At 34.2% G+C, this 144,179-nt stretch overlaps 10 protein-coding genes and 1 long non-coding RNA gene across 18 annotated transcripts; 6 read left to right on the plus strand and 5 right to left on the minus strand.

Moving 5' to 3' along the window:
* Positions 1-3,526: 3,526 nt before the first annotated feature.
* LOC126657314 (uncharacterized) lies at positions 3,527-6,221 on the minus strand. Its single transcript, XM_050351983.2, has 4 exons — positions 5,607-6,221; positions 4,943-5,555; positions 4,200-4,813; positions 3,527-3,955 (listed from the first exon to the last, which is right to left on the minus strand). The coding sequence occupies exons 1-4, from the start codon at positions 6,219-6,221 to the stop codon at positions 3,527-3,529; spliced, it is 2,271 nt and encodes a 756-aa protein (XP_050207940.2).
* Positions 6,222-9,222: 3,001 nt separating this feature from the next.
* Positions 9,223-10,022, minus strand: LOC126655838 (uncharacterized). Its single transcript, XM_050350161.2, has one exon. It carries the CDS (start codon positions 9,815-9,817, stop codon positions 9,320-9,322), a length of 498 nt encoding a protein of 165 aa, XP_050206118.1. The 5' UTR covers positions 9,818-10,022; the 3' UTR covers positions 9,223-9,319.
* Positions 10,023-16,646: 6,624 nt separating this feature from the next.
* On the plus strand, positions 16,647-17,978 carry LOC126657315 (uncharacterized). The gene has a single exon (XM_050351984.1). The coding sequence runs from the start codon at positions 16,647-16,649 to the stop codon at positions 17,976-17,978; it is 1,332 nt and encodes a 443-aa protein (XP_050207941.1).
* A 6,361-nt stretch (positions 17,979-24,339) lies between these two features.
* Positions 24,340-25,839, plus strand: LOC126656461 (glucan endo-1,3-beta-glucosidase-like). The gene is made up of 2 exons (XM_050351036.2): positions 24,340-24,711; positions 24,817-25,839. The coding sequence occupies exons 1-2, from the start codon at positions 24,630-24,632 to the stop codon at positions 25,779-25,781; spliced, it is 1,047 nt and encodes a 348-aa protein (XP_050206993.1). The 5' UTR covers positions 24,340-24,629; the 3' UTR covers positions 25,782-25,839.
* A 6,426-nt stretch (positions 25,840-32,265) lies between these two features.
* On the minus strand, positions 32,266-33,445 carry LOC126657316 (zinc finger BED domain-containing protein RICESLEEPER 2-like). Its single transcript, XM_056103835.1, has 2 exons — positions 32,379-33,445; positions 32,266-32,269 (listed from the first exon to the last, which is right to left on the minus strand). The coding sequence occupies exons 1-2, from the start codon at positions 33,443-33,445 to the stop codon at positions 32,266-32,268; spliced, it is 1,071 nt and encodes a 356-aa protein (XP_055959810.1).
* Positions 33,446-38,584: 5,139 nt separating this feature from the next.
* Positions 38,585-41,198, plus strand: LOC126656208 (probable nucleoredoxin 1). The gene is made up of 5 exons (XM_050350724.2): positions 38,585-38,692; positions 38,808-38,912; positions 39,189-39,668; positions 39,766-40,245; positions 40,353-41,198. Exons 2-5 carry the CDS (start codon positions 38,823-38,825, stop codon positions 41,004-41,006), a joined length of 1,704 nt encoding a protein of 567 aa, XP_050206681.1. The 5' UTR covers positions 38,585-38,692; positions 38,808-38,822; the 3' UTR covers positions 41,007-41,198.
* A 497-nt stretch (positions 41,199-41,695) lies between these two features.
* LOC126657318 (probable nucleoredoxin 1) lies at positions 41,696-56,436 on the plus strand. Its single transcript, XM_050351986.1, has 6 exons — positions 41,696-41,923; positions 43,058-43,537; positions 43,957-44,436; positions 44,752-45,263; positions 56,280-56,330; positions 56,430-56,436. Exons 1-6 carry the CDS (start codon positions 41,828-41,830, stop codon positions 56,434-56,436), a joined length of 1,626 nt encoding a protein of 541 aa, XP_050207943.1. The 5' UTR covers positions 41,696-41,827.
* LOC126657492 (uncharacterized) lies at positions 55,921-60,271 on the plus strand. Of its 2 annotated transcripts, none has more exons than XM_050352192.2 (6): positions 55,921-56,065; positions 56,430-56,549; positions 56,630-56,776; positions 58,666-58,788; positions 58,978-59,121; positions 59,718-60,271. In XM_050352192.2, exons 2-6 carry the CDS (start codon positions 56,436-56,438, stop codon positions 60,177-60,179), a joined length of 990 nt encoding a protein of 329 aa, XP_050208149.1. In that variant the 5' UTR covers positions 55,921-56,065; positions 56,430-56,435; the 3' UTR covers positions 60,180-60,271. The 2 variants fall into 2 exon arrangements, with proteins under 2 accessions (XP_050208149.1, XP_050208147.1); XM_050352190.2 differs by having other exon boundaries at positions 55,928-56,065; positions 56,624-56,776.
* A 294-nt stretch (positions 60,272-60,565) lies between these two features.
* On the minus strand, positions 60,566-65,196 carry LOC126656325 (pantothenate kinase 1). Of its 2 annotated transcripts, none has more exons than XM_050350866.1 (10): positions 64,883-65,196; positions 64,508-64,726; positions 64,106-64,152; positions 63,577-63,693; positions 62,647-62,763; positions 62,446-62,540; positions 62,263-62,356; positions 61,957-62,088; positions 61,658-61,770; positions 60,566-61,026 (listed from the first exon to the last, which is right to left on the minus strand). In XM_050350866.1, the coding sequence occupies exons 1-10, from the start codon at positions 64,950-64,952 to the stop codon at positions 60,810-60,812; spliced, it is 1,221 nt and encodes a 406-aa protein (XP_050206823.1). In that variant the 5' UTR covers positions 64,953-65,196; the 3' UTR covers positions 60,566-60,809. The 2 variants fall into 2 exon arrangements, with proteins under 2 accessions (XP_050206823.1, XP_050206824.1); XM_050350867.1 differs by having other exon boundaries at positions 64,106-64,162.
* Positions 65,197-66,068: 872 nt separating this feature from the next.
* Positions 66,069-76,682, plus strand: LOC126654716 (nudix hydrolase 3-like). Of its 5 annotated transcripts, XM_050348667.2 has the most exons (5): positions 66,151-66,445; positions 66,533-66,579; positions 66,863-66,959; positions 67,634-67,757; positions 76,092-76,682. In XM_050348667.2, the coding sequence occupies exon 5, from the start codon at positions 76,120-76,122 to the stop codon at positions 76,399-76,401; it is 282 nt and encodes a 93-aa protein (XP_050204624.1). In that variant the 5' UTR covers positions 66,151-66,445; positions 66,533-66,579; positions 66,863-66,959; positions 67,634-67,757; positions 76,092-76,119; the 3' UTR covers positions 76,402-76,682. The 5 variants fall into 5 exon arrangements, 4 of the variants coding, with proteins under 4 accessions (XP_050204623.1, XP_050204624.1, XP_050204625.1 ...); XR_007632679.2 differs by lacking the exon at positions 76,092-76,682 and having other exon boundaries at positions 66,069-66,445; positions 67,634-67,761; XM_050348666.2 differs by lacking the exon at positions 76,092-76,682 and having other exon boundaries at positions 66,070-66,371; positions 67,634-67,761.
* A 52,742-nt stretch (positions 76,683-129,424) lies between these two features.
* LOC130014882 (uncharacterized) lies at positions 129,425-131,701 on the minus strand. Of its 2 annotated transcripts, none has more exons than XR_008789568.1 (3): positions 131,382-131,701; positions 130,037-130,086; positions 129,425-129,586 (listed from the first exon to the last, which is right to left on the minus strand). It is a non-coding gene; the product is annotated as an uncharacterized LOC130014882 (long non-coding RNA). The 2 variants fall into 2 exon arrangements; XR_008789567.1 differs by lacking the exon at positions 129,425-129,586 and having other exon boundaries at positions 129,743-130,086; positions 131,382-131,458; positions 131,545-131,701.
* Positions 131,702-144,179: the final 12,478 nt, after the last annotated feature.

Here is a 144,179-nt window from a genome sequence, read left to right on the forward strand (position 1 = left end):
AGCAGTTGGTTCTGAGGTTAATGTTGATAATCCAGAAATCCATGTGAAATCCATGTCTAATGATAAACCAAAAATTGAGGCAGAGGATGTGGCAGAAGATGTTTCTATTGTTGATGATTCAGAGAAGAATTTTGATGTGAATGCGTTTTTTAATAGCAATCCTAGTCAATGTACTGATAAAATTGATGAAGCTAAGGAGGCTGAGTTACCTGACATAACAGAATAAACTGAAGATGTTGAGCTAGTTCAGAAAATGGATGAAGTTGGGGATGGTGAGAATGTTAATGTAGCTGATGATATTAATCAGGCTGAGAATATTAATTCTGTTGAGACGTCTGAGCAGGTTGATAATGTTAATGCCGTTCATCCGTTTGAGCAGGCTGAGAATATTAATTCTGTGGATTCCATTGCTACTGCGGTTGTTCCAGACAATGAACAATTGGGTAGAGAAGAAAATGAATCTGGCTTGGAGGTATAAGCATACAAGTTTGTTAATTTTTTACTCTTTTTCCTTTTTCATGATCATGTAATGATATTTGTTTTATTTTTATTTTTTATGAGTTGTATGGCTACTGTTAAGTTAACTTCATGATACTGTAATTTTAATATAATTTGTTGATACTGTTATGATAATGTAATGTTTTTATGGCTACTGTTATTTATTTTTGTGTAATTGATACTGTATTGATAATGTATTTTTTAAAAAAATTATGTGATACTTTTATGATAAGATTGGATTTATGATTGATATATGTTTTTTATGTACTAATAATGTTATGATAACATGTTCTGATACTGTTATGATAATGCAATGTTTTTTTGTAATTAGTGTGAGATGATAATTATATGATACCCTGTGATACTATTATGATAATGTGTAATGTTTTGTGCAGCAAAATGATTGTACTGCTGCTGTTCAAGTTGATCAGTCAAATAATATGAAGAAACTATTTGAAGCTGAAGTTGATATGCTTGGTGAAGTATGTAGTGATGAGTTTATGACACCTCCTATTGAGCAATCAGATTTAGATGTTCCTTCTGCCAAGATAAATGTAGAGAAGAAAGTAGATGAAAATGCTGATACTGAGATTGATGATCTTGCTGCTTGTGAGGAAAAAGTATCTTCTATAGTGGCATCTCTGTCTACCTGGATTCCAAATGAGGTATTTCTTAAATTTAGTTTTTGTTTTTTTTATAATCAATCATAAATTTATATTGAATTTGATTATTTGTGCAGGATAAGTTATCTGAACTTGCTTTTTTAAGTAATAAGGTTGAATTACCTAAAAAAACTGTTGTAAAAGAAGAAAATGTCACTTCTCAAACATATATACCAGTTAAAGAGGTTACTGCTCCTTCGAGAAGGAGATTGAAGGTAATGTTTTTTTGATTATAATGTTATTTATGTAATCAGCTCCTTTATATTATTATTTTTGTACTGTAACAGCTACCTACAAGGAAAGCCATTGATAATTTGAAAAAGGAGACAACGGTTAAAAGTGTGAAAAGTTCGATAAATCCAGGATATGTTTTGCTAGAAAGAGTTCGTAACTTAGACAAACCTGATAAGGTTAAAGCAGTTGGTGTGATGTTTGTAAATCGTAATCCGTTGCTCCTTGAAAGTGTGGCTGGCATTTGTAATCAATATTGGCTTTCTGAATTTAGTGATTGGATTTGTTTTGGCACATACAAGAAGAAAAATGAGCAGTAAGTTTTCTGTCATTTTCTTAATTTAATATATTTTTAGCTTTATGTGCTTGTTGTAACACAATTTTTTTGACAATTTGTAGCAATGAAATTTATTATCAACCAAAAGATTTTAAAACCAGTTTTAAGGCTTGGTGGAGAGGAAATTCGTGTTAAAGATTTCTTTTTCAAGCTTCATATGCCTGGAGCTTATTTGGATTCAAGTGTAAGTATATCATTTATTTTTATTTTATATAAGTATATGATTTGATTGATAACTACATGATAATATAGATTGATAACATTATGATAATATATGGTTATGAGACAGTGCAGATGATAATGTTATGATAACATGATGATAATATGATGATAATTTTGTGATAACATGTGTTTTTTATATTATTTAAAATCTGTATGATTTTTTTATGATATTTATATTATATTTTCTTACTTTTGGTTTGTTTTATTATTTTGTTTTCAGCATATTGACTGCCTGTTTGCATATTTGAGGAAAAAGTGTTTGTTTCTCAACAATGATTACAGTACATGTGAAAATTTCTTTGACCAGTATGTTCAGAATGGGTATTTAATCTATAAGGAAGTTGGTAGTGTGATTGAAATACCACAGTTTTCTGAAATGTATAATTTCATTGTTGGTGAAGATGGTGTTTATAAGAGGGCTTGGGGAGATGTGAAGAATGTACTGTTCCCAGTTCATCTTAAGGTTGATGGTGAATTCGAGGATCATTGGATTCTTGCTAAGCTCAGTTTCGAATATAGGACTTTTTTTATCTACAATTCTCGCAGGAGTGAGGTCTATGACAAGCATACTGCTATTGTTATGAATGCATATGCAACATTGATTCCATTGGTATTGGAATGTGTTGGATTTTACGATCGAAGGGACATCAATTTCAACTCTGTTTATTATATGGGCAAGAAAAGCACTGATCCGTTCGTAGTAGCTTATGTTAACAATCTTCCTGTTCAAGAGGTTGCGTAAGACTCTTTTTTTTATGTATTTTTATTTTTTGAAATGTTGATTTAATTAGATATTGACATAATTATTATACCACAATGCAGAGACTGTGGCATTTACGTTGCAGCTTTTGCCGAATACTTGATAGAAGGGAAGGTTATTCCGAGAGAAATTAGTTGTAGTGATGTTCGTGAGCGCTATGCAGTAAATCTGTACATGTATGGAAAGTGGAAGATCAAGAGTGGAACTATATCTGAATGAATTGTTTTTTTTTAGTTTTTGGTATTCATGTTTTCATTTTCTTATTCTGTAAACAAAAATGGTTGTGTAGATATTTTTTTTTACTGTTAATGACTTTTTATTATAATGTAATGATAATGATATGATAAGTTTGTGATACTCAAATGATAATATAATGTTTTTTTTAATCAGATGTTTGTTTTGTGATACTCAGATGATTTTTTTAATGATAAATATATGATAATACTTAGATGATAAGTAGATGATAATGTTATGATAATGAGATGATAAGTTTATGATACTCAAATGATAATGTACTGTTATTTTTTTAATCAGATGTTTGTTTTGTGATACTCAGATTTTTTTTAATGATAATCATATGATAATAGCTAGATGATAAGTAGATGATAATGATCTTATGAGTATCATAACAAAAATCATTGTAATAAATAGGATACTGATATTTTTATGATAATTATATCTGTTTGATAACAAGATGATAATACCGTGATAATATTATGATAAGGATATGATAATTAAGATTTTATACAATTGAATGATAATTGTTTTTATTGATTGAAAAATAGTACAATTAAAAATCTAAAATAACAGTTTCTTTCACTTTTTTGGAACATTTTTACAAGTTTTACGATTATGTACATAATATCCACATCTGCTGCATTTGTTTTTATTCTTTTGTTCTTCTGCTCCTTTTATCCTTCTTTTCTTCGGTCTTCCTGGTTTAGTTCTCCCTATAGGAGGTAAGACAATGATATCTTCAACCTCTGCAGTGACTTCCCATGTTTCTTCTCTAGGAACTGGATATACAGTTTGAGCATATGTAGCAAGCATTGCTTCATTTGTGAAGTACTTTGAGCAATATTCAGTTGGGTCTTGATGTTTGTAGTTTAATACAGCAGCAGCATGTTTACATGGAATCATTTCTTCTTGATATCTGTTGCATGCACAAGTTTTTTCCTTGATGTTAACAGTAGAGGAATGACCATTTTCAGTAACAGTGTATATGTCATCATCAGATGGCTGTACCTGATATACATATGATAATTTTAAATATTAAAAGAAAAACATGGAAAGAATGATAAGCTGATAATAGCATGATAATAGGATGATAATAGCATGATAATGCTTAGATGATAAGTAGATGATAATGCAATGATAATGAGATGATAATGCTTAGATGATAATTAGATAATAAGTAGATGATAATAGCATGATAAGCTGAAAATAATTGTAACTGTGAACAAAATATTTTTTAAAATTGTATTCGTACCTCTATTTTGAGGGAATCTAAATAGTTTTGCCTTAGCTGAGTATCATATTTTGTAGACAATTTTGTGAACGTTCCTCTAGCAATATTTCTGTTGTTGTAGCTCCATCTTTGAACCAAGCATCTCAAGTATTCCATAAGCATCGTAACCGGTAATTCCCTTGCTCTATTTACTGCTGCATTAAATGACTCAGCAGTATTTGAAGTCATTATGTTGTATCTTTTGTTCACAGAATGTGAAACCGCCCACCTAGCAAATCCTGCGTCGTTGAGATAAGCTGTAACTCTTGGATTAATGTTGCTTATTTCTGCCATATGAGTATTGAATTCTTCCTTTGTATAAGCTCTTGCTGCTGCTTTGAACAGGTCTTTAATTGTCTTCTGATCCTTTTTGAATCTGCTTTTCACGTTACTTAATAAATGATATAAGCAAATATCATGTTGAACTTCTCCAGCAAACACACTTTCTATTGCATTTTTAATTCTCAGATGCCTATCTGAAATTATACACATTCCTTCCCTTACACCAAAAACAGTTTTGATTTGTCTAAAAAACCAATTCCAAGATGCATCATTTTCTGAATCTGTTATTGAAAAGGCAAGAGGGAATATTTTTCCTGTAAAATCAGAATTAGTAAATAAATATTAATATTGAAAAAACAATTAGAATAAAAACATGCTGATTTATCATACTGATAACTTATTGATAATAGGATGATACTGTCATGATAATGAGTTTAATTTACCTGCTGCATCAAGAGTTGAAGCTGAAAACAGAGTACCTCCATATGGTCCTTTCAAAAATGTACCATCAACAACCATAATAGGCATACAGTGACTCCATCCACTTATTGAGGCATTAAGTGACATGAATGCATAAAGAAAAGTATGATCCACATTTCTATGTAAGCTGACAACTGATCCTGGATTTGTTTGTTTCACCATGTGAAGATATTTTGGTAGTAGACCAAATGAATTTTCTGGTTTTCCTCTTAAAAGTTCCAGTGCAATTTCTCTACATTTCCAAGCTTTCCAGTAATCCAATTTAATGCTATAATCATTTCTCATGTCTCTAATTATGTCATTAGGTGTGTAAACTGTCTTGACATCCAACAAGTTTGACTTTATTATTTTTGCTATGGTTTTTGAGCTGACATACCTCAGATCCCCCATTCTCATCTCCAATGAACATGTATGATAATTGTTGAACTTCCGAACTCGAAACATTTTTGTATGTCCAATTTTTGAGGCATAAAATTTCCAATCACATTGGTCATCTACGCATTTTAAACGATACTGTCTTTTGCATGATTTTTGGACATGTAATTTATTAATAATATGCATGATCAGTTTGTGATACTGTTATGATAATTATATAATACTTATATGATAATAAATATTGATATGTACCTTGAACTGAAAATGTTCGTTTAGTCCATATAAGCTCATCTCTGATATTAGTGTTTCTTTATCTGTGAATATACCTCCTTCTTCTATTTTCTGATTTGCTTGATTTGTTGCAACATGGTCTTCATCAAAATCTGTTTCCGGAAGATTTTCTTGAAGTGTACAAAGAAGGTTTGCATATTCAATCATATCCAAATTTGAATAAGACATTTCTGTTTCTTTCGAGTACTGTTCATCCAGTTGTGTTATATTGTCTTCATGATCAAAAAGTGAATTGTTTGCAGCTTCTGATGATGATTCCATAAATCTGATAGATTTTTTCAATATGATGCAGATTGGATATCTTGTGAAGTTAAATTCACTCTTCTTTAACTGTATATAGAATCTGAGACTCCTTTCATCTTCTATTTTGACTGGAGGATAATCATCACTGATCAGATATTGAATGTCTAATTCAGTTTCAGTATCTTGAACTTGCAAACTTTGATATACTAATTCAATAAAACTATTGAATGTGCAGTTCATTTCCAATAAAATTCCAGTTATTTTGAAGTTAGTATATTTTCCATCTTCGGTCCATTGTCCATCATGTTGCATTAGCACTTGAATAATTTCCATCCTGAAAAATGATAATCAGACTGTCAGATACTGTTATGATAATACTGTTATGATAATCAGTCTGTAAGATACTCATATGATAATCAGACTGTCAGATACTGTTATGATAATCAATTTGTCAGATACTCATATGATAATCAGACTGTCAGATACTTATATGATAATCTGATTATCATATGACAAATATGATACTCATATGACAATCTGATTATCATATGAGTATCAAATTTGTCAGATACTTATATGATAATCAGACTGTCAGATACTCATATGATAATCATATGACAATCTGATTATCATATGAGTATCAGATTTGTCAGATACTGTTAAGATAATCATATGACAATCTGATTATCATAACAGTATCATATGATGCATTATCATATGATTATCAGAATGTCAGATACTCATATGATAATCAGTATGTCAGATACTCATATGATAATCAGAATGTCAGGTACTCATATGATAATCAGACTGTCTGATACTCATATGATAATCAATTTGTGAGATACTGTTATGATAATCAGAATGAGAGATACTCATATGATAATCAATTTGTCAGATATTGTTATGATAATCAATTTGTCAGATACTGTTATGATAATCAGAATGAGAGATACTCATAAGATAATCAGAATGTCAGATACTGTTATGATAATCAGACTGTCAGATACTCACATGATAATCATATGGCAATCTGATTATCATATGATACTCACAGTATCAATATGAATATCAGATTATCATAAGATTATCATATGATGCATTTATCATATGATTATCATTTTTCAGTGTGAGATACTCATATGGTGCAGTATCATATGTTTATCATTTTTCAGGTACTCATATGATAATCATATGATAATCTGATTATCATAACAGTATCATATGATGCATTATCATATGATTATCAGAATGTCAGATACTCATATGATAATCAATTTGTCAGATACTGTTATGATAATCAGAATGTCAGGTACTCTTATGATAATCAGACTGTCATATACTCATATGATAATCAATTTGTCAGATACTGTTATGATAATCAGAATGAGAGATACTCATATGATAATCAGAATGTCAGATACTGTTATGATAATCAGACTGTCAGATACTCATATGATAATCATATGACAATCTGATTATCATATGATACTCACAGTATCAATATGAATATCACATTATCATATGAGTATCATATGATGCATTATCATATGATGCATTATCATATGAATATCACAGTATTACATAAGCATATGAGTATCAGATTATCATATGAGTATCAGATTATCATATGAATATCAGATTATCAAATGAATACCAGATTATCAGATGAGCATCACATTATCATATAAGCATTACATTATCATATAAGTATCAGATTGATATTATCATATGATAAGGTTATAATCAAATCATTACATTATCATAAACTTCACGAAATTGTATACTGTTATGATAAAATTCAAAATTTTATCATCATATTTTCATAATCGTACAGTAAAAAATAGGAGATAATATAAAAAGCAAATTCATAATCGTACAATCAATTACCTTTAAGAATTTCTGTTTTTTTCAAGAACGAGCTGTTTTTCGAGCAGATTATGAGGAACAAACTATTTTTCGAGATCTGGAAGTTGTTAAAGAGATCTGGATTTAAAAATTTGCAGAATCGGAGAAATTTTTTCCAAAACAGAGAGCTTGAAAACGAGCTGTGAGAAAATAGAGAGAGAAAAGAGAGAGAAAAGAAAGGAACTTCGTTGTTAGTGAAATTAATGAGCTTATATAGTGGTAGTAAATTTCTAATTAAAAAAGTGCGGAGAGTAAAAAAATAAAAGGTTTAAATTCGTGATGTATTTTTTGTAAGATTTTCGTGTTGATGTATATTAACATATTATTTTTGTATTTTAGGTAAATATGTATTTTTCTCAATTTATTTGTTAATAACGGATGGATCATGGACTCGTCAAAAGGTGGGTTTGAACCCAATAACTCCGACACTAAAAGTCAGGCCCTTGATAAATTCAGCTAAGCATAAATTGGCAACTTTTATAAATCATATTATACTATGAAATAATCTAATTTTTTAAATAGAATTGATAAATATTTTAGACAATATAGTATACATTGTATCAGTTATATTCATTACTAAGGTCATACTTTTATTTTATTTTTAAATATAATGTATATTTTACCCAAACTATATCTTTTTAAATTTCATGATAGTTTTGGGCATATATATTAATTCATCTCTTGGTTTTGTTCTAGAGTTTGGATTTTGGTTGACAAAGTGAAATCAGGAAATCAGTTGCTGAATGGTTCATATTTTAGATTAATTACAAGAAATGATTTTCTCGTATTTGGATCAAAAAAATTGGACCATAAATACGTATATATGTAAACATCTATTATATCAGCCGAGCTAATTAATTATGATTAATTTCAAATATAAACTTTGACGCTTTGATAGTTAGTTTTTAATAAATTGAGAGAGTTGGAATGCAATTCACTTCAAATAATTTAAAAGAAAAATAAAGAAATTGGTATAAAGATTTGGACCTACTAATACTTGCAACTGAAAACAACTAGCTGATGGCTGAATGGCAGCACTACTTTGTGCTAGTTTTTGAATGGTTAAAAGCTACTTTTATTTTCACAGGGTTTAGAAACTAATTATGATCATATTATATGATGTTCACAGTCAGTTCCTGTCATACCATACGCATGTAACTATTGAGATAAACCAATCTTGCAAAAGAGAAGAATATATATATATATTGAGACTAAATAAGGGTAAAAAATTGTAATTTGTGGCCAACCAACATAAAAATAAGAGTTATTAGCTTGTGGTATCAAATCTTTACACTTAGCACCAATTTATTACAAAAACTTTAATTATCATATGGTACTTTGGATAAATTAGAACATAATGTATGATATTGGAGATGGTAATGTTTGTTCAATTATCATATGCCATGCCATCATGCAATAACCTGAATTTATCCGAAATAAAAATTAATATTTTGATATCAAACTGAAAGTAAGGGTAAAAATTTCATACGAAACAGACTAATAAATTGGTAAGGCACATGATCCTATGGACCATGCTTGAGCTGGGCATCATGATCAACACTAAAAGTTTCACCTTTCATGTGAACCCCATTCATATTCATATGATGATTTTGATGTCCATCTGCAGCTGATGAAGGAGGCATTGCAAATCCTTTCTCAAATCCAAATTCAACATCCCCTAATTCCCTTCCTCTTTCTTTAGTTCTAATAATATTAGGGTTCTTCTGTTGGCTTTCACCTGCACTACCACTGGGTTTCTTTTGCTCTTTTGATCTTTCTTGATGATGACCATGACCATGACCATGACCATGATCTTGACCGCCTTTTCGCTTATTGCAAACCCTGCCGAGGAAGCAAGCAATCCCTGATATCACAACAATCACAGCAAGAATTATAAAAACTGTGCCGAATGATCCGTTTGAGTGATGAGAGTGAGGAAAAGGCCCCGTGGGGGGCGGCTGCTGCCCGGTCATCGTGTTTGGATAAACAACAACCGGCTGTTGTTGTTGCTGCATAGACATTTTTTGTTTTCCTTTTCTTGTTCAAGAAAAAGAAGAAGACAGAGATGGTTGTGGAAAATTATGGCTGAGTTTAGTTTATAGTAATGGTTCTAAGTGTTCCTTGAGTGAGAATTAAGGGAAATTTCAAGGTGGAGTTATGTTACAAGTAAGAAATTGCCTGTTAATGAGGTTATGTATATAATATGGGGTATTCAATTTTCCAAACTCACTAAATTTTTTGTGTTATTTTATTTCAGTCATAGAATTTTAATTTATTTCAATTTAGACACTAATAAGTAATAACTAATAACCGAACTTCCAAACAAGCAAGGGGAAATTGAATTTATGTGGCACCATATCTTTTCACGTCATGTTTTCTCTTGCATTAACAATTAATATTAAATTTTCACGATTATTGAACTTTTATTTTGGTCCAAGAATTTTTTTATTACCTCATGACGTGGCAAAAATCATTTGTTTTATAGACTAATTTGATATGAAATTACTAATAAATTTCTCGTTGCTTATTGTTGAAGTTCAGTGTCTAAAATGGAAATAAAATTCAAGATTTTTTTTTATCAAAATGAAATAACATGAAAGTTTAAGAACCCATATAATTCAAGAGGTTGTTTGAAATTAAATGAATGTGTATGTGTCTTTTGATATTCAACAAAGGGAAGAAGTTTCTTTAATAAAGAGAAAGATTTGAGAAGTAAAGAGATTCTTTGTGTTTCTTTTTCCATTATTACAAGAAGGCATTTTGCAATTGCTTTGTGATTAGAGAAAGTGAGAATTTGGTGTCTTTTGATACTCACAACACAAATCTCAATTCTCAAGGAAAAAAAGCACCATCTCGTATTATTCCCTCTTAATCATTGGTTTATTGAGTTTCTTTAGGATAAATCATGATTGTAAACTATTTGGATAATTTTCGCTCACAGTTCCTCATATTTCACTTATTTACCATTAAACTATTAAAGTAACTATTAAAGTAACTTGTATCTTATTTTACCAATGAACTATAGCTCAAATAGTATAAGCGCTAGACAACAAACTGTCAAGGTCGTGGGTTCAATTTCTCCCACAAGCGCTCCCCCTTTCCTCATTATCAAAAGAAAAAAGTAACCGTATCTTATTTTATAATATGAAAATGACAAAACCACTTAAAACATATCCACTTGTCTTTTTATTTATATCACAATCATTGAAATCATTAATTGTACCGAAATCCGTACACATATATCCAATTTTATGAATTTGACTTTTTTTCATTCAAAAAAGTTCTAAAAACCTTTATAAATGACTTATTTGAATTTCTTTTTATTTGAAAAATTCAAAATGAATGACTTATTTGATTTTTTTTGTCAATGAAAAAGAGATCAATTCAGTACTTGCGGGTCCAATTGAAAGTAAAAGGTGTAAATTTAAATATAATTAAATAATTTTACAACGTCATGGTGAAATTAAAAAGGGACTAAAAGGTAGAAACTTTCTTGAACATTAAGCCAATTTTTTTATTACATCCATTAAAAATGTCAAAAAAACAAATTGAATTGAAAAATAAAATAAAGGACCTTAGTGAGTATATAGGTGAAGTGTAAGGAATTCGGGTAACCTAATCCAAATTTTCAGATCTAATTACAATATCATTACCATTTTTTTTTTTGAGAATAATGAAATTTCATTAATAGAGAAATAAAAATACAACTTGATCAAATATTGAATAAATCAATACATTCAAGAAGTACAATAATAGAACACCAGTAAAATAACAGAAAATTATATCTAATTTCTTCAATCGCATTGACGGAGCTCTTTGGGTATGCAAATCGGCCATTCTTCCACTCCACTCAAAGGTTATTTTAAACCACCAATCGACTCTTTGGTCTTTGAATGATCCGATTGAGAGAATATTAAAAATAAGATTTCTACTGATAGCACTTCAGATCTACGCTCCATAGATAATTCCATCAAGGAAATAGTAAAACCTATAAAGGGTAAGAGCCAGAACTCCACAAAGGAAGATAAAATATCCATAAAGGAAGAAAGAAAAATACCAACAGATCTCAAATCTGTGATTATTGACGGAAAATAAACTAAATACGAGATTTGAACAGAAAACGAGAAGGTAGGGAGGTGATTTTGAACCAAAAAGTGGCCAAAATCACCTCCCTTTTGTTGCGGCTAGGGTTTCTGAAAAAAAGAGAGAGTTTAGAGAGACGAGAGAGAATTGGGCTGTATATCATTACCATTTAGACTATACTTATGGAGATAAAGCAAGAAATAATTAGTTAATAAATATAATACTAATATATTAGATTCCCCATTAGGTACAAGAATTTTTATGTTTAAGCCCCCGGTATTGCTATCTGCCTAACCTCAGCTTTCACTTACACTAAAATTAATTAACAATTCAAAGATTGTGCGGATATTTTTGTTTAATTTAGATTCTTTAACTCCAATTTGAGAATTAAATTAAAACAATGGTTTTCATAGTTAATCAACATCTTTATTTTTATTCCTTTCTTTCAAAGATGAAACTTGTTCTAATTTGAACATAAAACATCGGTTTGTAATTGATTAAATTGGATAGACAAATTTATTATTTTGAGATAATTTAAACTGTGGGATACTGAAAGGGGATTTCATCCAAGGGAATCATATCGATTAAATTTTGGAATCTGTGTTGGAACATACCTCACATCAATTTTCTCAATCAAAATTTAATGCTCCCTCCGTCCTACTCTATTTAACAAAATAATTAAATTAAAATAATCAATACAAATTAATAAATGACATAAACAATTATTTTTATATTTTTCTATTCGATAAAGGTACTAGTTAATAGTATTAATATATCAATTAAATTCTCATTAAATACTCCTATTTTTTCATAAAAGGCCTAATTTTAAAAAGATGGAAAATTATATATTAAAATTATAGTTATGTTAGTTTTGTCTTTTAGAATGAGACACTAAAAACTCTAAATTTTATCAGATAGAGTGGGACGGAAGAAATAGTAGTGTTCATTTCACGTAAAGAGAGTGAGTTCAATTCTAGTTTAGAAGTGATTTAAATAAATAATAAAGTATATTTATAATTTTAGAAGTGATTTTCTCAAAACTAGAATATGACAATAGTTTATGAACCTCTAGTTTATATCAATAGTTGGCGAAGTTTGATTTGATCCTCCGTCATGTTGCTAGTTTTGAAAGTGTTGCAAACCTCCAAAAAGTTTGATGTATGACTATTTGGATCCTCACTTTGCAATCCATAGAATCGGCATCAACTCTCTAGAAGTTGAATCGTGCTTGTCTTGATCTTGCAGTTGTTTGCTTGACCGATGGTGCGAAGTAATCATAGTTTGCATTATCCAAATCCGATAAGAAGTAATCAAACCAAACACGTCTTTGTGGAATTTGCTATTTTTCCTTTGCTGATTGTGTCTCGGTCGATTGTGCCTTAGTGGATTAGGACGGTTTTGATTTTCATCAATCAATTAGAGGAGGAGGTGGTGGTGGAGGAATTAGTTTCCGTCCATCCTTTATTGGCGGATCAAACCCATCATTATTGTAATTTACCCCGTCTCCTTTCGTGATAATGATCTTTTGAGTTGACTTTCCAACGCTTCTTTCGAAACTTGTGAGGTCGGGTTGATACGATTCTAGCGGTAATTTGACGCGACGTGTATTGCGCATAAATTAGTGCTTAATTTCCTGCACAGCTCAACCAATAAAACCACACATAAAATCAAAACACTAAATCAACTAAAGATAAAATATCCTTAATATATTCAATTTTGTCCCCGGTAACGACGCTAAAATATTGGTTAGTAAAATACCACAAGTGAACGGTATCGAACAAGTACTTAAATTTGGAAATCCAAGTATTGACCCCACGAAGACAATATGATATAATCACCGATTTCAGTTATTTTCTAGTAATTTAGCAATAAAACAAGTTTTTTTTTAAATTTAAGTTAACTAAATTAATCACTAAAATAGCAATCGAACAAACAATTAAATTAAATTAGCGACTTAGAATAATATGCAATTAACGAATATCTAATTAAAGGTCTAAAAAATGGATTAAAATATCAAGAGTACTTAATATTATATTAAATGATTATTAGATTCATGGATTATGGATTTTCAAACAATTTAATTGAGAATCGTGCTATTCTAAACCACTAATCCCGCTCTCTCATGTTTAAGATTAGAAAAACTATAATCTAATAAATTATTGAACACCTAACTCACTCTCGTGTTATTAATCATGTAAAATTTAATTAAATTATAATTATAAAGAAAATTCTAGAATTACTTAATTAATCACTCAATCTCGTGTTATGATTTCTTAAACTTCTAATTGCCAGTCTATCAAATTTTATCTTTCTTAAGTCAAAAATTTAACACAAAATAATAATCTACGTGATTAATTTAAATTAAGCATTAAGCACAATAAATTGCTATTAATTAATCCAAAACTTAATCAATTAATAATTTATACTTAAATACCAACCCTTGAAAAAGAGATTTAGCTACTCATTAAATTAAAAGCAACAATTAAAAAAAATGAAAAAGAATTTATAATTTAGAATTAAAAATTCAGAAATTGATGAAATCGGAATCAGCAATCTTTGTTACAAAAAATTCTTAAAAAAACTAATTCAAATTCTAAGAATAAAAATGTCACGACCCGAAATCTCGAGTCGCGACCGGCGCTAGGGAATGAGAATGGTAGTTCCAAAACCCGTAGCAAGCCTTTTAAAAACACATATTCCCTCCGTCCCAATAGAATTGTCCACTTTGAGAAATTTTTTTATCTCAAAATTCTTGTCCACTTTCAAAAAGTAACTAATTTTTACATTTAATTTTTCTATATTATACCTATTTAAAATCCACTAATGAGTAAATTGAAAGTGGACCCTATATTTGATAGGGGTATGACAAGAAAAGTAAGGATAATTTTATAAAACCCATAAACAATAATTGCTTTTCTTAAACTGTGTGATAAAGGCAAAATGGACAACTCTATTGAGATGGAGGGAGTATAATTTTTTCGCAAACAAATCATTTTGTCAAAACAATAAACCTTTTAAAAACTATTACTCTCTCCGTCCCAATAGAGTTGTCCATTTTCCTTTTATCACACAGTTTAAGAAAAGCAATTATTACTTATGAATTTTGTAAAAAATTTCTTACTTTTCTTGTCATACCCCTATTTAATATAGGGGCTACTTGCAATTTACTTTCAATTTACTCATTAGTGGATTTTAAATAGGGGTAATATAGAAAAATTGAGTGAAAAAGTTAGTTACCTTTTCAAAGTGGACAAGAGTTTTGGGACAAAAATATTTCTCAAAGTGGACAACTCTATTGGGACGGAGGGAGTACATTACAATCTTTTGGAAATCAGGGACTTACCGAACGATACATTTTTTCAAGCACTGCCCTGTTTCAGCTTATACAAAACATTTCACAACCAATTCCATTCACCGGCAATTGATAAAACATTTAAACAGTTTGCAGCGGAATTAAAAAACCGTTCGTCTTTATCAGAGTTGCACAAATCTAAAATTGTCTGACAAACAGTCCATGCCATTTAGACTAGGACTTGACTACTTGCAGCACTACTGATCGACTCCTCTTTACTGTACTTACAGACTTACGAAACAAGAATGGAAGTCTGGCACTTCAGATGCTTTCACCTGAAATGAAATACTGTGGTGGGGATTAGTCGTCCCTGCGTGAGTTCATTAGTTTACACCAAAGTAATTATAAAACATTTCAAAAAATCTATACTTTATTCAAATGAATGCACCCATGTATAAACATTTCAGATGAAACCCTAATCTTATTCGTAAGACGTACTTCTTATCGCGTATACCTCATTCAAATCATATCATCCAAATGGTACAGGCAGAGACGGATGTAAGGTAGGACCAGGTTGGGCGTGGGCCCTACCTCACATTAATAAAAAAAATATTAGTTAATCTAATAAACCAAGTTTATGGGTTAATTAGACTTCCTAATTTTACACTAACAGTAAAAGCAATGTGTCATTCAATATATTACTTGGACTAGATAAAATAAATTTATTGGATTTTGTAGAAAAGTATTGTATGATAAAATCTAACATATAATTTAGAGTAGTCTAAAAAAAATGCTGCAGACTCTATTTAAATTAAATTTAGTTTTAAAATTTTCAACATATTTCTATTTAAAAATATATCTTTATTTTTTTAATTATGTTCAAATATAGTAATTTAATGTATTTTTTTATTTTTTATTTTATTTTTCATTAAGACAAATCCGTTGCATGTAAAATAAAATTAAAATTAAAAAAAAAGAATTATATATTTATAATATGTATAACCTAACCACAAAATATTTATTTATTTGGTTTATGTTCTTTGGTATGATATATATTATTATATTTTAAAATTAAATTTGTGCCCCACCTCAATTTTAAGGATGGCTTCGTCACTGGATACAGGTCATCAAGTTACCTTGTACCGTCTTTCCTTCATAATTTATGAATTCCCAGATAATTTTCTGGTTCTCCCACTAGATATCATCAATTGTTATTATCAATCAGAATGAACACCCATCTCACATTTTTATGGACTGTAAGTTTGCATGTTAAATAAGGTTAATCAAGCAATAAATTTAAAATTAGACCTCTCCCGTCTCGCGTGGAGTTTTCTCTCTCTACTCTAGGTTTTCTAGGGTTAGGGTTTTTTCTTCGTTTTCTGAAGATTTTCTATCGGTTTCTCGATTCCTGGACGCCTCTTGTGTGCGTTTGTGTTGGATTTAGACATACTTTACAATTGCTGGGTGTAAGGAAGATGGATGAAGGGTTAGCCGAAGCATGTTCCCAGTTACGCCTAACTGAGGATGAGCAGATTACCATAACTCTTGAGGATGTTGTTGATGATTATGCGGACGAGAAAGCGGAGTTAAGTCTGGTTGGAAAGTTGTTGACAAGAAAACCTTATAATCTGAACCATCTTAAGAACGCGATGCTGAGCGCATGGAAACTTACGAAAGGTGTTATTATCAGAGATGTTGGGGATGAACTTTTTGTTTGTGAATTTTTTTCCAAGAACGATAGGTGCAGGATTATGGCTGATGGTCCATGGAATTTTGATAAGCAATTGATATTGCTTGAACCTATGTCGGGTAATATGCAGCCTAACAACATGACTTTAAAACTCTGTCAGGTCTGGGTTAGAATTTATAATCTTCCCATGAACTGCAGGGGCAAAGCTGCTATTAGTAAGATTGGGACAAAAGTGGGGAGAGTTCTTGAGGTGGATGGAGATAAGGGAGATAGTAATCGCTACGAGAGAGTCAGGGTTCAGTTAGACGTATCAAAACCGATCATTAGAGGTACGAAAGTCATTAATCCGCTCGGAGATATATGTTGGATCCCATTCAAATACGAAAGAATTCAAAACTTTTGTTATTGGTGTGGCTTGCTGGATCACTTGGTAGCTGACTGTGAGGAGAAGCCGGAGGAAACGGAGGTGTCTGAGTGGCCCTATGGACCAACGTTACGAGCTACCCCTCGTAAACGCAACTTAATGGGTAACAAATCAGGTTATAACATGAAGAACAGGGTTGGAGAGGGTATACCTGGATCGGGGTCTCCAGGGAATAGTGGAAGTTTCACAGGGACAAGAAGGGTGCTGAACCTCAACCCAAAAACAGGAGTTGGGATAGCGATCAGAGATGGTGAACTGGTACATCAGAATGACGCAGGTTTGCATGAAGAAGCAGAATTGCATGAGATTACTAGCGCAATTAATCAAGATGTGTTGGCTGAAGAAACAAGGGGTCAGCTAGATGGTCTTGTGGAAGTATGCATTCACCAAATTCAGTCCAATACCACATCTAACACAGGGGTTAATCTACCTGATTTGGTTGGCAATGTGAAGCCGGCTGCAAAAGGGGTGAAAGAGGGGTCTTGGACCCGGATTAAAACTAGTAGAATGGGTGGAAAATCGGAGGTTGGCAGCTCCAGCAAGAAAGGCATGTCAAAAAGAAATCGGAGTTTACTCCAAGGAGAGGATTCTGATAACCTTTTCTCAAAGAAAGTTAGAGATGGGTTGTCAGAACGGTTCGACAATATTGAGATATCGGCGGAGACTGACGTTCAGTCCCGCCGGATGCAATGAAAATTTTTAGTTGGAACCTCCAAGGATTGGGGAATCCTTGGACGGTGCGGGCGCTTAAATTATTTGTTAAGAATAATTCCCCTGACATTTTCTTCTTAATTGAAACGAAGTTAGTTAAAAGTGAATTTAGTAGTCTTATTAGAAATTTTGATGCCATTAATTTTTTTATTGTTGATTCGGTTGGTAGGAAGGGAGGGTTAGCTTTGTTTTGGAGGAAAAACCTGGATGTCACAACCGTAGACTCTTCTACTAATCATGTTGCATTCATGGTAAATGATGGGCCTGCTAATGTCTCTTGGAAAGGCGTGGGAATTTACGGATGGCCTGAAACGCAGAATAAGACTCGGACCTGTGACCTTATTAAACAATTTTGTAGTGCCTCTTCGCAATCCTTACTCTTGTTTGGAGATTTTAATCTCCATCTATCTCAGGAGGAAAAAGATGGTGGTCGAGATAGCGATCAGCGGGAAATGGAAAGATTCAGAGAAGCTATGGATGTTTGTGGGTTAGAGGATTTGGGTCATTCCGGAGGAACATTCACGTGGTCCAACGGGCGAAGCAATGATAATCTCATTCAGATTAGACTAGACAGATTTTTGGCTAGTCTGAAATGGCAGGAAGACTACCCGGGATGGCTTGTGTCACACCTCTCTCGCTACAAATCGGACCATTGCCCTATCCTTCTGAGCACATCGGGTCTGCCTTCTGTTCAAGAGAATAATAGACGAGCCAAAATTTTCCGTTTCGAGCAAATGTGGATGACCCACGATCAGTTTGATGGGGTTGTTGGTTCAGTTTGGAACGGGGTTGCACGGGAGCAGGCTGAGTTTATGGATCGATTGGCAGCTTGTGGGGCTAATTTGAAATCTTGGGCCTACTCCAATTTTGGTTATGTTAATAAACAGAAAAAAGAGAAGCTGGCCGAACTGCTGCTTTTGCAAAACAGTGGCGATTATGCTAATGACAGAGGTCGGATGGCTGATACTTCAGCTGAGCTGGATGATATTTTGGCTAAGGAGGAAATTATGTGGAAACAACGTTCCCGAGCGGATTGGTTACGAGAGGGGGATCGCAACACTAAGTTTTTTCACAACAAAGCGTCAAATCGTAAGAAAAACAATTTTATACAGCGGATTCGTGACGAGAATGGAGAATGGAAGCATGGGATGGCTGTTAATGCAGTCATAGAGTCATATTATAAGGAGCTGTTTACTTCTTCGAATCCCACAGAGCAGGAAAGGGTTATCGAGTGCGTTGATTCGGCCTTAACAGCCGAGCAGATTGTTGATCTCCAACGTCCGTTTCGAGAAGATGAGATTATTTCGGCGTTGAAGCAAATGGGATCGCTTAAGGCGCCAGGTCCTGATGGTATGCCGGTCCTATTTTACAATTCTTATTGGCACATTATTGGGCGTGATGTAATTTCCTGTGTTCTCGAATTTCTCTCTACTGGAATTATGCCTAGCAGGGTCAATCATACTTTTCTAACGTTGATTCCAAAGGTAGCTGCCCCTGAAACTATGAAAGATCTCCGCCCTATTAGCCTTTGCAATGTTATCTATAAGATCATGGCTAAAGTTATTGCAAACAGGCTTAAATGCGTACTCTCAGACCTCATCGACGAATCGCAAAGCGCCTTTGTCCCGGGCAGATTAATAACTGACAATGCTATGATTGCATTTGAAGTTTTTCATTCTATGGCTAAGCGCTCTCAGGGGAAAGCTGGCTCGGTTGCGCTGAAACTGGATATGAGCAAAGCATATGACAGAGTGGAGTGGAGTTTCATTGAGCGGGTTATGGAGAAAATGGGGTTCCCTATTCACTTTATTAAACTCATTATGGCATGTATTTCGTCTGTGTCCTTCACCTTTTTGATTAATGGTTCGCCATTTGGTCTTATATACCCTCAGCGGGGTCTTCGTCAAGGTGACCCCCTCTCGCCGTATCTTTTTATACTTTGTTCAGAGGGTTTTTCATCGCTTATTAGGAGAGGAATCCACGACAAAGCCATTTCGGGAGGTAGAGTTTGTAGAGGCGGACCTCGCATTAGTCATCTTCTTTTCGCGGATGACAGTGTTTTGTTCATTCGAGCCACGACTAGGGAAGGGCAAGCCTTGAGGGATATCATTCGATCCTATGAGTTGGCTTCCGGTCAGATGATTAATTCAGATAAGTCGGAAATGCTTTTCAGTTCAGGCGTCTCTTCGGAGAATAAAAGAGCGCTGCACGGGGTATTGAACTATCGGGTGGTGGGTTGTTTCAAAAAATACCTCGGAATGCCTACGTTGATTGGTCGCTCAAAAAAACCTATATTTGCTTTCTTGCGGGATCGTCTTCATAAAAGAATTATGGGTTGGAAAGAGAGGTTCTTGTCTAAAGCGGGTAGGGAAGTACTCATCAAATCGATTGCTCAATCGATCCCCACCTACATAATGAGCTGCTTTGCCCTTCCGATATCATTTTGTAATGATATGCGGAGTATTATTTCCAAATTTTTCTGGAGCGGTACGGACGATCAGAAAAAGATATCTTGGGTTAGTTGGAACGTAATATGTAAGCCAAAAAAGGAGGGTGGTCTAGGTTTTCGAAACCTTCGTGCATTCAATCTTGCGATGCTTGCAAAGCAAGCCTGGAAATTTATTCAAAACCCGCAGTCTCTTTGTGCTAGAGTCTTCAAGTCGAAGTACCATCCGAACTTCGATTTTTTGCAGGCAAAGGAGAGACGTGGATCGAGCTTCTTGTGGAAGAGTATTATGGAGGGGAAGCGAGTATTAGACTCTGGGCTTGCTTGGAGAGTAGGGAATGGTGAGTCAATTGACGTTGTTGGGGATAATTGGATTTCTTCGTCTAGTTTCATGAAACCGGTTGGCATTGTGAATGTCTCGGAGGGCTGTAAAGTGAGTTCTTTCCTGAACGCCCAAGGTTCCTGGAACGCTGATAAAATCCAAGAATGCTTTCAGCCATGTGACGTCTCAAATATCCTTAAAATCCCTATCAATAGGAATTTACCTCCGGATAAGTTATATTGGTGCTTTAATAAACATGGGTTTTATTCGGTTAAAACAGGATACTACCAAGCCTGTAAAATTCTGGACAGGAATGTAGCTACCTCTTCATCTAGTTCGACAGGTCACAATTTGTGGTCCAAGATCTGGCGATGCTCCGTTCAGCCAAAGGTTCGCCATTTTCTATGGAGAATATTGCACGAAGCTCTTCCATGCAACGTTAAGCTTGCGAGACGAATCCCTGAGTTGTCCAAAATGTGTCCGAGGTGTGGTGAACGGGAGGAATCTCAGTTACATGCGTTGAAGGATTGCGAGGAAGTTCGTGGGCTTTGGTTGCTGTCCCCACTGAATATTCGGGTTGATAGGTTTAGCTCTAATGATATGGGGGAATGGCTGTCACAGATGTTCAGTTCCCTTAAGGAAGATGAGGTTCGTTTCTTCATTATGAGCTTGTGGACGATATGGTTAGACCGAAATAATCTCGTCTTTGGTAACCCTCGAAGGCCAGCTGAGATGTTGTTCAGAAGTATCATCCCCATGCACTGCAACGATTCAGCTTCTGACCGGATCTCTCATTCTCTCCAGCCCGCAACTCAACTGCGGTGGGAACCTCCTCCGGAAAATGTGATTAAGATAAATACAGATGCAGCTATTTCAGCTAGAAACCACTCGTCGGTTGTTAGCGCGGTCTGCAGGAACTCTTCAGGTACTGTTCTTCGCTGGGGAGTGAAGATGTTACATGGAATTACTGAGGTGGAAAATGCTGAGACTCAAGCTGTGCTTTTTGGAGTTCAGGTAGCTGCAACGATTTCTTGTGACCGGCTGATATGCGAATCAGATGCGTCCAATGTTATTCACAGGTTGGAGCACCCTGCTAGTGCAATAGACCCTATTCAATTGATAGTAGATGATTGCTTAGAGGTGGCGAGATCTCGTAACGTGCTGTTCAGACACGTTAAACGACAGTGTAACCAGGTTGCACACGCCTTAGCTAAGTGGGGTATTTTTATCGGAAAAGATTGTATTTCTGACGGGAATGTTCCTTTCCCTGTCAATGAACTTGTTATTTCGTTTGACTAATCAATAAAGTTCAATCTTTCCTCTCAAAAAAAAAAAAAAAGTTTGCATGTTAAATTTGGAACAGTTTGTACATAAAAATGGATTTGGTTTAGAATCTTAACCTTTAGATGATGTCTCTTCTTATTTTCGAATTACAAATAGTTACGGTTATTATTGTGAATCCATATAATATTTTCCGTTCTAGGTTGGACTTTAAAAAAAAAAATGAATTGTATTTTGTTTCCGCAATCGCTTGTTTTTCATTTTTTAGAGTTGTTGTCTTAATTGTGCATAAATTCTTAGTATTTGAATTTGACACCATTCTTTATCATTTATATTAAAATATCAAAAATTTAAGACATTTATCTTCTTAAAGGAAAGACAATACAAATTCGAAACTTGAAATTTAGGGATGTTCTATCTTTTTTTTTTCTGGCTCTATTCATTATGGACTGACTAATCCTAATTAAAGTTATATCGAAACTTGATTAGTATTTTCAGTGATACATCAATGAGCTTTAATTAAAGTTTTAAAGTATTATATGGTTTTAAATTTTATGGAAACTCAATTATTGGAGTTAATAATATTTGTAATGCAAATTGTAAAAATATTAGTATTATCAAACTAAACATCGGTTGATGAAAAAAAAAATCGCAGCTTCTTTGTCTAAAAAGCGAGACATATTCTGCTTGTTTCTGACTTTATTCCCTGTTTTTTTTTTCACCTGCAGCCTGAAGGGCGAGGAAGAAACCGCTCCCAAATTCTTTTTCATAAAAACCTCCTTCAACTTTTAATTTTTTATACAACTAGCACTTTCATTATTTTGGATTTTTACATAGCTAGCCTCTCTAAATTCTAATAATAGTTTCGCCCCTTTGATTATGCTTACATTTTTTTCATTTAAAATTTGGCTTAGTGGCAACAAAAATTCACATATTTTTTTCATTTTCTATAAATGTATCTGAATTTTAAAATTTTGATAATATTAATCCAATGTTAGTGTTATATATAAATTTTAGTATAATTTAAATTTCATTTAATTGAATTGTGATATGATATATTAAAAATAAAATTTTAGAAATTATATGTGTAAAATTAGAAAATAAGCTAAAACTTAATATCTATATTCCATAATTCATTACTTAAAATTTTAAATAATGTCAAATTGAACGATTAGTAAAATTGAGGTAATATTATTGATGATTTTTAAAGGTTTAGTTGCTTTAAAAATCACGAACTTTCAATTTTGAAAAATCGGGCGCCAATTTTTAAATTTTACAATTTGAAACATTAAACAATTTTTCGATCAAAAATTGCTGATGTGGACGTCGAAACAATTATGTGTATTCCTAATGGCCACATCTATATTATTTTAATATAAAATTGTTCGGTATTTCAAATTATAAAAAATATGATAATTTATAATTTAAATTGTCAAAATTGAAAGTTCGTGTGAAAATTGTAAACCACTCCAAAATTTTTAATTTTTATAATAATTAAGCCTTTTTAAAATTGCACTAAATTCAAGAAATCAAAAGATTAGACTTTTTGACCATTAGATCGTAAAAATTAAAACTTCATGAATGATGAAACTAAACTAGACATATTAGGTTATTTGAACAGAACCGTTATGTTACAGAAAGCGCGCACTTCAGTCCTGAATTACTGCTAAAAATAAGGCAGAGGTTTGGCAGACTGACCACTACTCATGCCTTATTTGGTTAGCTCCATCACTTTAATTAATAAAATTGTCTTTGTTTGATTCTGATTAAGAGTTTTAACAATTCGATAAACAAATTTATCGAATATTATTTATTTATTTTTTAACTATTATGTTTTACTAATTTCCTCAAAAAAAATATATTTATATTTTACTAAATCTTTATCTATTTAATCAAATTTAATTCGTCGGTTTGATTTTAAATTTTTAAAATTACAGCTAATCAAATTAATTCAATTTAAGTTAATTTGACCGGTTTCATTAAAAATATAAAATAATTTTGTTAATTGAATTTTATTTAAATTCATTAGTTTTTAGCCAAATTGATTAGTTATCTCACATCTAATCCTAATACTATATTTTGATGTCATTCTTTGTTATAATTAAGAAATGGGCCATTGGTGGCTGCACAACACGTATATCATTTGAACTAGAATACATAAACTAATTAAGGCAAACAGTTTTGTTATTAGTTAGGTTTATGTTTGTTTTTTTTTCTTTGAAAATATAGTTTCTGAATTTGAATCTGTCAAAAACATTAACAATTTTTGTTCCTCGGTCGTCTTTTATGAGTGTATGAACGGTCCAACAACAAAAAAAACAGTAGTAACTTGCGGCAAATTTTAAGGGGAAACCATTATTTTGACAATTAAAAAGAAGAAAGCCTAAGCATACACACACATACAGAACTTCAAACCAATATCAAACCCAAATATCTTAAATAATTTTTATCTACTGTTTAATTACCACATTCATTTCTTTTCTAAACCTTCAACCATTCAATTATAATTTTCCTATAAAATTGCTGCGGACGTTGATCCATATATACTTGGGATAAATTTTCACAGTCAACATAATTAGAAATTATGTCAACGATCAAATTTCAAAATCTCTTTCTTTATCTTTTTTCAATCACTTCCCTTCTATTTGTTCTTCCCAATTCTACGGGTAAATATTTTTTGTTTTTCATATTAGTTACATTTTATATATTTATTAATGCAACGTATATTGTATTGCAATTAATTCTCTTATGTTGTTTTCGTGTCTTTGCAGTAGCGGTACCTATTGGAGTATGTTATGGCCGTGTCGGAAACAATCTCCCACCGCCGCCAACCGTGGTCAAACTTCTTACTTCTAAAGGAATCAAGAACGTACGCATTTTTGATACGGACCCGGAAACCCTAAAAGCATTTTCCGGTAGCGGAATCAGCTTAATGGTCGGTGTCCCTAACGAAGTTCTTCCATTTCTAGCTAACGGAAATGCTAATAACTCTCTTCAATGGCTTGAGTCCAACATTTTTGCTCATATTCATCATGAACAAATTAAATACATAGCCGTTGGAAATGAAGTTTTTCTTAAAGATCCATTTTACACAACTTACGTAGTTCCCGCAATTTTAAATCTTTACGAAGCCCTAACCATGGTGAATCTCGGAAAAACTATTAAACTATCGTCACCTCAAGCGGCTTCGGTTTTATTAAGTTCATACCCACCGTCATCGGCAAAATTCGATCCGTATGTCGAATCAAGTCTAGTTCCTCTTCTTCAATTTCTTTATGATAGTCGGTCACCTTTCATGGTTAATGTTTATCCGTACATTAGCTACGTAAATAATTTGAAAAATGTTAATATAAATTATGCATTGTTCAAAAGCAAAGATCATCCAATGCGTGACGGTGATTTGACATATACGGGTCTATTTGATGCGAGTATCGACTCGTTTGTCTACGCCATGGAGAAAGAAGGTTTCCCCGGAGTGAAGGTTGTCGTGTCCGAGACCGGGTGGCCGACTGCCGGCGGCGAAGGGGCCAGTGTTGAGAATGCACTTATTTATAATGAAGAAATGGTGAGAAAAGTTGTGCGTGATGTTGGTACACCAAAAAGGCCTAAGGAAATGCTGGAGACTTATTTGTTTGATATATTTGATGAGAATCAGAAAAGTGGACAGGAATATGAGAAGCATTTTGGTTTATTTGGGGTTAATGGGAATAATGTTTACAATTTATCTTTCAATTGATTGATGTATAGTTGTTGTTCTATGAGGAATTAATTATGTATCATTAATTTTATTTATTTATGGATCCGGTACTTTTTTCATAAATTAAAAGAAAACTAATAATAAATTTTTAATTTGCCGAGTTAATTGTTTATCATAGAATAAATGCAAATAAAATTATGAAATATAATGTGTTTCACAATTTCAATAAAAAAATTAATTTTATAATTCAAACATAAATTTTCCTTTTAATTTAAACTACGTTTGGAATCAGTGAATGAGTATTGACATGGACGTCATATTTTGGCTGAGTTTTTAATTTTAGTGATTCAAATTATAAAATTAAATTTAAAAATGTGTATTTCAGATCATAACATTTAAAACTTCGTTGAAATTACAAAATACATTATAATTTATAAAACAAGTTAAGTATTTGTTGGTGCAAAAAATTGAATTTAAAAGAAAAGTGCGAAGTGAGAGTATAGAGAGTAATGTGGAAATCCCACATTTCTTAGGAGAGCTCATTTAAGTGAGTTTATATTGATGATCTCTCACACTTGGGTTTGGTCCCAAGGGGTATCTAGTTTTGTGGATGGATTTTATCCGATTTATCACACGCGCGTGCGCCGGTCTGGTTCGGCTTGAGCACTTGTTAATATTTTTTATTTATGAAATCTTTTTGTAACGTTTTTATTTTTTAAATAAAAACACAATTCCTGAAATCTCTCAACACGTTTTTAACTGATTAATTTTTTGGTAACAATTTTGATTTTATTACCATTATTTTCTCATTACCGTTTCAGTTTTCTAATTGCTATAAACGATTGTCTTCCCCGTCAGAAAGTAACAACTTTAACAACAACTATTTTCTTTAAAAAAAAAAGTTCTTGAGCAATAATCAGAAAGAGTATAATTGACCGCTGAATACAGTGCAGTATTCATTGGAGGTTTAGTTGTTTTATCCTGTGGACGACGTGGTACGTACGACTGTTTGCGCCATTAGAAGAATAGCCGCGAAACGTCTTAAAGAAAGCGACCTAATCCGGGATTCAGCCAGAAACGGTATTTGGTAATATCGTTCCATTTCATTAACTGTTCCAACAGTTTTTAATTGAAAATTGGAGTAGTTGATTTCAAAGATCTCCTTTTAACTCACAAACAACCGAATGAATTTACAAAGAAATAAGAGTTGAGAAAAGCACCTAGCTTGCATGACTAACCCAAACGAAACTCATACAGAACTAGCATTTTAAACAATTGACCAATTTTTCAAAATGAGAAAATCTCTTTATATGACTGTACTCTACTGGTATTTAGACATTAATTTCAAACCAAAATATTGGCCTTTGTGACTAAAAATAAGTTTAATCATTCAAAAATATTTTATTTTTTTATTTAATACTTAAACTTTTAAAATCTTAAATTTTAACCAATTTTTTGATTTTTACTTTCAATTGTATTTGTATATTGAAATTGTATCGGAAAAAAATTCAAATATATCTTTTATACAAAATTATGTTTAGATTTTTTTATAATAAAAATAAAAATTATTATTGATAGATCCGAAAACGTTTGAGTGGTTAATGTTGTATTCGGTGGTCTGGTTCCTCCTGAGAGATAAAGAGGAAGATGGATCTTGTGTGCGGGCCTCGGGTCTACTCGATGATGCTTAAATTGATAAGGATAAAATAGCATATAAAATCTGCACTAATTATAAGGAATAGTACATACCCACAAGAGTGGCTTTAGACCCTGTATTTGTAGCGAATGTGTGAGTTTTTTCTTTCCTTGGCGATGTGAAATTTTATGGTATTCCATCATTATCCCTACCCATTTATACCCGTTTTACTTAGATATTTATGTCTAATCTCTATGAGGCGGGTCTCTGGTTGTCGGCTTAGGTCTGGTGGTGGAATTGCTCTCTTTGCGCCCGTACTAGTGACAGTCCGTCTTATCTCATTTAATGCGTTTAACGCCCTTTCGGATACTGGCGCTGTTTCGTTTGGCTTTCTAATTTAAAATTTTGCTTATAACCTTTTGGTCGTCTGATTTTATCATTATTATCTTTATTTTTTCTTACTTACGAGGGTTATACTAAAGCTGTTGCTTCATTAAGGAGGTGTCCTTATTCTTTGCAGCAAGACTCTCTCTTGTTACTATTTGTAAGTTTTACAAAATACCCAATGATAATTACCTCCTGTTTCTTTCGGCAACTGGGGTCTTTGCAAAAGCACCTCCTCCTAAGTAATAAAATAAAAGGAGAATTTGGAAAGACTCGCCAAAAATCCAAAAAGACTCGATGAATAAAGTTAAAGATAAAAAAAGGCATAAATACCCAATATTAGCTTAATTGCGACAGAACTAATGATGGAAATCCAAATTTCATATAGTAGCATTATTAACCGAGTCATATGGAATTCGCACCAAGGCAGACCTCAGGACACGTCGAAAAATAATAAGTCAAATAGAACCAAGTTCGAGCTAAAAAATACCGAGTCCTACGAGGCTCTTCTACTTAGAATAAAATTCATACATATTTGCCTAAAAACAGAAGAAGACCAAATCTCATAGGGTTCGGTGATCAGATTTCTTGCAAATATTTAAAGATCTAAAATCTGATTATAATTCTACTAACAATACTGATAGTAAATGAGATTTTAGAAGACTCAAATCTTCTAGAAGAACGAGAGATATTCTCCTATTCAAAATTATATTCCAAATCAAGAGTATGATCCTATTTAGGAGACTTATTCTTAAACAAGAGTCATTTACTAAATAGAAATTCATTTCCTACTTGAACTCTACAACATATTCCTCCATGCTCATTATAAAAAGACTTGAGGTATTGCCTATATACAAATTGATTAAAATTTACAAATAATATTCTCTTAAACTCAATACTGACTTAAGCATCAGAGTGTTCATTAAACAACCATCGTCCGATCAACGATTTAATTATTGTTTTACATGTTTACATCCTTTGAAAAGACAGACTTCACTAATATGATATAATAATTTTTGTTTTTATTTATCGTTTATGAACGCTATTGTCATCATCTCTACTATAGCTTTTATTGTGGCCATAACCTGTTTTCACCTTGCACTGATCCATCTGCTTGATTATTTTCCCTGTCACCCCTTTCATACCTATTGCTTATAAAGACGCACAACCCCGACCATATCTTTGTTTTCCAACACATCCTACAATATGTGTGATCTTGCATAAGACATAACGGGTGAACGTATTTTCAAACTTATACATCATCCTAAACTTGAAATAGAAAGAGATGAAGTTCAATTCAAACTTGAAGTAGATGTTTCATTTACATTTTTAAAAAAACAATCGACTTGATTTTTAGTCGTGTTAATAGTTTCCTTTTAACAAAATAATTTTTTAATTGAATTCTTAATTCATTAGTGAAATTAGTAATTGTTTCCCTGCTAATTTATAAGAAAACGGTTTATGCCTTTGAACGTGCGAGCGTGCCAGAGGTTAGTATCTCAAATTAAAATTTGAAAGATAATCAAGCGATTGTGTGGATTCTCAAACGACGTAAAAAGTCTAAGCGGTTCATAAAGAGATCTCCTGAAAAACTTTGAAAAAATATGCTTATGTAATTAAAAGTCTAAAATTTAACACTGTAAATGAAATCACTACTGAAAATAATGTCAAAAATACGAGATTGAAAATAAGAAAAATATAAACTGCGTACAAGTGAATTCATAAAATAAAAGTGTTTGGTGGTGATATTCTCCTTATAATTTTCAAATTTTTGTTGAATTTGGCTAGGTCTTGAATCGTTGCATTTCTCTTTTGTTTATAGCGCATTAGAAACTGCCAAGTGATAACTGTTTCTTAACTGTCCACGTTCTCATTCCCACTTCTCCACTTTAAAAAAAATTGATGGCTTTCTTCATCCATCTGAATTGCTACTTTCAAGAAAGTGGAAATTAGATTCAGCACTATCAAAAGCCAAAATATTCTCCTTCATACGGACACGCTTATCTCTTTGCAAATATACATCATTCTCCATCTTCTTTTCTTTATTTATATTTTTATTTGATGTTTTTATTGAAAAATACGATTTTTCTTTTCTCCGATTCTCCATCAACAATCACCACACTTTGCTGCTGGATTTTTAATCTTAACAAAAATAACAGTAATGCTACCGGTAAAAAAATGTTAATCCTATTCTTGCTGTTCAAGAGAAGGTTTCTGAAGATATTAACGGCGAGATTCAGGTTCCGATTGATGGAATTGGTGGTCTAGAGAAATAATGTAAGGTTGGAAGCAATGCCGGTGACGCAGGAGAAATCGCAGAAGCCGCTGCTCTGGTGATTGAATTAAAGAGAAGGAAATCGAGAGTGAGGAGTGTATCTGTGCCACATAAGAAACCCAGTAATGGGTATGGGTCGGTGTTTTTATGCGATGAAAGTTGTTGATAAAGAAGCACTTGTTATAAGGAATAAATTGCAGAGAGCTGAAGTGGAGAAGGAAATTCTGGGTATACTTGATCATCTATTTTTACCTAGTTTTTATGTATGTAATTTATGAGGTCTGTGTACCTATGCTTCATATCGACTCTTATGCTTTTCTATTTTCAATTAGATTCAATTTATTTTATTCTTGCACTCTAGCTGTTTGTGAAAAATGCCTCTAACAATATAAGGATGTGGAGCAACAACAACAACAAAAAGGAAGCAGATAAAGGATACATGGAGGCAGCATGCTCAGTATACCGGATGAATCTCTTGTTCCTGCTCCGGTATGCCAACTCATTCAAATTTGAGGTACAAATTAATAAGATTATTTCTTTCAAAGGTACCATTTTAACAGCCTAATTTGGTTAAATAAGCGTGGACTGCTTGAGCCAGCAAGAAATGTCTAGACCCAATGAATAATTTCCAGTCTCCTGTTGAGATGGTAGAGGAATGGGCTGCTATTGGTTTTGGGGTTTGAAGAGTACTGTGGTGATGTGTTGTTGGTGTAGAACAAGAGCAGGTGAAGTTTTTACTACCATGTTGTGCTCTTAATGATGGGAATGGAAGTTGAGGTTTTGAAATAGTACGAGGAAGCAATGTATTACCAAATAACTAGTGATACGGTAGGGTTTGGAGTAAATATAACAATTTTCATACATATAAATAGGGGTGTGCATCGGTTCGGTTCGGTTTCATAAATGCCAAAACCGACTTTACCGAATTTGATGAAAACATCGACCGAACCGTATAAAAATTTTCATAAAACCGAAAACCGTTTCAACCGAATATTTCGGTCGGTACGGTTCGGTTTCGGTGATTTCATTTCGGTTTGGGCCTTTCAAATAGGCCCATAATTTCAAAAATAAACATACATAAAAGCCTTATATACAAAGATACAAATTAATGCTGAATTACATATAAAATTACAAAACAATTAACAAATTTACAATTTAGTCCAAATATACATATAACATATTACAATTCAACTTACAAATTTCTAATGTGCAAAGCATAAGCTGTGCATTTACAAATTATAATCACAAAAAAATATCATGAACTGTACCCTTACAAAATAACAAAACTATATATGAACTAATATTCAAAAATACAATCAGTTCTAATTCAATTAAATCATCAAAAAAGTGAGGCAGGCTGGTGTGGTGCACATAAACAAGATTTGAATTGTGGCATTGAGCTAGGCACAACAAGTAGCAACCAACAGTTTCATTCTACCAGAATTCCATTCTGCGTAAACTGATATAAACACAAACATTTTACACCAACTCAGTAATTTTCTTAAGTGTTAAATCTACTAAAAAATTAAAAAGGTTTTTAAAAAACAGGGGCTCAGAATAATACATTTATCAGATCATTATAAGGCGATCTTATTCGCACAGTTTCTCTGTGATAAAAATTTACAGAGCCTCATCATGCAAATTAGAAGGCCTTACTTAATCAGGTTTTGAAGTGGTGGAAGTTTCATCATAGCCCAACAAAAACATAAATAAATTGAAAGATAAAAGGTAATGAAAGCAGAATTTAAAATGTTAAATTGAGTGTTTATGTAAATTCAACCAAAAACAGAATTTGTAGTCTTTAATTGATGATAAGAAGAAGAGAAAGATTTCAAAAGTTTAAAAATAGAATGAGTTGAAAAAATTGAAAACAAATAGAAATTTTAACTTAATGAAACTTTAAAAATTAACATAAATAAAGAATGAGTTGAAAACTTTACAGTTCCAAAAAGAAGATATAATCAGCAGCTTCCACCACCATTCAGATTTCAGACTTTTCAATAGCCTCTCTTAGGATTCACATGAGAATCCCATTCAAAACAGATTCAGGGGCAGGGACAGAATAGAAATAGCACAACACAGCATTAACATATGCTTCCACCAAAAATAGATTTCCAAAAAAGAGTCTTGTGGGACTCAATCAATTTGGCAAATCTGCATACACAAGAAAAGAAAACAGTTGATTAGCCAAAACAGAATTTGAAATAAAGAATGAATAAATAAAGTAATCAACTGAGGTAAAGGCAAGAGCACATAACCTTTTTCAAAATTTTCCAGCTCCTCGAGGGACTCCTCAACCAATAGAGGAAGAGTCTCTGCCCTAAGCCAATCCTGCGTGCACACCAATGCTTCCACCAGTTTTGGAGTTAATGAACTCCTGAAGCAATCTAAAACTCTGCCAGAGGTACTAAAGGCAGATTCTGAAGCAACAGTTGAGATTGGAACAACAAGTACATCACGAGCCATCCTTGAAAGGATTGGAAAACGACCTGAGTTCAGCTTCCACCACTTCAAAATATCATAACCATCATCATTTTCAACCGTAGCCTCACTCAGGTACACTTCCAACTCAGACTTCTTACTGCCAGGTTCTCCCATTTCCTTATTGTGCTCCATGAACTTTGCCTTCATGAGGGAGATATGCTTCTTAACAGGAGGTGGCACTGGCAGGACTGGCGTTGGAGCAAAAACAGAAGCTCCATCATAGGATTTGTACTCATCAAACAAAACAGTCAGCTCATACTTCACAGTCTCAAATAAAACACTCCCATGTTTAGATCCAAACAAATTGCAAAGAGCAAACTTCAAATCATTCAGTTTAGAAGTAGGATCAAGAATATGAGAAAAGATAATAAGCTTGTTTATCTTATGGGGGTCACCCCAATATTTATTAAACTTCTCTCTCATTCTCTTCCCCATTTGCATAATTTGTAAATCAGCATTTGCAATCATTTCATCAAGCATTACAGACAAGCCACAAATATCTTGAAAATGCATATTGGAGGTGACATATAAGGATCCAAAAATACGCAAAGTGGTGATATAAAAATAGGAGAGACATGTAGAGAACTTCCTAACATTTTCCCAATCAAGAAAGTTAGGGATACTATCACCCATATCTATCCTAAAGGATTCATCAACTTCCTCATAACTGTCAAAAACAGACTTTAACATACATGCAGTGTCAAGCATTAGATATGTAGAGTTCCATCTAGTAGGCACATCAAGACACAAAGACTTCTTAGTACCAAGTGTAGCATCAGAAGAAGCAAGATCATTAAATTTTTTAAGTCTAGATGGACTATTTCTCACATATCTAATGCAATCCCTAACTTTCTTAACAGAGCAGTTCATTTCTTTCATGCCATCAGAAACAACCAAGTTTAAAATATGTGCAATGCACCTCATATGCAAATATTGACACTTAGAAATATCTGTGCCCTATTGACACTTAGAAATATCTGTGCCCCATGACTGCATTTTGACCTTAAAAGCAGCAATGGTTGTCCCATTGTTGCCTGCATTATCCATCGTGACAGTAAAAACTTTTTTCAGACCCCAAGCAAGCAGACAGTTTTCTAAAGTTTTAGAAATGTAATCACCCTTATGACCACACACAGGAACAAATGAAATAATTCTCTTATGAAGGTTCCAATCATTGTCAATCCAATGGCATGTTACACACATATAGTTGACCCTTTGAATACTGGTCCATGTATCAGTGGTAATACTAACTCTTTGACTTTGGGTTTTTAAGATATTTTTCAGTTTTTACTTCTCATCTAGATATAATTGATGACAGTCTCTAGTTACAGTCCATCTAGATGGCATTTTAAACCTAGGACATGCAACATTCATCAACTTCTTAAAGCCCATACCCTCAACAAACCTAAAAGGAAGTTCATCCACTACAATCATATAAGCAAGAGCATCTCTAATAGCATCTTGTGAAAACTGCCAAGTTCCTAACTGTCCACCCCCACCTTCCCCATCATTTTTAGCAACAGGCTGCAAGGTAAGCAAGGCTTGCCTAGTATCCTTACTATGAGGATTTTTTATACATGCCATATTGTGTGATCTAAGTGTGGAGGTCCCATTCAATTTAGTGTCAGAATGATAAACTCTTGCACAATACATACACTTAGCCATTAACAGTTTTCCAGTTTCATCACAAATGTGTTCAAAGTAATCCCAAACTTTGGATCTAACTACAACCTTTTTTCTTTTCTTTTCTTTTCTAATGGTTTATCTCCCCCAGTAACATCAGGAGCAACATGTTGCTGCTGAGAGGGCTGAGATGAGCCCTCAACAGTAGCCCCATGTTGCTGCTCTGAGACTAGAGATAACTCACCATTATCATCAGAAGAAGCAAGATCAACAGGGTCTTGATCACAGTTAAACATTTGAACAAAAATGAAATGCAACCAATAAACAAACTAACATGGCAACATTTAATGAACTAATTTACACAAATCAAAAGAGTAATTCACACTCTTACCATATAAAGATGCAACTGAACTGATCAACAAATTGAGAAATAAGCAAATTATTGCTTGATTTGCTTCCACCAACAACTCAGTAAGTTAATGAATGAATATTTTGAAACAGGCACTACAATATAGCTTCCACCACCAATCAATTTTGATTTACAGAGCTTGTAAACTATTAGACCTACAACATATGCAACACAGCACAACTAGTAAACCAGTGGATCATATTATCAAATAGACTCAACTCAGACTCAACTCAGGCAAGGCAATAATCAACTTAACCAACTCAGGCAACACTCAAGCAACATATTACCAAATAAACTACAAATGCACCAAAAAGAAGTTCATAAATCAGAATAGAAACTTCGTACCTTTTGAAAGTGTTCATCACCAAATCATATATGAATTAGCACGAGCCAAAAAGATCATCTAGCAACAAGTCCATAGATTTTGAGAAGAGAATCAGCAAATTACACAGCATCCAAACATAAACCAGAGAAAACACAATCGTATTACCTTTTCTCATTTAGGTTATAGATGTTTAAGTTTAAAAAGATAACCGTTTTAATAATGAAAGTAGATCATATGATTCATACCTTTTGGTTCCATTGGATTCACCAAATCAGACATTAGATAGCAACAGCAACGGTTCAGTTCATGAGGTGTTCAGACACAGCGAGAAAAAAAAAGAGAAATCAAAATCAGAGAAGAACCCAGTAAAGATTAAAGAAACAAAAACTTATCAAATAGGTTTCTCATACCTTTTTTTTCAGTAGATCAAATCGATTAACGACATCAGAATTCAAACAGCAAGCACCCACCAGAGATTCAACGTCAGAAAAGCAAATAAAAAAATAAAACCATATTAGGTAGAGCCATAGAGGAAAGATTGAAGTTTAAACGGAATCAGAGAGCTCAGTCACTCATCGACTTACCAACTAAAAACGCATTTCGATTTGAGAAAACTGCACATGATTAAGTGTATATAAGGTATAATTAAAGTTTTAGAGAATGAAACTCTCAGAAGATGAGAAGATAGACGATTATTGATGAGAATTAATTAGGGTTTCAGTGTGTTCTTCGATGGAAACGAAGAAGAAAGAGAGAAAATGAAACGGACCGTGTGTGAGTGAAGAGAAGAGAATGAGAATTAGGGTTAGGAAAATGATAAGGAGGCTTTTATATGAAAGGGAAACGATGCCGTTTTTGTGGTAGAGAATAGGGTTTTAAAAAGTTCCAGATGCTTCTTACACGCGTGGTACGTGGGAATAAAACAACATCGTTTTATGTTCATCAGTTCCCTCGGTTTTTCGGTCGGTTCGGTTTCTAAACGCTCACAACCGAACCGTTCACCGAAAACCGCCATTTCTTATATCAGAAACCGAACCAGACTATTTTAACCAAACAACCGAACCAAAGAGCAAATATCGGTTCGGTTCGGTTCGATTTATCGGTCTGGTTCGGTTTCTGCACACCCCTACATATAAGGGAGCATTTAGCAGGCTCTGTAATCTATTTTTTCTGTTAAATTTTATAAATTTTAAATTTGTGGTCGCTTTTGTTTATTGACAATATTGACAAGAGTGTGACGATTATACTAGTAAGTGGATAATAACATTTTTTTTAAAGGCATGTTGAATGATAAAATTGTGTAATACTTCAATTGATAAATCTATTTAATTTTTTAATTTGGCAAACATTTACAGTTTACTACTGGTTAACTCTTATTTTAATAATAAATTTATTTTTTTAGTAAATTTTAAATGCTATGATTTATGCTTATTTCTATAAATCTAAAATTGTTATCTTCTTAGTAAAACGATAGTCAATTGTTAGTAAACGGTTAGTAAATTAACTTATTTTTTAGTAAACGGTTAGCAATTTTTTTAGTAATTGAAAATGAATTGTTGTCGGGTAACCAATGGTTAACATTGGGTAACGTTGGTTAACTTATAATAAATTTTATTTTGAATATATCATTAATAAAATCTTTAGTAATCTGTTACTGAATTTTTTTTATTGTTGCTAGTTAACCAATGGTGTATTAATGGTACACTAATAACCTTATTTTTCGTACACTGTCAGTAGACGTTGGGTTAACTGTTGGTAAATGTGTAATAATTTTTATTTTGAATATATGGTTATAAGTTGTAGTTTTTCGTGTAAAATAGTCTATTGACCTTTTTATATTTTTTATAATTTTAATTTTAGAATACCGTTAGTGAACCATGAGTAAGCCGTTTATCTTTCTTTAGTAAACCGTTAATAAACCGGTAGTCAACCGTTGGTAAACTTATATTTAGTAAATCGATATAAACCATAGGTTTAATATTTTATAATTTTAAAAAATAAACAATAGTAAATTGTTCTTTAAGTAAACTGATAGTAAACCGTTGGCAAATTTATATTTATTAGACCGATATAAAATATAAGTTTAATATTATATAATTTTAAAAATAAACAATAGTAAAATGTTTTTTAAGTAAACTGATAGTAAACCGTTGATAAATTTATATTTAGTAAACCGATATAAACCATAAGTTTAATATTTTATAATTTAAAAATAAATTAACAATAGTAAATTGTTTTTTTAAGTAAACTGATAGTAAACCATTGGTAAATTTATATTTAGTAAACCGTTACTAAACCGATAGTCAACCGTTGGTAAACTTATATTTAGTAAAACGATATAAACCATAAGTTTAATATTTTATAATTTATAAAAAATAAACAATAGTAATTTGTTTTTTTAAGTAAACTGGTAGTAAACCGTTGGTAAATTTATATTTAGTAAACTATTACTAAACCGATAGTCAACCGTGGTAAACTTATATTTTGTAAACCGATATAAATCCTAAGTTTAATATTTTATAATTTTTTAAAAAATAAACAATAGTAAATTGTTTTTTAAGTAAACTGTTGGTAAATTTATATTTAGTAAATCGATGGTTTTAATTATTATGTAAAGTTTTAAAAAGGTGCCTAATAATCTTCAACATTTTTAAAATGTTATCCTAAAAGGGTTAAGTTAAAAATTAATTAGAATTAAAATTAAAATAATAGATTAATATTTAAGTATCAATGTTTTTTATTAAAAAGAATTTAAATATTATAATATGTTTATTAATTAAGATATGATTAAAAAATAAATAAAATTTAAGTCAAAGCTTAATTATTTTTAATAAAAAACATTGATACTTAAATATTAATCTATTATTTTAATTTTAATTCTATAAGTTTCGATAGATTCATTAAATACAATTTAAGATATATATTGAGAGAATGATATTTACATTCTTAATTTAAATATTTAAATATAAAAAATTTTGAGTCTATAGGTTTGTCTTTTTTGGCATTTGATGTAAGTTGAGGGAGTAAAATGATCATTTATCCTAACTATTTTTGTATTTTTTTCGGATATTGAGGGTATGATTGATCTTCGGGGAAACGTTAGGGGCACAATTTTTTTTCCCTTCAAATAGAGCACAGTAAGTACAAAACCGCCACGTGGGAAGAAATAAACAGTATTTTTATTTAGGTAAAAGGTACAATTTTTTTTACGTAGTTTTTATAAAATACAAATCAACCCTTTATTGTTTTTTGGGTACAAATAAACTCTATTTGTTTTTAAATAGAACCAATAACTCTTTCGTCCAACACCATTTGAAACTCTCGGTAATGTCTGTCATAATTATATAGGAAAAAAGTTCAAAAATAATTTTAATATTTAAAATATTTACAGAAAATTTGAGGGGGTAAGTGTCCAAAAAATAAGTTAAAAGAATTTATTTGTTTGATTTTAAAATAACGAGGATTTAATTGTTCAACTTTAAAAATACGAGAGTTTAATTGTGCCAAAAAAAAGAGAGTTAGATCTGTACTTTACAAAAAAGTTGAACTTTTTTTATATTTTATATTTTTATTTATATATTTGTTATTTTTGGAAGAAAAGAATTCGACTTCTTAGTCTTTTTTTTAATTAAATTGACTTCTAAGTCTTTTTTAAATTAAATTTAACTGACTAGTCTGCATCGTATTGCCTATTGATTTATAATTTAAAAATTGTAATAACGTGGGAATTGAAAAGAACAGACGCGGAGGTTACCGGCGGAAGGAGAAGAGATTACTCCGGTCAACTTTTCTTAATCCCCAAGTCAATAAAAAGGTATAAACAAAACCCCCTCGAGCTTAATATAAATTCAATAACACCCATATAACTTTACTGCAGCCTCAACAAATCCTCTCTCCAAACTTACATTACATATTTGGTTAATTGATAGCTTTTTGAAGCTGCGATGGCTAACGGTGACGGCGACTCTCACGATTTTGTCTCTCTACTCCCTTCTTCTGACAGGGATTACCTCATTCGGAACACCGGTGATCAGGTTCTTTTATTCATAATCTCATTTATCAACTATTATATCATGCAATTTAATAGTTTTATCATGGTTCCTTTTTGAAAAATTTAACTGGTTTTTAAACATGATTGAAAGTGTTATTTTAGTAGAATTATCTGTATATAGAGGTTTTTGTAATTTCCTAAATCTAGAAATTCAGAGTTATGTATGAGGAGATTCTTGCTTTTAAGTAAAAAGTGGAATTTAATAACCATGAAATTTGTTTAATAGACATTTTTCGAAAATTGGTTCGGTATTTTACAGGTAAAAATTGACAGCTTGAAGGGGAAGAAGCTCGGTTTGTACTTTTCAGCATCGTGGTGTGGCCCTTGTCAACATTTCACCCCAACTTTAGTGGAGGTTTACAGTGCTCTTGCTCCGAAAGGTGACTTTGAGATTGTCTTTTTATCATCTGATGAAGATGATGAATCCTTCCAAGAGTATTTTTCCAAGATGCCATGGCTTGCAGTCCCATTTTCTGATTCCGACACACGTGATCGCTTAAATGACCTTTTTAAGGTTCAGGGGATACCTCACCTTGTGATCCTTGACGAAAGTGGCAAAGTCGTAAGTGAAAGTGGCACTGAGATTGTTCGCGAGTATGGAGTTCAATGTTATCCTTTTACTGCTGAAAGGATTAAAGAACTAAAAGAGCTCGAGGAAGAAGCTAGAAGGAACCAAACTTTGAAATCCATCTTGGCCTTTGAATCTCGTGATTATGTTATTTCATCTGATGGAAAGAAGGTTAGCTGATTCTTTGTAGTTAGTTTTCTACTGTGTTTGTCCTTGTTTTAATATCAAACTTGTCACCTGAAATTGTTTTTCCTTTTCTATGTACAAGATACCAATCTCTGAACTTGAAGGGAAAACCATTGGTATATACTTCTCATTGTCTTCATACAAATCATGTGTTGATTTTACTTCCACACTTGCTGAAGTTTATGAGAAATTGAAATCCAATGGGGAGGACTTTGAGGTTGTCTTTGTATCACTTGATGATGATGAGGAAAGTTTCCAGCAATCCTTAGGAAACATGCCTTGGTTAGCGTTGCCTTTCAGTGACAAGTTTTCTCAGAAATTGGTTCGGTACTTTGAGCTCTCAAATGTGCCCACTCTGGTTATTATTGGGCCAGATGGAAAAAATCTCAATTCCAATGTTGTTGAAGCCATCGAAGAACATGGAATTCAGGCATACCCTTTCACCCCTGAAAAGTTTGCAGAGCTTGCTGAGATTGAGAAAGTAAGAGAAGCTGCTCAAACCCTTGAATCCGTTCTGGTTTTGGGGGAGCATAATTTTGTCATTGGGAAAGATGGAGCAAAGGTGAACTTACGTATTAGTATTTTTTGCCTGTTTGGATCTCAAATTTATACATTTTTTTCGTGTATTTTTTCTTGCCTGCAAATGATGACTGTGAATTATGTTTTCAGATTCCCGTGTCTGATCTAGTTGGTAAGAACATCCTGCTATATTTTTCAGCACATTGGTGTCCTCCATGTCGTGCCTTTCTGCCGAAACTCATCGATGCTTACCATAAGACCAAGGCTAAGGATTTTGCATTTGAAGTAATTTTCATCTCTAGTGATAGGGACCAGGCTTCTTTTGACGATTTCTTTTCGGAAATGCCATGGCTGGCAATTCCCTTCGGAGACGTGCGGAAGGCATCTCTGAGTCGCAAATTCAAGGTCCAAGGTATTCCTATGCTTATAGCTCTGGGACCAACAGGCCAAACGATCAATAAAGATGCCAGAAGCCTCATCACACTTTTTGGTGCTGATGCTTTTCCCTTCACCGAGGAGCATTTGAAGAAGATCGAAGCAAAATATGAAGAGATGGCAAAGGAGTGGCCTGAGAAGATAAAACATGAACTTCATGAGGAGCATGAGCTAGTTCTTTCACGCCGACAGGTTTTTACATGTGACGGATGTAACGAAGACGGAAATATATGGTCATTCTACTGTGAGGAGTGTGACTTTGATCTTCATCCAAAATGTGCCTTAAAAGAAAACAAGGAAACCGAAGATGGCGAACCGGTTACGAAAGAGGGATGGGTATGCGACGGGAAGGTCTGTCACAAAGTCTGATATAGCGGTGGGTCAACCGAGTTATAACTATCATATACAGATATATCCATATGGATCTTTCCTTTTGCTTGATTATCTTATTTGTGTTTTGTAACCTGACAGAGATTGCTTTGTTTATGTATTCAGAGACATCTCTTAGGGTGAATTATATCTATTACCTTACTATCAATAAATTTTCATGTCCTGCAGAAATTGTGTGAGTTGACAATTCAAATTCCCGTCATCTTTGTGTGTGCATTGGCATTCTATGTGTTGTTTAGGTGCTGTAAGAAATGAATCAAACTATAGTACATGGCATGATTGAAAGTTAAACCTAATGAAACTAAATCGTGTTCTTTTCATTGAAAAAATTCCATCTTTTATCTATTTTAGCGTGGTAAGCTCCGTATATGGAAGTTAGAAAAAAAGTGATCCAACATTTCATCTTTTTGGTTAATTTTTAATCCGGAGCAATTTTCCATCACGAAACTATGATGTTTATGGCAATTTTATAATGAACGAAAACGATGTCAGACTATGGAGTTGTGGCAGAAATTGTCAAAAAATAAAAAGTACTGCCATTATATATCAAGTTTCATATGTGGAGTTAAATAAATATAGGTGGGACTTATTTAGTTCAAATAACCCAACTAAATATCAATAATTATAATTTTATATAGGTTTCTTGGTTTCTTAGCCAGCAAGTCAAGATTGCTGTACTAAAATAATCCTGCCGATTTAATCAAAGACTTGGCAGTATTCTGTTTTATGCAATCGAAGTTACAAAAGTCAAAACCTGTTGTTTCATTAATTAACAGAAAGAGGAAGCGAGTTTTAGAGAAATGGCCGATGAGTCTGCCCATGGTGTTTCTCATGATCTATCATCTCTTCTCTCGTCTCAAGACCGAGAATTTCTGATCCGCAGTAATGGTGATCAGGTTCCGTTTTTGTATTTACTTAAATTTTGTCATTATAGTAGTCAAACTAGTAGTAATGTGAGTTTTGGCCTTGGCTTGTTGGCCTTTTGTAGAGCTGGTTTCTCTTGCTTGTGTTTTGCTTTGCTGTTGTGGGTTTAGCTGTGAGTGCTTGAGGCTTTTGTAGCAGGCATTATCCAGCTTTATCTCTAGTCTTGGCTAGTTGTTTTGGTCCAGTAGGTGCTGCTTCATGCCTGAGGCTTTTGTAACAGGTTTGAAGCAGCATCCTCTGAGCCCTTTGTTTTGTTGTTTCTCTTTTGTTTCAGCTTTAGTTAGGCTTTTGTAACAGGGCTTTCCCTGCTTTTGATCGCTGTTTCTAGCTCTTTTGGTCCTTTAGCCTGTTTTAGGGAGACTTAAGTGTACTCTCGTTTGTTATTTATAAATGAGCCTTTTGGTTGTTTTCTACCAAAAAAAAAACTATTTGTAATGTGTTCTTTTATTTTTGTATGATTATAGTAATGTGTTAATGATATATCTGCATATTTGATGTAGCGAAAACAAAGATAAATCTGTAGTTTGTTGATTAATGAGTTAATATCAGATCTATGGCTTCCAAAATCTATTATTCCAATGAATTTTAAAAGTTAAACAATATTTTTTTTATAGCAAACAATCTATAAACAATTGTAAATTCTAAAAATAAAAAATAAATGAAAGTTGTTCTTTGTCGTTCAAAAACTGCTTATCGAAGTTTTAAACTTGCATATAAACCTTAATCCAAAATTAAAAGAAAATTCTAGGCGAAAATAATTAAAAATAAATACTATAATTTACTAAAAATATAGATTACAGTATTGGAGGTTTAAATAATTTAATTTGACCTGAAAACGTCAGATTTCATGATAGAAACTTGACCTATTTCTAATGAAATTAGGCTCAAAAATTGCCTAAATCACACATCACGAACCAAAAATATGAAACTGGCACTATCCATTTTCTCCGAAAATTCAATTCCGCATATATTCCCTCAAATTAAAATGAAAGGTTTTATTAGCAAGTAAAAAATTTGCTTTTAGTGTAGTCTTGTAATGGAAAATGGTTAAAATATTGATTTGATATAAATTTTTTTCTAAAAATCAACATTTGATATATTTACAGGCTAAATTGAGCAGCTTGGCAGGAAAAATTGTGGGACTATACTTCTCAGGATCATGGTGCGGTCCATGCCGGCATTTCACTCCAACTCTGATAGAAGTTTACGAAGAGCTCTCATCAAAATTCGAATTCGAAGTAGTTTTCATATCATCGGACAGAGATGAAGAATCATTCCATGCTTACTTCTCCAAAATGCCATGGCTTGCCATTCCATATTCTGATGACCAAAACCGCAAACGCCTTAAGGAGTTGTTCAAAGTGAGAGGGATCCCTAATTTTGTGATTATTGATGCTGAAGGCAAGATTTGTTGCGATCAGGGTGTCAAATTCATTAGGGATTATGGAGCAGATGGGTATCCATTTACTGCAGAAAGAGTTGATTATTTTAGGCAGCAAGAAGAACATGCTAAGATTAATCAGACTCTGAACTCTATTTTGGTTTCCAAATCGCGCGATTTTCTGGTTTCTAGAGATGGAACTGTGGTAAAAGATTCAATTCTTTATTGGTTAAATAGATCAGTTGCATATGGCTTTCGAGTCTTCAAATATCAACTTTGATTTTGTTATTTTTAACAAACTCTTGCACGTTGATATTTGAACTTGAAACGTGAAGAAATACTGAATAAATTTATTTTGTATTCTACCTGGTTATGTCTATTGGACTTGAAATGTGAACAAATACTGAATAAATTTACCTTGTGTATTGGATTTGAGATTCAACCTCACAAGACTCTGTCTATTGGATTTGAAACTTAAACACATACAAACACAGTTTAGTTTGTACTAAACTTATAATCATGGATATCTTGATATTATTATCAAATAACCAGAAGCTGTCAGGTGAAATTTCAACTATGAATTTACTATCCCTAACATGAATAACATAGTATTTGCATTGACAGGTACCAGTTTCTGAGCTTGAAGGGAAACTGGTAGGTCTATATTTCGCAGTGAATTCTCATCCGTCGAGCTTAGATTTTACTCCAAAACTTTTGGAGGTATATCAAAAACTCAAGAAAAAAGGAGAGAACTTTGAGATAGTGTTGATATCTCTAGACTACGACGAGAATAACTTCAAACAATGTCTTGAAACAATGCCTTGGCCCGCATTGCCATTCCATGACAAGATTCGTGAAAGATTAGCTCGCTATTTTGAACTCAGTGTCCTGCCTACTTTGGTCATAATTGGAGAAGATGGAAAGACTTTAAATCAAAATGTAGCTGAACTTATTGCAGATCATGGTATTGTAGCCTACCCTTTTACACAAGAGAAGCTTGTTGAGCTTGCTGAAATTGACAAGGCAAAACTTGAAGCTCAGACTCTAGAGTCTGTTTTGGTTCATGGGGATAAAGATTTTGTCATTGACAAGAGTGGTTTCCAGGTAAAATCCTTTGCTTCCTATTGCGTGAATTTTCATAATTTCATATCATGAAGGCAACGCGAGTATAAGGATGTTGTACGGAACTTGTCGAGGCATACATTTATGCATTTAGTTTTTATTCTGAAATTTATAAAATTTATAATCTATTCTTGTAACTCCAGTTTGATTTCCATTTCCTGATAAACTACTTTATTTATAATGTAAAAATTGTGGTTTTGGTCTGAACGTTTCTATTTCCATGCAATATAACAGTATCATAAAACCTTAGATGCAATGAATTGAAGTTTTCTGGTATATGTATATATGCTTGTTTAGGTTCCAGTGGTTGAACTAGTGGGAAAGAACATTGTCCTGTATTTCTCAGCAAAATGGTGCCCTCCATGTCGTGCATTTTTACCAAAGCTGATCGAAGCATACCATGAAATCAAGTCAAAAGATATAGCATTCGAGATAATCTTCATCTCAAGTGATCGCGATCAATCCTCATTCGACGAATTCTACACAGAAATGCCATGGCTAGCACTTCCATTTGGTGACGAGAGGAAACCAATTGTAGCTCGGAAGTTCAAAATAAAAGGCATTCCTGCAGCAATAGCAATCAGCCCAACTGGAAAAACAGTAACAAAAGAAGCTGCGGAACACATAACCACTCACGGAGCAGATGCATATCCGTTCACAGATGATCATCTGAAAGAATTAAATGAAAAGCTGGAAAAGGTAGCTAATGAGTGGCCTGAGAAAGTGAAACACGAATTGCATCCAGAACATGAGCTTGTGCGTATCAAAAGAAATGCATATGGGTGCAATGGGTGCAGAGAGATGGGACTGTTAGTAGTATGTGCCCTAGGGCCATTTTTTATTTATACTTGTATAAACAAATCTCATTGGCAATGATATATATGTTTTATTTGAACTAAGTGCCTCATCAACTAAGTGTTTATTTATTGCATATTGTCCTTATCACATTGTGATAGAATCTATTCTTAAGGTGTTGAGAATATGAGTGACAGATTCTATTATACAAGTGATCTAAATAACCGTTCATGATCAATGGGGTCCTGCGAATAAGGGCATCGCATTATCCCGGAAAGATTGTCACCTCTATTTATTCTCCTGATTAGTAAAGAGTTGCTAATTATAGGAAGTAGTGAGTCTCATACTACTTGATGGGGATCAGAATAAACATGTGGACACTCAAGGTGTTGAGTGAGTCAAACAAGTGACGCTAGATGACTTATACATGGTAATTCATTAAAGTCAATTTAATGTCATCTAGTTCATAATTGTACATATGTCCTTTGACTTGCGGTGACACTATCTTGTATATAGGTGATTAGAGTTTGATACTCCTTAACCCTAGATCTTTCATGAGCTAGGGCCGCGGGATGTGTTGGCTCTAGTTAGTAGTATATGGAGATAGGGGTTTAACCTAGAAAGGATTCATCACTCTGGATGAACGGAGACAAGATTCTATGCTATCTCAAATTGTTCTTGATGGATGATAAAACCTGCGCAGGTGTATATGACTTACATAGAAAGTTGTTTCTAGTGGAAGTCATATTTATCAAGAATTAGAACTGAGAGATGAGGTCATATAATCAAGACATACAGTGTTTGACTTAACCGTGACACTAGTCGAGATTGGAATCTTAGATGAAGGGAATTTTGAGTGTACGGTAATTATGAACATTGGTTCATAAAGAATGCATCGAAACATTCATATCTATTTGGGGGTCGTGATATGTTGCTAGACGTCACTCACGATCTACGAGAATTAATAATTAATGGGATTTAATTATTTAATATAAGAAAGGCGTTTCTTATAACTCTCGTTGCCATATAGATGTGAACCTAGTTAGTCACACACAATAGGGTGTGCAACCGATTGAGTTTACGAGAGATCAATTTCATATAGATACTAGCATATCTCGGAAATTAATCTAAGATGAAAAACAAGTATAAATTAGGGACTAATTTGTAAGAGTTATAAATTAGTAGGCACCTAATTGTATTTTATCCAAGTTAATGTGATGATGTCATGTGATGATGTCACGATGATGTCACGATGATGTCATGTGATTATGTCATGATGATGTCATGTGATGATGTCACGATGATGTCATACGATGATGTCACGTGATGATGTCATGTGATGATGTCATGTATGTCTCTGTGTGTGACACCTAGCATCCGACGTGTCAGAAGGTGGCAACACCTATGCTTGATGTGTGACACCTAGCATATGATGTGTCAGATGGTGGCAACACCTATGCTTGGTGTGTGACACCTAGCATGTGAGGTGTCGAATGGTGGCAACACCTTTGCTTGGCGTGTGACACCTAGCATGTGAGGTGTTGCATTCTTAAGCAAAGCTCTACCCTATAAATAGAGGTTGCCTTTGCTCATTCTAAACGCACCACACTTAAGAGACCATATTTGAAGGAGTTCAAGTAGTCATCAATCACAGAAAAGCTTGGAGAAAGTTTTTTATACATCCCAGCAAAGACGTAATCGAGGCAAGAGTTTGAGCTTAGGGTTGCTCGGCAAGAGGAACTCTTGCAGATTACTTCAAGGCGAGGATTCAATCGGACGCATACTCGTGTGGACGAGCTTGAGGTCGCCGTACTATCGGGACTACAAGAATCGTTGGAGAATCAACATAGGTATTCTTCTTACGGTTTCTAGATGCGTGCTTTAATTACTAGATGATACGACGATCCATTTGTTATTAATATGATCAATTTCTGGATCCGAATTGTTGGAATTCCAATTTTGAATTGAAATATACGATTCGGACCCTCACGTCCCGCTGCACCAACAGTGGTATCGGAGCCACCGTATCAGCAAGTATTAAAGCTTTACGATTGAATGCATGTATTAATAATCATGGACTTAGGAATTATTAATTGGCATGTAATTTATAATTCCGAGGGCTTAGGTCTTGTTTGCAAAAACGAGCAAACGGTATTGTGACATTAATTACATTTGATTAAATTCTGTCTAGGAGATTGGTACTTAAGTGGTCCGCTCGTGACCCTCCAATCTATCCTGGGAATTTTTCTAGTGTGATTATTTAACACAATACGTGACTCGCTTGTGCATTATATTGTCATCAACAAAACATGCGGAACAAGTAATAATTTGCTCATTCTTTTGTGGCTAAAGAATGAGACCTAGGAAGTCCATGATGATACATGTGTGATTGCATGATTCATTTTAGTTTTAATATGTATGAGATGCATGCTAAAATGTGTTGTGGGCTTAGTGAGACCGGAATAACTTAAAACCCTAAGAAATCTTCCTAAAAGTAAAAAGATTAAGTTTATATTGATTAATCATTAAATTGATTTATCAATGGCTCTCCATTGGAGCAATAAACTAACACGCTTTGAGTTATCATCTTGTCGGCTATGGATACATAGGGGTGAGATGATATCGTCAAGAGATGTTGACGAGTTTATTGTTAAGCATGCGATGTTGCGGGTGTAGTCGATATAATATACGGCGAGAAAGGCAATTAGGCGTACCTGAGTCGTATATTATTCAAATCGATACATCTTAGTTGATTCAATGGGTTAAACTTAACTAATGTGGAAACCCAAGAATAGCATTAAGTACTTGAGGGTGAAAGCATTAGGAGCCGGAAATGATTGAACCTCATATGAGATATGATGAACAAGTAGTTGTTCACTTATATATCATTTTGATCCCAAGAATAGCATTAAGTACTTGAGGGAAAGATAAATGAGTATAAGAATTCAATCACCCGCTTGAATCTTTTTCCAACAAAGATTCACGTTTCCTATTTTGGAAGTGTAGGATTCGAAAAAGATAGTGGGAGGCCATTTTGATAAAGACCAAATCATTATGGTTTAAATATACAAGACAATAATACTAATTAGAAATCTTTGCTTTCTATAGGTTGATAAGATAAAATGAAATCGAATCCGTTAAGTAGCATTCTCGACAATAATCGCTTAGTGGGTCCTAACTTTGTTGATTGGTTAAGAAATCTCAAAATAGTTCTTGCAAGTGAACACATAGCATATGTTCTTGAGACAAATGTTCCGGGACCATTGCCGATTGAGGCACCTCCCGAGGAACATGAGGCATTGCGCAAGTGGAAGTTAGATGACGAACAAGCCAAGTGCTATATGTTGGCATCTATGAATAACGAGTTGCAAAAGCAACACGAGAAATATCCGGGAGCTCGCGAAATATTGTTTCACTTACAAGAGTTGTATGGTGAATCAAGTCGTTTTGCTAGATATGAGATATCTAAGCAATTATTTCGGGCAAAGCACTCCGAAGGAAAGGGTATTGGAGAACATGTGAACATGATGATTCGATGTATCGAACGGCTAGAGGGTCTAGACTTCATCATGGACTTCAATCTCCAAACGGATATGATCCTTCAATCCCTTCCGGAATCATATGGTAATTTCATCACGAATTACTATATGAATCGGATAGAATGTACACTTGCCGAGTTATCAAACATGTTGATAACTGCTGAAAAGAATAATGTTAAGGGAAAGGAAGTTTCTCTTGTGGTTGCTTCTTCTAGTAAGACTAAGAAGAAGAAAACTAAGAAGAATGTTTTGAAGGCCCAAAAAGCCATTGCGAAAAAGAAGGGCACCTCAGAGAACAAAGGAAAATGTTTCTTTTGTGAAGGCGAGGGACATTGGAAACGAAATTGCCCCAAGTATTTGGAATCCAAGGGCAAGAACAAGAAGAATGAGAATCCCGGTGAGGGTATGTCAATTTCTTGTTATTTCAATTCCAATAACGATAGCTCGTCCAAAGCTTGGGTATTAGATACCGGAGCTAGTTCTCACATTTGTTCATCCTTACAGGATCTAGCAAATGAGAGGAAGTTGGACAAGGACGAAGTGATCTTGAGGCTTGGAAATAACGCAAGCGTTGCGGCTAAAGCTATAGGATCATCTTCTATTTTGTTGTATAAACATGTTTTGTATTTGAATAATGTTTTGTACTTACCAAACGCTTATACAAATATCATGTCCATATCTTGTATGACAAGATTAGGGTATGATTTCCTATTTACAAAGGATGTTTGTAAAATTATCTATGATAATAAAATCGTTGGTTATGGTTATGTACAAAACGGTCTTTATTGTATAAATGAAGATGTTAGCAATACAAATAATGTTTTAGAAATAAATACCATAAGTGATCAAACCTCGAAACAATTATGGCACTTACGATTAGGACATATTGCGGAAGATAGACTTAACAAGTTGGATAAGATGGGAATCTTGGGCAATCTTGATTCAGCATCAATTTCAACTTGTGAGTCATGTCTTAAAGGCAAAATGACCCGATCACCCTTTGTGGGACAAAGTGGTAGAGCCAAAGATATTTTGGAAATCATACATAGTGATGTATGTGGTCCATTTAAAGAAATGGCACGAGGTGGTTATTTATACTTCATTACCTTCACCGATGATTTATCACGGTATGGGTATGTTGTTCTTATGAAGAACAAGAGTGAAGCTTTTGAAAAATTCAAAGATTTCAAAAATGAAGTAGAAAACCAAATTGGAAAAGGTATTAAAATCCTACGATCTGATCGAGGAGGTGAATACTTGAGTACGGAGTTTGGTACATTCTTAAGAGAATGCGGTATTATTTCCCAACTGACTCCTCCGGGAACACCACAGTTGAATGGTGTATCGGAACGGAGGAATCGTACATTGTTAGACATGGTACGATCAATGATGAGCTATACTGATTTACCCATTTCATTATGGGGTCATGCACTTCTTAGCGCAAATTATATTCTAAATCGAGTACCAACTAAATCCGCTCCGAGAATACCTTATACGATATGGTATGGTAAGGAACCAAGTCTTAAGCATATTAAGATTTGGGGATGTTCGGCATATATCAAAAAGTTGATAACCGACAAGTTGGAATCAAGATCAATCATGGGAAGGTTCGTTGGTTATCCTAAAAACAGTTTAGGATATTATTTCTATATTCCGTCAGAGCAAACAATCGTTGTTAGTCGGGATGCCCATTTTCTTGAAAAAGAGTTTATTCAAGATGGTGGAAAAGGAAGGGATATTGAATTAGATGAGGAGTCATCTAAAAACCAAGAAAATGATACAATGGAGATTGATCAAACCCATAGTGAACCAAAATTAGTAAAATCTACAGAAACACCTCGAAGATCAAGTAGAGTATCTTATCCACCGGAGAGATATGGTTTTCTTCATGATATTCAGGAGTTGTTTATTCATGGAGAAAATGATCAAATTGTTGATCCTTCTACTTATGAAGAAGCTATATGTGATATAGATTCTTCAAGATGGCTTGAAGCTATGAAATCCGAAATGGATTCCATGTACAGTAACCAAGTTTGGGAGCTAGTCGATCCACCCAATGGTATTATACCAATAGGGAACAAATGGATCTTCAAGCGTAAAATTGGTGCTGATGGAAAAGTGGAGACTTTTAAAGCTAGGCTTGTTGCGAAAGGGTTTCGCCAAAGGCAAGGAGTCGATTATGAAGAGACTTTCTCGCCTGTTGCCATGCTTAAGTCCATCCGGATTCTTCTTGCCATAGCTGCACATTTAGATTATGAGGTTTGGCAAATGGATGTCAAAACCGCATTCCTTAATGGATATATTGAGGAAGAAATCTATATGGAACAACCTAAGGGTTTTGAATCCGAAGAAGGTTCCAAGATGTGTAAGCTTAAACGATCCATATATGGATTGAAGCAAGCTTCGAGAAGTTGGAATCGTCGTTTTGATGAAGCTATAAAGAGTTACGAGTTTATCAAAAACGAAGATGAACCATGTGTTTACAAGAAGGTTAGTGGGAGCGCAATCACGTTCCTAGTCTTGTACGTAGATGACATTTTACTAATAGGAAATGATGTCGGTATGTTAACCTCTGTAAAGCTTTGGTTATCCAAAACTTTCTCCATGAAAGACCTCGGAGAAGCAACTTATATTCTCGGTATTAGACTCTATAGAGATAGATCTAAGAGAATAATAGGTCTCTCCCAAAGGCTTTACTTAGAAAAGATATTGAAGAAGTTCAATATGGAAAATTCTAAGAGAGGACTGATTCCCGTTAGGCATGGAATTCACCTTTCAAAGGATATGTCTCCAAAGACATCTGAGGAAAGAGATGAAATGGCAAAGATACCATATGCTTCGGCAATTGGTAGTCTTATGTACGCTATGTTGTGTACCAGGCCGGATATTGCCTATGCGGTTAGTTTAACTAGCCGATATCAATCCAATCCAGGTTCGGAACACTGGATGACTGTTAAGAATATCTTTAAGTACTTGAGAAGGACTAAAGATATGATCTTAACATATGGAGGAGGTGATCTACAAATAGACGGCTTTACAGATTCTGATTTTCAATCAGATATAGACGATCGTAAGTCTATATCCGGATTCGTATTCACATGTAATGGAGGAGCAGTGAGTTGGAAGAGTTCCAAACAAGAAACCACTGCAGATTCCACCACAGAGGCTGAGTATATTGCGGCATCAGATGCTGCAAAGGAAGCTGTTTGGATTAGGAAGTTCGTTTCTGAACTTGGTGTGGTTCCTACCATTGAGTCGGCGGTTCCTCTTTTCTGCGACAACAATGGTGCTATAGCCCAGGCAAAGGAACCCCGGTCTCACCAGAAATCCAAACACATAGAAAGGCGCTATCATATCATCCGAGAGATTGTTGGAAAGGGAGATGTGTCTCTCCAAAAGATAGCATCAGCCGATAACACGGCTGACCCACTGACAAAGCCCATGACCCAGAGTCAATTAGATTTACATCTTGAGAAGATGGGGCTTAGATATAGTAGCCAATGGCACTAGTGCAAGTGGGAGATTGTTAGTAGTATGTGCCCTAGGGCCATTTTTTATTTATACTTGTATAAACAAATCTCATTGGCAATGATATATATGTTTTATTTGAACTAAGTGCCTCATCAACTAAGTGTTTATTTATTGCATATTGTCCTTATCACATTGTGATAGAATCTATTCTTAAGGTGTTGAGAATATGAGTGACAGATTCTATTATACAAGTGATCTAAATAACCGTTCATGATCAATGGGGTCCTGCGAATAAGGGCATCGCATTATCCCGGAAAGATTGTCACCTCTATTTATTCTCCTGATTAGTAAAGAGTTGCTAATTATAGGAAGTAGTGAGTCTCATACTACTTGATGGGGATCAGAATAAACATGTGGACACTCAAGGTGTTGAGTGAGTCAAACAAGTGACGCTAGATGACTTATACATGGTAATTCATTAAAGTCAATTTAATGTCATCTAGTTCATAATTGTACATATGTCCTTTGACTTGCGGTGACACTATCTTGTATATAGGTGATTAGAGTTTGATACTCCTTAACCCTAGATCTTTCATGAGCTAGGGCCGCGGGATGTGTTGGCTCTAGTTAGTAGTATATGGAGATAGGGGTTTAACCTAGAAAGGATTCATCACTCTGGATGAACGGAGACAAGATTCTATGCTATCTCAAATTGTTCTTGATGGATGATAAAACCTGCGCAGGTGTATATGACTTACATAGAAAGTTGTTTCTAGTGGAAGTCATATTTATCAAGAATTAGAACTGAGAGATGAGGTCATATAATCAAGACATACAGTGTTTGACTTAACCGTGACACTAGTCGAGATTGGAATCTTAGATGAAGGGAATTTTGAGTGTACGGTAATTATGAACATTGGTTCATAAAGAATGCATCGAAACATTCATATCTATTTGGGGGTCGTGATATGTTGCTAGACGTCACTCACGATCTACGAGAATTAATAATTAATGGGATTTAATTATTTAATATAAGAAAGGCGTTTCTTATAACTCTCGTTGCCATATAGATGTGAACCTAGTTAGTCACACACAATAGGGTGTGCAACCGATTGAGTTTACGAGAGATCAATTTCATATAGATACTAGCATATCTCGGAAATTAATCTAAGATGAAAAACAAGTATAAATTAGGGACTAATTTGTAAGAGTTATAAATTAGTAGGCACCTAATTGTATTTTATCCAAGTTAATGTGATGATGTCATGTGATGATGTCACGATGATGTCACGATGATGTCATGTGATTATGTCATGATGATGTCATGTGATGATGTCACGATGATGTCATACGATGATGTCACGTGATGATGTCATGTGATGATGTCATGTATGTCTCTGTGTGTGACACCTAGCATCCGACGTGTCAGAAGGTGGCAACACCTATGCTTGATGTGTGACACCTAGCATATGATGTGTCAGATGGTGGCAACACCTATGCTTGGTGTGTGACACCTAGCATGTGAGGTGTCGAATGGTGGCAACACCTTTGCTTGGCGTGTGACACCTAGCATGTGAGGTGTTGCATTCTTAAGCAAAGCTCTACCCTATAAATAGAGGTTGCCTTTGCTCATTCTAAACGCACCACACTTAAGAGACCATATTTGAAGGAGTTCAAGTAGTCATCAATCACAGAAAAGCTTGGAGAAAGTTTTTTATACATCCCAGCAAAGACGTAATCGAGGCAAGAGTTTGAGCTTAGGGTTGCTCGGCAAGAGGAACTCTTGCAGATTACTTCAAGGCGAGGATTCAATCGGACGCATACTCGTGTGGACGAGCTTGAGGTCGCCGTACTATCGGGACTACAAGAATCGTTGGAGAATCAACATAGGTATTCTTCTTACGGTTTCTAGATGCGTGCTTTAATTACTAGATGATACGACGATCCATTTGTTATTAATATGATCAATTTCTGGATCCGAATTGTTGGAATTCCAATTTTGAATTGAAATATACGATTCGGACCCTCACGTCCCGCTGCACCAACAGGGACGTGGTTGGTCTTTTTATTGCAAGAAATGTGACTTTGATCTTCATCCTAAATGTGCTCTAAAGAATGGTGAAACTGGTCAAAAGGGATGGATTTGTGAGGGAGATGTGTGTCGAAAAGCTTAAGAAATTAAGCCTACATTATTATCCTTGAACTTTCTAATTATGTATCATGTCATGTTCCTTAAAGAATTTCTTCCCGAATTCTTTTGGACGCGTCTTATAAGAACTTTATACATGTAGAATTCACTAATGTGAGAATGTTCCATTATAAATCCGAAATAGAGAAATTTTTAAGTGAACCAAGTGCACCACGTAGGATTATAAACCATCCATTTAATATAGCGTAATTTTGACAACAACTAATTAATAAATTAATTCATGATTATTTAATGTGTTTTATTTAGAATCAATGTGCTTTTCATTAATTGGTTGTTGTTAACAATTATGTCACGTGTCGCATATTAAATGGATGGTTCATATTCCTACTTAGTGGACTTGGTTCACCTGAAAATTTCTCGATATAGATAAAAATTCATGTATATTCTGCTTGTGTTTGTATCTATTTGAAGTGACTAGTTTCGCATTACGTGCTATGCACGTGGCTCGTAACGTAACTCGTCAATGAATATATTAGTAAATTTATTATAATTATATCAATTTTTATTTATAATTAATATTAAATAATAAGTTAAAAAAATTTGTAAAAGTAAATATAATATATTCGGTTTTTAAATTTTGTTTTCATACTGAATACATTCTTATTTTGGTTTTACAATAACCATAATTAAATAATTAACTTAATTTTATTAATAACATTTTTAAAAATAATAAGATAAAAATTTAAATAATGATATATTGATCATATACATTATTTTAATTTTATAGTTCAATCAAACTAAAAGATATGTATTCCTACTAATTTGGAGACAATTTAGTTATTTTTTACATATTAAAAACTAAATTGGAGATAATTTAGCTACCTATTCTAATTAGGACTTTAATTACAATAGTGATTAATTAAATAACTAATTAGTTAATGACTATAAAACCTTTATTTAGTAGTAAACTGAAAAGGGTTATTCAGTAAATTTGCCTGTCCCCCCCTCCCCCCCCATCCGTGCTTTTATATATAGTATAGATAGATATTGTATGTAGAGCTACCGGCATAAAATAAAACAAGATAATAACCAAAAAATCACTCACATTTTAGCCCCTTTTCAATTTCATCATGACATTGTAGTTTTGTCGATTGCATCCAAATTTATAATTTTAGACTTCAATTCCTCCTCAAAATCAAATTAGACTATTTTTCCCTCGAAAAGAAATTCATAAAACTCCTTATAAAGAATTATTTAAATTTTTTTCAACTCAAAAAAATTTAAATGATTTATTTGAAATTTTATTTTGAAGAAAAAAGAGCTCAATTGAATACTTTTTCCAATTGTAAAATGGTTGGGAAAATGGTTTTTTTGGTCAGGATGAAATTGTAACTTGGATGTTTTTGATATTGGGTGCCAAGTTGAAGGGGTGAATTGATCCTTTGTTTTATTATGAAAAAGAGTTGGGTATGAGTTCCACGTGGGCGGACACAAGACATCCATGAATAATAGGGGCCTGTGATTACCGTCCGATTAGGTCCCGCCAAGGCAGTGGTGTTGTGAAGTAAAACGGTCAAACTGTTTGTGGGGAAATGTGCATATAGTTGTCAAGATTTTGGTATTGGATCTCATCTTAAATCCCGTTTCTATTTCTGCTGTAAGTGAATTTTGATTCTTTGTGAATGTTTTTTACGATTTGTTTGTTTTGCTGTTGAAAATGACTGAATTGGGTGTTGTAATTTAAGCTCTGATTGCTCATTAGGTTTTGCTAATTGCTATTTGTTTCATTGCTTGCTTAATTTTAATGTCGCTTTTATAAAATGAGTTGGCTACATGTTTTACTGGTTCTTGTGTAATGTTCTGCAATTCAGTGAGGTCCAGAAATCAACTTTGGAGATTCTTTTATATGTTTTATTGGATTTGTATTTTCGGCTCTAACAGAAAAAAAAAACCTATATTTATATGTTCCCTGTTTTGAAGTGTGAATGCATAAACTAAACTCCCGTTCACGTTTCTTTCAGGTTTTAATGGGTGAGACTGGTGTCAAAAGAACTGCAATTGGAAGTCCAAACAGAAGCCGCAAGGCATTTGATCCATCTGTTATTACACAGATTCCAAAGAAGCTCCAAAATTGTTTGAAGGTTAGTCATCTTATTCCAAGACTAACAATGATAAAGTACGCGAAAAAAAAAATGAAATTTGATTCTTGTTGCAGTTACAGCTTATGAAATTAGGACAGGATAAGGAAGGATTAGGCTCATTGAGTAACGAAGAACAGCCAGCTAGTTCCTCAAGGATTGATCTTGATAAGCAATTACGAACTTGGAAAGAAAATCCTTCGTGGGTTGATCAGCCTCCAGAAATAAAGGTGAGAAAATGTTATTAGAAATAGACTTACAGAATTTGTTATTGCTTGAAATTTATTTGGATGGGAAGAATTTGTTATTGCTTGAAATTCTTTGGTCTCTTAAGTTAGATTGGCCAAAATCTTCTTGACAGACCTTCTTTCAGGCAGTTCCCGGATTTTCATGGCTATGAAAAATCTGCCACATTTTCATTTTCATTACTTCAGCTAGGACTAGGAGGGTTTTATGTCACATGAAACATGACCTATATATAGAGACTGATAAACGTTAGGCAAAATACATCTCAAGGTCCTTGTACTTTTCATTTGGTCTTTAGGTAACGTTCATAATTTACACATTGGACGCAAAAGAATAATTTATACATCATCAAAGTTTAAGTCAAAGCATAATCTCCAAATTGAATTTTGCTTTCACTTGGTCGTTAATGATAGTGAATTTTTTTTTTGTTGTTGATTAGTAAATTGTGGAACACTAACAATGTGTGGTTGTAATTTTTCCATTTCGCTTTATTTTTCTTAACATAAGGTCCTGTTAATTTTAAAAAAAATAAAAGTATAGGGACTTGATAAATATCAATTGATTTCAAAGGACCACATAAACAAACACATATAGCACGTGGACCATACAATGGGTTTTGCCTAAACTTTACTAATATTCCATGTAGGGGTGTAAATGAACGGAGCTGCTTGTGAGCAACTCGATGTTCGGCTCAACAAGAGCTCGGCTAGTGTTCGTTCATATTCCAAACAAACCGAGCTCTAGCTCGATTATATGTTCGTTTATTTAAATGGGCCGAACATGAACTTAGTGGTGTTCGGCTCGTTTACGTTCACAAACAGTTCAATTAGTTGTTCATGAACATGCTCGTGAACGAACTCGAATAAAAGTTCATGAACAAGTTCATGAACAAACTCGAATAAGAGTTCATGATAAGCTCGTTTAGAAACTCAATTAGGAGTTCGCGAACTAACTTATTTTATTTGTCTTTAAAATGTTATGTTATATTTTTGTTATTTATATTGAGATATTCTTTTATTAGATTTATCGGTTGTACTTTAATATGTGTTTGGTAAAAAAAATTTATTAGGTATTGTTTTATTTTATTGGCCAAATGACTAAAAAAAGCCAAACCTTTCATGAAAGTTTTACAAAAGTCCAAACCTTTCAATTTATCCAATTTGTCCTGAAACGCATGAAATTATTTCAATTGAGTCTAACTACACAATTTTGCTTATGTGGCGCTAATGTGTGGCATTGCCACATCAGCGCCACGTAGGCGTCACATGAGCAAAATTACATAGTTGGACATTATTGAGACAAAATCATGCATTTTAGGACAAATTGGATAAAATTGAAAGGTTTGGACTTTTGTGAAACTTTCATGAAAGGTTTGGCTTTTTTTGGTCATTTGGCCTATTATATTTAGCTCATATTTGTGTTTGTTTAACGGCTAAACGAGTCGAGCTCGTGTTCGTTCGTTTAGCCGCTAAATGAACAGGCTCGCGAACGAGCTTGTTTAGTACTTATCGAGCTCGTTCACGAACTTGTTCATGAGCGAACTCGTTTAGTACTTATCAAGCTCGTTCGCGAGCTCGTTCATTTAGTAGCTAGACGAACGAACACAAGCTGAACACGAACTGAACATGAACACTATAAAATCTAAACGAATCGAACACGAACACCTCATTCAAAGCTCGAACGAACATAAACCGAATATGAACACCTTGTTCTAAACGAGCCGAACATGAATACTCCAAAGCTTGGCTCGGCTCGGTTCATTTACACCCTTAATTCCATGTTACATATAAGGAGAAGAAAATCAGACATAGATTGCTTGGTTTGTGCAGTTGGTTAAATCACAATGTATAGGAGTTGATATTAATCTTGACAGGTCAGTGTACCAAAAGGTTCTCTGTGCAACCTTAAAGTGAACTTCAATGTTGGGTTGCCTCCAGATGCCGTGTACAACATTGTGACTGACCCTGATAATAGGAGAGTCTTCAAAAACATCAAGGTAAGATAGTTTTAACGGCTCTTTGCTATATCCTTTTATTAGTTTCCTTTATCTTGGATACTAGCTTACGTGGTTGTAATTTGATTTTGAAGGACGTATTCTTGCTATTATTTTGTCATACTTTTGAGGTTTCTGTATTTTATCGAAATTCTATATTTGATTTGAGAGAGAATACTATCGCCTATTCAGGAAGTGATATCCAGGGAAGTTCTGCTCGATGAAGGTCATCGGCAGGTGGTTGAATTGGAACAAGCAGCCATATGGAAATTTTTATGGTGGTCTGGGACCATTTCTGTTCATGTTTTAGTTGATCAGGACAGACGAGATTTGACAGTAAGCTTTCACAATTTCTCACTAATATTATGGTTGTTTTTAGCTTCATTACTAAAATTATATAGACATTATACTCCTGATCCCTTCTCTATGCTATCGTAATTCGTGGCGTTACTTCTAGGTTTACTATGATAAGTGTGTTCCATTATCGTACAGGCTTGTACATATGGGTGTGTTATACCACCTCGAGCTCAAGCTCAAGCAAGAGCTCGAACGACATCCGAGCTACTATAACTCAACTCAAGTTCAATAAAAACTAAAAAAGTTATAATTTTTTTTTCCATATTTAATGCAATAATTTGCGTTTCAATATAAAATATGGAATTCAACCGATTAAGGTGATATAGACCTACATTTAGAGGTAACATAAGCCAGTATAGTGAAAAAAAATTATTATATTATGTGTAAGAGGACCATTCACGCTCGCAAGCCTCTTTATTTGATACTCGAGCTCGGATTTTTCGAGTTTTTGAGTCGATCTCGATAGTGACTCGAGTAGCCCAAATCATACTTAAATTAATGTACGAAAATAAAAAATGGAACGAAAATTGTATTCGTTTTTTCTTCCGCTCTCATTTCTGGTGGTTTCTTGACAGATGAAATTCAAGCAAGTGAAAACAGGGTTCATGAAACAATTTGAAGGATGCTGGAGAGTAGAACCTATATTCATTGATGAAAGCATGTGCTATCCGTTCAAGCCGAAAACATGGGCAGACTATTGTTCATGTACAGAAGGCAAAGGGAGGATCGGTTCGAAAGTGAGCTTGGAGCAGTTAATCCAGCCAGCATTAGTTCCACCACCACCCATTTCCTGGTATCTAAGAGGAATCACTTCTAGAACCACTGAAATGATAGCAAATGATTTGCTTGCTGAAACTGCCAGAATAAGGGGAGATTTTAATAATACAAGGTTCACAGATTCTGAAACATTTAATAACTCGTTTAGCGATGAATGCAATTTGGCATTCATTGACAAATCATCCAACATAAAAGAGCGATGGGCCTTTCGGAGGAGAAATGCAAATAGACATTCTAGAAGACTGTTTACTGCTAAATGACATAATTTAAGTGCTGTATTCTTATTGTATCTTCTTTGTAGTTTGGATATAATGCTTGAAGAATGAATTTTCATCTACACATTGAGACTCAATACCGTTCCTCTTTAAATGTTTTGTTATATAAATAAACAGGTTAAACAAAGTACATTGTTATCTACTGAGAAATGGTCATTTCACTGCATTTTATCGCTGAATTAAATAGATCCAATTCAATCACCAAGCATTGCTAATATGGTTACCAGAAAAACATAATTGAACCTAATTGATTCTATTACACGAATTTATTGAGCAAACTGATAATTTTCTCATTTTGTTTAGGTATATAGCATCAAGAGTGGGAGATAAATCAATTTAATGAAGTAATACATCTTGATTGAAAACTTAAATTAACAAGATGAGATGCCAATTTTATTAGACTATTAAAGTTCCAGTATTTATTAGATATGAATGTAAACAAACTATGAGCAGCTGTCTTCTCTATTGTGCTTCACGGATACTCCCATGCTATGATCCTTCAGCTACAAGTTATTCGACATGGTGCTTAACCTTGACTAAGCACTTGATTTTAACTATGTTACACATTCTACAAATATATCTGACCAGTAATTTCTGATATATTTCATTCTAATTCTAAGATGCATATATTCTGCACTGTACGCTTCCATTCTCGTTCAAATCCCCATTTAGCGGGTTTGAATTTGTATCTGCAGCGTAAAAAGCATTGACCTTCATGGATTTATCAGCTGCTGAATCTTCAATACTGTGTTTACGGTAGCTCCTGAATGCACCTAGAGCTCCAAGAAACCCTTCATGCCGCAAGAACATAGCTTTTGCCTCGCCTTTAGACCTTCAAAGACAAAAAAGAAGCAGTAATTAAACATATTGTAGCAGAAATCCAAGAATGTTGCTGGAAAAAGAAGCAGGAACTACAGGAAACGCGACAAACTTCAAGGTGATCTGAAAGAAAAAAATAAGATAAATAGAGCTTCAGGAGGTTTTCATGTCATTTCACTTCTCACATTCTATGCTGCACTAAAACATCTCAAGTCCTACATCTCAGCGTTTATTTCCGTTTCCATTTCCGTGAACACTTCTAAAGTATACTTGTAAAAATGTAGTTTTGTGTTAATCATTTCAGCGTTTTCGTACTACAGAACTCATTTTCAATTATTGGTAATTCCATTCTCACCTCTCATTTGCCATGATTCATGTCTCTATTTACTAATGAGTAAACTTATGTTCCATATTTTAACTTCTACAAGCAACTCCATCAACAAACACAAAAAATGAATATTATGCCCAGGATCTGATACTATAGAGTCGAAAACATTCTAAATCAGGATAAAACTTCCACCTGATCATGATGACTCTCTGAAGTCTTACAGTCTCCACAAAAACATTGAAAGCTTATCCTTATAAAACAGAACGATATTATATAAATTAAGATGTGAATACAATAAAAATGCCCATATGATTACCAGAAATGAACTGCAACTGAAATTGTGTCCATGGTATAAGAATGACCACGTATGAAGAATCCTCCAAAAAATATCCGCTTGAGCCCAAATCGAAGTGCATTCAAATAAGATATCTGGAAGTAAATGGGGAAAAAGCCTGTGAGATACAGTACACAAAGCAAATGTCTCATGGCAGCCCGAGTTAGTTTTATACTGAAGACAAGGGCAATATGAGACGAGGATGCACTATATAAAGCAAAACAAGTACAAGGGCAATATCATTCGGTTCTATACAACAGATCAGTACAAGTGAAACTTACCTGCCCAATGTTATTGGAAATCATTCTGAGAAGAGACCTGGCAACATCTTCGGGTTTATAATCTTCAAGCTCTTTATTGCCAGAAATAACCTTCCCAAAGCTAGAAGCTATAGTTGTCGATGAAAGACCAAACTGTCATCATTATAAATGAATGTGCAATTAAACATCAAAAGAAAAAAATAACAAAAATAAGGGTCCTGTTATAAATCATAATCCTAAGCGAACACTTCAAAATAATGATACAAAAAATAAGCAACATTCACTGCACGCTAAGTTTATGTTCGTAAATAGGAGATGCATCCATACCTTTGAATAATCTGTTCCGCCATAGATGTCCCCTACAAGCATGTCTATCATTCTATTATTTCCACGGTGACTTAACTCCAGCAATTCGTCAAAACTAAAAAAAGTACATTTATATCCTCTATATTTAATAACATAGGTAGGAGATATCAGATTAAACTAAATTGAGGGAAGGAAGCAAATTACCTCTTGCATTTTGTTAATAATTGTCCCAAACCCCAAAAAGTACCACCTCCTACACTTGTTCCACTAACTCGTTCAAATTTGTCATCTCCCTCTACCTACAGAACCACAAATCTGAAATTATCAATGCATATCAATAGTTTAGACTCATCGCAGAACATATGATTATGAATGAAATTAAACTAATCTGATGAAAAAAAGTGCCTTGATCATGCTAACACCAGATCCTATATTCACAAGCAGATAGGGGTAGAGATCATTATCAATCTGCACAAATTCCTTCTGACCATCCATGTATGTATAAGCTTCACGATGAACTGCCTGTTCAAAGCAATCAAAACAAAAATAAACATGGGTAAGATAAGAAAAGAGCAGAACTGCAAGTTCAAGCACGCAGATGTGAAAATCTGAATGAGATAGAAGTACAATATGCATGCAGTACAGCCTGTACACACACCAAACCTCGAAAATCCAATCCCCAAAACTGCAAGACATATGGAAAAATAACTGAAACTCGCAATCTTCAACAGCATGAAAAGTATAACAAAAAAAAGAGAAAAAAAAAAACAAAATGTGGCTGAGATATACCATTATCATCTTCATTAACAATTTGTTCAGAAATATGCATAATATGTAAGCCAAACAGAAAAGAGAAGCAGAACTTTGACCTTCTCAAGAGAGGAAAAATTAATAATGCCAAATAGAATACCACATGCTTCACCCTCTGAAGAACATAGACTAAGAACAAGATCTGTTATTGATAGCCTCACACCTAAAACATGAATCTCATAAGCGATTTTGCGTATGTAATATACATCAGTTCTCATTGTTCAAACATGAAATATATCATGGAAAACTGGTTCCACGCATTTAGCAACAAGAATCAACAAAGAATGAGTTACATATTAAAGAGAACATAATATTATAAGTTATAACTTTCTTGCTTAGTTACTTATGAAACAATTGATTAAGAACAAATGAAAATAATAATATACTAACACAGACATCTGAAGCTAATACGTAATTCATGTCAATATAAATAAATAGATGGCAGACAACACAAGAGGTCAAATATAACATTATAAGAGAGCATGCCAACTTCTTATACCAAATGTATGTGGCTTTTAATCTCACCTTAAGCAAAAAATTTGCTCCTGCCACAAGACAATCCATTTCATCTTCCTTGTCAAGGCTAAACCCGAGTTTTTCTTTAAAAAGATCGGTAAACTTGTATGCCCCGCCACCTGTGGCCTTCACACAAGTGATAGCCAGTAAATAACTTTTCATACTTTTCAAAAGTACACATCATAACACTATAAACTCTTGAAAACTGACAGTGTTTTTACCCTAGAGAATCAAATACCTAAAGAACCCATAGACAAGAATCTAACAATGTGAAATTCTGAAATTAATTAAACATGATATCCAATTAGATATAGGATGAAGTTGTCAACAAATTGAAAAACATTATCTGATTATAATGAAGGAAACAAATGCTTAAGACTCTGACATTTTTAAATAAACAGTCAAAACTTGCATACCTTCATCAATTAATTTATGTTCATAATCTGAAGAGTTAAAATATAACTTCTAAATGAGAAAGTCTATTTAGTCATTCAGCTCTTTCAAATCACAGTTTAGAAACAGAGAATATTCATCATACCTTAATGAACTTCTCGTCCTTGGTGGGATTTTCATGATGCTGAAAACCTGAGTTCATCTTCAGTCATAAGCAAATTAACAGAAGCAGCAGGGAATTGCATACAAATATGAGCATATACATCCTACTAAGAAAATCACACTGCATAAAGTGAGTCACCCCGGGCCTTTACAATGCCATATTTTTCCTAAAACACTAATGAGCCCATATAGGAGAAGCTTGAAAGATTGTTATAACCCAGTTTTTCGAGGTAAGCATAAACTTTACTAAGCTAACCTAGGATCATTTGCACCTAAAAATAGAGAAATACCTAAAATAACCATCTCTGATTAAGTAAACAGTGGGTCAGTTGGAATTGTTAGCAAACAAAGACCGATAGAAAAAGGTAGCAGATGAAGTACATACCACCAAGGTGAAGTTTGTTGGAAGTAATGAACTCCAAGCAATCATTAATTTTGGTTGTCTCAAACTTTGCAAAATGAAGCCTTCCATCAAGAATGGGAAGTTTCCCATTAACGTTGGAAACAGGTAGAGTATCATTACCATCACCATGTGAAGAGTTTGAGCTCTCCCCATCATGATTACTACTATTTCTCGAGAAATAAACAAGCTTGATCAAAGAGCCTGAGTGCAGAGTCATAAAACAGAATCTCTATCAGATCATATGTTACATTAATATTGGCAAGCATTGACTAAAAAACATGGGATCATCTAAAATTCAAGATAAGGTAAGACAATTGAAGAGCAGAGAAAAACGAATCAAAAGAAAGATCAGATCACCTCCAATATCAAGAGCCAAATGAGATATTTGACCAATAGATTGCGGAGACTCCGAATTGGAATCGGCCATTTTTGTTTACAATTCTGATAGAAAGAACTGATATTTAATATACCCACAAAGTGATACCCTCTTCTTCTCCACCTCGCACCTAACCCATTACTTTACCCACTAACATAAGAGAATTGATTCCAATTGCATGAATTCAATGTTGAAGCACAAGTCAAAGTATATGCCAACTCTTTTAGTTTTTTCGCTCATTTGTTTTGTTCTTTGACTTTAGTTATTTGTGCAACTTTTTTACCGTAATAATTGTGTTGCATTGGAGGACGATTAATGCTATTTAATCCGATAAATTTAATCCGCCTTATTGTATCACCTAACGTGTCAACCAATGAGTGGATCAACTTAAAATGACAAATTGAAGCGTACACTTTTAAATAAGAATTGAACAAATAGAAGCATGTCATGTAAAGCGGTACAATAAAATGGATTAAATTTGTTTGGTTAAATAGTATTTTTCTTGGCGGGCTATCAGATATCGGGGTTTTTTTACATAAAATCCGGAAAAATTATATTTACAAAAATATTACCTACAAGATTTCTTTACAAAAATATATGCATACAATTCATTAATTTTGTATGTAAGCCTTATGTAATTCGTATATAATACAAATTATATACGTTTAAAAATCAGATCTGAAAAATTTTAAATCTGAAGAACAAAGGAGATGAGGATGAAGACGAGCAGAAAATCTAAAAACGAACTGAAAAAAATGAACGGACAAGACAATTGATAATCAAGTATTACAATTTGAAAATTTAAATTACAAATCATATAAATTAAATTCTAAATTTATACATGCAACAACAAAAAAATAATAGATTTGTACATACAAATTATAGATCTATTCATACAAATATGATTTCATAATATTTTAGATGTGAATTTAAAAAATAAAATTGAACGGTGGCATGAGGAAGACGAGCAGCAGCAGCGGAGACGGCGTGAGCAGTGACATGAACACTAACGGCAGCATCGGTGGCAGAGGGGATGAATGGTGGTGGTGTAGTTTGAAACAGTGTTTTAAAAATCGGACCGGACGGCCGGTTCGACCGGTTAAACCGCGGATCGGTCACATGTCTGGTTTTTTAGGTCTATAGAATTGGAAATCCGGTCCAACCGGATATGACCGGATTGAACCGGCAAACCGGCTAGAACCAGTGAACCAGAACCGAAACAAAGGAAGGAAATGGCAGACTCTAAAACGATGATGATAGAGGAAGAATGGCTTGATGTTGTCACTAAAACTGGAGAGAAAAGCGGCTTTTCGAAAGCCCAGGCAAGCTCCGCAACTATTCAATGATAATTTATTTTTGTTTCAGTACAATCATGGGGCTGATTGTGAGTGGTTCGGGGCAGAGGTACACAGAAATGGAGACTATCACCGGGTGTGGATTTATGCGGAGAGCACACAGGAAGTGCTGATGGTAAGGATTCATGGGCTGGACTGTGCCAGTGCTGGTCATATTTCTGCTGCCGATTCTTCTCTTATAACTGCTAGGTTAGTTAATAGTGAATCAAACTTATGCACTAATATTTCTATTTCTATTTCTATTTTAATTTTTGTATGTTAATGATTTACATTCAGGAGGGAGCTCCAGGAAGAGCTAGGCTTTTTGTATTTCTTCAAGAGTGGTTAGTGTATCAATTCTTTTTAGGTTTTCATTTTGAATTGCATCAACCTTTTCTTTTAGACTTTGTCTTGCAAGGATTGCGTAATTGCACTACCATGTTTCTTTTCCTATATTTGTTGGCGCTTTTTGTTTATTTTAGTGATCAATAACCAAACCCATTGGCTTACATTTTTCGATATGTTGTTTTAATACAAACTCTCTGCCAATATATTTCTGCAGTCTAGTGTGTAAAGTAATTTTCTTTGGCCCAGCACTAATTAGCTGCTAACTCTACATCTTCGCAGCATCATAAATGTCGGAAATTATATCAATAACGAGTACAATGATGTGTATCTCGTAACAACTGTACATCCAATTCCTTTGAAGGCTTTCACTCTTCAAGTGAGTTTGTTAATATGTATATGATTATATCCGGTGGAAACATAAATATGATTGGTAATATAGGTACAATATAGTCCATAAATTTGAGAGATTCCACATTGATTGTGATAATTTTGTTACTTTCTACAGTTTAAGGGTCTGTGCACTTGATGCTTTTATGCTTTTATTTGTTGTAAATTCTTGTTGTTGCACAATGCGCTGAGCAATTTACCATCACTATTGTAAAGCCACTAGAGTTGCTACGAATTATTTAGGCCTGAACTTAACCATGTAGAGCCACATCTTAAATCTGCAAGAATTTTCCTCTTATTTTAAATCTAATTCTACATATGATCTCAAACATGCTTTTTCCTAAGCTAAGGTAGTATCAACTCTTGTTTATAACAAATTGCCACAGGGCATCAGATTCAATACTTTGTTCCTTTTTATTATTCATTTGTATTGGAGGTCCCCCTATTTAAACTGGTAATCTTTAATATATATGGTGATGGTATAATTCTGTGCCACTTGCTAATTTTAAGTGCTTGTGATTAAATGGAAGAGCTGGGTTTTGATGTGCAATACTTGTTTAAATGATGTTTACCACATTTCATACTTGTTCTTCTCTATCAGTTGAATTCTTTCCTGTTGGTAAAGTATAAGAGCCTGAATGCATTTTTATGCTTCATTTTTAGGAAACAGAAGTATCTGCTGTAAAATATGTCTCCTTTGAAGCTTACGTACTAAAGAACATCCAGACTATGTCCCATATGATGTAACTGGACAATATGGTCAACTCTTTGACATAATTCAGCAAAGGTATGTTAAGCTGTAATTACCACGGTCAAGTCTGCTTTACACCTTTTAATAACCTTACAGCCTTTTGTCATGTCCGTGTGAAATTTGTTAGATTCCATTCACACACAATTAATGTGGGATTTCCCACTTCAATACTCCCCTCACCTATAGTATGTCCGGGCCGAACAACCAATCCCCCTCACGCGCAACTCACGTGAGCCGGATTAAATTCAAATTGTGTGAACAGGACTCTGATACCATGTTAGATTAACTTAAAATTGGTATCAAATGGAGGTGTCCAACTAATATTTAAACACATGTCCATTCACACACACAATCAATGTGGGATTTCCCACTTTAACAAAATTAACTTTCCTTCCCTAAAGAATTCTTAGGGGTGGATTGTGGAACAATTACACTTAGTTATTTACTTGTCCTCAAATAAATGAGCACCTTAATTAAATCAAACTTTACAATCCTAGCATAATAAACTCTCCCAAACAAGATTGACATTAAGCGATCAATAACAAGTTGAAATATATTATGAAATCGAATGACCTTAACTTTGATTAATAGTATTAACTCAAGCTAAACATCTATTCACAAAAGTCAATATTTCCTATAACTTAATATCAAACACAAAAACTCAACTCCATCATTGCTAAGATGTACCTAAGAATTAAAGAACATCATGATAACTTTAAATTTCCAGCCACACTCAAACTTTTAAACAAACCTTCTTCTTCACAATATTTCTCTTAATACGCTCATGTATTTGGGGTATGAATCCACTCCTCGCTATCATGATATAAATTGAACCATAGGCTTAAAATTCAAATAAACTCGTACCACTTTGAAAATAAATGACAACATGAATCAATAGGTCTTTAATTTTGGTTGTAATGAGGCTAAGGTTTAAGGTAGGATTTAAGGCTTAAATGAGATTAAATAAGTTAAAATTCAAACAATTTTTTTCTTTATCGATCTCAAGACAATAACAATCACTAATTTTTCTCATGAAACTCTAAACAAAAATTCAATTGTCATATTTTTTTTTTCAAATCAAATTTTTTCTTTTTCTTTACTCTATATATATATATATATATTTTAGGAGCTTTTTTTTTTCTCTCTTTGGTTATCTTCTCTTTTTGCTCATCTTTAAATTTCTTGTCAACTATGCTTAATGAAACATGTCTTCTTCTTTCAATTTTCTTGCTCAAAAGTTTAACTCATTGAGTTATCAAAAGAGGGAAATAAAAGAAAGATAAAAGGTGTAAATATGTGTATAATAACAAAAAAATGATAGGCTCAAATTTGGTTAATCCTAATGGAAAAAGGGTAGTCTCTTTAAGTGGGAAAATGAAAGGTTATCTAAATGCCCAAATCACACTCATGTCATCACCTATTTCATATGGTCTCAAATCGATTTAGAATTGCAAGTTCTAGCAAATAAATACCAAGTAGCACAATCAAGAAAAAATATTGATACTTTAGGCTAGAAAATCTCACATTTTTAAGTGTAGTTTGTAAAAAACATCATGTGGTTAGTCCTTCAAAAATTTCTCACAAAACTCAAATAAAACCTAAGCAAAATTAATTGTGATAAGACTTGAAATTTTGGCTATCTTTAAATCACAAGTAATTTGAGAATTTTGTACTTAAATGTTATGCTCAAAAGTTAATAAAAATATTAAAACAAAAACCAAGCTCATGATTTCAATCAAATACTTTCAACAAACTTAAAGATAATTTCAACTTGACATGGGGAAAAATCTAATATACTCCTCAAGTTCTATTTGAACAATCAATGAACTATCCTATTTTTTGGATAGCAAAAATTAAGTTCAAAAATTTGAAGTTTTCTCAAGATTAAATATTCTACTAAAATAGAAAATAAAATTAAAAAAAATCCCAATGTACAATAAATAATGCCCATACACTTAAATATCACATTGTCCTCAATGTATAAATATAAGAAATCAAATAAGAGAAAACAAGATTACTTACCTAGTGTGCACCCTAGTTGATGTAACTTCTAAATTTGATGACTTTGATCTTCTTTGTTACATTAGTCGTCATTGCTTTCCAACTTTAATGACCTACGAAATAAACATAAAAAATTCCATGATAATAATGTGAAGGGAAAATCTAAAAAGAAAAAAAACTAAATAAAAGATATGTCTTGGGGTGCCTCCCAAGTAGCGGTTTAGTTAGAGTCCATAGCTAGATTCTTCGCATATATTCTTTAAGAATACATTGGAACGTGAGGGAGTGTTCTTGGCAACATCTTTTCCCCCTTTTCTCTTGTCGGTCCTTTTTTAACTTGATAGTAGAGAGCATATTCCACTTGAATCACCTTTGGATCAATAATAAATTTAAGAATATAAGGTTCTTCTTGCGGGTTCTCAGAAAATATGCTCTCTTTTACATTCTCTTTATAAGACGAATTATCTTCATATGCAACATTTATAGTTGGTTGTTCATCCTTTATATCTTTCCTACTCTCACTTGAAGATATATGATGAACTTCCGAATAACACGATACTTCCATGTATTCTTTAAACTGTTCAATATTTTCACTATGGAGTGGTTGTATTTTCCCTTCAATTTCAATTTCACCTACAAAACATGAGTTAGAATCATAAGAAAGAGATGATGGGTTAGACTCGATCTCATCCTCGATCGATAAACAATCATCGGCTCTTGTAAGTTGTGCTAACAAATGATGACCAATTAAGTGTATGTGATCCCAATTCTTTTATGGCTAAACCCATCTAGAGGCCCTTATACTATATCATTTTTGTTCAAAAAGCCCCCGTACTATATTTTTTTTCTTCAGGCCCCTCTACTTACATAATATTTGATTTTTAGGTCCTTTTTTAATTTTTTCCAATCACTCTACTTACAATTTTTTTGTTCCTCCAGTCCCTCAAAAGGACCTAAAAATCAAAATTTTGCCAAGTATAGGGACTTGAAGAACAAAAAAAATAGTACAAGGGCTTTTTGAACAAAAATGATATAGTATAAGGGCTTCTAGATGGGTTTAGCCTTCTTTTATTACAAGTAGAATGATCGTCTTCTTGTAAGCACGGATAACTAAGATGTTCAAGATTGTTGTTGCGAGCCCACTCTAAAGCTTGCCCTATTCTTTTGATCATTAACCACAACCTGAATATTAGTCTCACCACAACTAGAAAACGAGTTAAAAGAATCGTTATCATAATACTCATAATAAGGTAAAGGCGGTGATGATGAATAATAATATGGACAATATGCCCAATCATGATTTTCTTGACACCATTCACAAACTTTTTAAGTAAAATTTGGAGTTGAGAAATCAGGAAACGCACCCGAGTATCTCAACTAGGTTGACACACTCTTAGCGTATGCATCATTTTCCTCACTACGAACAATAATATTAAATGAAAAAAAGAAATCCAAATACAAAAGCAACAAAAATAAATAAAAACCCAAAATTGCATCGGTAGTAGCGAAAAAACTACAACACGCAGCGACATCAAAACAGTAGTACGCAATAATATCAAAACTGCAGCACGCATCAACATCAAACTTCAACAGCAGCAACATCAAAATTGAAGCAGAACCAACAACAAAACAGCAGCAGCAATAACAACAGCAAAAACGCAGCAACATAAACATCAAAACTGCAGCAACTGCAGCAACAGGAGCACCAAAACTGCAGCAACACCAACAGCAAACTGCAGCAACATAAACACCAAAACAGCAGCAACAACAGCATCAAAACTGCAGCAACAGCAGCCTCAAAACTGCAGCAACAACAGAAGCAATAACAGCATCAAAATTGCAGCAATAGCAGCAACAAAACTGAAGCAGCAGCAAAACTGAAGCAGCAGCACCATCAAAACAAGAATAAATAATGGCAGAAACAACTCCAGCAAACGGCAACAACAGCTTCAATAGAAGAAGACTTCCACAATATAGAACAAAATCACTTGGAAAATCTATAATTCTCATATCTATTTAAATCATCATACACGAAAGAGTTAATGAACGTCGGATAAAAATGCCACCAACAATTCCAATTTTCAGTTCCGAATCTTGCCAAAGCATCCGCAGCTCTATTTCCTTCTCTATAAATATGTGTCACCATTACAGACATACCCTGTAGAATATGCAAACATTTGAGCCAACGAGCTCGTAACCTCCAAGAAACCTCCAAGGAACGAGAACAAAACATGCTGACAACATAAGATGAACCTGACTCTATCCAAAGATTATGCCAACCATTATGATAAGATTTAGTCACTGCATGTATCGCAGCAAGTAATTCAGCTTCAAAAGCAAAAACACAATTTTGGACTAACTTAAACTAAAAATAAGTTGAGCGACTAAATTTTATTTTATTTATATCAATGAAGTTGATTTTAATATAATATGTATCATTTTTTTTTTTACAGAAATTGGATCTTTTTTGCTAAAAAATTATTTCACAGGACTCTTTGTGGTGTCAAAATTTTAGAGGATCCTTTGTGTCAAAAGTTGAAACTACATGGTGGTTAAATAAACTTATCCCTTTTTTAAGCTGTCAGTGAACATGTTACAAACCAGTCATGCTTGATCTTTACCTTGTGATTATACTTCAAATTAAGGCTTGGTTTTCTGCTAGTATCCCCACAAATATTTTATATATTTAATTGAGGAATTTGCACAAAAAACTCTTTTTTCAAATTCATTTGTTCTCAATATTTCAATTTCAAAAATTTACTTTTTTACTCTATTTTTTTTATTATTTTTGGTTGTACTCTCAATTACCAAAATAACTTATTTATATTTTTACTCTCTTTCTTTTAAACACATGCATATTTTATTTTTTCTTTTTTTCTCTCCTCTTTCTTTCTCTTTCCTCCTCTTTTTTCTTCTTTTTTGTTTTTTTCTCTGCAATTTTATTCTCTCTCCTCTTTTTCTCTTTCCTCCTCCTTCTTCTTCATCTTTTCTTTTGCTTTTCTCTGCAATTTTTTTTCTTTTTCTTCTATCTTTTCTCTTTCCCACATTATATAAATGAACTCCAATACAAAGAAGAAAGTTCGTAATTGTGAAAGAATTGAAGATATAATATGATGGGTAGTAGATGAGAAACGTCTTCTTCTTTCTATGTTGTTTTAAATTATTGTAGTATCGTTTTCTGAATTTTTTTTTAATTTTTTTGAAACAGTCGTCATTTTTCTTCATTTATGATGTTTTGACCTAGTTTTCAAACGTTTTTTAATTAGTTTTAGAAATCGTTTGAAATTGTTTTTTCGAAACTGTTTTATACTGTTTGAAACCTTTGTAAATAGTTTAAAACTATTTTATACTGTTTGAAACTTTTATCTTTTAGACTATTTAAAATGTTTTCTAAAAACTGTTTTAGATTGTTTGAGACCTTTGTAAATGGTTTGAAACTGTTTTATACAGTTCAAAACTTTTTATATAAATGAAGCTCGGCGCATATATGTAAAAAAATATTAAAATACCAATAACACACAATAATTGTCCCCAAAATTAAATATATATCATAAGTCCAATAAAGCTACTAGCCTACCGCTAGTTGCAACCTAAAATCTTCTATTAGTATGTTTTATATTAAAGGCTTGCTTGGATGATCAGAGAAGAGAAGAATTGATCCTTTGTGGAAGTTTGAAAGGTAGAAAACAGAGAATTGGAGAAGAGGAGCAGTCGTTTAAATTTTCTATGCATTCTTTTAATATTTTTAAAAGCCCAAAACCGAACTAACTCTTTTGTTAATGTTTTGTTTTTAAAGGCCCAAAACCCAAGCCCAAAATTATTAGGGTTTCTCAGATGCGCTAAGCGCGCCTGGGTTTTTGATATTTGGGTGCCTCATAGGCACCCAAATTTCCATTGTTGTGCCTCTTTTGGAATTAATTCCAAAAGAGTGCCTGGACCCACATGTTCCGCATTCTAGAAATGCGGAACATGTGGTGTTCCGCATTCCTAGAATGCGGAACACCACTAATTTTGACCCAAATTAGTGGTGTTCCGCATTCTAGGAATGCGGAACCCCACATGTTCCGCATTTCTAGAATGCGGAACATGTGGGTCCAGGCACTCTTTCGGAATTATTTCCGAAAGAGGCACTTATCCGGAAATTTGGGTGCCTTTGAGGCACCCAAATATCAAAAACCCAGCGCGCCTCAGAGGCTCGCTTGAGCGCTTTAGCGCGCCTGAGGCGCGCCTTGATGAAGGTGGTCGCCTCAGGTGTTTCTGAGGCGCACCACCTGCGCTATGCGCTATTCTAGCGCCTTATCGCGCCTCAGGCGCGCTTTTAACAACTATGTTTGAGAACTTTGTAAACGGTTTGAAACTGTTGTATACTGTTCGAAACCTTTATAAACAGTTTGAAACTGTTATTTTTTATACTATTTGAAAGTGTTTTTCAGAAATTGTTGTAAACTGTTTGAGACCTTTGTAAACTGTTTGAAACTGTTATTTTTGAAACCGTTTGAAACTGTTTTTAATATATTTTTAATGAGAACAAATAAATTAAAAATTTACAGTTTTCTTTGTTTGTGAAGAAAGTTATGATCGTTGGATTTGAATTTCAAGTGAAATTTGAAGCGATTCGATTAGGAATTAAAAATTCGAGCGGATTTAAAACTATCAATAAAATTATAAAAAATAATAATAAAATCGCAAGAATTAATTTTTTGAAATGTTATGGGCTGAAATTAGAATTAGTTTGTTGATTTGTTAATTTTTTTTTAAAAATAAATTGAAAAAGATGAAGAAAAGAAGAAGAAGAAAACGAAAAGAAGATGAAAAAAAAAGAATAAACTAGATGTAGAGTAGATATGGAGTATAGAAATAAAATAAAAGAGTAAAAAAGTAAATATAAAACACTCTAAGGTAGACAAATAAAGGTAGAAAATCTGAATTAACAACTGCTAATATTTTCTTTTTTAGGAATTTTGCTAATTCTCTCTATTTAATTTGATAAATGTATAAGATTGATCTTGGGCTGGCTAAAGGAGGCCCATTAAGACATCCTCTATTCTCTTTCCCTAACCTATTCCAGTTTTCCTAACGCTAAACACAGCAGGGAGGACGTTCTTCTTCTTCTTCCTCTTCATCTGATTTTTGGTCTCCGATTGCTAAAAAAAGGTAAAAAGAGGCACGCTTTTTCCAAATTTTCAGGCGCCTCGACTGGACGGGCTAGGCGCACCAGGCGAGCGCCTTTGACTACACTGCTCTTGTCTAATATAATTGTCCTATTGTTGGTATGCCACTGTCTGGATTTATATTCATCCCTTGTTTAGTTTAATTCTATCTATAATTTATCTCATTTACTAATTAATTCATTTTATGATTGATTTCCCATAAGCCGGACTAATTCTACATAAATGAATTCCTTTGTACAATCATATTCATTTAGAAATGAATTCCACCAAATTTTATGGAATTTATTTGTTGGGTGGCTGATTCACGATTATGGTGATTCTTTTGATGCCCCACGGGATGTGTCATCTAGCCTTTGCTCTAAATGCTATTTTCCCATAGCTATCCTTGTGGAAGTCACTTTTATGAGAGCTAATTGTTTTCGTATGTGGACTTTCATTTTTGTCTTTGAGGTCAAACTTATTCTCTCAGTGAATATGAGAAGATCATGTTATCTTTCCTCCTATATCATTTCCCACATTCCATTTGTTTGATTGCGCATTAGCATATCGATGACAATCATTTTGTCCCAAGTGCAGTATGAAGTAAAGTTGCTCATGGGCATGGCTAATAGGTTTTAATTATATACTCCCTCCGTCCTAATATAATTGTCCACTTTGCCTTTATCATACAGTTTAAGATAATCAATTATTTTTTATGGGTTTTGTAAAAATTTTCTTATTTTTCTTGTCATATCCCTATCTAATATAGGGTCCACTTGCAATTTACTTTCAATTTATTCATTAGTGGATTTTAAATAGGGGTAATATAGAAAAATTGAATGTAAAAGTTGGTTATTTTTTGAAAGTGGCTAAAAATTTTAGGACAATTTTTTTTTCAAAGTGCACAACTCTATTGGGACGGAGGGAGTAATTTCTTTTACTTTTCAGTCATCTGGATAATGCTTTTACGAGGCGTCTTTGATTCTATGTTTTTATGCCTCTTGTTTTCAGAGTAGTGAATTTATTTCTGTAGCTTTATGTAACTGAATGATTTCTTGGATTTATAATTACCTTGCATTGATCTCATTGTTGTCTAACAAATAAATAATTTCCCTAAATTTGATTCTTCCTTGAATTCATTTGTTTCTTTTTGATGAAATCTTTGGATTTGCATATTTCTACTTGTTACTTTTTAACATAAATTGGCATGACATTTCAGGTTGGCTAAGGAGGTTCGTTTAAAGGCTATGGTTCTTGACAATATTTTATCTTCACCTCATCGGAGGTCACCATCTTTCCGGAAACAATTTCCACGGGATGAGTTGGGTAGCTGTTCTACTCTTGTTCAGAGGCACCGTTTCCTACTAACAGCTCTAGTTCTTTTGACTTTCCTGTGCACTGTCTACCTTTATTTTGCTATTACTTTAGGGGAGACGGGATCTTGTTTTGGGTTGTCGGGGAAACAGAAAGCATTGTGCAACTTACAGCTGGCGACGTCATCGGTGAAGGGCAAAATGAAATTTCTTTAGCACATATCAATTGAATTGATAGTTTTTGTTGATCCTTTCTCATATGGAGGGGATGGCTGCACTTGCTGATGGTCTGTGTATACATGATTTGGTCTCAAAATTTATCATTAAAAAGTTATAATCACATCAAGTTATTGCCCTTACTTTGGACATGATTTTGTAGGTTTTTTTTGTTTGTTTGTCTTGTGGTTAAATTATCTTACATCAAACAGATATATTAACATTCATGTTCATATGTCCCCTTTAGATAAATGAAAATTGCCTATATTGTTTTGCTTCCAGACTTCTACTGGAGAGTTTATATGTTTAAATTATAAATTTTTATACATGAAAATATAAATTTAATTAATTATACAAAAATACTCATAGCATTTTATAAATATTGACGTTCTAAATAAATAACAATGTTTTAAAAGATAACTATATGCATTAAATTAAACATGTCTTTAGTAATAGAATACAAATTTCCATTTGGTATCATTATAACTAGATAACTATCTTATTCTAATATATATACAAAATGAAATGTTGTTTTTCACATTTTAAATAATTAGAAAAATGACTAATTAATATTTTATGAAGAATTTTTTATATTTAAGTGAGGTGTTAATGTCAAATAAAACTATATGCATAATTATATTTTTTAATCTTTAAAACACAACATGAGTCTTCATATGCAGATGTCATTTGTCAACTCCATGGGAAATATGTCCTACTTCATAAATAGATTATAGAATCGATTATAGATATAATAGTCGATGCTAGCGTGGTACGCGGCTGAGATTAATTATCTAAATAATACATATTTTAAGTTATAGCTAATTGCCCAAATTGAAATCAAAGACAGTTATTTAAAATCAAATATAGTTTGAATTATTACTAATATTAAAACTATTAGTGATCAAATTATTAACCATTAGAAAGTATTATTTAAACTTAAAGTTTAGACAAGTGAATCGATAGCTAATTAAATAACATTCGGAAAATATTATTTAACGCACAAAAAATGTTATCGTATCTTCATTTCATTTGAAGATAGAAAATTAAAACCTTGCACGCTTGGCTGTTTTTGTGACTGTTATGCAGTCCCCAAAACAGCTTAGGGAAGGAAATTTGGGTGCGTTTTTTAACTTCCTACGCGTATCAGATGAAGTTCAAAACTGAACGGAAGTTTTTGACGGTGTTGCAGAAAATAAGAATGTTCAATTTGTTTAGTAACCAGACTGTTTTGAGTTAGCGTTTTGATAGCCCGAAGTTGGTTGGAAAAGCGGTTTTTGAAAAGTTGAGTTTAACTAGGAATTCTGTTAACTCGATAATTTATCGGTTATTCGGACAACGTTTTGAGCTGAGCTTAATTATAATCATAAAAAAAGTTATTTAATAAATTAATTATCATTTAATCATGATAATTAATTTATTTTAACTAATTTGGATAGTCAATTAAAAAACATTCGGAAAATATGATTTAACGTATGAAAAATATTATCGTATCTTCATTTCATTTGAAGACAGAAAATTAAACCCTTGCTCGTTTGGCTATTTTTGGGGCTGTTCTGTAGTCCCCAAAATAGCCGAGGGAAGGGAGTTTGGGTGCGTTTTTTTAACCCCTACACGAAGTTTTAGACGGTGTTGCAGATAATAAGAATGTTCAATTTGTTTGGTCATCAGACTGTTTTAAGTAAGTGTTTTGATAGTTCGAAGTTTGCTAGAAAAGTGGTTTTTGAAAAGTTGAGTTTAACTAGAAATTTTGTTAACTCGATAATTTATCGGTTATTAGGACAACGTTTTGAGTTGAGGTTAATTATAATCATATGAAAGTGATTTAATAAATTAATTAATTATCATGTTATCCTGATAATTAATTTATTTTAGCTAATTAAATAACATTCGGAAAATATTATTTAACATAAGGAAAATGTTATCATATCTTCATTTCATTTGAAGACAGAAAATTAAAACCCTGCTGGCTTGGCTGTTTTTGGGGCTGTTCTGCAGTCTTCAAAACAGCTCAGGGAAGGGAGTTTGGGTGCATTTTTTGACCCCCACGCGTACCAAATAAAGTTCGAACCTAAACGGAAGTTTTAGAAGGCGATGCACACATTAAGAATGTTCATTTTTTTTGGTAATCATACTATTTTAAGTAAGCGTTTTTATAGCCCGAAGTTGGCTTGAAAAGCAGTTTTTGAAAAGTTGAGTTTAACTAGTAATTTTGTTAGCTCGATAATTTATCGGTTATTCAGAAAACGTTTTGAGTGGAGATTAATTATGATCATAGGAAAAGTGATTTAATAAATAAATTAATTATCAAATTTTATCCGATAATTAATTTATTTTAGCTAATTTGGATAGCTAATAAACTAACATTCGGAAAATGTTATTTAACGTACAAATAAATTAAGGAGCTTCAATCTCGGATAGTAATCTATGGTCATAGCATGTTGTGTTGGAGTAGCTTCAATTTCGGCTAGTAATCCCTTTTGGTTGTCCGGCGCCTTCTTGAGTCGACTCGGAAAAGGAACTTTTGGTACATAAGGAGGTGGTGGTCTAATATAAGGAGCTTCAATCTCAATTACCACATCCTCACTAGCACTTAATGTAATACCCCAAAATATTTAAGTATCTAATTGGACCACGTGTCCAGTGTTGAATCGCCGCAGTAGTGATATCGGAAGGATTTCCGAGAAATTAAGATAATAAGTGTTAGTAGGTTGGTTTTGGAAAAGATTATGGCGAAGAATTTAATAATGTATTTCAATTCTAAAGTCAGAATTGGAATTGTAAGGAAAAATGTCAAGAAAAACCCAAAATGAAGTATAGGGACCAAAGTGGTAATTTAGCCACTTTGAGACAAATAAGGAAATTATCTCGCCAAGGTCCGCGAAATGTATTATAGGATATATGGTAAAAGTTTCGGGTCAATCGGAGACCTTTTAAAATTTGGACGCGGATGCGTTTTGAGCTAAATTGCAAATCTTAAAAAGTTTAGAGGCTAAAGTGCAAATTAGCCAATTTAGCTGCGAAAATAGTAATTAAGAGATTTTAATGGAAAATAATAATATTGGGATTCGTATTATTTATCGGATATAAATAATACGTATAAGTTATGATTAAAGAGTTAATCGATTTAGTTATGGACTAAATTGAACAAAAGAAAGGTTTAAAGGATAGTTAATAACAAAGGAATAAAACAAGGATCAAGTGGCTAATTAGCCAATATATATCCATAAGCTTCCTTAAGAATAAGGAAAGCGGTGATCCAGAAACCAAAAGAGAAAAAAAGAGAAAAATGGCGATTGATTTCGATCCACTGCGGTTTCGCCGTTTCTCGTCCGAATTGAGCGAATCTCGCGGCCACGGAACGAGGAGAGGATCCTCTATCATTTTTCAGCCTCAAATCAAGGTAATAGTTTCGTTTTGATGGTGAAATTTTATGATTTAGTTCCTGTTTGTACTCAAAAAGTTACGTTTGAATCGTAACGCTTAAAGCACGTCGTTTTTCATCGTTTTCGTGTGGATTCTTGATGAATTATATGTTAAGATGGCTTGTGTATGTGTTAGGATGAAGTTTGAGTGTTTTAGGGCGTCAAAAATGGTCTGGAACGTCAAAAACGTCGCACCCGAAGGGGGTGCACGACGTGCTGAAAATCAGCACGTCGTGCTGGTGCGCGACGTGCACCACAAGGGTGCACGACGTGCACCAAGGGGTGCACGACGTGTCCTTCAAAAAAATTGAAGGGTACGACGTGCCAAGCTAGCACGACGTACCCTACCTCGACCAGGACCTCCGTGGGACTTCCGGGAGCGAAAATTGGCTTCCGATGACATGATACGGGTGTAGAACTCTGACTAATGTCTTAAAATGGATATTAATAAGACATTATAACAATGAACATTAGTATGATGAGTAATCAAGATATGAATAGAGATTTACAGATAAAGATACATTTAGAGCACGACGGCTATGTTTTGTGCTTTTGTCGTGTTAAGTATCTAACATAGTTTTTAGAATAGGATTCTTTAGTACATGTTTTAACTATAGAATCCTATGATAGATATAACGGACTATCCAGCTACTAGTATGACGAACCAAGAAGCTTGACAAGGATTGACAGACCAGTCTCCTGGAGCTTACGCTCAGATATAAGGAATAGCGGGTTCTGTGAGTTGTATTTACTTTCGTGTATTATATATTAAAAATCATTTTATACTTTATATGCATCGCATGTTTTATGATTTGATTGAAATGTTATATGTTTCTATTAAGTTTTTATACGAGAACTAGTATACTATCCGAAGAAACTAGCTACCTATTGGGTGTCAATAGGCCGAGTGATCACCAGTATCGAGTCGGTCTAGCGTGTTTGCATTTGAGTAATGAATTGATACGATATTTGAGATTTGAGGTATAGTTGATCCGAGTGAGTACTCGGCTACGGTGTAGTCCGGAGTCCCCGTATCTAGTGGCTGGGCCACAGTGGGTTGGACCCATAGTGAGTTGGACTCACAATATACGATTGGGTGGTTCGATTGATTTTAGTATATTTGAGAATTATTCGAGAGTTGTGTTGCATACTAGGATATTAGTTTCGCATGGATCAAATACATGTTTATATGTTTTATAATATTGTTTTCTTAAGATGCGATGTTATATTTTTATAATACTGTTAGTAAATGCCAACTCACTCAGTATTTCCCAAATACTGACCCCTCACCATTGTTGTTTTCAGGTTATCGGAGTCGGATCAGACAGACCATCTCCTTTGTGTTGGAAGTCGTTTGACTTGCACAAAGCACGTTGTCCTTTAGAGCTGCAGTAGTCCATAGGTGTCTATATTAGATTTACCACTACTAGAAATCAGGCATTTAGCGACGGATTTTTCCGTCGCTAAATGCCTAAAATCCGTCGCTAATTGATATTAGCGACGGACTCAGTCCGTCGGTGGATTTCTGGTCGCAAAATTTTTTACCGACAGAAAAAAAATTAGCGACGAATTTAAAAAAAATTAGCGACGGAATTTAGCGACGGAGTTTAATCCGTCGCTAATTTTTTAAAATTAAAAAAAATATTTTTTTTAATTAAAATCGTAAAATGAAATTTTATTTAATCAATAGCCCACCGTAACCCACTCACCCGCGATAGACCACACATTGTCACACCCACCAACAATCCTCGCAATCGACCTAACTTCCCAGTAGGTCACCCATCATTGAATTGCTCCCATCCAAAGCTCTTTAACTTTAGAGTTCCCCCGCGCGCAGCTCCATCTTAACCAACTCAAATTCTTATTACATGTGTATGTATATTATATTTAAATATAACTAAAATGAGGAAATATTTACTCTCGTAATTTATATACTCCCGCATTATAAAATAATTATTTTTCATACAAATTATTTTTTAAATAAATAATTAATAAATAATTATTTTAAATAAAAACAATTAATTAATTAATTTTTAATAGTTAGTTATTTTTAATAATTACTTATTTTTAATAAATAAATATTGTTAATTAATAAATATTTTTTGAGAAAATAATAAGAAAAATCATAAATCACAATCCCTTTTCACCAATTGTCATCTTAGTTAGAGTTATTTCTTTGTTACCATTATTATTTCAATTAATAGCACAAAATCTATTTAGTTTTCATTTACTGCCATCTTCCTCAACCTTACACATGTCCAAGAATAAACACATGTTTTTTTATGTTAATTTATTATCATCCCTATCAATAGCCTACACGTAGCTTTTCTCTCTCATGTATCCCTTTTTTTTTCTCATGTGGTCCCCCTCCTCTCTTTCTCTCTCTTGACATTTGTTCTCTCTCTTTTTCTCTCTCCCACGTGGTGTCCTTTATGAAGAGAATGAGAAGGAGAAAATGACAAATGCTCACTCACTATTTAACAAATTATATTTTAAGATTTAGTCTTTTTTCTTTAACTTTTAAGTAGTCAGGTTAATTACTATTAAAGAATAGATTTACATTTCCCTCTAATCAACCATTCTACAATTAATTAATCATTTTTTATTTTTAATTACCAGTTAACAACTTAATAAAAATAAATATTTGTGGTATTTTTAATAGTTCGGTAATTGAAAAAATTGCTAAAAGCAGTTGTATGAAATGAAACGTATATAATTTAGAGCGTACACATGTATGGTACATTTCAGATATATTTTTAGTATAGCCACATGGGATTGAGTATAAAAATTGATAAAGAAGCAGATCAAATATTTTTATATTTTGAAGTTTTATTTATTTAATTTATATTTAAGAATCTGAAATATTTTACTTCACTACTATACTAGAAAAAATATTTACAAAAATGCTGGAGATAGATTTGATACAACTCTCATACATATTTGATACATTTTTCGATATATATTTGATACATTTCTGATACATATTTGATACATATTTGATACATTCCCGGTACGATGCATCTTCGATACATATTTGATATATATCCGATCGTTCAAAATATTTTTTCTTGTTTTTATATATTTTTTTGTTTTATTATGTATTTTTTATATATATATATTTGAACATTTCCGATACATATTTGATTCATTTTTGATACACATTTGATTCATTTTTTATAAATATATTTGATTCATTTTTGATACATATTTGATTCATTTTCGATACATCGCAGGTTTATCAGATAATTATTAATTTATTATTTAAAAAATAAATAGTTAAAAGACGCGTATGTGAATTAATTTATCTTTTCCAAAATCTTTTGATCGAGAAAGTGAATTATATATAGTAAATTGGAGTTTAATTAATCGAATTAATTAAACTTTTTAATTTTTATCTTTAATTTTTATCGATTTAATTGAATCAACCGACTAATTCGATAAGTTCATTTATATATTTTTCGATACATATTTTATACATGATAGATACATTTTTAAAATGTACTTTATAGATACATCATGATATATATTTATACATGATAGATACATCACAATATATAATTATACATGCCATAAAAATTAAATAATTTATAAAAATTGTATTATTTATGTATTTATATATTTTTTAAAATTTAATAAATTTAATAAATTTAATAAATTTAAGTTTTTAGAATTAAAAGTAATATTGTTTTTAAAATTTATGTTATATAAATGAATTATTCAGGTATATTGCGTGTGTGTGCATGAGAAAGGGGGAACACGTGGCAAGAGGGAGAGAGAAAGAGAAACACATGAGAGAGAAAAAGATAAAAAGGAGAGAAAAAGGGGGGACCACGTGGAGAGAGAAAGAGAGGAAGGGGACACATGAAAGAGAAAAGGGGACCACGTGGGAAAGAGAAAGAGAGACCACATGTCTTCTTCTTATTGGGATGGCATGAATGTAAAGTTTTGGTGTTTTGTGGTATGAATGTAAAATAAATGAGTTAAATGGCAATTAGTGTAATTGGAGGCCAATTTTTGGCATTTTTGTTGTTTTCTCATATTTTTTTGTTAATTAATATTTTTTTAATAAAATAGGATTTTTAGCGACGGATAATTTAATCCGTCGCTAAAATTTAGACATTAGCGACGGATTAAACTATCCGTCGCTAATTGATATACTTTTAGCGACGGATTCTAAAATCCGTCGCTAAAAGTGCATTTTTTTTGGCGGGATTCATCCCGCCATTTTAGCGACGGAATTTCCGTCGCTAAATTTGGCGGGATGAATCCCGCCAATTTTTAGTAGGATTTAGCGACGGATATAAAATCCGTCGCTAAATCCGTCGGTAATCTTCATTTTAGCGACGAATTTAAAATCCGTCGCTAAAATCCGTCGTGATTAAGCAGTTTTCTAGTAGTGTACATTTATTTTCAAACGGTATTTGAAGTGTGAATTCTGATATAAGAAATTGTTTATAATAGTAATGCTTTTAACCGTTTGATTCGTCAACCAATTGCCATATGTGGAATTGGTAGTGACTATATCTAGAAGCAGGGCAATGCTAGAAATGAGATATCACACTGTAAGACCCTAGCTACGACAAGAGATGTTGTAACAGTTTTCAGAAAAATAATATGTGATTTTGATAATTATAAATAAAACGTTTTATATATAATAATATGTTTTTAATTGCGAAAAATTTATAATGGTTTTAGGCTTGCTACGGGTTTCGGAGCTACCACTCCCATTCCCTAGCGCCGGTCTCGGCTCAATAATTTGGATCGTGACACTTAACTCACTATAACTTGGCTCATCCTCAACCACCATAGGTCTCTTGCCATGAGGGTCGTCAAGAGCTTTTCCGCTTCTAAGATCAATGTCCTTGAATTGCTCTCTGTGATTAGACTCGCTTGTAGTTGATACGCTACATTGTGCTCCACTTTGCATAAAAAGCGCTATTTGAGCAATTTGAGCCTCCATGCGAAGACTAGTGGCGACATAAAATTCCTCACTTTGTCTCGCCTCGAGCTCTCTTTGCTTGCTATTAAGTTCCATTCAATCCAACTTCTCCAAGATCTTATCAAGCATACTATCCTCATAAAAAAATTCATTTTGTTGAAAGTCATGGGATTGTTGTGATTTATTTTCAAAATTAGAGTTGAAATCCCATTGGTTTTGATGTGGGTGATCACTTGAATTGAAATTCAAGTTTTTATTGAAGTTCTCCCAATTGTTGTTCCAACCAAAGTTTGATTGGTTGTTCCACCCTAGATCATACATGTCGGAATAAAGGTCACTATCTTGCCATTGATCACCCACATAATTGGCATGATCATTCCAATCTGTATAGAAATCAGGACACATACGTCCAATATGAGCTAAATCCCCACAAATTTCATAATTCGAATCCCATGTCATTGCTCATGTCTAAACAGATTTACCATAAAATCAATATCTGTAGATAAACCAACAAATGCACAAATTTCCTGCACAACCAAAAAAAATAATACCACATGTAAAATCCAATCAAAATAAAAGAAATAAATAAACTCAATAAAAATAAATGCTAACACACCCAAGAATTCTTGACTCTTAATCTATTAAATACGCAATTGTCCCCGACAACGTCGCCAAAAACTTGTTGATGCTAAACCGCAAGTGACGGTATCGCGCAAGTAATATAATCCGGAAGTACGGATATCGATCCCACAAAGACAATGGACTTAATGACTAATTTTAAGAATTCTTTTGACCAGTTAGCTACGAAAATGATTTGAGAATTTGTGACCAAAATAATTAAAAGAAACCAAGTAACAAATAAATTAAAATAATTAAAATTAATAAAGTTAAAATGATTTAAAGACTAATATTTGGAAATAATAAGAGTAAAAGGTTCAAGGGTTGATAATTCCGAATAAGAATATAAAATCATGAACAATGAATATATTGGTGATTATCTAGAATCGAGCTATTCTAAAATATCAAATCCCGCTCTCTCGAGTCTCAAAGACCGAAATGATCACAACTCAGTTGTATTGCCAAATTATAGTTCAGGCTAGTCTAAAGCACCTATAGCTCTCTCTCGAGTTACTATAAATAAAAATAAGTAAATAACCAATTAATAAGCAAATTACTCACTCTCGTGTTATAATGAAGCTAGTCAAATAATTAAATGATATTTATTAAGAAAACCCTTAAGAACACGAATTCATTAACTCACTCTCGTGTTATTAATTCATACGTTGTTGATCAACTGATCTATTTTAACTAAACTCTCTCGAGTCAGAATTAAAATATAGGGCATTGAATGAATTGATCAAATACATTCAAGCATGAAGAATATTAATCAGCACCAAATTTAACACCTATTAATTAATCGATAATTAACTCGCTCTCGCGTTATTAAAAACCTATTAACCAACTAAATTGTGATTATGAAGCAAACTCAAGATTACTTAAATTCCAATCCACTTTCGTGGCGTTGTCCTTTAAGTTTCCAATTACTTATGTATATTTAACTAACAATTTCTCAATTAGTTAATTAAACATGCAACATGAATCAATTTCTCAATTTAATCCAAGCATTAGGTTCAATAATCAAAATGCGATAAATCACCAATATATTCAAAGTCAATCAATTATATAATTAAACGCTCATATCAACCCTCGAACAAAAAGTTTAGTTACCCATTGTCATATGTATTATAACAATGGATAAGTTACACCTTGAGTACATAAGAGATAGAAGATAGAAATAATTTATACTAAAAGTCTAACTACTATATGTCTAAGTCTAAGTGACTCTAACTATTTTTGTACATGTTTTTCTTTACACAAATGAGGTCTATTTATAGAGCCACTAGGAGTGGAGTTCAAGCCAAAGATATCATCCTTCCATATAGAGCTTGAGTGATGATCAAGTTGAACATATCTTCTTTCCTTTAAGGGTGGAGTAATGATCAAATCCTTCCATAATCGTCTTGAGTGGATCAATCTTGACTTATCTTGTTTCCAAAAAAGCATATCTTCTTCCCTTAATGAGCTTCTAACTTATTGTCAAAGCTAGTTTTATGGGTGTAAGTCAAGGAAGATCACTTTTTGAGTGTGAATCAAGCTTGTGTCGCTTATGGAAGGTCTATGAGTGCTCACCAAGGCCCCGCACTTTCCAAAACTGTCAAAAATGAAATTTCCAGGTCCTCAGCCGGCCTTTGGCCGGCTTGGAGGTTGTGGGCTGGCTTTGGGCCGGCCGAAGGGCTGTTCCACCCAAATCCTCTGACTTTTGCTGATTCGCTTTTTGGTTCGCAAGTGATCTATTTTGGAGGCCGATTTCGAGCCGGTTCAAGTCCTAATTTTGACTTTGTTTCTTCATGAAAGTTGTAGATATATCTCTTATCTTTCCATGACATGTTTAATCACATGATTTGGATATTTATAGCTCCAGATATGATCCAAATACAGAGATTTGTCCGGATTTTTAGCTTTTCGATCTAAACTTTCAGCGACTGATTTAGCAGCTATTTTGCTTGCACTTAAACTTGATTTTTCATTCTTCTTCTTCTTCATGGAACTGATAAAATCACTCCTCCTTGGCTTTCACTTTATTTAAGCTCTATTTATTCAATTAGACTCCAAAAATGCTATGCATTTACATTTTATATTAAAAATACAAAACAAGTAAAAATAACTATATAAGCTTCTATTTTACTCAATAAAACACTAAAATATAGTGAATAATGATATGTAAATTACGTAAAATATAAGCTTATCAACAAACAGCAAGAAATTACCATTCCAAATAGGAGAAAGACAAAGGGAAACATCCGGATCAAGCTCAAACCAAAACGAAATACCACAACTAGCAGAAACAACTGAAAACCATAGCGAATCATCACGAGGCGCATTCATCATCTTCCAAATCCATTTGAATAACAAATAACAATTTTTCAAATGAAGAGGAACAATATTAAGGCAACCGTCATTAAAAGGATAGAAAACGTCCCGCCCAGGTCATATTACCGAAGTAATTTCCAACAACAGCACCATTCCAAAGAAATTTACGCATAAATTTCTCTAGGTAGCTAATCACTGAAGCAGGAGCACAAAACGAGCACATGTAATATACCGGTAAGCTACTCAATACGGACTTAATAAGAACCAATCGACCTGCAGGCGACAACAGACTTCCCCTCCAAGAAGAAAGCTGGGTTGAAAATGAATGAATTATCGGATCCCATTGCTTCACATTCAATTTTTTAATAGACAAAGGCAATCCTAAATAAGTAATAGGAAAATGCTCTATTTTACAAGATAGAATATCAGCTGCCAAACTCATAGAATAATCGTCCATATTGATACCTGTAATAGATGACTTATGGAAATTAATTTCCAAACCAGAAATCAATTCGAAACAGTGCAAAATACGCCTCAAATTCCTTACTTTTTCCAAATCATTAAGAATGAAAACCAAAGTATAGTCTGCAAACTGGGAAAGCAAAACCGGGTTAGTGTACCCCTCAATTTGAATCCCATCAATAAAATCTCTAGAGATAGCTTTCGAAAAAATAGCACGCAGACCCTCAATTGCTATAACAAAGAGAAGAGGCGATACTGGATCACCTTGGCGCACACCTTTCTCCATAAAAAATTTTCAGAAGGAGAACCATTAACCAACACAGCCAACTGAGAAGAACTGAAAAGAGAGGAAATCCAATTAATCCAAGAACCGTCAAAATTCATTCGCTTAAGCATAGAAATAATAAAGGACCAAGAAACTTAATCAAAAGCTTTTTTGAAATCCAGTTTAATCATATAAACCTTCTCCCCACGAGAATGAACCAGATGACTTATTTCTGAAGCGATTATATGGCAATCATGAATGTTTCTCCCTTTAACAAACCCAAACTAACATTCTAAAATAATCGAGGGGAGAACAGGAGCAAGTCTGTCTGCTAGCACCTTCGAAACCTACTTTCTTATACCATTACCCAAACTAATTGGTCGAAAATCAACAATAGCAGAAGCTCCTTTAATTTAGGCAACAGAACCAAAAAAGCAGTATTTAATCCGACTGGAAAGTAGCCTGAATTGTAGAAAACGGAAAAAAGATCCAAAATGTCTCCTTTCAAAATCTTCCAAGCTCGCTTGTAGAAAAAGAAATTAAAACCGCGAGGGCCCGGGGATTTATTATCGTCGAAGCTCGAAAGAGCTAAGAAAATTTCTGATTCCAAAAAGGGAGAAGTAAGATAATTAGCCTGCTCATCCGATAGATTTCCAATTGGCAGATTTAAGAGAGAAAAAGGTGGGCTGTGCTTCTTTTGCTTGATACATTCTTATAGAAAGAATGAACATGCTTCTTAATATCATCCGGATCCGAGTAAAGACATTATTAACCCAAATTTCTGAGATAAGATTAGATCTAGACTGAATAGAGGCTATCGAATGATAATACTTTGTATTCCTTTCCCCAAACTGATTCCAGTTTAATCTAGATTTCTGAAGCCACAATGAATCAAGTTGCCGCAATACCTTATCGAATTCAACATGAAGAGAAGATAATAATGTCAGCTCTGAATCATCCAAAGTCCGAGCATCAGCATTATAATCCAAATCAGTAATTGATTTCTGGACAACCCCCAACTTCGAGTTCAAGTCCCCAAAATGATTCTTATTCCAAATTCTGATTACCGATCTTAATTCTTTCAACTTAGCAACAAGATTTCTTTTAGCAATAGATTCATAGATAACAGCCCATGAACTATCAATAAGCGAGAAAAAATGAGGGTGAAACCACGAAGCGTTGATAGACTTAAATTGTTTAGGACCCCAATCCGATATAACTTCTGAACAAAATAAGAGGGGAACATGATCCGAAAACAATCTCGCTAAAGCCTTAAGAGAAAGCTTCGGCCAAATGTCAATGGAACTATGTGAACAAAACACCTATCAATTTTCGACCGCGACAATTTGTTATACCAAGTGAAGAAACGCCCTTGTAAAGGAACTTCGAACAAAGAAGAAGAATTAATAAAATTTGAGAAATCCTTCATAGAATTTGAAAAACCTGAGCAGTTCAGCCTCTCACACGGATCCATAATTTCATTGAAATCCCCCAACAGAATACAAAGTTTGTCAGACTCAATTTATGTACTAATATCTTGCCAAAAAATTAAACGATCCCTCAGGCAATTACTTGCATAAACCAAAAGCTACCTAATGTTACAAGAGTTCCAGCAAAAATCCATACTAAAAAACCTTGAAGAAGTAATCAATCTAGAAGGATAAATCAATAGTTTACTCCAAATCAAAACCAAGATACCAGAAGCACCTTGAGATGGAGCAAAACTAAAGTTAAAATTAGAATTATGCCAAAGTCTCCTTATTTCAAACTCGTCAAAACTCTTTTTTTTTGTTTCAATCAATCCAAGAATCGATAAGTTATTATTAAGAACCAATGATCGAATAACCCGTTGTTTTCTAGAAAAAGAAAGCCCCCCTCTGCAATTCCAAGAGATAATATTTAAAGAGCACGACATGAAAAAATCAATAACCTGGAAAGAGATCCACATATCAAGCAGACTTCAAAAATTCCTGCTGATTACTACGAGTTAATAAACCCAAGATAGCTTCTTCATCTTCAGCTGCAAACAGAACCAGTTCCAGACCAATATTCCACGTCCTCCTTGCTTCTACTACCTTATTAGCTGCTGCAAAATTAAGTTTGGTCCTATGTCTAATAATTGCATTCGAGAAGGATGAATCCGAACATCCTGTAAGAGTTAGATTGGAACATAAATTTCCCTTTTTATCAATTCGTTTAAATTTCCTCCTCGTTTCAATAAAGCCCATAAAACATGCTGGAGTATGACTTGCTGGGGAGCCATAACTTTATGGAATACTCCTTTCCATATTAAGACTTCTCTTTGAATTAGAATCAACCTGTTTCTCCATAACAGCAGAAGCATTGGCACAGATCGCATCATAGGCTTAGTTATGCAACAGAAACGCTGGTGATGATACAGCTGACAACCCTTTCTTTTCTAAAGAATTCAGAAAATTCTCCTCCGCTGGTTTATCCGAGATTGAAAAAGATCCCTGACTGCACGAAGAATCATCATTAGAGTCTGATTCCAGACCATCCCATTCCTCCAAAACTATTGGTAAGTCTGATTCGGAAATATGTATAGGAAATTCCTTATCAGCAAAAACTAACTGGATAGTTTGATGGATATTGTCTCTAGTAGTGCTAATCAAAATGGATCCTGTGTCCAATCTCTCCTTTGAAATAACCATAGGATGAAAAGCAATAGAAACACCAAATCGATTCCCAACTTGCATGAATAAGTCCTCTTCCCATGCACCCGGGATACCAATAATATTAATTCAAATAAACTTGCTACTGCTCACATATAATCTGTCACAAGGCTTAAAAGAAGTGAAGAAGTCCAACAATGAGGGAAACATGATGGATTCCAAAACTACTCTTTCATGCTTAAAACGAAACCTAAGAATAATATTATCAGACCCACCCACAAAAGACAACAAAACATAATCAACATTCTTAGCTTGCAAGTAAGAGGAGACTTGTAATAAAGAACTGATATGTTTAACCGTGATGATAAGAGATTCTGAGAAGTCTGATAACATATTCAATGGTGGAGTGTAGACTATAGGGTCATCTTTCAGCACCTGAACAAATGACCTGCTATCTCGGATTGAAGGTTTGAAAATATGTTGTTGTTTTCGCCTATTCTACTGAGCTGATCGAGCTAGATATTTTTCCTTCAAACCATTATTCTCTAAAACCCTAGCTGGATATCTAGTGTCAAACACCTTGATACGGTAATACCCAATACATAACAAATTCAATCTAGCTTTAACTGTGCTGATATCTTCCTCCGGATTAGGTCGAAAAAACCCAAATCGTTTGTTCCTAACGTTCCGTTTCCTTGCTAAAGTAACCCTACCAGCAACACCAAACTTCAAAAAAGCCTGTTGAAGGTTAACATAATTCCAATTGTCTGTGTAATTCTCAAAGTAAAAGACTGGTGATTGAGCTGCTGAATGATGGTTAGGTGATGGAAAGGTTGCCCGAGTACGATGGTTGAGGGGTGGTTTAGGGTTGGAGTTAGGGTTTGGATGCATTTTTTAACCCCCTGTGTGTACCGGATGAAGTTCGAACCTAAACGTGTATTTTAGATGGTGTTTCAGACAATAAGAATGTTTAATTAGTTTGGTAATCGGACTGCTTAAGTAAGCGTTTTGATAGCCCGAAGTAGGCTGGAAAAGAGATTTTTGAAAAATTGAGTTTAACTAGGAATTATTTAGCTTGATAATTATAATCACAAAAAAGTGATTTAATAAATTAATTATCATTTTACCCTGATATTTAATTTATTTGAGCAAGTTTGGATGACTAATTAAATAACATTTGCAAAAAGTTATTTAACGTATTAAAAATGTTATCATATCGTTATTTCATTTGAAGACAGAAAATTAAAACCCTACTTGCTTGACCGTTTGTGGGGCTATTTTGCAGTCCCCAAAATAGCTCAGGGAGGGGAGTTTGGGTGCGTTTTTTGACCCCCTACGCGTACCGGATGAAGTTCGAACCTAAATGGGTATTTTTTACGGTGTTTCAGACAATAAGAATGTTCAATTAGTTTGATAATCGGACTGTTTTAAGTAAGCGTTTTGATATCCCAAAGTAGGCTGGAAAAGGGATTTTTGAAAAGTTGAGTTTAACTAGAAATTTTTTAGCTTGATAATTTATCGGTTATTCAGACAACGTACATAATTTTTAAGCTTGACAAGAATGTTAAATTTATCGGTTATTTGACGTATGGAAAATGTTATCATATCCTCATTTCATTTAAAGATAGAAAATTAAAACCCTGCTCGCTTGGCCGTTTTTACGGCTGTTCTGCAGTCCCCAAAAAGGTTCAGGGAGGGGAGTTTGGGTGCGGTTCTTTTGACCCCATACGTGTACCAGATGAAGTTTGAACCTAAACGGAAGTTTTAGACGGTGTTGCAGACAATAAGAATGTTCAATTAGTTTGGTAATCAGACTGTTTTATGCAAGCGTTTTGATAGCCCGAAATACGCAGGAAAATGGATTTTTAAAAAGTTGAGTTTAACTAGGAATATTTTTAGCTCGATAATTTATCGATTATTCGGACAACATTTTGAGTTGAGGTTAATTATAATCACATCAAAAGTGATTTAATAAATTAATTATCATTTTATCCTGATAATTTATTTATTTGAGCTAATTTGGATGGCTAATTAAATAACATTCGCAAAATGTTATTTAACGTACGGAAAATGTTATCATATCCTCATTTCATTTGTAGATAGAAAATTAAAACCCTGCTCGCAAAGCCGTTTTTGGGGCTGTTCTGCAGTCCCAAACACAGTTCAGGGCAGGGAGTTTGAGTGCGTTTTTTTGACCCCCTACGCGTACCAGATGAAGTTTGAACCTAAACAAAGTTTTAGACTGTGTTTCAGAAAATAATAATGTTCAATTAGTTTGGTAATCATACTATTTTATGTAAGGTTTTTGATAGCCCGAACTAGGCTGGAAAAAGGATTTTTGAAATGTTGAGTTTAACTAGGAATTTTGTGAGCTCGATAATTTATCGGTAATTCGGACAACGTTTTGAGTTGAGATAGATTATAATCCTAAGTAAAGTCATTTAATAAATTAATTAACGTTTTATCCCAATTATTAATTTATTTGAGCTAATTTGAATAGCTAATTAAGTAACATTCACAAAATGTTATTTAACGTATGGAAAATGTTATCATATCCTTATTTCATTTGAAAATAGAAAATTAAACCCTGTTCGTTTAGCCGTTTTTGGGGCTTTTCTGCAGTCCCTAAAACAGCTCAGGGAGGGGAGTTTGGGTGTGCCTTTTGACCCCCTACGCATACCGGATGAAGTTTGAACCTCAACGGAAGTTTTAAATAGCGTTTCAAACAATAAGAATGTTCAATTAGTTTGGTAATCAGACTGTTTTAAGTAAGCGGTTTGATAGCCCGAAGTAGGCTGAAAAAGGGATTTTTGAAAAGTTGAGTTTAACTAGGAATTTTATTAGCTCGATAAAATATCGGTTATTCGGACAAGTTTTGAGTTGAGATAAATTATAATCACAAGTAAAGTCATTTAATAAATTAATTAATGTTTTATTTCGATTATTAATTTATTTAAGCTAATTTGATTGGCTAATTAAATAACATTCGCAAAATGTTATTTAACGTACGAAAAATGTTATCATATCCTCATATCATTTGAAGAAAGGAAATTAAAACCCTGCTCGCTTGGCCGTTTTGGGGCTGTTCTGCAGTCCTAAAAACTGCTCGGGGAGGAGAGTTTGGGTGCGTTTTTGACCCCCTAACGCGTACCAGATGAAGTTCGAACCTAAACGGAATTTTTAGACGGTGTTTCAGACAATAATATGTTCAATTAGTTTGGTAATCTGACTATTTTAAGTAAGCGTTTTGATAGCCCGAAGTAGGCTGGAAAAGGGATTTTTAAAAAGTTGAGTTTAACTAGGAATTTTGTTAGCTCGATAAAATATCGGTTATTCGGAAACGTTTTGAGTTGAGATTAATTATAATCACATGAAAAGTGATTTAACAAATTAATTATCGTTTTATCCCAATTATTAATTTATTTGAGCTAATTTGGATGGCTAATTAAATAACATTCGCAAAATGTTATTTAATGTACGGAAAATGTTATCATATCCTCATTTCATTTGAAGAAAGAAAATTAAAATCCTGCTCGCTTGGCTATTTTTGGGGCTGTTGTGCAGTCCCAAAAACCACTCGGGGAGGGGAGTTTGGGTTTATTTTTTGACCTCCTACGCATACCCGATGAAGTTCGAACCTAAACGGAAGTTTTAGACGGTGTTTCAGACAATAATATGTTCAATTAGTTTGGTAATCAGACTGTTTTAAGTAAGCGTTCTAATAGCCCGAAGTAGGCTGGAAAATGGATTTTTGAAAAGTTGAGTTTAACTAGGAATTTTGTTAGCTCGATAAATTATCGGTTATTCGAACAACATTTTGAGTTGAGATTAATTATAATCATATGAAAAGTGATTTAATAAATTAATTATCGTTTTATTCCGATAATTAATTCATTTGAGCTAATTTAGATGGCTAATTAAATAACGTTCGCAAAATATTATTTAACGTACGGAAAATGTTATCATATCCTCATTTTACTTGAAGAAATAAAATTAAAACCCTGCTCGCTTGGCTGTTTTTGGGTACAGTCCCAAAAACAGCTCTGGGAGCGGAGTTTGCATGTAATTTTTGACCCCCCTACGCGTTCCAGATGAAGTTCGAACCTAAACGAAAGTTTCAGACGGTGTTTCAGACAATAATATGTTCAATTAGTTTGGTAATCAGATTGTTTTCAGTAAGCGTTTGGATAGCTCGAAGTAGACTGGAAAATGGATTTTTGAAAAGTTGAGTTTGACTAGGAATTTTGTTAGCTCGATAAAATATCGGTTATTCGGACAACGTTTTGAGTTGAAATTAATTATAATAACATGAAAAGTAATTTAATAAATTAATTATCGTTTTATCCCGATAATTAATTTATTTGAGCTAATATGGACGGCTGATTAAATAACATTCGCAAAGTGTTATTTAACGTACATAAAATGTTATCATATCCTTATTTCAATTGAAGACAAAAATTTAAAACTCAGCTCGCTAGGCCATTTTTGGGGCTGTTCTGCAGTCCCCAAAACAACTAAGGGAAGGGAGTTTGGGTGCGTTTTTTTTACACTCTACGCGTACCGGATAATGGTCGAACCTAAACGGAAGTTTTAGACGGTGTTGAAGACAATTAGAATGTTTTATTTGTTTGGTAATCAGACTGTTTAAAGTAAGCGTTTTGATAGCCCGAACTTGACTTGAAAAGTAGTTTTTGATAAGTTTAGTTGAAATATGAATTTTGTTAGCTCGATAATTAATCGAGTATTCGGACAATATTTTGAGTTGAGATTAACAATTATCATAGGAAAAGTGATTTAATAAATTAATTATCGTTTTATCTTGATAATTAATTTATTTTAGCTTAGTTGCATAGCTAATTAAATAATATTCGGAAAATATTATTTAACGTACGAAAAATATTATCACATCTTCATTTCATTTGAAGACAAAAAAATTAAAACCCTGCTCTCTTGACTGTTTTTGGGGCTGTTATGTAGTCCCCAAAACAGCTCAGAGAAGGATGTTTGGGTACGTTTTTTGACCCCCTACGCGTACCGGATGAAATTCAAACCTAAACGCAAGTATGAGACGGTGTTACAGACAATAATAATGTTCAATTAGTTTGGTAATCAGATTGTTTTAAGTAAGCGTTTGGATAGCTCGAAGTAGGCTGGAAAATGGATTTTTGAAAAGTTGAGTTTGACTAGGAATTTTGTTAACTCGATAAAATATCGGTTATTCGGACAACGTTTTGAGTTGAAATTAATTATAGTAACATGAAAAGTGATTTAATAAATTAATTATCGTTTTATCCCGATAATTAATTTATTTGAGCTAATATGGACGGCTGATTAAATAACATTCGCAAAGTGTTATTTAACGTACATAAAATGTTATCATATCCTTATTTCAATTGAAGACAAAAATTTAAAACTCTGCGCGCTAGGCTGTTTTTGGGGCTGTTCTGCAGTCCCCAAAACAACTAAGGGAAGGGAGTTTGGGTGCGTTTTTTTTACACCCTACGCGTACCGGATAATGGTCGAACCTAAACGGAAGTTTTAGACGGTGTTGAAGACAATTAGAATGTTTTATTTGTTTGGTAATCAGACTGTTTTAAGTAAGCGTTTTGATAGCCCAAACTTGACTTGAAAAGCAGTTTTTGATAAGTTTAGTTGAAATATGAAATTTGTTAGCTCGATAATTAATCGGGTATTCGGATAATATTTTGAGTTGAGATTAACAATTATCATAGGAAAAGTGATTTAATAAATTAATTATCGTTTTATCTTGATAATTAATTTATTTTAGCTTAGTTGCATAGCTAATTAAATAATATTCGGAAAATATTATTTAACGTACGAAAAATATTGTCATATCTTCATTTCATTTGAAGACAAAAAAATTAAAATTCTGCTCTCTTGACTGTTTTTGGGGCTGTTATGTAGTCCCCAAAACAGCTCAGAGAAGGAAGTTTGGGTACGTTTAAAATTCAAACCTAAACGCAAGTATTAGACGGTGTTACAGACAATAATAATGTTCAATTAGTTTGTTTATCAGATTGTTTTAAGTAAGCGTTTTGATATCCCGAAGTTTGCTAGAAAAGCGGTTTTTAAAAAGTTGAGTTTGACTAGGAATTTTGTTAGCTCGATAAAATATCGGTTATTCGGACAACGTTTTGAGTTGAAATTAATTATAATAACATGAAAAGTGATTTAATAAATTAATTATCGTTTTATCCCGATAATTAATTTATTTGAGCTAATATGGACGGCTGATTAAATAACATCCGCAAAGTGTTATTTAACGTACATAAAATGTTATCATATCCTTATTTCAATTGAAGACAAAAATTTAAAACTCTGCTCGCTAGGCCGTTTTTGGGCCTGTTCTGCAGTCCCCAAAACAACTAAGGGAAGGGAGTTTGGGTGCGTTTTTTTACACCCTACGCGTACCGGATAATGGTCGAACCTAAACGGAAGTTTTAGACGGTGTTGAAGACAATTAGAATGTTTTATTTGTTTGATAATCAGACTGTTTTAAGTAAGCGTTTTGATAGCCCGAACTTGACTTGAAAAGCAGTTTTTGATAAGTTTAGTTGAAATATGAATTTTGTTAGCTCGATAATTAATCGGGTATTCAGACAATATTTTGAGTTGAGATTAACAATTATCATAGGAAAAGTGATTTAATAAATTAATTATCCTTTTATCTTGATAATTAATTTATTTTAGCTTAGTTGCATAGCTAATTAAATAATATTCGGAAAATATTATTTAACGTACGAAAAATATTATCATATCTTCATTTCATTTGAAGACAAAAAAATTAAAACCCTGCTCTCTTGACTGTTTTAGGGGCTGTTATGTAGTCCCCAAAACAACTCAGAGAAGGGTGTTTGGGTACGTTTTTTGACCCCCTACGCGTACTGGATGAAATTCAAACCTAAACGCAAGTATTAGACGGTGTTACAGACAATAATAATGTTCAATTAGTTTGTTTATCAGATTGTTTTAAGTAAGCGTTTTGATATCCCGAAGTTTGCTAGAAAAGCGGTTTTTAAAAAGTTGAGTTTGACTAGGAATTTTGTTAGCTCGATAAAATATCGGTTATTCGGACAACGTTTTGAGTTGAAATTAATTATAATAACATGAAAAGTGATTTAATAAATTAATTATCGTTTTATCCCGATAATTAATTTATTTGAGCTAATATGGACGGCTGATTAAATAACATTCGCAAAGTGTTATTTAACGTACATAAAATGTTATCTTATCCTTATTTCAATTGAAGACAAAAATTTAAAACTCTGCTCGCTAGGCCGTTTTTGGGGCTGTTCTGCAGTCCCCAAAACAACTAAGGGAAGGGAGTTTGGGTGCATTTTTTTTACACCCTACGCGTACCGGATAATGGTCGAACCTAAACGGAAGTTTTAGACGGTGTTGAAGACAATTAGAATGTTTTATTTGTTTGATAATCAGACTGTTTTAAGTAAGCGTTTTGATAGCCCGAACTTGACTTGAAAAGCAGTTTTTGATAAGTTTAGTTCAAATATGAATTTTGTTAGCTCGATAATTAATCGGGTATTCGGACAATATTTTGAGTTGAGATTAACAATTATCATAGGAAAAGTGATTTAATAAATTAATTATCGTTTTATCTTGATAATTAATTTATTTTAGCTTAGTTGCATAGCTAATTAAATAATATTCGGAAAATATTATTTAACGTACGAAAAATATTATCATATCTTCAATTCATTTGAAGACAAAAAAATTAAAACCCTGCTCTCTTGACTGTTTTTGGGGCTGTTATGTAGTCCCCAAAACAGCCCAGAGAAGGATGTTTGGGTACGTTTTTTGACCCCCTACGCGTACCGGATGAAATTCAAACCTAAACGCAAGTATTATACGGTGTTACAGACAATAATAATGTTCAATTAGTTTGTTTATCAGATTGTTTTAAGTAAGCGTTTTGATATCCCGAAGTTTGCTAGAAAAGCGGTTTTTAAAAAGGTGAGTTTGACTAGGAATTTTGTTAGCTCGATAAAATATCGGTTATTCGGACAACGTTTTGAGTTGAAATTAATTATAATAACATGAAAAGTGATTTAATAAATTAATTATCGTTTTATCCCGATAATTAATTTATTTGAGCTAATATGGACGGCTGATTAAATAACATTCGCAAAGTGTTATTTAACGTACATAAAATGTTATCATATCCTTATTTCAATTGAAGACAAAAATTTAAAACTCTGCTCGCTAGGCCGTTTTTGGGGCTGTTCTGCAGTCCCCAAAACAACTAAGGGAAGGCAGTTTGGGTGCGTTTTTTTACACCCTACGCGTACCGGATAATGGTCGAACCTAAACGGAAGTTTTAGACGGTGTTGAAGACAATTAGAATGTTTTATTTGTTTGATAATCATACTGTTTTAAGTAAGCGTTTTGATAGCCCGAACTTGACTTGAAAAGCAGTTTTTGATAAGTTTAGTTGAAATATGAATTTTGTTAGCTCGATAATTAATCGGGTATTCAGACAATATTTTGAGTTGAGATCAACAATTATCATAGGAAAAGTGATTTAATAAATTAATTATCGTTTTATCTTGATAATTAATTTATTTTAGCTTAGTTGCATAGCTAAATAAATAATATTCGGAAAATATTATTTAACGTACGAAAAATATTATCATATCTTCATTTCATTTGAAGACAAAAAAATTAAAACTCTGCTCTCTTGACTGTTTTTGGGGCTGTTATGTAGTCCCCAAAACAGCTCAGAGAAGGATGTTTGGGTACGTTTTTTGACCCCCTACGCGTACCGGATGAAATTCAAACCTAAACGCAAGTATTAGACGGTGTTACAGACAATAATAATGTTCAATTAGTTTGTTTATCAGATTGTTTTAAGTAAGCGTTTTGATATCCCGGAGTTTGCTAGAAAAGCGGTTTTTAAAAAGTTGAGTTTGACTAGGAATTTTGTTAGCTCGATAAAATATCGGTTATTCGGACAACGTTTTGAGTTGAAATTAAATATAATAACATGAAAAGTGATTTAATAAATTAATTATCGTTTTATCCCGATAATTAATTTATTTGAGCTAATATGGACGGCTGATTAAATAACATTCGCAAAGTGTTATTTAACGTACATAAAATGTTATCATATCCTTATTTCAATTGAAGACAAAAATTTAAAACTCTGCTCGCTAGGCCGTTTTTGGGGCTGTTCTGCAGTCCCCAAAACAACTAAGGGAAGGGAGTTTGGGTGCGTTTTTTTTACACACTACGCGTACCGGATAATGGTCGAACCTAAACGGAAGTTTTAGACGGTGTTGAAGACAATTAGAATGTTTTATTTGTTTGGTAATCAGACTGTTTTAAGTAAGCGTTTTGATAGCCCGAACTTGACTTGAAAAACAGTTTTTGATAAGTTTAGTTGAAATATGAATTTTGTTAGCTCGATAATTAATCGGGTATTCGGACAATATTTTGAGTTGAGATTAACAATTATCATAGGAAAAGTGATTTAATAAATTAATTATCGTTTTATCTTGATAATTAATTTATTTTAGCTTAGTTGCATAGCTAATTAAATAATATTCGGAAAATATTATTTAACGTACGAAAAATATTATCATATCTTCATTTCATTTGAAGACAAAAAAATTAAAACCCTGCTCTCTTGACTGTTTTTGGGGCTGTTATGTAGTCCCCAAAACAGCCCAGAGAAGGATGTTTGGGTACGTTTTTTGACCCCCTACGCGTACCGGATGAAATTCAAACCTAAACGCAAGTATTAGACGGTGTTACAGACAATAATAATGTTCAATTAGTTTGTTTATCAGATTGTTTTAAGTAAGCGTTTTGATATCCCGAAGTTTGCTAGAAAAGCGGTTTTTAAAAAGTTGAGTTTGACTAGGAATTTTGTTAGCTCGATAAAATATCGGTTATTCGGACAACGTTTTGAGTTGAAATTAATTATAATAACATGAAAAGTGATTTAATAAATTAATTATCGTTTTATCCCGATAATTAATTTATTTGAGCTAATATGGACGGCTGATTAAATAACATTCGCAAAGTGTTATTTAACGTACATAAAATGTTATCATATCCTTATTTCAATTGAAGACAAAAATTTAAAACTCTGCTCGCTAGGCCGTTTTTGGGGCTGTTCTGCAGTCCCCAAAACAACTAAGGGAAGGCAGTTTGGTTGCGTTTTTTTACACCCTACGCGTACCGGATAATGGTCGAACCTAAACGGAAGTTTTAGACGGTGTTGAAGACAATTAGAATGTTTTATTTGTTTGATAATCAGACTGTTTTAAGTAAGCGTTTTGATAGCCCGAACTTGACTTGAAAAGCAGTTTTTGATAAGTTTAGTTCAAATATGAATTTTGTTAGCTCGATAATTAATCGGGTATTCGGACAATATTTTGAGTTGAGATTAACAATTATCATAGGAAAAGTGATTTAATAAATTAATTATCGTTTTATCTTGATAATTAATTTATTTTAGCTTAGGCATAGCTAATTAAATAATATTCGGAAAATATTATTTAACGTATGAAAAATATTATCATATCTTCATTTCATTTGAAGACAAAAAAATTAAAACCCTGCTCTCTTGACTGTTTTTGGGGCTGTTATGTAGTCCCCAAAACAGCTCAGAAAGGTACGTTTTTTGACCCCCTATGCGTACCGGATGAAATTCAAACCTAAACGCAAGTATTAGACGGTGTTACAGACAATAATAATGTTCAATTTGTTTGGTAATCAAACTTTTTTAAGTACGCGTTTTGATATCCCGAAGTTTGCTAGAAAAGCGGTTTTTAAAAAGTTGAGTTTAACTAGAAATTTTGTTAGCTCGATAATTTATCGGTTATTCGAAAAATATCTTGAGTTGAGGTTAATTATAATCATTGGATAAGTGATATAATAAATTAATTATCGTTTTATCCCGATAATTAATTTATTTTAGCTAATTTTGATAGCTAATTAAATAACATTCGGAAAATGTTATTTAACGTACAAAAAATGATATTATATCTTCATTTCATTTGAAGATAGAAAATTAAAACCCTGTTCGCTTGGCTGTTTTTAGGGTTGTTCTGCATTCCTTAAAACAGCTCGGGAAATGATGTTTGGGGGCGTTTTTTCACCCCCTCCACGTATCGCATGAAGTTCGAACCTAAACGGAAGTTTTAGAAGGTGTTACAAACAATAACAATGTTCAAATTTGTTTGGTAATCGGTCCGTTTTGAATAAGTGTTTTTATATCCCGTGGTTGGCTAGAAAAGCGGTTTTTGAAAAATTGAGTTTAACTAGAAATTTTGTTAGCTCGATAATTTATAGGTTATTCGGAAAACGTTATGAGTTGGGATTAATTATAATCATAGAAAAAGAGATTTAATAAATTCATTATCGTTTTATCCCGATAATTAATTTATTTTAGCTAATTTGGATAGCTAATTAAATTTTATTTGAAAAATACTATTTAACGTACGTAAAATGTTATCATATCTTCATTTCCTTTGAAGACAGAAAATTAAAACCCTGCTCGCTTGGCTGTTTTTGGGGCTGTTCTGCAGTCCCTAAAACAGCTCAGGGAAGGATGTTTGGGTGCGTTTTTTGACCCCCTATGCGTACCAGATGAAATTAAAACCTCAACGGAAGTTTTAGACGGTGATGTAGACAATAAAAATGTTCAATTTATTTGGGAATCAGACTTTTTTGAGTACGCGTTTTGATAGCCAAAAGTTGGCTGGAAAAGGGGTTTATAAAAATTTGAGTTTAACTTTAGCTCGATAATTTATTGGTTATTCGGAAAACGTTTTGAGTTGAGATTAATTATAATCATAGGAAAATTGATTTAATAAATTAATTATTGTTTTATCCCGATAATTAATGTAATACCCCGTAAATTTCCGACAAATATTCTGATCATTTTGAAGTAAAATCGAAGTTAACGGTCTGGTTCATGTTGGTTCGTGATGGGTTGATTTTGTGGTTCAACCATTTAATTTTTTTAAATCAATAAGAAAAAAAAATATAATGGTTCAATTCCCGTTCGAGAATCTTAAGATTCTCGAACGAGAATCATGCTTGGGGCCTGGTCTCGTTCGAGACCTGGCCAGTTTCGAACGAGAATCATGCCTAAATGGCTGTTCTCGTTCGAAACTATCCCCACCCTTGCGTGGGGGCAGTTTTGTACTTTATTCTAACCTATTCCGACCTAGTTAAATACAAAACTTTCTACCCTAATTCATTCTCCACACTTCAGACAATCCGTAGCCGTCATTCTCTTCCATTTCTGCTGAGAAATCGTGGATCAAAATCGCTCTCAAAGTTTCAGCAAAAGCATCGGTAAGTGGTTCTAACAATTTCAGTTTTGGCATTAAACGACAATTCTGTATTTTTGATCGTTCTACCTCGTTTCTAGATCGAAATCAAAACCGTTTGACATCAGGCATTCTAGATTCACATACCTACGATTCCCAATCTCGTTTTCGCAAAACGTTACGCTATCAATCTCGTTTCAATCGCCCTACGCTTTATCGTTTTGATATGTTTAATACTGTTCTTGGTGCAATTCATGTTCTGCCGATTCCTTTCATTGTTTAAGGCCATGACTTTGGTTTCTATTACGATTATAGCATCCACATTTGTTAGAATTGATTAGTTAGATCGTTCGAGCCGTGTTGATTCCGTTGTGTGAATCGCCGTACGGTTATCGTGCGTGGCTTCTGCCATTGTTCTCGTGCGTGGCTTCTGCCATTGTTTTTCCTTTTGATTTCTTAATCTTAATCTCTAATGTACTGGGTTAAGCTTTTATTAGAGATGTTGTTAGTCGTTATGATTAGAGTTGTTAAGTTGTTTTAAGATATGCATGGCTTAAGGTGGTAATTCGATGATTACTGTATTCAAGTTAGGGATGTTAAGGTTAGAGGGAATCCTTTCTTTTGAATTGAAAGAGATGGTAAAATAGTCCCTTTGGTCATTTATTGTTTTGTTATAAATCAAATAAGTCCTTAAAATTAAACCTTACTTAATAATTTGAATTTTATTTTGATTTATAAATTAAATATTAAAAACGATAGTTAATTATACAATTAGTTAATATAATTACTCGGGTAATTATATTTAAGTAAGAATATCAATTTGACATGAAATTGGTTAAATTACAATTTAGCCCTCGAACTTATTTTATAACTTAATTAAGGGGACTTTTGACTAGTAACTTTATATTTTATTTTAATTATAAACAAAGGTAATTACTTTGATTTTAAATATCAAATTGGCTAAAGTACAGTTTAGTCCCTAATTGGCTAAAGTACAGTTTAGTCCTTAATTGGATAAAGTACAGTTTAGTCCCTAAACTTTTATAAACTTAAAATGATTAGATTTTTGGGTTGTAACTTGGGTTACTTGCAATTGGAGTTATTCAGTTCTGCTTTTAAATGGATTATTATTTTATCGAATTATTTTATAAATATAAACTCGGGTTTATATTTGATAAACGTTTTGAGTCGGGTTAGACTTGGGTCACCCGATAAGTGAGCTTAGCTTGGTAGTTATTGGTAACTCGGCTAACCCACTATTTGAAAATTAATTATTATTTAAAGATTATTAAATAATATTTGTTAATCGGATTTTAAGCGAGAACTCAATAGACTTGTTTTAATTGGGCTTTATTACCTATTGGGTATTTTTGGTGTTGTTTTGGATTGTTTAATTCCGACGTGTTATTTGTGCTAGTCCTATGTGGTGTCTAGTACTCTCTAGAGTTAGGGTCTGTTTTTAATAATTATTTTATTTGTCTAGACCCGTCTATTGTTCGTGCTCCAGAGGCGAACCAGGATTAGTTGCTTGCCGGTTATCACGTGGATTAGTAAGCAGTGAGTTTGTACTTACTATTTACCGCTTTATTAAGTAAATTGTTATTTTAATAATAAATATATATACTGTACGTATATTTCGAACTGTTTTTATATTATGGCTTCTAGTTGGAACATGCTACCTAATGGGCATCATTAGGACTGCGTGCGCACCGGTAATGATCTGGGCAATGTGGTAACTCGGTGTGAGCATAGCTCTCGGGACCAAATAGAGTAACTCGGTGTAGCATAGCTCTCGGGACTCTGGATACGGTAAAGTGTGGTCGGTGGTAACTCGGTGTAGCTCAGCTCTCGGGACCAGGCCTATTGGATTATGTTTATTATTTAGAATTGTGGATTAGGGTTCCAACTATTATTCGTAATATCGTTATTAAATGTTTTAAACGGTTTTAAAGGTTTTCCACTTAATAAATGTAGATAGTGGTATAAACTCATCTCAGTATATCTGACCCCGTTGTTTTTCCAATTTTTCCCAGGGTTATGATCTGAGAGATTCTGGTGATCTCCGCATTTACTTTTCCTCGGAGGTTCCATTTATTTTAGTAGAACTATCAAACTATTTTATTCTTAGACCGCAAAAGTTGACTAGACGTCTTTATTATTATTACAGTTATTTGTCGGATTCGTCCGATTAGTTATATTGTTTTGGCATGTTATATGATTATTCAGGATTATTTATGTTATGCCTATTTACAACCCACTATTGGAAAGCACGTTATGTTTTAATTGCTGAATATTATAACTGCTAGATTTAGGCTGAAGTCTCGGTTGCTCCCGAGCATTGGTTTTCTGCAGGTTCATGTGTTTGTATGTTAATTGAAAGACTAGCTACGGGTTTTGGTACTACATTACCCACACCCTAGCGCCGGTCGCGATTTATGAAAATGGGTCGTGACAATTAATTTATTTTAGCTAATCGAATAAAATTCAAAAAATGTAATGTACGAAAAATGTTAGCATTTATTCATTTGATTTGAAGACAGAAAATTAAAACCCTGCTCGCTTGCCTGTTATTAGGAATGTTCTGCAGTCCCCTAAACAGCTTAGGGAAGGATGTTTGGGTGTGTTTTTTGACCCCCCTACGCCTACCAGATGAAATTCAAACCTAAACCGAAATTTTAGACGGTGTTGCAGAAAATAAGAATGTTTAATTAGTTTGGTAATCAAACTATTTTGATAGCCCGAACTTGGCTAGAAAAGCGGTTTTTAAAAAATTGAGTTTAACTAGGAATTTTGATAGCTCGATAATTTATCGGTTATTCGGTCAACATTTCTAGTTGAGATTAATTATATTCATAGGATAAGTGATTTAATAAATTAATTACCGTTTTATCCCGATAATTAATATATTTTAGCTAATCAAATAAAATTCGGAAAATGTTATTTAATGTACGAAAAATATTATCATATCTTCTTTTAATTTGAAGACAGAAAATTAAAACCCTTCTCGTTTGGCTGTTTTTGGGGTTGTTCTGCAGTGCTCAAAACAACTCATGGAAAGGAGTTTGGGTGCGTTTTTTTTACCCCCTATGCGTATCGGATGAAGTTCGAACCTAAACAGAAGTTTTAGATGGTGATGCAGACAATAAGAATATTCAATTTATTTGGTAATCAGACTGTTTTAAGTAAATGTTTAATAGCCCGAAGTTTGCTAGAAAAGCGGTTTTTGAAAAGTTGAGTTTCACTAGGAATTTTGTTAGCTCGATAATTTATCGGTTATTGATAGGAGTAAAATACTCCTATCTTTAGGATGTCTTTTCGTATGCTTTTATGTGCTTTCACCCCACTTTTATATGGAATTGATTAGCTTATAGAGGGTGTTTATGTTTCAGGGAATCAAGAGCGTTACGAAGAGTTTTAAGGCCGGAATAGTGGAAAATGAGCGGAAGCGGAAGTCGAGTGCGAAAGAAGCTAAAGCCGGAAGCGAAAGAAGTCAACTCCCCCTTCTGAAGAGGTGTCTCGATTCGAGACATCCCACTTAAGATGTGTCTCGAATCGAGACACAAAGAATTGAGAAGCAGATTGTTTTGCTAAGATGTGTCTCGAATCGAGACACACCTTTAAGTTGTGTGTCTCGATTCGAGAAAATGGTTATAAGGAGCTCAGATTTTCTTGGTTTCTTTCCTTATTGGGCCAAACATTCTAGATGGGTTGTATTTTTATTCCCTATTTTGGGTAGTACTATATAAGGATACATTATTTCCCTTTTTAGGGTTATGCACTAGATTTAGATTTGTAGCCCCCATTTTCCTTTTACCATTCTGAGCTTTTTGAATTACACTAGTTCTTAGTGCTATTTTGAGTTTCATGTTATGAATTGAAGATTATTATTATTAATAGAAGATTGTTGATTTCTCATTATTGTTCTTCATTATCTCTTTTATGCTTGGATCTTCAATTATTGCAAGGTAATTAATCTCTAAACTATGATTACTCCTAATGCTTACTTATTAGTTATTGCTATGATGTTTGTGATGAGTAGCTAAATCCTTAGTTTAGGGGTTGTTGATGAAGTTTGGTTGTGATTAGTTGACTAGGGTTTGATTTGGGTATTAGGGTTTGTAGTGATTTGTATGCTTAATGCCTAGGATAGATTGATCTCCTAATCCTAGGTTAAGAGGGTAATTAATTAGGCGAGAGTCACTTAATAACCCGGAATTAGCAAATCATTTAATTAGGGCTTAATCACGCGAGAGCGGTTTAGGGCTTAATCGGTTTTAGGTTAAACTTCGTAATTGGATTAAATTGGTATAATTGAAATCTAATTACGCGAGAGCGATTTAGATTTCGGGGTATTAATTTAATTACAATTAGTTCTAATTGCGGACTCGAGAGAGCGGATTAGGCACTTTTGAAAACTTGACCCGAACTAATTACCAAATCAACCCCGGTTAGCTAGAACGTTTCAAATCGATTTAACAACCTCTAAACGCCTTTTACCTACTGTTTTATCCCGTTTATTAATTAATTGCTTTAGTTTTTAATTGCTTCAAGTGTTAATTTCACTAGTTTTAAATTCCGTAATCATTACTATAATTCCAATTGATCGTTGCTTTCCGAATTGAATTTCCAAATACATGTTCGCTCACTTTAAACCTCTTGTCTTCGTGGGACCGATTCCGTATTTCCGGATTACTACAAGTTAGTATTTTTGCTAACAAGTTTTTGGCGCCGTTGCCGGGGACAAGGTTGCGTTTAATTGATTGAAAGTATTGTGAAATTCGGTCGAGTTAGCGTTATTTTCTGTTTTTGGTTTATTGTTATTAATTATCTTTCGTGGTTTACACTCGGTTTTCTTGTTTTTGTTTGTGTAGGGAATTTGATTTTCGTGTATGCACAATACGCGACGAGCAAATCTACCACTAGAACCGTTCCAAGATAACCTCGGTAACTACGAAAGAGGTGTAAGAAGAAGAGCCCGTATACCCGAAGTTATGAATAACGAGGGAAACAATTATGATGAAGAGGGGAGGTTCAATCCTCTAATGGATGGAGGGGAACAACAATATCCACCCGCTCCTCCATTAGGGAATGTGAACCGACCAAGGCAACAAGACCACCCAAGGGATGATCGACCCCAAGCGCACGCACAAGTGCCAAACCAACAAAGACAAACTTTGGGTGAGTTTTTCTTGCCGGATGTGGACAATGCAACTTTTGGATGCTTCGCAATGCCGGTTCAAGCGGCAACTTTTGAGATCAAGCCGAGTACCATTCAACTTTTGGAAAATCGTTGTGCCTTCTTTGGGTTGAGTCATGAGGATCCTAATGAGCATATCGCCAAGTTTTTGGGTGTTCTAAACACATTCAAGCTTCATGGGATAACGGCGGACCAAATTAAACTTCGGATGTTTCCTTTTTCCTTGAGGGACAAGGCTAGCATTTGGTTGCATTCTCTACCTAATGAGTCCATTCACAATTGGAGGGAGTTGGCTCAAGCCTTCCTTAACAAATATTTCCCTCATGGCAAGACTACAAAGTTGACTAAAGACATACTTGAGTTTGTCCAATTTGAAGGAGAATCACTTCATGAAGCATGGGAGCGGTTCAAGGATTTACAACGAAGTGTACCCCATCATCGGCTCAATAGAGAGCATGTTATACAAATCTTCTATGATGGGACGAATGTCACTACCCGAGCTACTATCGATGCGGCTTCGGGGGGTTCACTTATGCAAAAGACCTATGAGGAAGCCCTTGAATTGGTGGAGAAATTGGCCGTGGTTAGTAGTACTTGGGGTCCTATGGAAAGAAGAGCGCCACCTACTCAAAAGTCACTCATGACTCTTGATCAAGTGAGGGAGATGGAGTCCATAAAAGCCGCAAATGCTTCGCTTCAAGCTCAAGTGGATGCTCTCAAGAAACAAGTCGCTCCGATGCAAAGAAACGCTCCGGTGGCTTATGTGCAAGTAGGTTGTGAATTTTGTGGTGATTTTGGCCATTCGGGAGGAGAATGCCTAGTTACGGGTCAAGCCTTGAGTGAGCAAGTCAACTACATCGGGGGACAAAGGCAAGATAATGACCCCTACTCTAACACCTACAACCCCGGATGGAGGAATCATCCAAACTTCGGGTGGAGAAATCAAGAAGGGCAAGGCAATGCTCAAGGGTCTAATCAAGCGGGTCCAAGCTTCCAAGGTGGAAATAGACCTCCCCAACAACAAGGAAATTACCATCACAATCAAGGTCATGGCAACAATGCGGGTGCTAGACCTCAACATCCTCCCGGGTTTCAACCTCAAAGAAACATGGATGAAGGGAATATGCTTGCTAAGTTGATGGATGAGCTTAGAGAGATGAAGCAACTTCAAAAGAATCAAGCCGCCACTAATCAAATGCTTGAGACTCAAATCTCTCAACTTGCTATCAATCTTCAAGGTAGACCACAAGGGGGATTGCCATCTACTACGGAGAACAACCCTAGAGAACATGTTAAGGCGGTAGAGCTCCGAAGCGGGAGAACTCTTGAGAAAGCCAACGGAAAGAGGCAAGTTGTCGAGGAGGATGAGCCTCAAGTGGTAATTGACATAGCAAGTTCAAGTCAAGAGTTGCCAAAGGAATGTGAGGAAGTGGTTGTCGAGGTTGAAGAGCCCTATGTGAGGCCGCCACCACCTCCACCGTTTGTACCACCGGTTCCATTCCCAAGCCGGTTGAGGAAAGCTCAAGGGAACGAAAAATTTCACAAGTTCCTTGAGATTTTCAAGAAATTGCAAATCAATCTAAGCTTGGCGGATGCACTTCGGGAGATGCCCCAATATGCAAAATTCTTGAAAGACATAATTATGAACAAGCGTAGTTGGGAGCAAGGTGGGACAATACCGCTCACGGAGCATTGTAGTTCAATAATCCAAAGCAATTTACCGACAAAGCTTAAAGATCCAGGGAGTTTTTCTATACCTTACACCATAGGAAATATGAATGCTATAAATTGTTTGTGTGATCTTGGGGCAAGTATTAACTTGATGCCATTGTTTCTTTTTAGGTCTTTATTTGGTGATCAACCGGTAAAGCGCACCTCGATGGTATTGCAACTTGCCGATCACTCTCTCAAAAAGCCGTATGGGATAGTGGAAGACGTACTCGTTAAAGTGGATAAATTCATCTTTCCGGTGGATTTTGTGATCTTAGACTATGCGGTGGATAAAGAATGTCCTATGATTCTCGGTCGCCCTTTTATGAACACCGGGCGTGCTCTCATCGATGTTCACGCCGGCAAGCTCACCTTGAGAATTGATGAGGAAAGTGTGGAGTTTGATATGAAGAGAGTGATGCGGAATGCCATCGAGGAGGAAGATTGCATGAGAATCGATTTGGTTGATGAACTTGTGAGGGATACTCTTGAAGCAAGTATGGAAGAGTTTAATCAAGACGGAGTGACGAAAAATCAACTTCTGGGTTCCCTACATGAGTGTCTCGATTCGAGACACCCAACTAAAGAGAGTGTCTCGAATCGAGACACTAAGAAAAAGGGAGCAGAAGCTCCCTATAGTTTTGTCTCGATTCGAGACAGTCCCATAAGTAGACTGTCTCGAATCGAGACAAGAGCAAAAGAAGGGGACCCAAATTTTTCTGAAATTTCGAAAGTCACCTTCCATTCCGATAATCCGAGTGATGAGTATTCCGAGGAGGATGAACCTAAGCCGGAGAATTTGAACAAGAGTAGTGGTGTGACTCCACCATCTTCCGAGGTGCCACCACAAGTTGAGTTGAAGCCACTTCCATCTCATCTCCGGTATACCTTTGTCGGGGAGAATGAGACTTTGCCAATAATCATCTCGAACAAGCTTTCTAAGGAACAAGAGAGGAGGGTGGTACAAGTGGTGAAGGAGCATGTATTAGCAATAGGGTGGCAAATCTCCGACATTCGTGGAATAAGTCCTCAAATTGTAATGCATAAGATCAATCTCGAAGATGAGTCAAAGAAGTCGGCTCAAAGGCAACGAAGATTGAATCCGAATATGAAGGAGGTAGTGCACAAAGAAATTGTTAAGCTCCTCGACGCCGGAATAATCTACCCTATTTCGGATAGTGAGTGGGTAAGCCCAATTCAATGTGTCCCTAAGAAGGGCGGTATGACAATGGTGGAGAATGAAAAAGGAGAACAAATATCCACAAGGACGGTAACCGGTTGGCGAGTATGCATCGATTATCGGAAGCTCAACGAGGTAACCCGAAAGGATCACTTTCCGCTACCATTTATCGATCAAATGTTAGAAAGGGTAGCGGGACACAAATTTTACTGCTTCCTTGATGGGTACTCCGGTTACAATCAAATATTAATTCTCCCGGAAGATCAAGAGAAGACGACCTTCACATGCCCCTACGGTACCTTTGCATATCGGCGAATGCCCTTCGGACTATGCAACGCACCCGCCACATTTCAAAGATGTACGACCTCAATCTTTAACGACATGATTGAGGATATTATGGAGGTGTTCATGGACGATTTCTCCGTGTTTGGCGATTCATTCGATGGTTGTCTAGCGAACTTAAGGCGGGTTTTAGCAAGATGTGTTGAGACAAACTTGGTGCTAAATTGGGAAAAGTGCCACTTTATGGTGGATGAAGGCATTGTACTCGGGCATAGGATATCGGAAGCAGGAATTGAAGTGGATAGGGCAAAGACAGAGGTTATTGAAAAATTAGTCGCTCCGGCTACGGTCAAAGGAGTTCGGGCATTTTTAGGCCATGCGGGCTTCTACCGGCGATTCATTAAGGACTTTTCATCTATTGCACGGCCCTTGACGAGATTGCTAGTTAAAGATGCGCCGTTTGAATTCACAGAGGAATGTCAAGGTGCTTTTGAGAGGCTTAAGGAGGCACTTGTGACCGCGCCAATTATATCGTCTCCGGATTGGAGCTTGCCCTTTGAGCTCATGTGTGATGCGAGTGACCAAGCTTTAGGGTGTGTTTTGGGTCAAAGGAAGGATAAGAAGGTCCACGTGATTTACTACGCGAGCCGGACCATGGCGGGAGCTCAACTCAATTATACCGCCACCGAAAAAGAGATGTTGGCGGTGGTATTTGCTTTAGACAAGTTTCGACAATATTTGCTCGGATCAAAGGCCATCATTTATACCGATCATGCCGCCTTGAGATATCTTTTTGCTAAGCAAGACGCAAAACCAAGGCTTATCCGATGGATTCTTTTAATGCAAGAGTTTGATGTAGAAATCCGAGACAAAAAAGGAACGGAGAACGTTGTGGCGGATCACCTATCTCGGTTAGAAGTTCCGGAACCTATTCCAATTGGTGTTGATATTAATGAACGGTTCCCGGATGAAATGTTGATGGTAATCTCGGAAGTGGAGACACCTTGGTATGCGGATATAGCTAATTACTTGTCTTCCAATGTCATGCCACCGGATCTATCGCACCATCAAAAGAAGAAATTTCTGAGTGATGTGAAACGTTTTTTGTGGGATGAGCCGTATCTTTTCAAGATATGTGGTGATGGGATGATTCGGAGGTGTGTTTCTTTGAAGGAAGTGATGCCAATTTTGAGCCATTGTCATGAGGCGGATTACGCCGGGCATTATGGGGCGTCAAGGACCGCGGCTAGAGTGCTAGAAAGTGGGTTCTTTTGGCCTACCCTATTTCGCGATGCCAAGGAGTTTGTGGGGCATTGTGATCGTTGTCAACGAGTAGGGAACATTTCCAAACGAGATGAGATGCCATTGACCTCAATCCAAGAGGTGGAGATCTTTGATGTGTGGGGCATAGATTTCATGGGGCCATTTCCGATGTCTCATGGAAATCTTTTTATCTTGGTTTGTGTGGATTACGTATCGAAATGGGTAGAAGCGGAGGCTTTACCTACAAACGATGCCAAGGTAGTGGTGAAGTTTCTCAAGCGTCTAATTAACCGATTTGGGACTCCAAGGGTTATCATTAGTGATGGGGGGTCGCATTTTTGCAACCGGCAATTTGAGGTTTTGATGAAAAAGTACAATGTGTACCACCGAGTTGCTATCCCCTATCACCCCCAAACGAGTGGCCAAGTGGAAGTTTCGAATCGTGAATTGAAGAGAATTTTAGAGAAGACAGTAAATGGGACAAGAAAGGATTGGTCCCTCAAGTTGGATGATGCCTTATGGGCCTACCACACGGCATTTAAGACACCTCTCGGTATGTCGCCTTATCGAATTGTGTATGGTAAAGGGTGTCACTTGCCGGTTGAATTAGAACACAAAGCCTATTGGGCAATTAAAAAGTTGAACTATGACTTCAAGGCGGCCGGTGAGAAGCGTTTGTTGCAACTTAATGAGTTAGATGAATTCCGACTTGATGCTTATGAGAATGCCAAACTTTATAAAGAAAGAACGAAGAAATGGCATGATGCTCACATCTCACCCAAGTCATTTGAAGTTGGAGCTTTTGTGTTGCTCTATAATTCAAGGTTGCGGTTATTTCCGGGAAAATTAAAATCTCGGTGGAGTGGTCCGTATAAGATCCGACACGTGGCGGTTCATGGAGCAATAGAATTAGAAAATCAAAAGGGAGAGACGTTCAAGGTCAACGGAAACCGTTGCAAGCCCTACTTGGGACCTTTGACGGGTCAAATAGATGACAAGATCTATCTTGCTCTCCCTTCAACTTAAATGCCACGGATTGACGGTCGAGCTTTCGACCTTAAACAAGCGCACTTGGGAGGCAATCCCAAGAGGTTTGAATTTTAATGCTTTTAGTTGTTGTTTTTGTTTTACAATTACCTTAAGTTTAGTTTTCTTTTGTAATTGTTTATGATTTGGCGTATTTCATATGTTTGTTATGTTCGAGTTAATGCGTGGTATGTTCGGTTTTTGGATGTGTAGGAGTTCGGAGAAGCATTTCTTCGGAAAAATAAAGGTTCCCCAAGGAAGGAAAAACAGAATAATCTGTTTTCCCTTGTCTCGAATCGAGACAAGCCTCTTAGGAAGCTGTCTCGATTCGAGACAAAAGAAGCAGATTATTCTGCTTCTCAGCTCTTGGTGTCTCGAATCGAGACATCTGATTAACAAGGGTGTCTCGATTCGAGACACTCGACTAAAAGGGGGGGATTTTGAAATTTTCTCATTGGCTCTTATTTGTTTCACATGGATTGATGATGTGGCACGATCCTAACCCTTCAAGATTCAAATTTTTGACATGGATCACCAACTTACAACACATCTTGGCCCTTCAATCTTTAACTATGTATTTGGACATAAAAAGGACTCCATCACTTCATCTTCTCCATCATTCCATACCTAAATTAGAAAACCTCCATATCCAAAAAGCTTCTTTCTCTTTCATCAAGCCAAATCTTCAAGAAGCTCTAGCCACCACTCTATCCACCCAAATTCAATTCTAAACACATTTCCAAACACCCTTTTCCTCCCTTATCATGTCAAGAACAACAAGATCAAAAGCACAAGCATCCAACCCACCCATTGAAGAAGACCAACCCATTAGAGCATTCCGCTCAACCCGGAAAACCACCGCCTCCGGCGCTCGAGTTACCGGAGTGAATACCCCGGGTTCTCTAACAAGGTTGTACGAGGCACCTTTTGTAATTCGGACAAGGGATGAAGGCGAGTTATACAAGAAGCTTAAAAAGCGAGGAATAGCCGATCATTACGCCATTCATTGGGAAACCTTGGAAAAGCTAAAAATCCGGGAGGGGATTGAAGACGCCCTTGGATGCTTCCAATTGGGCAAGATGGCCAAATCACCACACGAGTTTTGCGAAGAACTCATTTACGAATTCTTCACAACATTGAAGGAGGTACCCGGAGAAGATGCGAGCCTTGCCTATCGGTTAGGGGGAAAGGAATTGGTATACACGTTGAAGAATTTGTGCGATGATTTTAATCTTGATAATGACGGAATCAAGTGGATGCCTTCAAGTGAAAACTTTGATGATAATATAGTATGGAACATGGTTTCGGGGAAAGCGGTTTATGATCCACACAAGTCCAAGTTGAATGAAGTGAGGGATATGATATTGGTGATTTTTCTCAAGTGGTACGGCCATTGCTATTGTGGGCGTCATGAGTATAACAAAGTGGCAAGAAACGACTTGCTTGTTCTTCGGGTTTTGAAAAATCCAGCAGACGTAACTTGCGATGTTAATGTGGCATACCGGTTTTTGAAGATGGTGCAAGAGGTACCTCGGAAAACAAAGCGGTTAGGATTCGGATGGTTCATTTTGTACTTAGCACGGAAAGACCCGGATTTTGACGAGACAAGGTATCGGATTGTGGCCCCCAAATTGTTTGATGTGCTTCACCTATCCACGGGTGGCTTTGTGAAGAAAGGCCGGATTGCGGGCAAGTATATGCAAGAAGCTTGGGAAAGGCTTCATCCCGGTGAACAACATCCATTTGATGAAGAGAATGAACCGAGGGAGGAACCGGCTCCAAGGCGAGAGAAAGAACAACCAAGACGGAAGGATAAGCATGTGGCCGGTACTAGCACCGAGCAAGAAGAAGTTCCGGAAGGGGCCCAATGGGAGCAACCGCCCCCATACGATTTCCAAGCGGATCAACGTGCTTTTATGGCGGAACAAAGAAGGATGTGGAAGAAGATGGAGTATAGGCAAGAAAGGATGCAACATCGCATGAGGAGGCATGAACAAAAGATGCAAGAGTTTTACAATGCCCAAGGCGGTCCGCGTTTCCCGTCTCCTACACCTTCGCCGGAGCCACCCGAGTTCGATTGAACTCGAAGATTTGCTTTCTTCAACTCTAACTCATGCAATTTTCCGTTTTATTTCATTGCCATGGGGACATAGCATAGAAATAGTGTGAGGAGGAGTTGTTGAAAATATGAATGCGTTAGAGTCTCGGTTTTATTGTTTTGTTTTTAATGTTTGCGCGTAGGAGTCTAGTTTGTTTGTTTTATGTTGTTTATTTTGAGTCACCTCGCACTAAATCGTTGGCTTGTGTATGTTGAAGCATGATTAGTGACCTTGGTGTATTTGTGAAATGAAAGTTTTATTCCCGATCAATGAAGTAGCAAGTGCATTTTTCTAGTTTAAATCAATCAAATGTGGATGTGTTTAATAAGATGCAAGTTGTATGACATGGTTCAATGAAATTCGAGTTAATTCCATGTTAATTGGTGTTGTGTTTTGACAAATTGTAGTGCTTAATACGGATGCATGATGTGTGCTTTTAAATTGACAATTTGTGCCATTTTTGAAAATTTGAGTATGATTGGCATGTTTTCATAGGAATTAAGTTTTTGGCATGACACCCTTTTATTGAGTGTTTATTGAGCCTATTTGTTGTTGTGAGTATTGATTGCATGCTAAATTCCTAGAACTTGCTTGGTGTCCGCTCAAAACTATAGAGGTTGAGTGTCAATGACTAGATGAGTATGGCATTAGGAATACCCCAAATTTTTGAACAAAATCACTTAAAAGCCTACCCTCTACCTTTAGAATCACCATTTTGAGCCTAAGCCTTTCCTTGTCAAACACAAATCACACAACTCCCTTCAACAACTTACCTCTTAAAACACCCAATTTGATTTGAATGACTTAATGATGAGAAAAATGCGACACTAGCTTGATGACTAGAAAGAAATGTGAAAGTGTTAAAAGAATAAAAACAATATCAAGAAGGAAAAAAGAAAACAAAAGAAAAAGAAGGAAAAAAGAAAACAAAAGAAAAAGAGGAAAATGAAGAAAAGAAAAGAAAGAAAGAATAAACAAAGGCAATAAATAAAAATAATTCAAAAGTTCACAAGTGTGAAAATCCGAGCTAGGTCGAAAGTATATTAGAAAAGAGTCGTTCAAATCAAGTTTTAGCCAAGTATCCAAATCTACCTACCCCTAACCCATAGCCAAGTTACAACCCTCACAAGTCCATATGATAGTTGTTGATTACCGAGCCAAATAGTGGAGTTCGGGACTAAAGGCAAGCTTATGGTGAATAAGCACGATGTGAGTTTAATTGTTTACCCTAAACACTTGTGTGTTGGAGTGATATCTTGTGAGTTTCATTGTGCTTTGCTTGGTTTCTATGAGACTAATGCCATGATTTACCGTTTCATTTTGGCCAATGTGTGCATGTCCCGTAGATGATTGTAACTCCGAATTTGCTTAGCACAAATGCCTTACCAATAGTATTCTCAATGTCATTGGACTATGTCATTATAATTGCATTCATCGTTGGTTGCATCGCTTACAATTGATAACACTAGAAGTTTGTCTTGCGCCTTCATTGGTTGGGAGTTCGTGTGTTGTCATGTGTTTACAATCGCCAAGGTTGTTAATTGTTGTGGTTTATAGTGAGATTCATTTCTTGCTTGGGGACAAGCAAGGTTTTAGTGTGAGGAGGTTTGATAGGAGTAAAATACTCCTATCTTTAGGATGTCTTTTCGTATGCTTTTATGTGCTTTCACCCCACTTTTATATGGAATTGATTAGCTTATAGAGGGTGTTTATGTTTCAGGGAATCAAGAGCGTTACGAAGAGTTTTAAGGCCGGAATAGTGGAAAATGAGCGGAAGCGGAAGTCGAGTGCGAAAGAAGCTAAAGCCGGAAGCGAAAGAAGTCAACTCCCCCTTCTGAAGAGGTGTCTCGATTCGAGACATCCCACTTAAGATGTGTCTCGAATCGAGACACAAAGAATTGAGAAGCAGATTGTTTTGCTAAGATGTGTCTCGAATCGAGACACACCTTTAAGTTGTGTGTCTCGATTCGAGAAAATGGTTATAAGGAGCTCAGATTTTCTTGGTTTCTTTCCTTATTGGGCCAAACATTCTAGATGGGTTGTATTTTTATTCCCTATTTTGGGTAGTACTATATAAGGATACATTATTTCCCTTTTTAGGGTTATGCACTAGATTTAGATTTGTAGCCCCCATTTTCCTTTTACCATTCTGAGCTTTTTGAATTACACTAGTTCTTAGTGCTATTTTGAGTTTCATGTTATGAATTGAAGATTATTATTATTAATAGAAGATTGTTGATTTCTCATTATTGTTCTTCATTATCTCTTTTATGCTTGGATCTTCAATTATTGCAAGGTAATTAATCTCTAAACTATGATTACTCCTAATGCTTACTTATTAGTTATTGCTATAATGTTTGTGATGAGTAGCTAAATCCTTAGTTTAGGGGTTGTTGATGAAGTTTGGTTGTGATTAGTTGACTAGGGTTTGATTTGGGTATTAGGGTTTGTAGTGATTTGTATGCTTAATGCCTAGGATAGATTGATCTCCTAATCCTAGGTTAAGAGGGTAATTAATTAGGCGAGAGTCACTTAATAACCCGGAATTAGCAAATCATTTAATTAGGGCTTAATCACGCGAGAGCGGTTTAGGGCTTAATCGGTTTTAGGTTAAACTTCGTAATTGGATTAAATTGGTATAATCGAAATCTAATTACGCGAGAGCGATTTAGATTTCGGGGTATTAATTTAATTACAATTAGTTCTAATTGCGGACTCGAGAGAGCGGATTAGGCACTTTTGAAAACTTGACCCGAACTAATTACCAAATCAACCCCGGTTAGCTAGAACGTTTCAAATCGATTTAACAACCTCTAAACGCCTTTTACCTATTGTTTTATCCCGTTTATTAATTAATTGCTTTAGTTTTTAATTGCTTCAAGTGTTAATTTCACTAGTTTTAAATTCCGTAATCATTACTATAATTCCAATTGATCGTTGCTTTCCGAATTGAATTTCCAAATACGTGTTCGCTCACTTTAAACCTCTTGTCTTCGTGGGATCGATTCCGTATTTCCGGATTACTACAAGTTAGTATTTTTGCTAACAGTTATTCAGACAACATTTTGAGTTGAGATTAATTATAATCATAGGAAAAGTTATTTAATAAATTAATTACAATTTTATCCCGATAATTAATTTATTTTAGCTAATTAAATAACATTCAGAAAATGTTATTTAATGTACGCAAAATATTATCATATGTTCATTTCATTTGAAGATAGAAAATTAAAACCCTATTCGCTTGGATGTTTTTGGGGCTGTTCTGCATTCTCCAAAACAACTTAGAAAAGGATGTTTGGGTGCGTTTTTGGACCCCCTGTGCGAACCAGATGAAGTTCGAACGTAAATGGAAGTTTTAAACAGTGTTGTAGACAATAAGAATGTTCAATTAACTTGGTAATCAAACTGTTTTAAGTAAGCATTTTGATAGCCCGAAGTTGGCTAGAAAAATAATTTTTGAAAAGTTGATTTTAACTAGGAATTTTGTTATCTCGATATTTTATCAATTATTCGGACAACGTTTGTAGTTCAGATTAATTTTAATTATAGAAAAAGTGATTTAATAAATTAATTATCGCTTAATCCTATAATTAATTTATTTTAGCTAATTTGGATAGCTAGTTAAATAACATTCGAAAATGTTATTCAATGTATGGAAAATGTTATCATATCTTCATTTCATTAAAAAACAGAAAATTAAAACCCTGCTCGCTTGGCCGTTTTTGGGGCTATTTAGCAGTCCCCAAATCAGCTCAGGGAGGGCCGTTTTTGGGTGCGTTTTCGACCCCCTGCGCGTACCGGATGAAGTTCGAAGCTAAACAGATGTTTTAGAAGATATTGTAGACAATAAGAATATTCAATTTATTTGGTAATCAGACTGTGTTAAGTAAACGTTTTGATACCCTGAAGTTTGCTAGACAAAGCGGTTTTTTAAAAGTTGAGTTTCACTAGGAATTTTGTTAGCTCGATAATTTATCGGTTATTCAGAAAACATTTTGGGTTAAGATTAATTATAATCATAGGAAAAGTGATTTAATAAATTAATTATCCTTTTATCCCGATAAGTAATTTATTCTAGCTAATTTGGATAGCTAGTTAAAGAACTTTCAGAAAATGTTATTCAATGTACGGAAAATGTTACCATATTTTCCTTTCATTTGAAGACATTAAATTAAAACCTTGCTCGCTTGGCCGTTTTAGGCTGTTTTGCAGTCCCCAAATCAGCTCAGGGAGGGGAGTTCGAGTGCGTTTTTGACCCCCTGCGCGTACCAAATGAAATTCGAACCTCAACAGAAGATTTAGACGGTGTTAGAGACAATAAGAATGTTCAATTAGTTTGGTAATCATACTGTTTTAAGTAAGCGTTTTGATAGCCCAAAGTTGGCTAGAAAAGGGATTTTTGAAAAGTTGAGTTAAACTAAGAATTTTTGCTCCATAATTTATCGGTTATTAGGACAATGTTTTGAGTTGAGATTAATTATAATCATAGGAAAAGTGATTTAATAAATTAATTATCGTTTTATCTTGATAATTAATTTATTTGAGCTAATTTGGATAGCTAGTTAAATAATATTGGAAAAATGTTAATGAACGTATGAAAAATGTTATCACATTTTCTTTCATTTGAAGGCATAAAATTAAAACCCTGCTCGCTTGGCCGTTTTGGGCTGTTCTGCTGTTCCCACATCAACTCAGGGAGGAGAGTTTGGGTGCGTTTTTTGAACCCTTCGCGTACCAGATGTAGTTCGAACCTAAACGAAGGTATTGCAGACAATAAGAATGATCAATTAGTTTGGTAATTAGGCTGTTTTAAGTAAGCGTTTTGATAGCCCGAAGTTGGCTAGAAAAGAGATTTTTGAAAAGTTGAGTTAAATTAGAAATTTTGTTAGATCAATAATTTAACGGTTTTTCGTACAACGTTTTGAGTTGAGATTAATTATAATCATAAGAAAAATGGTTTAATAAATAAATTATCGTTTTATCCCGATAATTAATTTATTTTAGCTAATTTGGATAGCCCGCTTGACCGTTTTTAGGGCTGTTCCGCAGTTCCTAAAACAACTCAAGGAAGGGAGTTTGGGTGCGTTTTTTAACCCCTTGCACGAACTGGATGAAGTTAGAACCTAAACGAAAGTTTTAGACGGTGTTGCAGACAATAAGAATGTTTAATTATTTTTGTAATCAGACTGTTTTAAGTAAGTGTTTTGATTGCCCGAAGTTGGCTAAAAAAGCAATTTTTTAAAAAATGAGTTTAACTAGGAATTTTGTTAGCTCGATAATTTTTTGGTTATTCAGACAACGTTTCTTATTGAGATTAACTATAATCATAGAAAAAGTGATTTAATAAATTAATTATCGTTTTATCCCGATAATTAATTTATTTTAGCTAATTTGGATAGCTAGTTAAATAACATTCTGAAAATATTATTTAACGTACGAAGAATGTTATCATATCTTCATTTCATTTGAACACATAAAATTAAAACCCTGCTTACTTGGCCGTTTTTTGGGCTGTTTTGCTGTAATACTCCAAAATATTTAATTATTTAATTAGGCCACGTGTCCAGTTTTTACTCGCCAGAGTGGCGATATCAGAAGGATTTTTGAAAAGATTAAGTAAATACCAACCCAAGTAGGTCGGTTTCGAAAGGTCTACAATGAAGTATTTAATATTATTGTATAGCTAGAAAGTTGGAATTTGAATTAAGAGGAGAAATGTTAAGAAAAGCTTCAAAATAAAGTTCAGGGACTAAAGTGATAATTTAGCCACTATGTTTCGAAAATGGAATTTTTGGATTTTTGACGGGAAAATATTATTATCGGAATTGGTAATATGTATCGGGTATAAATAATACGTATAAGTTATAATAAAAGAATTTATTGATTTAGCTATGGACTAAATTGAACAAAAGGAAAGTTCAAAAGATAATTTGTAATAAAGAAAGAAAAGAGGGATCAAAGGAATATTTTAGCCAAATCATATATATGATTTTGATTTGAAAAAATGATGATCATATGAGAATCCAGAAGCTTCACACTACCATCGTTCCTCACCGTCGTTTCGCCGCCGTTTCTCCGTTCGACGTCCGATTCGAGCGATTTTCGCGGCGATTTCTTCAGAATCAAGAGCTCTATCCGTTCTAAGCTTCGTTTCAAGGTAATACCTCAAAAATTGATGCTAAAAATCGAGTTGTATGGCTGTTTTAGTTAAGGATATTGAATTTGACGTTTTTAGCTCGATTTTAGCGTTTTAGTAAAAACTAAATGACGGGTTTGGTGAGAAGTGAAGTTGTTGATGTGTGGAAAAGTCGGGGTGCGGAGAAACAGCCCGGAAACGACGTTTTCGGGGCTGTGCATAGCAAGCAGCTATGCGCCCGCATAGCAGAAGCTATGCACCCGCATAGCATAGCTCAAGCTATGCGAGTGCATAGCCAAGAAGCTATGCGCCCGCATAGCTCAGGCTATGCGCGCGCATAGCCAAGCTGTGCACCACACAGCTTATACGAGCTACGCGCTCGCACAACGGGTTCGAAGGGACCAAAATGGACTTTTGTCCCGATTGACCTAAGTTTTTGACATTTTCGAGTATTGAACTTTAAAAACAAATTAAGGACTCGGATGACTTAAAAAGTAAGGTTTTAGCTCGACGTTTACGATGATTTACGAAAACGAAAAACACTAAAGAATGTTATACGATTCTCGAATACGAGGAGCAGTACTCATTAAGTCGTAAGTACGACTAAGAGTTATCGAACACGTGAGTAACATTAAGATTTAAACTAAACCCTAGAATTTAAAAGTATTATACATATAAAGCATGAAATTCACGTTTAAATATTAAACGCTTTATCAGACGTGTCAGCGAGCAGAGAGGTCAGTAGACATGGGATAGCGAGAGCATATCATTACATTGACCACGTGTGTCACGACCCAAAATACTGAGCCGAGACCGGCGCTAGGGAATGAGAGTGGTAGCTCCGAAACCCGTAGCAAGCCTAAAACTACTAATAATTTTTCGCAAATAAAAACATAATATCGTATATGAAATATTTTAAAAAAACTCTTTTAGATAATACAACTATAGATATTAAAATATTATATCATAGTTTACATTTTAAATAAACTATTTAAAAACAATTCACAAATCATATACTGACACCTACAGACTACTGCAACTCTAATGAATTCATACATTGTGCAAGCCCATCGACTTCTGGCACAAAGAGAATGGTCTGTCTGATCCGACTCCAGTCACCTGAAAGACATCAAAAGCGAGGGGTCAGTATTTGGGAAAATACTGAGTGAGTATACAAATTACTAATGGTATTATCAAAATATAGCATCACAGGCTTAATATGTATGTAAATTTCATACATGATATAAGCACACATCAAACATTCTTAAGTAACAGACCTTATCGAAACTCTAATCCTTGACTTGCTAAACGTATATACTTAATTTAGCTTGATCCAAATGGTCCGACCCCGGAGTCTTCACACTCAACCACGTCAGTCGCGACCTGTCTCTTAATTCCAAAGTGTGAGTCCAACTCACTGGTGGGTCCAACCCACTAGATACGGGGCTCAGGTTATCTAACCGAGTTCACTCTCGTGGGGCTCAGGTTAGTCTAACCGAGTTCACTCTCGTATCGCGTGCTTTTTCTAATTCTTATAATCCTGTGTATTCTTATATCATCACAAACAGTCTAATTACACTAGACTGACTCATTGGTAATCTCATAGCCTATTGACACTCAATAGGTAATTTATTCCTATATATCTCATACTAGCTACTCATATTCAAAACAATGAATATAATGACAATCATATAATCCATTCCATCAAACATAACATCTCATGCAAGCAAATCGTATTCATGCGATGTATTGATAATAATGTTAATAGGGTATGAAAATAACTTTTATAACAATAATAATAATACGCGAAAGTAAATTTGCCACTCACACTGACCGCTTTCCGAATAATAATAATAATAAGATCCCATGAACTTCCATTCGTCATTTGATCCCTTAGCTATTCCAGCTCGTCGACCTGGTAGCTTGTCGATACGTCCATTTCCTATTCAAATCATATATACGTTTAATTCATAAACGTAGGCTTAGTATTAAAACCCTAAGTTATAAACTTAGGTTTAATATAATCGTATTTCGAATATGACTCTTAACTTCGATCGTATTCTAATACTTAGTTGAGATATTGGGTATATCTATTATTCATCGATTCTTAAACTTAGGTTCTTTATATCCCGAAACCCTAATCGAACTCGTTATGTTCAATATCCAAATTTCTCGTTTTCGGGGTCCGTGATTCACTTTTAATGTCCGACGTACTTAAAGTCGGAAATTTAGGTCGAAACGGGGTTAAATGTCCAAACAAGCACGATTGCTGGCTGTGCGAACGCCCGAAGGGTCCCGTGCATATGCACGGCCCAATGTGCGTTCGCACACCAAGTGTGCGTTCGCACACTGCGGTGTTCCGTGCGCTTTGCCACTCGCCGACTTTTCCGACATGCTTCCCTTCTCTATAATACATATTCCAACTTAATTCTCACCAAAAACGATTATAGAAACGCGATTACGATTCGTTTAATTCGTTAAAACAAAATAACCCTTATTTACAAATTTCCAAAATAAAACATCGAGCTTACCTCGATCTGAAGTTCAAAGATGATAGTGAATTGAATTCTGAACAAATCGATATAAAGAACGCTCGATTTGGACGAGAAACGGCGAAACGGCGGCGGATCGAATCGATCGCCAAAACCTTCTCTTTCTTTCTTCTGGATCATCCGAGCCTTTCTGTTTCCTTAATCCTAAGGAAAGGATGTATATATATATTTGGCTAATTGACAACTTTGATCCTTCGTTTCTTTAGCTTAAACCAATTCTCTTTTAAACTTTCTAATTTAACCAAATGGTTAAATTATCCTTTTAACTCTATTACTTACGTATTATTTATATTCAAATCAATAATACTAACTCAAAATTATTATTTTTCGTCCATAATCTTTTAATTGCTATTTCCGAGACTTAATTGGCTAATTTACATTTTGGCCCTTAACCTTTTCAAAAATTGCAATTTAGCCCAAAACGCATCCGCGTCCAAATTTGAAAAGGTCTCTGATTGACCCGAAACTTTCACCACATATATTATAAAACATTTCGCGGACCTTGGTGAAATAATTTCCCTTTTCGTGGACTTAACTGGTTAAAGTACCACTTTAGTCCCTAAACTCTAGTTTGGATTTTTCTTGACATTCTTCCTTTTAATTCAAATTCCAACTTTAGAATTGGAATATGATATTAAATTCCGCATAATTACTTTCTCAAAACCGACCTACTAAAGGCTTATTTACTTTAATTTCTTGAAAATTATTTCCAATATCGCCATCCTGGCGAATAAGGACTGGACACATTGTCCAATTAAATAATTAAATATTTTGGGGTACTACAACGTGATTGATTGGATTGCGGTTTCAATGAGTTGCACTTTACTTTCGTGTATTACATATTAAAGTAATTTAATATTATATTTTATATATACGTGTATTGTTTATACGCATCGCATAATACATGATTTGATTAAATGCTATGTGTTCTATCAAGTTTATATACAAGGAACTGGTATGCAATCCGAAGAAACTAGCTACCTATTGGGTGTCAATAGGCTGTGTGATCACCAGTATCGAGTCAGTCTAGCGTGTTTGCATATAAACCTGCATGACATGAATATCATATGAATATGAATATGAAGGAATTTTGAAGTTGGACAATGAATTTGATACGAGTGAGCACTCGGTTACGGTGTAACCTAGAGTCCCCGTATCTAGTGACTTGGATTCACACTTTGGGAAATAAGAGATAGGTCGCGATCGACGAGGCAGAGTGTGAACACTCCCGGGTCGGACCATTTGGATCAGTATGATTTAAATATTCGTAAGTTATGTCGCATGCTAGGATATTAGTTTCGAGTGGATCAAATACCTGTTTATATGTATTATTTTATATTATTGTTTTATTGAAAAGCGATGCTATGTTTTTATAAGGATGTCGTTAGTAAATTGCAAACTCACTCGGTATTTTCCAAAATACTGACCCCTCACTTCGATGTCTTTCAGGTGCTTAGCGTCTGGACTTAGCTAGAAGCCAGTTTTGGGATCCGGAAGTCAGTTATGTATGTATAGTTGTCTGACTTCTGTGAGTGCTGCAGTAGTGGTCCTGTGTTGACAGAGTCGTAACTTAGACAGCAGTGCATTTTGTTTGTACATATTGTCTGCTGTCTTATTTATATGTTTTTGTAGGCTATGTGTATTATGTTTTGTTCATGACCCCAGATGCCGGTGATATGTTTTGGATACACTAACTATTGTTTATAGTACCGCGAGGCCAGTCTGTACAGGGTACGAGTACGGTAACTAGAGCCCGCGAGGATTTTGAACAGTTAGTGTAAATATTTGATTATATGAATATATGTATATTTGCTTCTGTTATTTGATATTATCTGTTTATAATTTGCGAAAAATTAATTGTGGTTTGAGGCTTGCTACGGGTTCCGGAGCTACCACTCCCGTTCCCTAGCGCCGGTTTCGGCTCAATATTTTGGGTCATGACATCTGCAGTCCCCAAATCAGCTCAGGGAGGGGAGTTTGGGTTCGTTTTATGACCCCCTGCGCCTATCAGATGAAGTCCGAACCTAAATGAAAGTTTTTAGACGGTGTTGCAGACAATAAGAATGTTAATTAGTTTGGTAATCGGACTGTTTTAAGCACGCGTTTTGATAGCCCGAAGTTAGCTAGAAAAGCGCTTTTTAAAAAGTTGAGTTTAACTAGGAATTTTGTTAGAACGATAATTTATTGGTTATTCGGAAAACGTTTTGAGTTGAGATTAATTATAATCATAGGAAAAATGATTTCATAAATTAATTATCGTTTTATCCCGATAATTAATTTATTTTAGCTAATTAGCATAGTTAGTTAAATAACATTCGAAATTGTTATTCAACGTAGGAAAATGTTTTTTGGGCCTTTTCTGCATTCTCCAAGGAAGGGGAATTTGGGTGCTTTTTTGAACTCCTGCGCTTATCGCACGAAGTTCGAACCTAAACGGAAGTTTTAGATGGTGTTGTAGACAATAAGAATGTCCTAATAGTTTGGTAATCGGACTTTTTTTAATTGTAAGCGTTTTGATAGCCAGAAGTTGGCTAGAAAAACGATTTTTGAAAAATGAGTTTAACTAGAATTTTTTTTAGCTCGATAATTTATCGGTTATTCGAACAACATTTTTAGTTTAGATTAATTTTAATCATAAGAAAAGTGATATAATAAATTAATTATCGTTTTATCCTGATAATTAATTTATTTTAACTAATTTGGATAGCTAGTTAAATAACATTCGGAAAATGTTATCGAATGTATGAAAAATGTTATCATATTTTCATTTCATTTGAAGGCATAAAATTCAAACCCTGCTCGCTTGGCTATTTTGGGTTGTTCTGGTGTTCCCACATCAACTCAGGGAGGGGAGTTTGGGTGCGTTTTTTGAACCCTTCGCGTACCAGATGAATTTCGAACCTAAACGAAGGTGTTACAGACAATAACAATATTCAAATTTGTTTGGTAATCGGTCCGTTTTGAATAAGTGTTTTTATATCCCGTGGTTGGCTAGAAAAGCGGTTTTTGAAAAATTGAGTTTAACTAGAAATTTTGTTAGCTCGATAATTTATAGGTTATTCGGAAAACGTTATGAGTTGGGATTAATTATAATCATAGAAAAAGAGATTTAATAAATTCATTATCGTTTTATCCCGATAATTAATTTATTTTAGCTAATTTGGATAGCTAATTAAATTTTATTTGAAAAATATTATTTAACGTACGTAAAATGTTATCATATCTTCATTTCCTTTGAAGACAGAAAATTAAAACCCTGCTCGCTTGGCTGTTTTTGGGGCTGTTCTGCAGTCCCTAAAACAGCTCAGGGAAGGATGTCTGGGTGCGTTTTTTGACCCCCTATGCGTACCAGATGAAATTGAAATCTCAACGGAAGTTTTAGATGGTGATGCAGACAATAAGAATGTTCAATTTGTTTGGTAATCAGACTGTATTAAGTACGCATTTTGATAGCCAAAAGTTGGCTGGAAAAGGGGTTTATAAAAATTTGAGTTTAACTAGGAATTTTGTTAGCTCGATAATTTATTGGTTATTCGGACAACATTTTAAGTTGAGATTAATTATAATCATAGGAAAATTGATTTAATAAATTAATTATCGTTTTATCCCGATAATTAATTTATTTTAGCTAATCGAATAAAATTTGGAAACTGTTATTTAATGTACAGAAAATGTTATCACATCTTCATTTTATTTGAAGACAGAAAATTAAAATCCTGCTCGCTTGGCTGTTTTTAGGAATGTTCTTCAGTCCCCAAAACAGCTCAGGGAAGGATGTTTGGGTGCGTGTTTTGACCCCATACGCGTACCAGATGAAATTCAAACCTAAACGGAAATTTTAGACAGTGTTGCAGAAAATAAGAATGTTCAATTAGTTTGGTAATCAAACTGTTTTAAGTACGCGTTTTGATAGCCCAAACTTGGCTTGAAAAGCGGTTTTTAAAAAATTGAGTTTAACTAGTAATTTTGATAGCTCGATAATTTATCAGTTATTCGGTCAACATTTATAGTTGAGATTAATTATATTCATAGGATAAGTGATTTAATAAATTAACTACCGTTTTATCCCGATAATTTATTTATTTTAGCTAATCAAATAAAATTCGGAAAATGTTATTTAACGTACGAAAAATGTTATCATATCTTCATTTAATTTGAAGACAGAAAATTAAAACCCTTCTCCATTGGCTGATTTTGGGGTTGTTCTTCAGTCCTCAAAACAGCTCATGGAAGGGAGTTTGGGTGTGTTTTTTCACACCCTATGCGTACCGGATGAAGTTCGAACCTAAACAGAAGTTTTAGACTGTCACGACCCATTTTCATAAATCGTGACCGGCGCTAGGGTATGGGTATGGTTGTACCAAAACCCGTAGCTAGCCTTGCGGATAACCAATTTATAACATTAAAACAATGTACCTGTAGAAAATCACATGCTCGGGGGCAACCGAGACGCCAACCTAGTCTAGCAGTACATTTAAGCAACATGTACTCAAAGTATACTAAATCTCAATTTAACTCCAACAGCATGGCAAATCAATATATAATACCAAAGTTACTGCAATCATGCCAAATCTAATAAAATAATAGTTGGACCATACCAACAAATAACAATCTAAAATATAAGTATAAAACTAAAACATGAATAATCTAATACTACTACTGCGGTCTAAGAGTTAAAATAGTTCGACTCTTTTATTCTGAAATAAATAAAGAACCTCCGAAAATGAAGAAACGGAGATCGACAAATGCTCAAATCATAAACCTGGAAAATTTAGGAAAACAACGGGGTCAGATTTACTGAGTAGAGTTTATATAACCATTTACATTTATTAAGTTAAAAACCTTTAAAAACGTTTAATAAAACATTTTCATTATGGATTATCAATGAAACCCTAAGCCATAATTCTAAATCCATTGTCGTGTCGGTGAGACGTATCTCAATAACCGACCCCCCGACTATCACTTAATAAATAGTGAGCCCAGGAGACGTATCTTCCACCGGTGCCCTCACTAAGGTGAGACATATCTCAAACCTACCTCATTACCATAATTATTACCGGTGCGCACGCAGTCCCGATGATGCCCATCGAGTAGCACGTTCCAAATCAAATCCACAATGCCGAAAACAGTTCAAAAGCTGTTTATACATATATATATATATACAAAATATAATAATTGCTTAATAAAGAGGTAAATAGAGATATAAACTCACTGCTTGCTAAATCCACGTGATCCTGACAAGCACCTAACTCTGGTTCGCCTCTGAAGTACGAACAGTCGACGGGTCTAAATAAAATATTAAAATTATAATTAAAATCAGACCCTAACTCTAAAGAGTACTAGACACCACATAGGACCAGCACAATACAATACCAAGCCACATTTAATAAACACTTATTTTAATGCATTTCAAATATAACCCAACTTATAGAGTACAAATCATATAAACATGTTTAAAATGATTCGTAAAATAATTTAAATAAACCAGAGTAAAAATTCATAATAGTGAGTCAGCCGAGTTATTAAAAACTACCAAGCTTCTTCTCACTTGTCGGGCGACCACCGTCTACCCCAAAACAAAACTTTATTAAATTTATAAACCCAAGTTTATAAATTAAATATTTGATTAAAATAATTATCTATTTTAAAATAGAATTCAATAACTTCAAATTCAAGTAACCCAAGTTACAACTAAAACTTAATCATTTTAAGTTTTAAAAAAATTTTAGGGACTAAACTGTATTTTAGCCAATTTGATTTTCAAAATCAAATTTAATCACTCGTTCTTAAGTTACTAAATTATAAATCGAAACAAAGATCCAAAAGATAAAACTTAACTTGAATAAGTTTCTTAGAAATTTTAGGGGCTAAATTGCAAATTAGCCAAATTGACATTTCAATTAAAATTAAAAATAATTACCCGAATAATTATATTAATTTAAGTTATAAAATATTTAACGTATTCAAATTGTCTATTTAAAATTGAAACAAAAATCAAAAGTTAAAAACAAATGACTATAGTTCGATTGATTTCAACTAAACAATTTTAGTGATCATATTAGCCAATTAGCCAAATCTAGAAATCAAACAACGAACATACAACTGCTACAACTTTCCGTCTAAACAATTTAAGATTCACATATAAACCTAAACTAAGAATAAGAAGCAGGAGCATAACAATGGCAACAATATAACCTGTTATGAACCTACAAATAATAACCAATTCAAGACATATCCTACTGGCATTACAATCAACCCAATTAACCCTAACCATAGATGAATCAAATAAACTACCAAGATTTGTAATTATGGCAGCCAACATTAAGTAAGACTCAAGAACATGGCATCGATGTAACATTTGCACGGCGGAATCGAACAGGCGACGAAACGAGACAATCGCAACTTAAGTCAAGATTAAATCATTAACAAACAAGAACTATGAGTAAATGATCACTTAAACACAATATGACATAACCAAGAACATAGCAGAAAACGGCAGCAACATGTATTCGCAACGGCGAAACGGAACGGCAATGATCGAAAGATTTTATACGTACCTTAATCGGTTTCAATATGTGATATTCGAAGAGATCGTCGAGTCGATGTAAATCGTCAAAGAACAATTGAAATAAAGCTAACCAATGAGATACGAAATCAGAAACCGTTTTTGACGATAATGAAACGAAGAACACAAGTTAAAAGATAATAGAAATAACTTACATTAGCGTAAATTAAATGGAGGAGAAAGATGATTGAAGTTTCAGATTATTAAGGTGAGGAATGGCGGCTGAGATTTGTTGCAAAAAGATGAAAATATTAGGTTAAGAAAATCTGAACAGAAACTTGCAGCAACATGTTTATATATTGGAGAAGAAAGGAAGAATGCTGCAGAATTAATATTGGTTATATAACAAATTCTATGGGGGCTAATTAGGAGAATACCTAAAAAACTAAAATATTTGTAAATTTACCTCAAAAACTGAAAGTTTATAAGCGTACCTAAAAAAATAAATATTTATTTTTTTACTCCGCAATTTTTTTTTACTTCGCAGTTTCAAACGGTTTCAAATACAGTTTTTAATAGAGTTTCAAACGGTTTATAACGGTTTCATAAAAATAGAGTTTCAAACGGTTTCAAATACAGTTTCAAAAAACACAATTTGAAACTGTTTTATAAAAACGTTTCAAATAGAGTTTCTAATAGAGTTTCAAACGGTTTCAAATAAAGTTTCTAATAGAGTTTCAAACGGTTTATAATGGTTTCATAAAAATAGAGTTTCAAACGGTTTCAAATACAGTTTCTAATAGAGTTTCAAATGGTTTATAACATAGTATTTTTACAAATTTTTTCAGAGTAAAAAAATAAATTTCGGAGTAAAAAAATAAATTTTTCGAAAAAAGGTAGACAAATAGTTTTTCAAAAAACGGAGTATTTTTACAAATATTTTGAAAAACGGAGTATTTTCTGCAAATTTCTCATTCTATGGCCTTTATTAAATGCATGGGCTTTTCATATTATTAAACAATTGGGCCATAGTAATAGTACGTGGGACTTAAGGAAAGGAATAGGGAATGCATGAGTATTTGCATGCATGGAAATATACTCTTTTTTTTTTCTTTTAAATTTAATAATACACACTAAACACGAATCGGACCACGATCGAATCAACGAGCGACTAAAATAAAATTAAATAAAAATATATAATAATTAATTAGTTAAAGCTTGACGGAATGTAAAAATTATAATTTAAAATAATAAAAAAAATATGCAATTTAAAAATACGGGATATTACATAGACGGTGATGCAGACAATAAGAATATTCAATTTATTTGGTAATCATACTATTTTATGTAAATGTTTTAATAGTCCGAAGTTGGCTAGAAAAACGGTTTTTGAAAAGTCGAGTTTCACTAGAAATTTTGTCAGCTCGATAATTTATCGGTTATTCAGACAACATTTTGAGTGGAGATTAATTATAATCATAGGAAAAGTTATTGAAAAAATTAATCATCATTTATCCCGATAATTAATTTATTTTAGCTAATTAAATAACATTCGGAAAATCTTATTTAACGTACGTAAACTATTATCATATGTTCTTTTCATTTGAAGATAGAAAATTAAAACCCTGTTCTCTTGGCTGTTTTTGGGGCTGTTCTGCACTCTCCAAAACAACTTAGAAAAGGATGTTTGGGTGCGTTTTTTGACCCCTGTGCGAACCGGATGAAGTTCGAACGTCAATGGAAGTTTTAGAAAGTGTTGTAGACAATAAGAATGTTCTATTAACTTGGCAATCAAACTGTTTTAAGTAAGCGTTTTGATAGCCCGAAGTTGTCTAGAAAAAGAATTTTTGAAAAGTTGATTTTAACTACGAATTTTATTATCTCGATATTTTATCAATTATTCGGAAAACGTTTGTAGTTCAGATTAATTATAATAATAGGAAAAGTGATTTAATAAATTAATTATCGTTTTATCCCTGTAATTAATTTATTTTAGCTAATTTGGATAACTAGTTAAATAATATTCGGACAATGTTATTGAATGTACGGAAAATGTTATCATATCTTCATTTCATTAAAAAACAGAAAATTAAAACTCTGCTCGCTTGGCCGTTTCTGGGATTGTTTTGCCGTCCCCAAATCAGCTCAGGGAGGGCCGTTTTTGGGTGCGTTTTTGACCCCCTGCGCGTACTGGATGAAGTTCGAACCTAAACGGATGTATTAGAAGCTTTTGTCGACAATAAGAATATTCAATTTATTTGGTAATCAGACTGTGTTAAGTAAAAGTTTTGATACCCTGAAGTTGGCTACAAAATGCGGTTTTTGAAAAGTTGAGTTTCATTAGGAATTTTGTTAGCTCGATAACTTATCGGTTATTCAGACAACATTTTGAGTTAAGATTAATTATAATCATAGGAAAAGTGATTTAATAAATTAATTATCGTTTTATCCCGATAATTAACTTATTTTAACTAATTTGGATAGCTAGTTAAATAACTTTCAGAAAATGTAATTCAGTGTACGGAAAATGTTACCATATTTTACTTTCATTTGAAGACATTAAATTAAAACCTTGCTCGCTTGGCCGTTTTTAGGCTGTTTGGAGTCCCCAAATAAGCTCCGGGAGGGAAGTTTGAGTGCGTTTTTGACCCCCTGCGCGTACGAGATAAAATTCGAACCTAAACGGAAGATTTAGACGGTGTTACAGACAATAACAATGTTCAATTAGTTTGGTAATCAGACTGTTTTAAGTAAGCATTTTGATAGCCCGAAGTTGGCTAGAAAAGGGATTTTTGAAAAGTTGAGTTTAACTAAAAAATTTTTTTGCTCGATAATTTATCGGTTATTCGGATAACTTTTAGCTTAGGGAGGGGAGTTTGGGTTCGTTTTATGACCCCCCCTGCTCCTATCAGATGAAGTTCGAACCTAAATGAAAGTTTTTAAACGGTGTTGCAGACAATAAGAATGTTAATTAGTTTGGTAATCGGATTGTTTTAAGTACGCGTTTTGATCGCCCGAAGTTGGTTAGAAAAGCAATTTTTAAAAAGTTGAGCTTAACTAGGAATTTTGTTAGATCGATAATTTATTGGTTATTCGGACAACGTTTTGAGTTGAGATTAATTATAATCATAGGAAAAATGATTTCAAAAAATTAATTATCGTTTTATCCCGATAATTAATTTATTTTAGCTAATTTGCATAGCTAGTTAAATAACATTCGAAAATGTTATTCAACGTAGGAAAATGTTTTTTGGGCCTTTTCTGCATTCTCCAAGGAAGGGGAATTTGGGTGCTTTTTTGACCTCCTGCGCCTATCGCATGAAGTTCGAACCTAAACGGAAGTTTTAAATGGTGTTGTAGACAATAAGAATGTCCTAATAGTTTGGTAATCAGACTTTTTTAGTTGTAAGCGTTTTGATAGCCCGAAGTTGGCTAGAAAAACGATTTTTGAAAAATGAGTTTAACTAGAAATTTTTTTAGCTCGATAATCTATCGGTTATTCGGACAACATTTTTAGTTTAGATTAATTTTAATCATAAGAAAAGTGATATAATAAATTAATTATCGTTTTATCCTGATAATTAATTTATTTTAGCTAATTTGGATAGCTAGTTAAATAACATTCGGAAAATGTTATTGAATGTATGAAAAATGTTATCATATTTTCATTTCATTTGAAGGCATAAAATTCAAACCATGCTCGTTTGGCCGTTTTGGGCTGTTCCGCTGTTCCCACATCAACTCAGGGAGGGGAGTTTGGGTGCGTTTTTTGAACCCTTCGCGTACCAGATGAAGTTTGAACCTTAGCGAAGGTGTTACAGACAATAAGAATGTTCATTTAGTTTGGTAATCAGACTGTTTTAAGTAAGCGTTTTGATAGCCCGAAGTTGGCTAGAATAGAGATTTTTTAAAAGTTGACTTTAATTAGGAATTTTGTTAGCTCGATAATTTATAGGTTATTTGGAAAACATTTTGAGTTGGGATTAATTATAATCATAGGAAAAGATATTTAATAAATTAATTATCGTTTTATCCCGATAATTAATTTATTTTAGCTAATTTGGGTAGCTAATTAAATAATATTCGGAAAATATTATTTAACGTACGTAAAATGTTATCATATCTTCATTTCCTTTGAAGACAGAAAATTAAAACCCTGCGCGCTTGGCTTTTTTTGGGGTTGTTCTGCAGTCCCCAAAAAAGCTCAGGGAAGGATGTTTAGGTGCGCTTTTTGACCCCCTACGTGTACCAGATGAAATTGAAACCTCAACAGAAGTTTCAGACGGAGATGCAGACAATAAGAATGTTCAATTTGTTTGGTAATCAACCTGTTTTAAGTACGCGTTTTGATAGCCAAAAGTTGGCTGTAAAAGGGGTTTATTAAAATTCGAATTTAACTAGAAATTTTGTTAGCTCGATAATTTATTGGTTATTCGGACAACATTTTTAGTTGAGATTAATTATAATCATAGGAAAATTGATTTAATAAATTAATTATCGTTTTATCCCGATAATTAATTTATTTTAGCTAATCTTTTAAAATTCGGAAACTGCTATTTAATGTACGGAAACAGTTATCATATCTTTATTTTATTTGAAGACAGAAAATTAAATCCCTGCTCGCTTGGCTGTTTTTAGGAATGTTCTGCAGTCCCCAAAAAAGGAAGGATGTTTGGGTGCGTTTTTTGACCCCTACGCGCACCAGATGAAATTCAAACCTAAATGGAATGTCACGACCCAATTTCGTGAATCGTGACCGGCGCTAGGGTATGGGTATGGTTGTACCAAAACCCGTAGCAAGCCTCGCGGAAATCAAATAAACATTTAAACCTGCAGAAAACTGCTCGGGGGCAACCGAGACTCCAACCTAAGTCTAGCAATTTATAATACAATTCTAATATAAATAATTTAAGTATCTGAAATATTCCACAGCATGCCTTAAATATAATAATAAAATATTCCATTGTAAAACATGCTAATAATAAATAATCGGTCTATCGACAATCCCAATTCAATAACAAATGTAATATATAAACTAGTTCTACTGCGGTCTAAGAGTTTGAAAACAGAAACTAGTTTAATAACATAAAAACCTCTGAGGAATCAAAAGAATCGGAGTGGACCAGTTTTCAAATCATAAACCTGGAAAATTTGGGAAAACAACGGGGTCAGATATACTGAGATGAGTTCGCAATACTATTTACATTTATTAAGTTTAAAACCCTTAAATCAAAACAGTTTATACTAATATAGTATGATTATGGAAAAACAGTATTGAAATGATCCCAGCGTAAGTATGACATAGCATACTGATAAACCCAGAGTGGACGGGAACAAATCCTCGTCATAAATATATATACCAGCGTAAGCAAGACTTTAGTCTGCCGTTTCCCAGAGTACTCATCGGTGTAGACAGTCTCGATACAAGCCTATCGAGTAGCTCGTTTCAATCCAGTTCCATAATCCGTAAAAACAGTTCACAAACATTTATATTATTAAAATATGATGCGGTACTCAATAAAGCGGTAAATAGCACTACAAACTCACTGCTTGCTTATCCACGTGAAATTTTGGCAAACAGCTAACCATGGTTCGACTCCGAAGCGCGAGTAGTCGAAGAGTCTAAAAATAAATCATGCGTTAAAATCGCTCCAACCCCAAACTCTAAGAATACTAGACACCAAGTAGGACTAGCACAAATAATAATCCAGATAGAAACACAGAGAAACACAATCTCACTAAAATTATAATGCCGTAAATAATTCAAGACTATTGAGTTCGCACTTAAATCTAATCCGAAAATATTATTAAAATAATATTTAATTGATAAATAAAATCAATTCCTCAAATAGTGAGTTAGCCGAGTTATTTTCAGAACTACCAAGCTAAACCCATATTTCGGGGACCCAAGTCCAAACCGACCCAACTGATATTCCAGAATTATAAACCACAGTTTATAATTAATATTAAATAAAATATTAATTAATATCAAAATAGAACTCAATAGCTTGAAACCCAAGTAATTAAATATTACCGGAAAATATCTCAAATAATTAATTAACTAAATAAATCAAAAATATAAATTTAATTCCGAAGGCATTTTAAGCCAAAAACATCAATTTAACAATTAAATAATAATTAATAATAATTATTAATTTAATTTTTAAATAACACGAATACTTTTTTTAAGGTTTTAAAATAATATCCAACCTCAAAAATATGGGCCAAACTGCCCGAAGATTTGCGACTCAACGCATCGGCTACCACATTAGCGTTACCCGGATGGTACTGAATAGTACAGTCGTAGTCTTTCAGTAAGTCCAACCATCTTCGCTGCCTCAGATTTAACTCACGCTGATCAAAGATGTACTTGGGACTCTTATGATCAGTAAAGATCTCGCAAGTCGCACCGTACAAATAGTGCCTCCAAATCTTGAGAGCAAAGACCACAGCTGCTAACTCCAGATCATGAATAGGATAATTCACCTCATGTTTCTTCAGTTGGCGAGAAGCATAGGCAATCACCTTACCATGTTGCATCAGAACGCAACCCAAACCGACACGAGAAGCATCACAATACACAGTGAACCCCTCGATGCCAGATGGCAAAGCCAACACAGGAGCTGTAGTCAGAATCTCTTTGAGTTTCTCAAAGCTCGCCTCGCACTTGTCAGTCCACTCAAACTTAACAGCCTTCTGTGTCAGTTTAGTCACCGGTGCAGAAATTCTGGAGAAATCCTGCACGAACCGACGATAGTAGCCAGCTAACCCTAGAAAACTTCTGATCTTGGTAACTGACCTCGGCCTCTGCCAATCCATAACCGCCTCAATCTTCGTCGGATCAACCTTGATCCCATCCTTTGACACCACGTGTCCTAAGAATGTAACTTGATCCAGCCAGAATTCGCACTTCGAGAACTTAGCATACAACTGATGCTCACGCAAAGTCTGCAGTATCGTTCTCAAGTGGAAAGTATGCTCCTCCTCACTCCGAGAATAAATCAGTATGTCATCAATAAACACAATAACGAACTGATCCAGAAACGGCTTGAATACTCAGTTCATCATATCCATAAATGCTGCTGGTGCGTTAGTTAACACAAAAGACATGACCAGAAACTCGAAATGCCCATACCGCGTTCTAAAAGCAGTCTTAGGCACATCGACATCTCGAATCCGAAGTTGATGATACCCGGATCTCAAGTCAATCTTCGAAAAGCATTTAGCACCCTCCAACTGGTCGAACAAATCATCAATGCGAGGAAGAGGATATCGGTTCTTGATAGTAACCTTGTTCAGCTGTCTGTAGTCAATACACAGCTGAAATGACCCATCCTTCTTCTTGACAAACAACACAGGAGCACCCCACGGAGAAGTACTCCGTCTGATAAAACCACTATCAAGCAATTCCTGTAACTGTTCCTTCAGCTCTTTCAGCTCTGCAGGAGCCATCCGATACGGAGGTATCGAAATAGGAGCTGTTCCAGGAGCAACATCGATACAGAACTCAATGTCACGATCCGGTGGTAATCCAGGCAACTCCTCTGGAAACACATCAGTGAACTCATTCACTATCGGGACACTATGAACATCACCAATGTCACCCTCTAAATCACGAACCACTGCTAAGAAAGCCTGGCAACCCTTGCCCATCATACGCTTGGCCTTGATCGCCGAAATTAGATTCTTAGGCGCATCCGCCTTCTCTCCTTGGAAAGAAAAGGCATATCACCAGGAATCCCAAACAATACCGACTTCCCTTGACAGCCGATAGAAGCAAAATGGCGTGAAAGCCAATCCATCCCCAAGATGACATCAAAAGATAACACGTCAAGCATAATCAAATCAGCACTAAGATCCCTACCATGTATAACCACAGAACAAGACGGATAGACCACGTCCACCACAACAGAATCAGACAAAGTCGTAGATACAGATAAAGGCTCTAACAACCTAGATGGTGTCACACCCAATTTAGCAGCAAAACTCGAAGAAACAAAAGAGTATGTTGCACCTGCATCAAATAAGACCAAGGCATCTACAAATGAAATGGGAATAGTACCTTGCACCACGGCGTTTGATGCACGAGCATCCTGAGGAGTCAGAGCAAATACTCTGGCCTGACCCTGTCCCTGCTGCGGTACCTGAGAAGAACTGTAACTACCCGAGCCTCTACCACCATTTCCACGGCCACCAAAACAGTTGGTCCAGTTACCTCTGCTAAGATGCGTTTGTTAGTTAAGTAACCTAGGAACTACTGCAGCTATAGAGTTGAGGTTTGTCTGATCCAAGTCGTCTGCGTGATGTGCTTTGTGATAAGCACGATAAAATGATTTGTGAAATACTTATTTGTTTCTTGTGACACGTATATACGAGATATATACGTATATGTTGTTTCAATGAGAGAGGCATACATGATATGCTTTTTGAAATGAAGTTTCTATGTGAGGTATTGCCTCCTATGAATAGAAAATAATTGACATGATTGTGATTTGATGTCATATATATGTGTGCTTAGCATCAGATAACGTGAGAAATGTTTTAGGATTCGATCGATCGAAATTTCAGAAAGAGTGTGAATAAGGAATGCAAAGTTATAGAAGTGGGAGAAACTTGCCGGAGACATAGTTTTAAGGTCTAGAGAACTTACAAAACGTAAAATTTATAACTTGTTGAAGTTATTTGTTTAACGATTCTGAAAGCATAATTGTGCCTAGACCCGTAATAGTCATTGATAATTGCCACGACATCAATAGAAAATGCATCACTACATACATCAATAGATACATCAATAGGACATGCATCATATACATTATGTTCAGACGAAGAGGTGAGATGTGGCAACTCTTTGGGGATGAGAGACGTCATCACACTAGTGCACAATTTGCTAAGATTTAAATGAAATTTTCAAATAAGTCGTTTTATTTGAAAGAGTTTTCAAGAAGTTTTGTTTTTATATAAGTATACCTAGACCAGAACTCTGTGACAGAAGTGAAGTGCTCGCGAGCAAGCTGCGATAAAGGACACGAGAAGATCGAATACGTATAATTGCGAGAATATATAAGTTATACTTCTAGGATTTGAATTTAGCCTTGATTAAACAGGCTAGTAGACGATTAGAATAATAAATGTGTTCGGATAATAATTCATATCCGATTAACAATGAGTTAGAACATGAATGTTATGTTTTAATACTTTTAATGCTTGATTAAGTCCATGTGAGCGGAATGCTCGCAAGACTTAAGTTACAATATGTAATCAAGGAAATCTAGGGAACACTGATTTTCTTGAATCTGGTCAACATAGATGCTTATAGTTACGATAGTAATATGCGTATAACATATACAACGTGAGTATATGTTTTCATAATTTGCTAAGTCTACAATGAATTAGAACAAGCACAAGACTTGCAATAAGAGGCGTAATCATAGAAGGCCGAAAAGAAGGAGATGCTCCTAAAGTCCAACGTACGTGGACAACGATTAGTTGTGATGATTAGTAAGTGTTATATTTTAAGGAATTTATCAGTATTCCTTTATATAATCGCTATACTATCAACAAAGAACTGCGCAAACGTGTGCTGTTGCACAGTAAGTATATGAGGCGCGAGAAGAAGATCAAGGTAACAAAAGCAAACACAACCTAGTCCAATTGGCCAGTAAAGGCCATAAACGAGATGAAGGTGAATGGGAACCTAGTAAGATAAAGTGGGATTATCCAGGCATCGGGAGTGCCGCAGTAATCCAACGTCGTTATGAATCGGCTAGCCCTAAAAGCAACTGATATAAGGAATTGTGTGCCAATAATAGGACGATGGATACAAAGACAGTATTAACGTGAAGAAAGGAACACATATAGAGGTTTGGTAATGGTGTACATAAGTCAGACAAAAAGAGTTTGTCGGATCAAGCGGTACGCTAGATCCTCTTGGAGAAGTAAAGTAAGATGCTCGTACACATCGAGCGGATGAAGAACAAACAATATTATCGAATTAGGGTGTTGATGAAAGGTTCAACCCATGGTCAGCTTCGACAAGAAATTAAAGCAGTGATAGACCAGATAATATGAACTAAATTGTGATCCGACTTGGGAAATTATGTCTATCATTAGTTCCGGTTAAGAATAATCGGGAAAGATCAAGGTACTTAGATCAGAAGATATAATGAAAATGAGTAATTAAAGTATATGATATGAAAGATCAAGACATGAATAACAAGAACTGCAATCGCGGTGGATTAAGAGTTGAAACTTCCACCTCAAGGTTTCAATTATGAAGCGAAATAGTAGGATGTGAAAGGTACAAATGTAATGGATGCTTGTGAAGTGCTAGACCTTAAACTTCGAATTAGATCAAATAAGAAGTAATGTGATTGATATAGAAGATTGATGATGATCCTTAAAGGATTAAGATGTGTTAGACACGATCAAACCTGTTTGATATATTCCCAGAAGAAGATCCTCAGGGAGAGGGCTTCGAGGAAGAAGAGTTATCAAATGAGTCCGATATCGAGGAGTACCGGAATGACCATTGCTAGTCCAGTGTATAGAAATATCGCAATCTAAGGGAGGATGCAGAGATAGCCAATGGTCAAGCATAAATGGCCTTGAAGCAGGCTGGGAAGCAAATGTGCTCTTTTTCATGAGAAATGCTACCAGTGGGTCCACTAACTTTCTGCGTATGGTTCGAGGGAATGTGAAAGGTACATGACGTGTATGATAAAGTAATCAGAGATAAGGAAACTACAGATAACCTGCGTATGACGCAAGGAACTCGATAAGAATGATCGAAGAAGAAGAAAAAGAGAAAAGTCAGGCGGCGAGTTGACAAGGAGATTAGAGAAATGGAAATCTATGTAGTCGCGGGCACATAGAAACAAAGAAAGACAAAGAGGACAGAGACATAGGATCAAATCCACTGACAATTAAGATGTCAGTAAAAGTATAATAGTACAATATGTAGGTAATCGAGAACGCACTAATTCAGGCAAAAAGGGACTACAACCCATTGTTTAATTGGAGATCGACGTTCAGAGGGCTGAAACAAGAAATATGAGATATGCGGGACGCGATAGAGATGATATCAGCATAGGATCGACTTTACAGACGGCCATGATAATAGTACAAATACGATAAGACGATACGTATACAATTATGAGCACACTACATCGGGAAATTCAGATAAAGAAGGCCACAACTCTCTATTAATGATCGATGTTGTGGATATTAAAAGCAAGTAGTACATGAGGTGCAAAATGCACTGAGGAGGAAAGCAAAGAATGCAATAGAAGATAATCAAGAAACACGATAAGAGCGTGAATAAGGAACGCAAGAGGAATACCATAGGATCATAGCATTTAGACTATTAATCCTATTGGTTGACTAAGGACAAGAAGTTAAAGAAAAATTAAGAAAAAATACATCTACGATGTGGATAAAAGTAGAAATAACAAGTGGAATAGCAAGATCGTAGATAGTAATGAGAAATAAACTTAACGCTGCATGATAGTAAAGAGAAATGAGTTGGAAGCTAAGAGCCAAACTAAGATTGAGAATTGGAAGAAGATACAGCTAAGAAAGAATTGGATTATGGTGATAAATACTAAAAGCATCTTTAAATGTCAAGAAGACGACAGAGAAAAAGAAAAGCGTAAATGAAGCGAGTAGGGATGATGAATATAAAGATTAAACATGAAGCAAGTGACGACATTATCAGAAGACATTTTGATGTAAGTATTAGTTGAAAGAGGATTAAGATCCTCAATTAAGGTTTATAAGCAAAGAAAGCTTACCTGAGTATTGGTCACACACTGTCTTATTAAAATAAGAAGTTAGCGACCAATATGAGAATCATATCTGATTGAAAACCAGATTGATAAAACAGATTAATGTAAAGTAAGAAGGAATAAGAAGTTTCAAGAATAGCGCGCTACGCTAAAGGAAAGGAAGTAGGTCAATAAACATACGTGGTATATTGACACAAAAAGTAAATGAGCTTTACAAGGAAAATAAATAAAGACCTTATAAGGATATGTTATGGGAATTCACCTCATGAATAACCAAGATAAGTGAAAATAAGGGAAGAAACAGTGATACAAAGAGGATGACGGATAATGAAATAAGTTCCTAGCACTACGATGAATAACAACTGGATGACATCAACATTAATACAAAAGCAACTACGTAAGTAGAGAAGCATGAGCTAATTGAGTATTCACATTACTCAACAAGGAACAATGGTAGGATTCGATGTATTGAACAAAAGTATATAATCCAGAGCAAAGAGTCTTAAGCACATATGTATAAGACTAATATTATTATAAAGCAAGATGTTTGAGATCAAGATTAAGTCGTAATAACGACTGAATAAATGAGACTGAATAGTGCGAACTAAGGAGTTGTCCACATCATGTCGATGATGAATAAGAAAAACCTAAGAACCAGGACAATCATCTTTAGCATAGGACGAACTACCATTGAACATTAGTAAGGAACTGAAAGTTCAATTAGGAATACAAAGTTCATAGTAATAGATATCAGATAAAGAGCATATGAAATAATTATGTATCCAAGATACAAGAGAAGAAGGTTACATGAAGGTCGTCAATGACAACTGACATTAATGTACAAGAAGTACAGAACTGGAATAATAACTCCACGCGCCAACATGTATAGTCAGGTATACGGCATAATTATGTATGTGGATTAAAATAAGTAAGAAGAGTATATGAAAATTCGAGGACGAATTTTTATAAGGGGGGAAGAATGTAATACCCTAAAATTTTTAAGTATGTAATTGGACCACGTGTCCAGTGTTAAGTCGCAGGAGTGGCGATATCGGAAAGATTTCCGA

This window comes from Mercurialis annua, linkage group LG7 (assembly GCF_937616625.2).
Source record: "Mercurialis annua linkage group LG7, ddMerAnnu1.2, whole genome shotgun sequence".
In the NCBI taxonomy this organism is placed as follows: Eukaryota; Viridiplantae; Streptophyta; class Magnoliopsida; order Malpighiales; family Euphorbiaceae; genus Mercurialis; species Mercurialis annua.

Excerpts from the sequence above, each read along its gene's own strand:
- LOC126656325 (XM_050350866.1), bottom strand. The coding sequence starts at position 64,952 with ATGGCCGATTCCAATTCGGAGTCTCCGCAATCTATTGGTCAAATATCT. Across the intron at positions 64,153-64,507 it reads CAACAAACTTCACCTTGGTG|GTTTTCAGCATCATGAAAAT; the intron begins GTATGTACTTCA and ends AGATGAACTCAG. Across the intron at positions 62,541-62,646 it reads CTGGTGTTAGCATGATCAAG|GTAGAGGGAGATGACAAATT; the intron begins GCACTTTTTTTC and ends GTGGTTCTGTAG.
- LOC126654716 (XM_050348666.2), top strand. The coding sequence starts at position 66,177 with ATGTTGTCACTAAAACTGGAGAGAAAAGCGGCTTTTCGAAAGCCCAGG. Across the intron at positions 66,372-66,532 it reads GCACACAGGAAGTGCTGATG|GAGGGAGCTCCAGGAAGAGC; the intron begins GTAAGGATTCAT and ends ATTTACATTCAG. Across the intron at positions 66,960-67,633 it reads TGAAGGCTTTCACTCTTCAA|GAAACAGAAGTATCTGCTGT; the intron begins GTGAGTTTGTTA and ends CTTCATTTTTAG.
- LOC126655838 (XM_050350161.2), bottom strand. The coding sequence starts at position 9,817 with ATGTCTATGCAGCAACAACAACAGCCGGTTGTTGTTTATCCAAACACG.
- LOC126656461 (XM_050351036.2), top strand. The coding sequence starts at position 24,630 with ATGTCAACGATCAAATTTCAAAATCTCTTTCTTTATCTTTTTTCAATC. Across the intron at positions 24,712-24,816 it reads TGTTCTTCCCAATTCTACGG|TAGCGGTACCTATTGGAGTA; the intron begins GTAAATATTTTT and ends GTGTCTTTGCAG.
- LOC126657314 (XM_050351983.2), bottom strand. The coding sequence starts at position 6,221 with ATGGAAATTATTCAAGTGCTAATGCAACATGATGGACAATGGACCGAA. Across the intron at positions 5,556-5,606 it reads ACGAACATTTTCAGTTCAAG|TATCACAAACTGATCATGCA; the intron begins GTACATATCAAT and ends TTATCATAACAG. Across the intron at positions 3,956-4,199 it reads TAGATTCCCTCAAAATAGAG|GTACAGCCATCTGATGATGA; the intron begins GTACGAATACAA and ends TATGTATATCAG.
- LOC126657492 (XM_050352190.2), top strand. The coding sequence starts at position 56,436 with ATGGGTGAGACTGGTGTCAAAAGAACTGCAATTGGAAGTCCAAACAGA. Across the intron at positions 56,777-58,665 it reads ATCAGCCTCCAGAAATAAAG|GTCAGTGTACCAAAAGGTTC; the intron begins GTGAGAAAATGT and ends TAATCTTGACAG. Across the intron at positions 59,122-59,717 it reads AGGACAGACGAGATTTGACA|ATGAAATTCAAGCAAGTGAA; the intron begins GTAAGCTTTCAC and ends GTTTCTTGACAG.
- LOC126656208 (XM_050350724.2), top strand. The coding sequence starts at position 38,823 with ATGGCTAACGGTGACGGCGACTCTCACGATTTTGTCTCTCTACTCCCT. Across the intron at positions 39,669-39,765 it reads TTTCATCTGATGGAAAGAAG|ATACCAATCTCTGAACTTGA; the intron begins GTTAGCTGATTC and ends TCTATGTACAAG. Across the intron at positions 40,246-40,352 it reads TTGGGAAAGATGGAGCAAAG|ATTCCCGTGTCTGATCTAGT; the intron begins GTGAACTTACGT and ends TTATGTTTTCAG.
- LOC126657318 (XM_050351986.1), top strand. The coding sequence starts at position 41,828 with ATGGCCGATGAGTCTGCCCATGGTGTTTCTCATGATCTATCATCTCTT. Across the intron at positions 43,538-43,956 it reads TTTCTAGAGATGGAACTGTG|GTACCAGTTTCTGAGCTTGA; the intron begins GTAAAAGATTCA and ends TTGCATTGACAG. Across the intron at positions 44,437-44,751 it reads TTGACAAGAGTGGTTTCCAG|GTTCCAGTGGTTGAACTAGT; the intron begins GTAAAATCCTTT and ends ATGCTTGTTTAG.
- LOC126657315 (XM_050351984.1), top strand. The coding sequence starts at position 16,647 with ATGGATGAAGGGTTAGCCGAAGCATGTTCCCAGTTACGCCTAACTGAG.
- LOC126657316 (XM_056103835.1), bottom strand. The coding sequence starts at position 33,445 with ATGAGGTGCATTGCACATATTTTAAACTTGGTTGTTTCTGATGGCATG.